The sequence below is a fragment of the Bos mutus genome, chromosome X (assembly GCF_027580195.1).
Source record: "Bos mutus isolate GX-2022 chromosome X, NWIPB_WYAK_1.1, whole genome shotgun sequence".
In the NCBI taxonomy this organism is placed as follows: domain Eukaryota; kingdom Metazoa; phylum Chordata; class Mammalia; order Artiodactyla; family Bovidae; genus Bos; species Bos mutus.
In genome coordinates this window covers 20059378-20203556 of record NC_091646.1, presented here as the reverse complement: position 1 = coordinate 20203556, position 144179 = coordinate 20059378, and the positions used below count along the sequence as shown (strand labels likewise).

Sequence of the window (144179 nt, the reverse complement as noted above, 5' to 3'; positions counted from 1 at the left end):
ATGATGAGGAAAACCAAGTATATATTTCTTATTGTAAATCACAGTATCCCTGGAGGGGATCCAGGCAGAACAACAACAGTAATGACTACACATCCCTAACACACATCAGTTTTTTAAAAATATAACTTTATTGGGAATTCCATGGTGGGCCAGTGGTTAGAACTTCATGCTCTTCCTGTTTGTTCAAACTCTGGTCAGGAACTAAGATCTCATAAGCCAAGTGGCAGAGCCAAAAAATGTATTTATTTCTTTATTGATGCAAATTTACATATCATATAATTTACCCATGTCAAGTGTACAATTCCATGATTTTTGGTAAATTTACCAAACTGTATGATTGTTACCATAAATCCATTTTAGGACATTTTCATCATCCCAGTAAAATCCTATTTACTGTTAATGCTTGTTCTCATCATGAGGCCCATGCAACCACTTTCTGTCTCTATGGATTTGCTTGTTCTGGACATTTCATATAAATGGTATCATATAATACATGTGATACAGTATGTGTATCAATACATGTAGATACAATCTGCAAACTTTCTTATCTGGTTTATTTCACTTACCATCACATTTTAGAGGTTCAGTGGCATAGTGGCATGTATCAGTACTTCATACATTTTTGTGGCTGAATGACACTCTGTTATATTACAGTTTGTTTATCAATTCATCAGTTAGTTGACATTTGGTTTGCTGCTTCTTTTTGGCTATAATGTAGCCCCTCCTTGGAACATTCTTGTACTAGTCTTTTCTTGGGTACTCATTCACCCTAGAAAATAACTGCTGGGTCATATGGTAAACTTATAACTAAACACTTTAAGAAACTGCCAAACTGTTTTCCAATGCATATTCCCATGAACATTCTGCACCATGTACATTCCCATCAGCCATCTGTGAGGTTTCCCATTTCTCTGTATCTTTACCAATAATTGTTATTGTCTACTTTTTTTATTTTAGCCATTCTAGTGGGTATGTGATGTTATGGCATTTGGGTTTTAATTTGCCTTTTCATAGTAATTAATGATATTGATCATATTTTCAAATTTATTAAGGTATAATTTGCATACCATAAAATTCACCTCTGTAAGAGTTCACCAATTTTTAGTAGATCTACAGAATTGTGCAATCATCACCTTCATGTTCATTTGCAGTTAATCTTCACTCCCAAACCTAGGTAACAGCTAACCTAGTTTCTGTCTATATAGATATGTCTTTTCTGGACATTTAATATAAATGCAATCATAGAATAGGTAGTTTTTGCACCTAGTTTCTGAATGTTTTTGAAGTTCATCCATGTTATAGCAGGGCTTCCCTTATAGCTCAGTTGGTAAAGAACCCACCTACAAGGCAGGAGATCCTGGTTCAATTCCTGGGTCAGGAAGATCCTCTGGAGAAGGGATAGGCTACCCACTCCAGTACTTGGGCTTCCCGTGTGGCTCAGCTGGTAAAGAATCTGCCCACAATGTGGGAGACCTAGGTTCGATCCCTGGGTTGAGAAGATCCCCTGGAGAAAGGAAAGGCTATTCACTCCAGTATGCTGGCCTGGAGAATTCCATTGTGAACTGTACAGTCACAAAGGGTTGGACACGACTGAGCAACTTTCACATATTTAGCAGGAAACAGTAGTCTGGTTGTTTTTAATCTCTAAATAGTATTCCACTGAATGAATATATTTCATTTTATTGTTCTCCAGTTGATGGAGATTTTGGATTGTTTCTAACCATTGGCTATTATGAATTAAGCTGCTACAAACATCCATGCATAAGTCTTTCTGTGAACATGTTTTCATTTCTCTTGGATACATACCTAGGAGTAGAATTGTTGGGTCACATGGTAACTGTGTGTTTAAGTTTTTGAGGAACTGTCAAACTGCTTTGCAAAGTGGCTGAAACATTTTATATTTCCAACATCAATACACAAGCGTTCAAATTTCTCTACATTTTTTGCTAACATTTATCATTATGAGCTTCCCAGGTAACACTAGTGGAAAAGAACCCACCTGCCAATGCAGGAAACATAAGAGATGCAGGTTCAATCCCTGGGTTGGGGAGATCCCCTGGAGGAGGCCATGGCAACCCACTCCAGTATTCTTGCCTGGAGAATCCAATGGACAGAGAAGTCTGGCCCACTACGGTCCATAGGGTTGCAAAGAGTCAGACCTGACTGAAACTACCTAGCACCCATGCAAGTAATCATTATAAAATATCATTTGTCTCTAGTAACATTTTTATCACATTGTATGAACACATCTTCTTTTATCTTCTCACTTGCAACATATTTGTGTCTTTGAAATTAAAGTACATCTCTCATAGATAATACATAGTTTCATTTTGGGTTTTTAATCCACTCTGATAATACTACCTTTGATTAAGTCACTTAAGCCATTCACAGTTAATGTTATTATTGGCATGGTTGGATTTATGTTGGCCATTTTGCTAATTTTTTATGTATGTGTCATCTGAGGAATATTCTGTCCCTCTTTTAATTATTGCCTTATTTTTTATTAAACACATTTCTACTGTATCTTTTTCATTCCTTTGTTGAATAATTTCTCTATTTTTTGAGTTATTTTTCTTAGTGGTTGCTCAAATTTTTTGTCATAACATAGATATTACCGCTTGTGGCATTCTTTTTTTTTTCCTGTGGTTTCAACTTACTGTTTTATGTCATTTATTTGTTCTAATATAGTTTCATTCCTTCTCTCCTCTGCTTGATACTATTGTCATATAGATCACATCTTTTTATGTTAAAAGCCCAATAATACAATTTTATAATTATTATTTTATGGAGTTGTTTAAAAAATCTATTCAGATGAGAAAAGAGACGTACTACAGATATATAATTTCTGTCTTTGTATAACTGCCTACATAATTATCTTTAGTATGCTCTTTGCTTCTTTGTACAGATTTGATTTACTCTCTGGTATAAAATCTTTTCACCCTAAAAAAAAACTTCTTTTGATATTTTTCCCATTTAATTTAATTTACTTATTTTTTGCTATTTCTTGTGAAGTAATTATGCTAGCAATACATTCTCTCACAGGTTGTTTATCTGGGAATTTGTGTTGCCTTCAGTTTTTTATTTGTTTAATTGCAAAATGATCACCACAATAAACACAATAAATCTAGTTAACATCCATAAGCACACATAATAATTTTTTTCCTTGTGATGTGATAATTTTTTCCTAAGATCTACTCTGTTAGCAACTGTCTTCAGTTTTGAAGAATAGTTTTCTGGATATTGGCTTCCCTGGTGGCTCAGCTGGTAAAGAATCTGCCAGCAATGTGGGAGACCTGGGTTCGATCCGTGGGTTGGGAAGATCCCCTGGAGAAGGAAAAGGCTGCCCACTCCAGTATTCTGGCCTGGAGAATTCCATGAACTGTATAAGTTGCAAAGAGTCAGACACGACTGAGTGACTCTCATATTCATTTTCTGGATATAGCACTTTCGTTTGACAGATTTTTCTTTCAATACTTTGAAAGTGGAAGTGTAGAACTAACTGTTCCATTGAAGAGGCAAAGTTAAAATTTTACATAACCTCCTGCTCCTTGCAAAGTTTAGATCACATAGGTCTCAGAAAGTGGGGACTCACAATACTAGGAACTGGAGCTTATCTCACTCACCCTTGTCCTGCTGTTTGCAATCTCCCAGCCCCTGCAAACCCACAAACCCACAAACCCGCTTAATCATACCTGTCTGTGTATAAAAACTCTGTAAGCCCTTTGTTCAGGGCTCAGAGCTTAGAGTGTTAACCCCTCTGGGCCTGCTGGCATAATAAATGTGAGTTCTCCAACTCTCCAAGTGTGGTGCTTGGTTTCTCGAGTACTAGTTTCTGCAACACCATCATCGCAAGATTCCTTCATGCAATCTCTTACACCAACCTCAAAACCTTCCATGCCCCAGTGCCCAGTCCTTGGCAACTACTAATCTGCTTCTCATCTCTATAAACTTGTGATTTTAAGAATGTCATATAAATTAAACTATATATTATGTAACATTTGGGATTAACTTTACTTAGTACAATGCTCTGGAGATTTACCTAGTTTGTGGCATGAATCAAGTTCATTCTTCTTTATTGCTGCACATTACTCCATGCTATGGAGGTAGCACTTTTCTGTTTTTGGCTGTGCCAGGTCTTAGTTGCAGGATATTTGATCTTCATTGCGGCCTGCAGGATCATTAGTTGTGGTATGCAAACTCTCTGTGCCATGTAGGATCTAGTTCCCTGACCAAGGATTGAACCCCGGACCCCTGCATTGAGAGCTTGGAGGTTTAGCCACTGGATCACCAGAGAAGTTCCCAAGATTTCTTTTTAAGGAGCTTTTTTACTTTGTGAATTCAAACATCTTTCATGGTAAAAGGGCTATTCAGATGATCTATTTTATCTTGGTTGAGTTTTAGTACAGGCCCACCTCATTTCATTGTTCTTCACTTTATTTCACTTCGCAGATACTGTGTTTTTCACAAATGGAAGGTTTATGAGCATCAGGCAAGTCTATTGGCACCATTTTTCCAGCAGCCTTTTCTCGTTTCATGACTCTGTCACATTTTGTTAATTTTCACAATAGTTCCAATTTTTTCATTATTATATTTGTTACAGTCATCTGTGATCAGTGATACTTTATGTCACCATTACAAAAAGCTTACAACTCACTGAAGACTCAGATAATGGTTAGCTTTTAGCAATAAAGTATTTTTAAATTAAGGTATGTACATTGTTATTTTAGACATAATGCTATTGCACATTGTGTGGTTAGGCCACTCAAGATGGTTGTTCTCTTGCTCTCTGTATATCCCCTGCCCAACCAATGTGTGCTTCACCTACACTCTACTCACATGACTGACCTTCCTATGTACTTGCCTCAGGCCCCAGCTAGTCATTGTTCTTGTCAAAGGTGTGGTGAGGGGCTTGCCCCTCTGCTAGTTGCCCTGGTAACTAATGAGCCCACCTGATGTCAATTCCCCTATAACTGGAGATCTCCCCTCCATCCACCACACACAGTGGGTGGGGTATCTCTGCAGGACCTTGCTTCTGTCATGTAAGCTCCTCCCATCCATCAAACCAGTGATGTCTCTGTCACTGACTAAGGGCTCTTTCTTTGGTCTTGAAGCTGGGGAAGCACAGGACTTGTAAGCCTGCAAGGGGCAGTCTAACACCCATTTAATTAACTACAGTATAGTGTAAACATAACTTTTATATGCACTGGGAAATAAAAAAACTGGTGTGACTCACTTTATTATGATATTTGTTTTATTGTGGTGGTTTGGAACCTAACCTGCAATATCCCTGAGGTAAGCCTGTACTGTATTAGTGTTCTCCAGAGAAACGGAACCAACAGGATATAAATAGATATACAGAAAGAGATTTGTTATGAGGAAGTGTCTCATAATCATGGAGGCTGAGAAGTCCCATCTCCATCTGTAAGCCCAGGAAACCTGGTGGTATAGTTCCAGTCCAAACCTGAAGGCCCAAGAATTAGGCGGGGGTGGGGGGGGGGGTGGGGCAATGGTATAAGATGAAAGTGAAAGAGGAGAGTGAAAAAGTTGGCTTAAAGCTCAACATTCAGAAAAGGAAGATCATGGCATCTCGTCCCATGACTTCATGGGAAATAGATGGGGAAACAGTGGAAACAGTGTCAGACTTTATTTTGGGGGGCTCCAAAATCACTGCAGATGGTGACTGCAGCCATGAAATTAAAAGACGCTTACTCCTTGGAAGGAAAGTTATGACCAACCTAGATAGCATAATTGAAAAGCAGAGATATTACCTTGCCAACAAAGGTCCATCTAGTCAAGGCTATGGTTTTTCCAGGGGTCATGTATGGATGTGAGAGTTGGACTGTGAAGAAAGCTGAGCACCGAAGAATTGATGCTTTTGAACTGTGGTGTTGGAGAAGATTCTTGAGAGTCCCTTGGACTGCAAGGAGATCCAACCAGTCCATCCTAAAGGAGATCAGTCCTGGGTGTTCTTTGGAAGGACTGATGCTGAAGCTGAAACTCCAATACTTTGGCCACCTCATGCGAAGAGTTGACTCACTGGAAAAGACCCTGATGCTGGGAGGGATTGGGGGCAGGAGAGAAGGGGATGACAGAGGATAAGATGGCTAGATAGCATCACTGACTCGATGGACATGAGTTTGAGTGAACTCCGGAGTTGGTGATGGACAGGAAGGCCTGGCGTGCTGCGATTCATGGGGTCGCAGAGTCAGACACGACTGAGCGACTGAACTGAACTGAACTGAATGGTATAAGTTGGTTCAAGTCCAAAGGCCTGAGGACCAGAGCATAGATGTCTAAGGGCAGGAGAAGATGGATTTCTTAGCTCAAGCAGAGAGCAAATTCATCCTTCCTCTGCCTGTTTTGTTCTTTTAAGGCCCTGAATCTATGATGCCCATCCACACGGATGAGGGCAGTCTTATTTAGTCTACCAACTCAAATGCTAATCTATTCCAGAAACACCTTCACAGACACCCAGAAATAATATTTTACCAGTAATCTGGGCTTCGCCTAGACCAGTCAAGTTGACACATAAACATCACAGGTACCTCGTGGGTTTGGAGGAGTTGGTACATTTCTTCTGTTTTCAAATATGTGAGTGTCAAATTGTTCCTAACATTCCCTTTCACATCTTTTCAGTGTGTGTAGGATCTTAGTTCTATCCTTTGTTTGATTCCCAATATTGGTATTTATAATTTTTAAAAAATCTTTGTCAGTCTTGCTAGAGGTTTATCAATTTTATTGATTTTTTAAGAGAATCACCTTTTGCTTCATTGATTTCTCTACTGTTTTCCTGTTTTTAATTTCAGTGATTTCTGTTCTTATTCTTTCCTTCTTTCTGTTTCCTTTGGTTTCATTTTGCTTTTTGTTTTCTAGTTGATTGAAAAGGGAACTTAGATTATTGAATTGAGACCTCTCCTCTTTTCTAATGTAAATAGCATTTAGTGTTATAAATTTCTCTTTTGTGGAATTGTAAAATGGTGTAGCCACTTTGGAAAACAATGTGTTTTGTTTTCTTTTTTTACTCAAAATGGTAAGCAATGTGTTACCATATGACCCAGCAGTTATGACCCAGCAGTTTGACTCTGAGGTATCTTCCCAGGAGAACTGAAAACATGTTCACACACACCAAAACCCACACAGTATTACTTATGACAGCCAAAAGGAATAAACCACTCAAATGCCCATCAGTTGTGGAATGGGTAAACAAAATGTCTTATATCCATACAATGGAATATTACTTGGCAAAAAAGTAAGTTCTGATACAGGCTACAACATAGATGAACCTTGAAAATACTGTGTTATCTAAAACAAGCCAATCATATATATTGTATGATTTCATTCACATGCAAGTAAAAAGCAGGCAGATCCATAGAAACAGAGAGTAGATCAGTTATTTCTAAGGCCTGGGAGCAAGGAGGAATGGGAAACTGCAATAGGTATGGGATTTCTTTGGGGGGCAATGAAAGTATTCTTAAATTAGATAGTGGTAATGTTGTACAGCTCTGTGAATACACTAAAAACCACTGAATTGCACACTTTAAGAGGGTAAAGTCTATCTCAAGCTGCTATATAAAAAAAAATTTCCCTTTCAGCACTGCTTTAGCTCAGTCCCACATAGTTTGATCTGTTTTATTCAATTCTGTGTCTTTTTTTATTTCCTTTGAGAGTTTCTCTTTGATCCATGGGTTATTTAGCAGTGCTAAAGATTTATTTCTAAGTGCTCATAGATTTTCCTATTGCATTTCTGATATTGATTTCTAGCATGGTTCTATTATAGTTAGAGAACATATCCTATATGATAGGCAGAATAATGGTCCCCCCAAAGATGTCTACATTTGATCCCCAGAACCTATAAATATGTTATATTACATGGAGAAAAGGAGTTAAAGATGTAGATAGAATTAAAGTTACTGATCAGTTTACATAAAGTAGGGAAATTATTCTGGATTATCCGTGTGGGCCCAATCTAATCACAAGAATTGTAAAAAGTGGAAGAAAGAGGCCAAAGAGGTCAGAGAGATGTAACATAACAAGGACTTCACCTGCCATTGCTGTCTCTGATGTTGGAGGAAGGGGGATACAAGCGAAGGAATCTGGTAGCCTCTATAAGCTGGGAGGGCTTCCCTGATGGCTCAGCAGTAAAGAATCCACCTGCCAATGCAGGAGACGCAGGAGAACCAGGCTCAGTCCCTAGGTCAGGGAGATCCCCTGGAGGAATGGTGACCTGCTCCAGTATTCTTGCTGGAGAATCCCATGGACAGAGGACCCTGATGGGCTACAGTCCATTAGGTCTCAAAGAGTCAGACATGACTGAAGCTACTGAGAACACAGAAGCTGGGAATATCCTTCAGTTTACAACCTGCAAGTAAACACGGACCACAGTTCTGCAACCACAAGGAAATGGAATCTACCAACAAGGCAGATGAGCAAGAGAATGGATCTTCTTGAGCCTACTGAGAGGAGTGCAACTGTCCTAACACCCTGACTTTAACTTGATGAGACTTGGACTCTACCTCCCTGTGTTACAGTCAGGAAAGTGTCCCAGGCCAGAGAACTGGAGTGAATATGCGGCTCCCCTCATGTGTTTCTCTTTTCTCGGGATTGTATTCCTGTAATACTTACTAAGCAATGCCTGAAAATAGTTGTCTCATATTTTATCCAGTTTTACTGTTGCTTATGGTGGGAAAGTGGGTTCAGTACCAGTTACTCCATCGTGGTCAAAGGTGGAAGTTGCTTTCTTGACTTTTCCGTGTCGCACTTCAATATTTTTTAAAATGTTTTTTAAAAGCTAAAGAAGATTACTATAACACACAGATAGTTGGACTCCTCAGGAATGAAGGTTTAGGTTATATCACCAAGTAAAATACCATTAACTGAAGTAAAAGGGTATAATAAATGGATCTTTTAGGGAGAATCTTATAAATACCAGTTATGGCCTTGTGACTAGTCACCTAAGCAAGGGCTATAGATTCCACTTGAATTTTGTCCCTTGTTGTATCATACTCTTGTTTCCTCCCAATAGAATGTTAGGGGAGAAATTTAGCATTTTTAGTCCATATCTAGGAGAATATAGAGGTAAGATCCAAGAAATTCTGCATTTGGAGTTGAATGCAATTATTCACAAAATTTGGGTTATCTTTCTTTGGGGTTGGCTGTGGAGCAGTATGGTACTTCCCTGGTGGCTCAGTGGTAAAGAATCCACCTGCCAATGCAGGAGATGCAAGTTCGATCCCTGAGTAGGGAAGATCCCCTAGAGAAGGAAAGGGCAACCCCCTCCAATATTCTTGCTTGGGAAATCCCATGGACAGAGAGGCCTGGTGGGCTACAGTCCAGTCACAGAGAGTCGGACATGCCTGAGTGACTAAACAACAAAATGGAGCAGTATATTTGGGGTATAAGCAAAATAGTCAAAGTGTGTTAGGCAGAGACATTTTGGGAAGAGTAAGGGGAGAAAAGGGTATTCAACCATTCAACATATTTGTTGAACTTTTACTCTGCCAGGCTCTTAAGACACATCAATAAACAAACAGGTAGTTTCCTAATCTCTCAGAGGTTATATTCTAACAAGGAAGGACAGAAAATAAATAATGGTTATAATAGTAGGTAAGAAAGTAATAAAATCATGGGGGAAAACTAGAGCAGGGTAATGGAGTTCAGGCCTGCTGGGCACGGGGAGAGATGGGATGCTTTGCATGTGTGCTCAGTCATGTCTGACTCTTTGCAACCCCGTGGACTGTAGCCTCGGAGAAGGCAATGGCACCCCACTCCAGTACTCTTGCTTGGAAAATCCCATGGACGGAGGAGCCTGGTAGGCTGCAGTCCATGGGGTTGCTAAGAGTCAGACACGACTGAGCGACTTCACTTTCACCTTTCACTTTCATGCATTGGAGAAGGAAATGGCAACCCACTCCAGTGTTCTTGCCTGGAGAATCCCAGGGATGGCTGAGCCTGGCAGGCTGCCGCCTATGGGGTCACACAGAGTCGGACATGACTGAAGCGACTTAGCAGCAGCAGCAGCAGCAGGACTGTAGCCTAGCAGGCTCCTCTGTCCATGGGATTTTGCAGGCAAGAATACTGAAGTGGGTTGCCATTTCCTTCTCCATGGGATCTTCCCAACCCAGGGATCGAACCCATGTCTCTTGTGTCTCCTGCATTGACAGGTGGATTCTTTACCACTGAGCCACCCTGGAAGCCTGGGATGGGCAGATTGCAGCATTAAATAGGAGAGTCAGAGTAGGCCTCATTGAGGGGATGAGATGAGCAAAGATTTGAGGAAGATGAGAGAGTTAATCAAATGGATGTTTTCAACCCAGTTAGGTTTTCTGCTTAGGGTCATCTACTGCTACTGCTGGGAGAAGGCAATGGCACTCCACTCCAGTACTCTTGCCTGGAAAATCCCATGGACAGGGGAGCCTGGTGTGCTGAAGTCCATGGGGTCGCTGGGAGTCAGACACGACTGAGTGACTGCACTTTGACTTTTCACTTTCATGCATTGGAGAAGGAAATGGCAACCTACTCCAGTGTTCTTGCCTGGAAAATCCCAGGGATGGGGGAGCCTGGTGGGCTGCTGTCTCTGGGGTCGCAGAGAGTCGGACACGACTGAAGTGACTAAGCAGCAGCAGCAGCAGGGTCATCTAAGGCTAATATTAAGGCACTGCCTGGGCCAGGCTATTCTCTTGAGGTTCCGGGGAAGAATCAGCTTCCAAGCTAATTTGGGTTGATGGTATTATTTAGTTCCTTTTCCTTGCTGGCCTTTCTCAACTTCTAGAGGCTACCCTTCGGAGAAGGCAGTGGCACCCCACTCCAGTACTCTTGCCTGGAGAATTCCACAGACAGAGGAGCCTGGTGGGCTGCAGTCCATGGGGTCGCTAAGAGTCAGACATGACTGAGCGATTCACTTTCACTTTTCACTTTCATGCATTGGAGAAGGAAATGGCAACCCACTCCAGTGTTCTTGCCTGGAGAATCCCAGGGACGGGGGAGCCTGGTGGGCTGCCATCTATGGGGTCACACAGAGTCGGACATGACTGAAGTGACTTAGCAGCAGCAGCAGCAGCAGAGGCTAGCCTTATTCCTTGACATGATCCCCCTCCATCTTCAAGCAAGTCATGGCATATGAAATCCTTCTCATATTTGAATCTCTCTGACTGCCTCTGTGCTAACAGCTAGAGAAAAAAACCCTCTGCTTTTAAAGAGTTCATGAGATTATATTGGGCCTACTCAGGTGATCTCTCTTTTGTAAAAGTCAAGTGATTAATAACCTTAATTATATCTGCAAAATCCCTTTTATCAAGGAACATAATTGTGACTATGACATATCATGTCCCAGGGACTAGGCAGGGAAATCTGGGGGGCCATTTTGGAATCCTGCCTACCACAGATACAAAAAGAAATAGAAAACCTGAATAGACCTATATCTACTTAATAAATTAAATTTGCAATTAAAAAAAAAATCTTTCCACAAAGAAAATTCCAGGTTCAGAGGATTTCATTAATGAATTCTATCATCATTAAAGAAAAGACAGTAGTACCAACCCTGAACACACTCTCAGAAAAGAGAGGAGGAAGGGGAGTTCCCTGGTTGCCCAGTGGTTAGGACTCTGTGCTTTCACTGCCAGGGACCTGGGTTCAGTCCTCTAGTCGGGGAACTAGGATTAAACAAACTTCGCAGCATGGCTAAAAAAAAGAGGAGCAAACACTTCCCAATTCATTTTATAAGACTAATTTACCTTCACGCTGTTGCTGTTTAGTTGCTCAGTCGTGTCCAACTCTTTCACGACCCCATGGACTGTATCCCGCCCGGCTCCTCTGTCTGCGGGATTCTCCAGGCAAGAATACTGGAGTGGGTAGTCATTTCCTTCTCCAGGGGATCTTCCTGACCCAGGGATCAAACCCTAGCCTCCTGTGTTGAAAGCAGATTCTATACCGCTGAGCCAATGGGGGAAGCCTGTTAACTCTTTGGTTAGGGTTTTTATGAAGGTATCATTATATAGGCATGATTACATCACTGACCACTCCTCTCCACTCCCTGAGGTCAGGAGGTGGGTCTGAAAGTTCCAGTCCTCTAATCACAGTGTTGGTTTCCTGGCAACTAGCCCCACACCCTTAGGGACTTTCCAAAAGTCATTCTATTAGCACAAACCCGGGTGTGGTGAAAACAGGCCTGCAACAAAAGACAATCATCACACATTTACCACTCTGGAACTATTTGAGGAACTGAGGACAAAAACCAAGTATTACAGCAAAAGATGCTCTTTTCATGTCTATCATTCTGGAGCTGTTTCAGAAGAAGCTGGGGATGAAGATCCAACTACTTACTTCTTATCCCATCACAACATCATATTACGTTTTGTCAGTAAAGGACACTGTAGAGAGATTATAAGAAGAAAAAAGGACTTTTGCTTTTGGGGTGACATAGGCTTGCCTGGCAGGCCCCTGCAGCATGTGTTTCTCCAGCCAGGGCAGCTTCTTCTGGTGGAGGTGGGTGTCTCCAGCCTCAGGCCCTACTGTGCTCACAGCTCCTGCAGTGTACTATGGGCAGCAGTTGCCCCAGAAACTCCCCTCCCTGCTCAAGTTTTACAGCTCAGAGAAGGCAATGGTACCCTACTCCTGTACTCTTGCCTGGAAAATCCCAGGGACGGAGGAGCCTGGTAGGCTGCAGTCCATGGGGTCGCTAAGAGTCGGACACGACTGAGAGACTTCACTTTCACTTTTCACTTTCATGCATTGGAGAAGGAAATGGCAACCCACTCCAGTATTCTTGCTTGGAGAATCCCAGGGACGGGGGAGCCTGGCGGGCTGCCATCTATGGGGTCGCACAGAGTCAGACACGACTGAAGCGACTTAGCAGCAGCAGTAGCAGTAGCAGCAGCAACCAAAAGCCTCCTTCAGTACCCTAAAGGCTTCCCAGGTGGCGCTAGTGGTAAAGAAATCGCCTGCCAATGCAGGGGACGAAGGGGACTTGAGTTTGATCCCTGGGTAGGGAAGATCCCCCGGAGAAGGAAACGGCAATCCACTCCAGTATTCTTGCCTGGAAAATCCCAGACAGAGGTCCCTCGTGGGCTACAGTCCACGGGGCCTCAAAGAGTTGGACATGACTGAGCAAGTGACACTTTCACTTTCAGTACCCTAAAGGGTAGAGTTCTAGCAAGTTCTGTGGGTGTGGCACCACAGTGACTTCTCTACCATTCAACAAGTAAAGGCATGCCTCCCCAACAAGGTCTAGATTTCACCCCTGGGGTGGGAGTGGGGCTCTTCCTTGAGTACTCCATCTTGGCCATAGGAATAGTGGTTACTACATATGCTCTTAAGATTTCTCTTTAAGTAATCCCTCATTATTCTACCCATGTTAAATAATTCTTCATATCAAACCTTCCCTGATCAAAGTGCTGTGTAGTTTCCCTCTCCAAATAAATACTGAAATGGCCTGGAGATAGACCCTGAAAATTGACAACTCCAGACCCACAAAAACAGGATTTGGAGATTGATTTGTTCACGCCTTTGGGCTTGAGGGAGAGGAGTGACCCCACATAAAGAAAGGCAATGCCAAAGAATGCTCAAACTACCACACAATTGCACTCATCTCACACACTAGTAAAGTAATGCTCAAAATTCTCCAAGCCAGGCTTCAGCAGTACATGAACTGTGAACTCCCAGATGTTCAATCTGGTTTTAGAAAAGGCAGAGGAACCAGAGATCAAATTGCCAAAATCCGCTGGATCATGGAAAAAGCAAGAGAGTTCCAGAAAAACATCTATTTCTGCTTTACTGACTATGCCAAAGCCTTTGACTGTGTGGATCACAATAAACTGGAAAATTCTGAAAGAGATGGGAATACCAGACCACCTGACCTGCCTCTTGAGAAACCTATATGCTGGTCAGGAAGCAACAGTTAGAACTGGACATGGAGCAACAGACTGGTTCCAAATAGGAAAAGGAGTACATCAAGGCTGTATGTTGTCACTGTGCTTATTTAAGTTATATGCAGAGTACATCATGAGAAATGCTGGGCTGGATGAAGCACAAGCTGGAATCAAGATTGCTGGGAGAAATATCAATAACCTCAGATATGCAGATGATACCATCCTTATGGCAGAAAGTGATGAAAGTGAAAGTGGAGAGTGGAAAAGTTGGCTTAAAGCTCAACATTCAGAAAACGAAGATCATGGCATCTATTTCCCATCACTTCATGGGAAATAGATGGGGAAACAGTGGAAACAGTGTCAGACTTTATTTTTTGGGGCTCCAAAATCACTGCAGATGGTGACTGCAGCCATGAAATTAAAAGACGCTTACTCCTTGGAAGGAAAGTTATGACCAACCTAGATAGCATATTGAAAAGCAGAGACATTACTTGGCCAACAAAGGTCCGTCTAGTCAAGGCTATGGTTTTTCCAGTGGTCATATAGGGATGTGAGAGTTGGACTGTGAAGAAAGCTGAGCACCGAAGAATTGATGCTTTTGAACTGTGGTGTTGGAGAAGACTCTTGAGAGTCCCTTGGACTGCAAGGAGATCCAACCAGTCCATCCTAAAGGAGATCAGTCCTGGGTGTTCATTGGAAGGAGTGATGCTAAAGCTGAAAACTCCAGTACTTTGGCCACCTCATGCGAAGAGTTGACTCATTGGAAGACCCTGATGCTTGGAGGGATTGGGGGCAGGAGGAGAAGGGGACGACAGAGTATGAGATGGCTGGATGGCATCACCAACTCGATGGACATGAGTTTGGGTGAACTCCGGGAGTTGATGGACAGGGAGGCCTGGCGTGCTGCGATTCATGGGGTCGCAAAGAATCGGACACGACTGAGTGACTGAACTGAACTGAACTGAACTTGGGCTTGAGGCAAGTGCTCCTTGCAAATGAGAAGAAAAGATGCTAGTGAGGCAATCACAAAGCATCAAGAAGTGCCAACTGAAGCAGTGCTTTGGAAGATCAAGTAGCTGCTGTGCCTAACCATTATACCAGTAATGATGACCATCAAACTGTGACGTTGGGTGGATTTTTCTGAGTTCGGCTGAGTGCTTACAAAGAAAAAAACTATAAGCTCAAGTCCATTAATTCTCAGTTCAAATCAAAGAAAATCAAAGAGCTTGTAGGACAACCCTAAAACAAACCTCTTAAATCACAGGGCTGATATTCCTGAAAACCAAAATCATAGGATGTTGAATTACAGTGACAGTTGAATTCAGCCTCAAATTTCTCTTGTGAAAGGCAGTGATTGATAAGGAATGGGACCCTGAAACTTAGAATGGAGTTTGGACCTAGGTGAAACTGTTTGGACCTAGGTGAAATGGACAATTTTGAAGCCGCAAGCCATTTTCAACTTCCCTTACCAGTTGAAGCAGCTTGTCCTGCTATATCTGGAGAAATAAGCCTTCCTCTGCTTAAAATCCTATGATAACTTCACCTGAGGCAGAGTCCTTGAAAGGGGGTGGTATTCTCTTTAAGACCTACCACAACCACTTAAACTGTCATTAAATCCATAGCTACAGGCAAATCTCAGTCTACTCTAGGCAGTTAGATACACTTAAAACCCAGGAAGAACAGTTTATACACCAAACTGGGAAGAGTGAACAGGCTAAACAGGGGAGGAACACCTTCAAATACTAAGCTAGTTAGAAGCAATGGACTAGATATATATTTGCAACGTCTTCAAAACTTCAAAACTGGTGATAAGAAGTTGTAAGAAACAGAGTAAGGTATATAATATACCATTTAACTTAAAATATATGCCTTTGATGGCTAAGTTGAAGATCTCCCTTGGTAAATGTCACATAGCACTGGAAAATGTGGGTTATTTTCAAATATCTTTTGATAGTGATTTCTACCATAATTCCACAGTGATAAGAGAACTGACTCTGTGTAATTTCAATAACTTTAGACCATAAAATTTTTGCACCTTGTACTATGTCCTTGGATATTTTCCAGTGTTTCCTAGTTTATAGTCTATGGGAACTTGAATAGAATTTGTATCCTACTGTTGTGTGAAAACTATAAATCTTAATTATGTTGAATTGGTTCACAATGCTTTTCAGGTCCACTATGTCCTTCTACTTCCCTGTATATTCATTCTATTAATTTTTGAGAGTTTATTATTGAAACTCCAACTAAAACTCGTAATTTATCTACTTATAAAATAATTGTAACATACAGTGGAACTTCATGTGAACTTGTTCTGTATTTTCCAAGTCTCCTGTAAATGTGTTTGATAACACACATTTATCCTGTAAAAAGAATGATAATACTTTCATAATTAAAAAATAAAAATTAAAAATGAATAAAATGTATACATATAAAACATTGATATATTCAATAAGAACACACAAAGAATATAGATTAAATCAATTAGAATTATTGCCACTGCTGGGCAGGGGAATGGGAGTGGGAATAAAAAGTGAAAATTAATGACAAGGGTCCTGTGTGGACTAATCAAAACAATTAAAAATTTGAGGAGTATGACTCAGGAGAGAAAGAATGAACATTGGCTTGCAGTAGGGACTTTCAGTCCTTGACAAGATGTTGGTCTAACATAAGGTGCTGCCTCCCTGCAATTCCAGCCCTAAAGATGACACACAGAAGGAAAATTGACAGATAATGTTGAAGTCATTCTGCAGCATTTTACCATGCGCCAGGCACTATTAGCTCATTTAATCATCCCAGCCAATGCTATATTAATCCCATTATACAAATGAGAAAACAAGTACAGAGAGATTAAGTAACTTGCCTAAAGTCACAGAGCTGGTAATACTGGAGCTGGAATTCTAACTCAGTCCAGATAAAACTGAGGACCACCAAGAGACTGGAAGGGGCGAGTCTGGGGTGGGGGATTGGAGGTCAGGGACAAGCGGCCCAAAATGGAAGAGGGGCACGCCAGGGACGAGAGAGGCCAGAGGAAACTTTCTGATTGTGTCCTTCTGTTCCCCCTTCTGTGTTGTTCTGGGCGAATCACGGTCTACTTTATCAGCATAGCAAGACAGACCAGTGGTGTCAAGTGTCACACAGGGCAGCACCGGAGTTGCTGGGGAGCAGGGGGTATATTACACTGGCAGGTACACAGGCCGAGTCATCTCCCACCCCCACCCACACAGAGAAACCCCAGCCCTACGTCTAGAGCTAGTAAATAAACACAAGACCCTCCAAGGCAGGAATTTGACCAAGATTTCGTTGAGGAATGTGAGTATCCCAAGAGAAAAAACCCAAAGGCAATGGCATGAGGACTTCCCGAGCACAGTACTCGTAGTGAGGCTGTGAAGAAGCCCTCAGAGCTTACAGACATGTTAATCCCCTACTCATAATCATGAGCACCAAACCAAAAATCTCCACTCTTTTGAGGCAAACCTTTACCATGGAAGAGAGTCTGACGTTGTAAAGTAGAACTAAGTGACAATAACCAGCGGTCCAGTGGTTAAGACTCTGGGCTTCCACTGCAGGGGGGCGTGGGTCTGATCCTTGGTTGGGGAACTAAGATCCCACAAACTGCGCCATGTGGCCAACAAACAAGAAATGACTGTGATACCACCACCACCCCATCCACTAAAATGGTTAAAATGGAACAGATCAACAGCAGCAAATATTGGAAAGCAACCAGAACTTTCATAAATTGCTAAGGACTAAAGTGGTAGTCACCTTTGAAGAAAACTTTTTGGCAGTTTCTTAAAATCAAGCATGTATCATCTACTCTCTTACTACATCAATTCCACTGCAGGCTATTTCTCCAGAAGACGTGAAAATGTATGTCCAAAACTTGCCCAAGAATATTCATAGCAACATTATTCCTGATAGCCCCAAACTGAAAACACACCAGATGTCTATCAATATAAGGGATAAATTACACACTGGAATTTTACCCTGCAACGAAAAGGAACAAACTACTAATACAACTACATGGATGAGCCTCAAACATGTTGAAAGCTAAACACAGAAGGTACATTGATGTAGGATTTAATGTATATAAAGTAGTAAATTAAGCAAAAATACCCTACACCAGTAGAAATCAAGTCAATGTTGCTTCTCTAGCAGGTGGGAACCTTCTGGAGGGAAACGTTCTCTCCTGATGCGCAGGTTACAGCCTATTTTTCAGGACTAATCAAACCGAGCACTTGAAATCTATGCATTTCACTGTAAATATTTCAGTTCAAAAAATATAAATACTGGGGCTTCCCTGGTGGCTCATGGTAAAGAATCCTCCTTCCAACGCAGGGCAAGTGGGTTTGTTCCCTGATCCAGGAAGATCCCACATGCAGTGGAGTAACTACGCCTGTGAGCCCCAACTACTGAGCCCACGTGCCCTAGAGCCTGTGCTCTGCAACAAGAGTTGCATCATCACAATGAGTGGCCCCCACTTGCCACAGTGAGAGAAAAGCCCGCACAGCAGCAAAGACCCACCACAGTCAAAAATATGTCAATTTTTAAAATGTAGATGCTACTCACTATTCACTGGAGATACACAAATTTAAGCCACAATGATACATTGATGGGGTACAGAGTAACCAAAACTCACACTGTTAGTGGTGACACAGCTTTGGAAAAATCATCTGGCCATTTCTTAACAAAACTTTCTGCTTTACATAATATCCAGCAATTTCTTACCTGTTTTCATCTCTAACCATGTACAGACTTGCATAAGAACACCATTTATAGGGATTTTATTTGTAATGAAAGTGAAAAGTGAAAGTGAAGTCGCTCAGTCGTGTCCGGCTCTTTGCGACCCCATGGACTGTAGCCAACCAGGTTCCTCCCTCCATGGGATTTTCCAGGTAAGAATACTGGAGTGGGGTGCCATTTCCTTCTCCAGGGGATCCTCCCGACCCAGGCTATTATTGGTAATAGCCAAAAGTATGTAAAAAAAAAAAATCCAGTACTCATTCATACATACACAACATGCCTGAATCTCAAAAGCATTCTGCCTAATGATAGCCTTATACAAGGACCCATATCTTGGATTTGTAAGTTCCAGAACAGGCAATTAGTCTGTATGTCTGGGGATGAAGGAAAGAATTGTTGAGGAAGGGCCACAAGGTAACACGGTGAGGTGACAGCAACGTGCTCTACCTTGAGAGTGTGTATGTCTTTACCAAATCTCATGATATGCTTTAGGTTGAAGTCCCTTCAAAATTTGTTCAGAGCTTGTTACTGTTCCTGTTGTTATTGTTTTTCAGGTTGACGTGTGCAACTAAACAGAAGTTGATGGAATGACATAGATATACCTATGGCTGATTCATGTTGATGTTTCACAGACACCAACAGAATACTGCAAAACAGTTATCCTTCAATTAAAAATAACTTTAAAAAATAAAAATTGATGGGATGGATTTAAGTTTTTCTGGAACAACTGGTAGTACAGAGCTGAGGCTATTCAGGCTTCCCAGATGGCTCAATGATAAAAGAACGAGCTTGCCAATCCAAGAGACTCGGGTTCGTTCCATCGCTGGATTGGGAAGATCCCCCAGGAGTAGGAAATGGCAACCCAACCCAGTATTCTTGCCTGGAAAATTCCATGCACAGATGAGCCTGGCAGGCTACAGTCCCTGGGGTCACAAGTCCAACACAACTGAGCATGCACGCACTGCCATGAACTGCCTGAGGTTATTTACAGAATGAGTGTTAGTCACTCAGTGTCCTACTCTTTGCCACCCCATGGACAGTAGCGTGTCCATGGTAGGCAAGAATACTGGAATAGGTTGCCGTGCCCTTCTCCAGGGAATTTTCTCAACCCAGGAATGGAAGAACCTGGGTCTCTTGCATTGCAGGCAGCTTCTTACCATCTGAGCCACCAGAGAGGGGGTTCGGTGATGAGTTTTCAACTGGCTATATAATCTAATCACAGTGTATTAGAAGGAGACAACAGAGGATGAGATGGTTGGATGGCATCACCGACTCAATGGTCAAGAGTTTGAATAAGCTCCAGGAGTTGATGGACAGAGAAGCCTGGCGTGCTGCAGTCCATGGGGTTGCAAAGAGCCGGACACAACTGAGTGAAATGAAATACATGTAACGGGAACCACAAATTGAAGGCTGTTGCAGTGGCCTGACTCACCTCACAAAGGCAAACCTACAAAGCCCATGCTTACAGGAAACCACATGTCAAGGTGACCTTTAACATTGTTCACTCAATCATGTCACTTGCAGTTACTTATAGCTGGCCAGGTTCCTCTGTCCATGGAATTCTCTGGGCAATACTAGAGTGGGTTGCCATTCTCTACTCCAGGGATCTTCCCAACCCAAGGACGGAACCCTTGTCTCTTATATTGGCTGGCAGATTCTCTAACCACTTAAGCAACCAGGCAAGCCAAGACACAATTACAATCCTCCAACTCGGCTTATGGAGAAGGCAATGGCAGCCCACTCCAGTACTCTTGCCTGGAAAATCCCATGGACGGAGGAGCCTGGAAGGCTGCAGTCCATGGGGTCGCTGAGGGTCGGACACGACTGAGCGACTTCACTTTCACGCACTGGAGAAGGAAATGGCAACCCACTCCAATATTCTTGCCTGAAGGATCCCAGGGACAGGGGAGCCTGGTGGGCTATGGGGTCGCAGAGTCGGACACAACTGAAGTGACTTAGCAGCAGCCAGCTTGGCTTTATGGGTTTCCCAGGTGGTGCTAGTAAGGAATCCATCTGCCAATGCAGATGAGACATGTAGGTTCAATCCCTGTGCTGGAAGATCCCCTGGAGAAGGAAATGGCAACCCACTCCAGTCTTTTTCCCTAGAGAATCCCATGGACAGAGCCTGGTGGGCTACAGTCCACAGGGTCACAAAGTCTGCCTGAATCAACTTAGCCCAACTCAGCTTTAGCGAGCTCACCTTCCCCTACAAACAGGGGCCCCACAGCCAATGATCCCCTGGGAACAGTGCTTTGCTGCCTGTGAGGTACTGTACTCGACCCACTGATTGCTTTCCCTTAAAGGACAGCTGTCACTAAATTAGTTTTATCAAGTGCAAATGAACATGAGTCAGATGTACATAGAGCCAACAAACACTAATCTTGTGCTGATTTAATGACATCCCCAAGGGACTTGGTCTGAAGTGGGACTCACTGCCAAACTGAATTAACCGACTTGTTTCTCCCAGGAGCCAGCAGGAAATACTAGAAACATTACAATCTTTGGTACTTTAGCTTCCAGTTTTTTGGTGTTATTGCTCCAATTTCAGGGCAAGGATCACCTGAATTACCTCAGTGCCTACCCGAAGCTCCCTCCCCTAGGAAGCCTAGCCATAGGCTACTTCAATGACTATGTTCCCTGGCAACTGGCTGCAAGGGCGAACAGTGCCTAAGAACCAGGGTTTGGGGGTGGAGGACGTTTGCAGATCCTTATTTAAAAGCCAAAATAAAACCCTTTTTTATAATAAAGACCCCAGAGCCACAAAAAATGCACGTCAAGTTTTATTAGGTTCAAATACAAAACATTCCAAAAAGAGAAAAGCCATCTATTATATCTAAGTACTATATTCAACTACCAGTTAAACGAAGAAAACACGTTATTCTGTTTCTTTTACAACCAGTATAAATCAAGACCAATTCTTTTCCCAACAGGAGCAGAAATAAGTCTGCTGGGTCAGTAAACTATTTGCCAAATAGCTGTCTGGTCATTAAACATTCAATTTAGTATTGGTTTTACTATGGTTAGTCTCTATGTTCTACACTATCTTCAAGATACCTAAATAAAATCTCAAGAGCCAAAAGGTCCTTGGGAGCACAGACCCAAGTAATTTCGATTACAGAATGATTGAGGAAGACAGCTATGTAAGTGCAATGGCTTTTTAAATTTGGTCAATACCCTCATGATCTGTGATTGGAAGAGCCTGTCAAAATGAGGGTTACATTTCTGCATATTTTCCACAACTGCAAACGGTAAACATGACAGTACTGATATTTACTAGGTAAACATTCAGAAGGTGAGTTGGTTCCTTCTAACCCAACAACTCAAATCTGTTTCCTTTGAGAACATTAGCTTTTACACCATTGGCTCTAATCTTCAATGCAATAAATGATAAAGCTGTAACGATTTGTTTGCAAGACATGAACTGGGGTAGGGGGTAAAGGAAGCTTACAAAACAACTATTCTTTAAAAAAAAAACAAAAAAACAAAAAACAGCAAAAGCCAACCGGCCCAATTTTGTCTCCAGTTTTCAACGTGTGCTTTCGAGCATTTCAGCTGTTTCCAGTTACTTTAGTTTCCAGATATTAGTCTTCCATTTAGTTTTAAGACTAAATCTCACTTTTGGATAAACACAAGGAAATATTTTACTTGCTGAAAAATCACTTTACTGGATAAAGTTACCTCTTATGCCTTTCAGTTTTCTAATCCAACTTTCTGACAACCAGTGGTAATTAGGAAGTTCTAAGTTGCAGTTGTCCCTATGACTTTGGGCTTCCCTGGTGGCTCAGCTGGTCAAAAATCTGCCTGCAATGCGGGAGACCTGGGTTCGATCCCTGGGTTGGGAAGATCCCCTGGAGATGGCAAAGGCTACCCACTCCAGTATTCTAGCCTGGAGAATTCCACGGACTGTATAGTCCATGGGGTCACAAAGAGTCGGATAGGACTGAGCAACTTTCACGTCACTTCTATGACTTTAGCTAAAGTAAAGTCAAAGCTGAAAAAAGAAACCACAAGAACTTCCTGACTACCTCCACTTACCCATTTCCTTAATTACTCCCCTTTCTCCATCTTGTCAATTACTTATTTTAAGAAACTGCCACTCCCTAGTTAAGAGTGCTAACCAACTGGGGTTGATGCCTTCCTTAGAGCCACGGGAAACCTGGAAGGCAAAAATCTCGTCTGCACCAAACCAATTCTGATGAGTACTGCTTATGCAACTGTTGTGCCTTAAGGACAATCAGCAATTCTTCTGCTTCAACAGCTCTGTAAAATGAAAAGGTGCTATCAGGTCACAAGATATTTACTGTTTCATTCAGGAAATAACCCAGGAAGCTCAAAAAAAAAACAAAAAAACACCCCATCGGAATTCCTGTTATCATTCTACCAGTAAAACTGCTACTGAAGCTAAAGACTTAGTGGCATCTGTTATCAGTTAGTTCACCCTTTAGCCAAACTGGAAAGATAAAGTATCCTTTTTAAAAAGGCTCAGGAAACAGTTAGAACCTCATACAAGTTGTTCACATAGCAAAACGCTACACTGTATCACTCCAGCCAACACCTGGTAACAAAGGACTAGCAAGCTGTATACATGAAATACATTCAATACAGCTATGTTTGAGAAAACCTTACTCCCATTTAACGTGCCAGGTGTTACAGATTTACCCTGCTAATCCTAAAATTAACCCATTACAGATAACTTGCCAATATCAAGGCATGCAACATGGCAATGCCATAGTATTTATACCTATAAAAGCCAGTGCAAAACTTACCTTAGCATTGCATTTCTCTTGTTGCCAGCTTTATCTAGTGTGAAAAAAATCAGCACTCCATGACCATCATGACCATGACCAAAATTCTCAACCTGTAAAAATTAAATAGGTAACTAGTTATCTCTCTTAAGGAAATTCTTCAAAACTTGCCTATAACTGCCCTCTTTTCCAGAAAGAAAAGGCAAGTTCAGACTTGCAGCTTAACGTATTTCGTGTTCTACTATTTCTCTTAAGTGGTGGAAGCTTCACTGGCTTGGGATGGACTGGAATGGCTTAAATGGTTAAGTTGCATGGCTTATGGATTCCCATTCTGTTCCAATGGTGCACTGCCATGTTAAATCCATAAGTTGAACGGACAAAACTTATTTGAAGGAATTAAGTGCAGTGTAAGGATTTTTAGTTGGAGGTCTTCAAGTTTACTATATTCAAGAGCATCTTTTTCAACTTCATGGCTGGACCTGGGTCATGCTGCCTCAGGTTTTGCTTTTTAAAGACCACTTGCAATAGATTTTCTCCATAGAGTGTAGTTTCACAGAACTAAAAACAAGTCAGGCATCCAACTAAATGTCAGGTTTGCAATGGCTTACAGGGGGTAAAGAGAGGGGGACCCCAAACTTAAGCCATTTCCTATATTGACTAAAAGACTAATTTGAAAAACGTTAAAACATGAAGCATGTTTAAAGGTCTTCATCAAAAATAAGATTTAAAAAATACCCCCTCCCAAGCCCCAGATCGCTACTGGTAAACAGCTGTATTAGGGCCTTTAAGTGTCACACATGCTTTAAAAAAAGAAATCCAAGTGTTGAATTTGGAGGACTTCTAATATGCTATCGAACACTTTGTTTTCCAAAAGTTTTTTTTTTTTTTTTAATCTAGAAAGCATTTCCATTGCCATGAGGTACAGTATGTTTCACTGTACTATGAGGAAGGTAAGTGTTCAATTTCGACTTAGACGGAAAAACTAGTTTGCTTTGCTTACCATCTTTGCTGTTTCACAGGCATTTGATGCTTTAAATCTGATGTGGAATGCTGATAGATTCACTTTTTAGAAGTCATAAGCCTTTGAGAAGTTGGAGATAACTTCATTGCTTATCTATTTTCTCCTTTGCAATCAAGCTGTTCCTTAAAAGTGAGACACTACAGAGTTGCAAAAATTTGAAACAGTAAGAGCAAGCATCGTTTGCAGCTTCATGGTTGGTTTTGGCCAAACTTTTTATTTAGTATTCTGTAGTTGCTTAACACACACTTAAATGGTCTTATTGGGGAGGGGGAAAGGGGAGGTTCTTGTAGATTCCCAAGGAAATGTCAGAAAGGCAAAATATGGCCAGCATTATCCATTTGCTTTTTTCTGGGTTTACTGGGCGAATAGCACTTTCCTTACATATATGCATCTGATCTCAGGTTTTTCATACTGAGAACATTTGAGATTTCAGTTTGAAGACACTCTGAAATCCTAAGAGTAGCATACCCCGACCACCCTCTAATAGCTAGCTTGTTTATATAGGCAGGAGGATTCATCTCTCCATTTTAGATGACTAGATATTTTGTGTAAGATAAACTGCTTGCCTCATCATTTACTGGGGAAAATCCTATAGGAAGTGGCCTTTAGGGACACTTTTACTTGGAGATTACACCACTAGTACACATGTCAAGTCTTAACACACTTAACATTTCATTTGCTTGTTGAAAGCAATGTCATAAAATCAAAGATTAAACATGTTTTACTTTCTTTCCTCACAAGAACATAAAAATTATGGAAAGGGAACTTAACAGGAAATTTAAAAAAAGTAACACAATCTTTCCTTTTAGTAGTCCTTGGGTAGTTATGATAGAACAGGTTCCACTTTTGTTTGTTTCTTTGAACAGGGATTTTGGTCCAAGTTGTTTGTTTTTAATATCTGCTTCTGCCTCCCCCTCTATCAGATCGGCTTCCTCCACGGCCACCACCTCTTGGTGCTCCGCGGCTTGAACTGCTGTAGGAATCTCGTGGAGGAGGGTACCCCCTTTCCATAGAAGGGGGAAGCCCTCTTTCTTGTCTGCCAACCCGATCACGACCACTTGAGTAGAGATCACTTCGGCTGCTTGAGTAACTGTCTCGACTTCCACCATATCCGTCACGTGAGCTGCTGTAATCATCATAGCGACTGCTTCCACCATAAGATGGCGGGGGCCCTCGTGTAGGTGGAGCACTACGTGAGTTACCTGCAGGGTCAATGGTCAGGTAATATGGCAACACTATAAATTGTATATATACAACATTTAAATCTGAATTTACAGAATTCTTGTATTAAACGTTTACTGTCTTAACTGGGAGGTTTTAAACTCTGCCATTGCTGGCCATTAACAGGGATTTGCTCATCTGCTGAGACACGGAAATGGGTGGGTTTTAATGTTTGTTTGAAAAGACTGAAGACGGTGTGTATTTCAAGAGGATATTCCAGACAGCTTGTTATTTTATAGTAGACACTCAGCCAACTTTCCAGTGATAAGTTGCAATTTTGAACTGTAGACTTTCCTTCATATTGCAATGGTAAACATTTGATCTTGTTAATAAAGTTTTTAAATTGTATTTTCACTGTTGGGGGAAAACACATAAGGCTGCCAATTTAAGCAAGCAAAATCCCCTCCAAAGCAAGCCAACAGCCTCAAAAAAAACTTAGAAAAAACAAAAGCCCCTCACAAGACTAGGAAAAGCCCAGCTGAATAAATTACCCCCTTAAAAGCAAGCAAACATCCCTTTAAAAGCAAGCACCACAACAGCCTAATAAACTGGCTCATGAACCTAAAAACTCAAGCTGGTGATAGTCAGAGACCCTCAACCAAAATCTTACCATAACTCTCATATGAATCTCTGTAGGAACCTCCACTTGGATGATCTGAATAGTCACGATCACGACCATAGCCATCTCTATCACTATATTAACAAGAAATATGTGTAAGCCCCAGAACATTAGTTTTTACAGCTAAAAAAATGTTTTTACATCAAGCCATGGCAGCAAGAGCAAGACACATACCTATAGCCTCTTGATGGATAGTCATCACGTGAACTGGAATGACCATAATCACGGTAAGTATAATCTCTTGGTGGTGGTGCATAATCTCTTGTATCACGAGAACTTGGGTAATCTCTGCTTGAATAGCTAAAGAAACAAAAGTAACTTGGTTCATACTTCTGATAAGCTCTCCTTCAACCTTAAATATTAAGAGACAAAAGCTACTATACTTTTCTGTTACCTGTCTTTAGTAGAATATCCATCATCTCTTGGGGACAAATAAACATCTCTACGAGAGGGCAAGGGCTCCCTTCGAGGTGGACCTCCATAACTATCTCTTCCACGTGATACAGGAGCTTAAGGAGAAATCAATTTTAAAAATACAGCCAGAGCAAAGTAAAAATACAAATTTGCATTGAAGCAATGAAAAGCAGTGATTCAACCAAATATGACAATATGGATGTATATGAGGAAATCCTCTAAAATTTCTTAATTATGCCAAAATTATTTTCAATGCTCTGCATTTAACTTCATGACTTCAAGTGATCTAGATACAGTTTAAATATCATTTTTAGGATTCACCTCAATCCTTGTGTTATGATGGTAGAATAGACTGTCATATACAGAACATTTACCTCTTCCTCCCATTCCACTGCTGCTTCGAACTGGTCCTGAAGGGGCAGATCTTTTAGGAGGAGGACCCCCACTTCGTGGTGGTGGTCCTCTTTTTACCGGAAGTGGTCCCCTGGAAGAACTCATGTTAAAATTCATGGAATAGCCACCATCATCTACATTAGAACAAAAAAAATCATGTTAATACATGAAAAAGCTACAAAAGTTTTGCTTGATCAAGAACAAGACCATTTCTGTTTGGGGGGGGAATCTTTAGTTGTTAGTCTATATAGAGACTGTGAGACGTGTTAGTCTATATAGACACACATGAGTTAGTATAGATCAGAAAAGTAGAACTGAAGGGTTCTACTGAGGGTTCAAATTACTTCAAAAAAACCCCCCAAATTATTTAATACCTATCAAAATTTTTCTATAACTGTTTTTCCCTATAGAATGAGTTCATCTGGATAAATAATAGCTTACTGCTAATTATTTCAAGGCATTGTTAATTTAACTGAGTATGCCTTCTATATTTCCCTTAAGGAAATCACTTTGGTAGATGAATAAAATGTTCTCAATTTCAAAAGCTAAGGCCTTTAAAATAAAGATTAACCAAAGTACACACTGATGTATTTACAGTTCTTAATTTATATACCAAGCCTAAATCAAACTTAAGTCATTACCCATGTGCCCTCCATGGGATGGAGGTCCCCTGGTTCCTCCACTTCCTCCTCTTCCTCCCCGAAGGCCTCTGGGAGGGCCTCTGCTTCTTGGAGGTGGAGGTGGTCCACGTCTACCACTTTCAAATGACGGTTTAGTGGCTTGTTCTACCTTGATGGCTTTTCCATCTAAGGACTAAATAATATCCATGGTTAATTAAAAGTATTTAAAAGAGAACTTGCTGATCCACTATGCACTGACACTAGTAGGTCCTTCAAAATGTTTTTACCTTTCTGTTTAGCATTCAAAGTTTTAAGATATTATTTGAACTAAAACGTTAAGTAATCGGTAAAGTTGCTAAAATTTAACAAGGTGAAACAATTACCAACTTATTAAGACAAATAACCAAAAAGCAAAGCCGAAGTATAATACAAAGTATCATACATAACATTTAAAACTGAACTTTTTTTGTTAAGAATACACTGAGTACAAAAGGTCCTTCTGAAATTACAAGGTGCTGTAGCAGGGTCATGGAAAGGTTTATACTCAAATTCAAGAGCAGCCCTACACCAGACTTGGGTAACAATGTGCTATTTTACAGTACTAGGAAACATTGTATCCTAAAGACACTCTTACCTTTCCATTCATGTCTCTGGCTGCATCCTTAGCATCTGCTGGGCTTTCAAAGGTGACAAAAGCAAATCCTCTAGATTTGTTGGTTTCACGATCTTTCATCAAGAGAACTAAAAAGTAGTTTTCAGGGGGAAAAAAGTGTTACTCTAGTTGAAAAGGAAAAACAAAAATTAATCTGTAAAAAAGAAAGCAAGCTCAGAACTTCTTAGAGGACAAAGCACATTATCATTTCATGTGATCAATGCAATCAAAGTCATCATAGCTCACCTTTTTAATTATAATAACCCTGCATACATTTTCAGATAACTCACCTTCCACTATTCGTCCATATTTGCCAAATACTGCTTCAAGGGCTTTCTCATTGGTTTCTGTATTGAGGCCACCGATAAAGAGCTTTCCTGGGCGATCTGCCTCAACCATTTTTCCCCCCTGGTTAAAATCTGTTGGGAAAAAAAAGTTACCCTCCCTTAAAAAAAGTTCAAGTTTACCCAATGTTATGTATCATGCTTATTTTTTGTTTACTAAAATCATTAACATAATACACGGAAAGCAATTCTTAAGCCTCACCAGAAAACCTGTGTAATTAGTTTAGTGACAGTTTAATAAACTGGCTTATAAAGCCAACTTAACTAATTCCTGCATCTTTAATCCACTCTGGCAGTCTTAAGTAACTACAACACTTCAAAAAGCGCATTTTACTTTAAACACTATATTTATTGCATTTTAAAAATTCAATTGTTGTTCTTTAGTTGTTAAGTCGTGTCCAACTCTCTCACGACCCCATGGACTGTATCCCACCCGGCTTCTCTGTCCATGGGATTTTCCAAGCAAGTATACTGGAGTGGGTAGCCATTCCCTTCTCCAGGGGATCTTCCCCACCCAGGGATCAAACCCTGGGTGTTACGGGCAGATTCTTCACCGCTGAGCCACCAGGGAAGCCTTAAAAATATTCAATTATCCCATCCCAAGTACCCTAGTGATTTTTAAAAACCTACTCAGTCAAGGTCACAGACCAAACGCAGGTCCCTCTGACCAATCCAAGAACTCTGGCTCCTTTCAATACGATTTCCTAATAAATCTAAGCAGCAATTTGAAGTTTTAACCAAGTTATGACTCTCCGTCAACAGCCCCTGCCCCGCTCACATTACCGACTTTTAAAAAGCGTCAGTATTATCTCATACGAAATAACGGAATGTGGAAGCGCGCCCTGTAACCCAGTACTCAAAGGCTGCAGTGGAACCCAATTAAAACCCGTCATTAAAAACCGCGTGGAAAATACAAAATGGCGACACTTGGATTGAGCCCAGAACAACCTCCCCCGGTCAGGGAGTAACTTTTGCCACCAGCGGCGCTTCAGAAAATTCAAAGGGCTTCCTCTCCAAGGCCCGCCAATGAACAAGGACCCCGCGCAAAAGTGCACGTGCCTGCCCGAGGTCAGGGCCATCCCCACGCAGATATCGGCGGAGGAAGCGCGGTCCCTCCTCGTCCCGCTCCGGTCTAACCTCCGCCACCCCCCACCCCTGCAGGAGAAACAGCCAAACTTTCCGGGGAGGCACATTACGAAGCGCCCCCCCTCCCGCGTCGGTTTCCCGTCGACACTCCCAGGTTTGCCTAAATAGGTCGGCACCTCCGGGTTCTTAAAATGGCGCCCGCCACCCTCATCTCCAGGGAGATAATCCCAAATTGTAACGTGGCAAAAATGGACGCAAGATACAAAGTAACGAAAAGGACTCACGTACTGGAGAGGTGACGACGGTCTCAAGCTCCTGCGAGCTCACCAACAGCGGCTTCCTAGCAGCTCGGCACGCGGGAGGGCAGCCGATCCTCAGAACGGAAGCTGTAAGGCGCTCGCACTACTGCGCAACGAGGGCGAACAAAGGAGACAGCAAACTTTATACGGCCCGGGAACGAGGCTCAAGGACCCGGATGGAGGCGGGGCTTAGAATTTGAAACGTGTAGGGAGGGGGAGCGGTTCCCAGTATCCCCACTGGCTGCCCCCGCTGTTAATCACTCTTCGCTCCTCCCTTTTTCCCGGGCCCTCGTCTCGTCAGCCGGCCCCAGTTTCTAACCGTTTTCCCAGCCCCCACCGGTGCTCCACAAACCCGCGTTTTTGCTTTCTTCTAAAATGGTTCACGGACTGCATATAATAAAGAATTCAAATTTTTTGCGTGTTCTAGTGGTCCCGGCAAGGTGCTAAACTTTACACCCATTAACTCATTTAATTCTCGAAACAACATGACGAGGGTAGAACTATGCCAGTTTTGCAGAAAGGAAAAACAAAGAAGTTTAGATAATAAAATATATTTCCCCAAAATACCTTTAACAAGAATTTTTGGTGAATGGGGAAAATTCTGATAAATGTCAGGTGGGGGAAAAAACCTGTATTAAACAGCGGGGAGATAACCCGTTTTATAGAACAATTACTGAGCACCTAGTAAATTGCAGGCAGGCTCTGGGCTTGGCCGTGAGGGTACAACCCAGAATAAGCAAGACGAGGTCAACGCGCTTCATGGGTAATGCTGCCAGATTTAGCAGGTGAAAATACAGAAAACCCCTTCAGGTTTGAATTTCGGATACCAAATACTTTTTTCAGTATAATAGCTCTCAATATGATGTACTTATTAGCCGTTTATCTGAAATGCAAATTTAACTGGAGATTTCCTTTTTACCTGTCAATCCTACTCGCGGAGGGGATCATAAACGTTTTTGATTTGCTAATTTCTTTAAAAACTGAAGAAGAAATTTAAATACAATTAATAAATAAAACAATTGCATTCTGTGATTAGTGCCAGGGAGGAAGTAAACTCAGTGTTTTGATGGACAATATTTAAGAGACCAAATTCGATCTAACCCTCAGGGAAGGTCTACCTGAAGAAGTGACTTTGGAGGTCAGATCTGAAGGAAGAAAAGAAACCCTCCATGGGTAAGCTGGAGGGTAGGGGAGGATCAGAAGCTTTTCAGAAAAAGAAGCACAAAGTAGAGTGAAAGACCTTGCATGTTTCAAGGGACAAAAAGGGATCCAGGGTGACCAGAATTTAAGGGGCATTATATGAGGGAGCCAAGGCAGGCAGAACATTCAAACCCACTACAAGATTGCAGGGGGTAGGTGTGGAAGTAGGGACAACAATGGGGCTGTGCAAATGGACCAGGAAACAGAAGACAGTGCCTTGAATTAGGGTTGTGGCAGGTGTATATGGCAAGCAGCGGACAGGATTTGCTCATGAATCAGATGGAAAAGCATTGAGGTATAATTTGAAAAACAGGATAAGTCATTATGGATGAGTAAATATCTGGTATTAGTAAGGGGTGGCCACTTGCTAAAACAGCTGCAAAGGAGCAAGTTTGGGGATGTGGGCGGGGATGGAAAAATCTGATGTGCAGAGTAAAGATCAGGGCTAAATTTGTTGCTTTAGAAATAGTAATAAAACTCATCAGAATGAATGATACCACCAAGAAGAGACTATAATGGGGAAAAGAAGTCCCCCAATCGCACAGTATTAAGTATCAAAAAATACATGTGGAGAGGAAGACACTGGAAGGAAATAGGCTAAAATGTTACCAGTTTATCTCACCGGAGGGATAGAATTTGTGAACAGTTGTTACTTTTCTTCTACACAGTTACAGTTGCTCTGTCTGCCATGGTGAATTATGGTTTATGCCAGGGAGGTGGTAGTAAATGATGCTCAACTCAGGTCATAGGTAAAAACCCCCAAGGAACTTTGGAACCAGCTCTGAGTTATTAACATTAACGGAGGGAATAGTGCTCAGTAGCATAAGAATATTTGTTGTTTTTTTTCTTTTCTCAGCCAAATAAGAAAAAGCAAAGCAAAAGTCACGTCTACTTGTGTTCAGAATAAGTTATATATATTATTATCTCTGCCAATAGTTGGGAACTGGCCAGGTTGGCATAAAACACTTAAATGTATGGCTCAGGAAGCAGAGTCTGCACCTCCAGGCAGAACTGCACCTCCAGGCAGAAATCCCTCCCCCTGAGGCCAGCAGGCACTCTCTCTGTCTCAGATCCAGACAGAGGATGACAGGGTCTCTTCCAGTCTAGGGCAAAACAGGGCTGACTCTACCATAGATGGCTTTGTCCCCTTGGGTCTCAAGAAGGGAACAGATCACGCAGGTTTTGTGGTTGGTGCTCAGGAATATGGGGATGGGGGTGGGGAGTGGAGTGCTCTAGACTAGGGTAGACAGCACTTCAAAGGACCGCAAGAGAGAGGAAGATGTGGTGGGGCATGTCTAGTTAAAGAATCTGTAAGAAAGGATCATTATGGCTGTAGCTTAGAATCTAGAGGTGAAACAGAGAGGACAAAGCAAGTAGCTGGAGAGGGAGGCAGAGGGTGTACTGATCTGATCAGAAGTGGAGGTAATCAGATTTCATCTTAAGAGATCACCGTGGCTGTGCTGGGGAAGGGAGGGGCAGGAAGCAGGGTGTTGCTGATGTAGTTCCAAGAGAGAAGGGATGTGGGCAGACTGAGGGTTAGCAACTCTGGTCCACAGGCAGTCCGGTTAGCAAGTCTCACACTGCCCCAAATGAATCTCTGAAGCCCATCCTTCCCTCTCCTGGATCTTCTAGATTTTTCTCTTTACTTCTTTCTTCCTATTTACTCCTTTGGATTATCATTAAATGTGGTTATAGTTTTCTTAACTCTGATTTTTCCTTTGCCCCATTTGTTTCTCTCCAGATGTCATCTCAATGATTGATGGTCTGAGTCAAGTGATATTAAATGTGCCCCTGTGTATCCCTGGAATATAATCAGTGCTAAATAAATATTGACTGAATGAATTACAGGGCTTCCCAGGTGGTACTAGTGGTAAAGAATCCACCTGCCAATGCAGAAGATGTAAAAGACATGGGTTTGATCCCTGGGTAGGGAAGATCCTCTGGAGGAGGGCATGGCAACCCATTCCAGCATTCTTGCCTGGAGAATCCCATGGACAGAGGAGCCTGGCAGGCTACAGTCCATAGGGTCGCAAAAAGTCGTACTGAAGCAACTTAGCATGCACACATGAATGAACAACAAGCTGTTTTTATCCTCCGTGGTACTTAGTATGAGATGGGTGTATAGTAAGTATTTAATGAATACTGATGGCCTTTGTCTCAAATCCCAATTCACCTGAAAAGGGCTCACTTTTTTTTTTCACTGAACAAACAACAATAAAACAAAAACACTCCATAGTTTTAAAAGCTTCAAACCATTAAATGGTTAAGAAATAACCTTCAGTCATCAAGCTAAGGGTCACTTTGTGATGAGTTAGTTAAAGGAAAGCTCTCCTGTCAGCCTTGCATTTTTACAGAAAGGGCAAATGTGAGGTCACTCTGCAGCCAGTTATGCCTGTTTTCCAAATTACAGAAAGATATCTTGCCACTTGTTCTAAAAATGTCTGTTATCTGGCATGAAACAAGGAGGAAGGGAGGGAAGAATTGTATGTGATTAAAAATTGGGAGGCTTTCCAAGACACTTTCCAGAAGATAGCCTACTTTGCTACAACAAGCAAGGAAAAAAAACTTTGTAACCAGTGTACAGCTCTGATATAGAGTAACTGGAAGGTTGAGTGAAGATACAATTCTACTGTATCTTTCTCTACAGTGGAGGAGATGATGACTTTTAACCAGGCTTCATACTTGAGCTTCCCTGGTGGCTCAAACAGTAAAGAATCTGCCTGTAATACAAGAGACCCTGGTTTGATCCCTGGGTCAGGAAGATCCCCTGGAGAAAGAAAAGGCAACCCACTCCAGTATTCTTGCCTAGAAAACTCCATGGTCAGAGGAGCCTGGTGGGCTACTGCCAAAAGTTGGACACAACTGAGCAACTAACGCTTTCACCTTTCATACCCCCTTAAAAAGGAACTGAAGCAAACCATAAGAAATATCTCAAAATGGTGGGGGCTGGAAAGATGATTGCATTTTCAATAACTTGTGTCAAGGCAATTAGAGAGCCTTTGGAAGGGAGAAAGAAATCTGGATTTGTTAGGAGAACCACTGACCTAAATCCCCTACCCTGGCCAGACACCACAATAACCATTTGTATGAGTTGTTTTACTACAGGAGGTCCTGGCAGGGAACATAGAACTGACAAGCCACCAGCAACCACAAGAATTCAGGAAAGGTCAAAAGGAGACGCCAGTCTATAAGTGCTACCAACCTTCCAGGATCCTTCTTGCTCAAATTCATCTTGGTTAAGGGATGCATTCACCACCAGGAAGGACCTGTGTCAGAATGATTGGCCAGAGACAACCCAGAAACTAATCCCATCACCATAAAACCCAAGACTGCAAGCCATGTGGCAGAGAAGTTCTCCTGGGCTCCCTTACCCTCCTGCTCTCCTTCCAGGCACCCCTTCCCAAGAAAACAGCATCTGTGTCTCCTCAGACAATTCCTGAGTGATAAGCAAGAGCCCCCGCTTGGGCCCTTGAAGTGGTCCCCCTTCCTGCAATAGATTCATACCACACTTTTTGAAAGAAAGTGTTAGTCACTCAGTCGTGTCTGACTCTTTTGTGACCCCACGGACTGTAGCCTGCCAGGCTCCTCTGTCCATGGATTTCTCCAAGCAAGAATACTGGAGTGGGTTGTCATTCCCTTCTCCAGGGGATCCTCCCAACCCAGACATAGAACCTGAGTCTACTGCATTGCAGGTGGATTCCTTGCTGTCTGAGCCACCAGGGAAGACCACATTTTTTACTCCAAAATAAATTCCAAATAAATAAATAAATAAATTCCAGCTCCAAGGCTTAAATGTAAAATGTAGAACCACTGAAGTACCAGAGGAAAAATGGGTAGATACTTTTATAATCTTGTCATGAGGAACATCCATCTGCTCATTCATTTAGCAAATATTTATTCAGTGCTTATTGTGCCTCAGCACTGTTTTGATTGTTGAGAATTCATCAGTGAACAAGAAGACAATAGTCTCTGACCACCTGAAGCTAATATTTTAGTGAGGAGGGCTAGACAATAAACAATAAATCAAATAAATAATGTGTGTTTGAAAATGAAAGATGCTATGAAAGAAATTCTTTGGCCTTGCCTTTCTTTGGGATTGGAATGAAAACTGACCTTTTCCAGTCCTGTGGCCACTGCTGAGTTTTCCAAATTTGCTGGCATATTGAGTGCAGCACTTTCACAGCATCATCTTTTAGGATTTGAAATAGCTCTGCTGGAATCCCATCACCTCCACTAGCTTTGTTTGTAGTGATACTTCCTAAGGCCCACTTGACTTAGCACTCCAGGATGTTTGGCTCTAGGTGAGTTATCACACCATCGTGGTTATCTGGGTCATTAAGATCTTTTTTGTACAGTTCTTCTGTGTATTCTTGCCACCTCTTCGTAATGTCTTCTGCTTCTGTTAGGTCCATACCATTTCTGTCCTTTATTTTGCCCATCTTTGCATGAAATGTTCTTGAATAGACAGACTGTAAAAATATAATAAATATTATATATATATAACATATATATAACATACATATAAAACATATATATATATATATATATATATATATTTGATTTTCAACAAAGGTGCAAAGACAATTTATACAGGGAAAGGATAGTCTTTTCACAAATGGTACTGGGAACACCCATATATTCTTTTTTTCTTTGTTTTTATTTGCTTATTTGGCTTCACTGGGTCTTAGTTGCAGCACACAGGATCTTTAGTTGGAGCATGTGGGATCTAGTTCATTGTGGTTATTCAGGTCATTAAGATCTTTTTTGTATAGTTCTGTGTATTCTTGCCACCTCTTCTAAAGAAATAGAACAGAGTAAGCAGGGGAAGGGTGTCAGGAGTACAGGAATGAAAGGATACAAAATTAAAAGGGTGGATCTGAGTTGGCGTCAACCAAGAATGTGCCATTGAAGTAAAGATAAAGGAGGGAATAAGCCATCTGGGGGAAGAGTGTACCAGAAAGACTGAAGCATACCTGCCCCCTTCTAAAAAGAGCAAAGGGATCAGTATGGATGAAACTGAGTGAACGAACACAAAAATAGCAGAGCACAAGGCTAAGGCCAGATCGTGGAGGGTTTTGTAGGCCATTGGTAGAGACTTTGCCTTTGTTGGGGAGGAAAAATCATTTTCCTTCTACTCTTCAAGGTTCTTGGTTGAGATGTCCCTGCCTCCCACTGTAATAAAAAGACATTAATAGGAGAAAAAGAAACAAGTTTAATAACATGCATACCTCCCGTATACATGGAGGATAACCAGGAAAACTGAGTAATTCAGGAAATGACTCAAGCCATCATTTTATTTCATTTTTTAATTGAAGTATAGTTGATGTACAATATTATATGTTACAAATGTACAATATAGTGATTCACAAGTTTTAAAGGTTATACTCCATTTATAGTTATTGTAAAATATTGGCTATGTTTTTGTGTTGCACAGTATATCCTTGTAGTATTGTGGAATCCGGAGTGGCAAAACACACCTCGGAGGACACTCAAGACAGTGGAGTACAGTTTATTACACCAGCTGGTCCAAGGGGAATCAGTTCCCAACAAGGACCCTGATGTTTCTGAGAGGCCAGTTTTATAACCCCCGCCCCCACACCCCTCTATGTGACTGGTTACATGTTAGCAACTTCTTTATTGTAAAACTCAATCATGGACAACAATGATTATACATTAAGAAGGGATGTCTCCATGGTTAATCTAACAGGGGCAGCCTGACTCAACTACAGTCTCCTTTGCCATCTGTAGGGTGGGATGTCTCCAGGAGACCTGGTTTTCAATAGCAACAGTTTCCTCACTCTTGGGCAGGTTCAGGCCCCGTTTCCATCCTGTCTTTAAGATTGATGACAGGCTTCAAGATGGAGTCTCTCCTGCTTTCCTCACACTGGCCCAACAGTAGTATATTTTTTTCAAAAGTTTCTATTTGAGTATAGTTGCTTTACAATGTTGTGTGTAGCTTATTTTGTGCACAATATTGGGTTGGCCCAAAAGTTCGTTGGAGTTTTTAAACTGAAAAATGGGTTTGTTCGGGTTTTTAAAGTAACTTTTTGGCTAACCCAATGGTTTGTCCCTTTTATCCTCTACCCCAATCTTGGCCCTCCCCCTTCCACTCAAGCCACCATTTTAAATACCTCGTCAGCTAAAACAGATGTTGTAGGAACCAGATACCTAAGACTATCAAGCCAAGCACAGTAAACAAGAATATGATTGTGATGCAAATCACAAATATTCCACTCTCTATTGATAAGAGTTTCTAAAGATAAGATTATCCTTCTGTTTCTTCTGCATAGGGAGAAAGACACTTACAAATGGAGATTTTCCTTGTAAATGTAAATGTCTCTTACAAAGGGCAACTTCTTCATGATTTTAAAAACTTTTCCTGTGTCTGCTGTTTCTTCAAATTTATTTATTTTTGGCTGTGCTGGGTCTTTGCTGCTTGGGCTTAGTCTTTAGTTGCGGGCAGTGTGCAGACTTCTCACTGCTTCCCTCGTTGGGGAGCACAGGCTTTAAGGCTCTCAGGCTTCAGTAGTTGTGCCACATGGGCTCCGTAGTTGCAGCTCCTGGGCTCTCGAACACAGTCTCAATAGTGGTGGCACAGGAGCTCAGCTGCTCCCAGGCAAGTAGGATCTTTCCAGCCTAGGGATTGAACCCATGTCTCCTGCATTGGCAGGCGGATTCATTACCATTGAGCCACTTGGGAAGCCCCCTGCTGTTTCTTAGTAGTCATCTCAATATAATCCTCATGGCAAAGAGGATTTTTGACTTGGATGTGCCCATTTCTGCTCTCCTTCACCTTTTTGTTTAGTTGCTCAGTCATGCCTGACTCTTGCGACCCCATGGACTGTAGCCTGCCAAGCTCCTCTGTCCATGGGATTCTCTAGGCAAGAATACTGGAGTGGGTTGCCATTTTCTTCTCCAGGGATCTTCCTGACCCAGGGATTGAACCCAAGTCTCCTGTGTCTCCTGCATTAGCAGGCGGAAGTTTTACAACTGAGCCACCAGGGATTAAAATCAAAAGCCACTGGAGGGCTTTGACCAGAGGAAGGACAGATTTGTCTTACCCCAGAACAGGATTACATTGCTGCTGTATGCAGCAGACAGTGTAGGGAGTGTCAACTGAGAAAAATGAACAACCTAAAAGTTGAGAATTTTGTTTTATTTGGTGGAATTTTTGAGGACTTGAGCCTCTCAGATCGCTCTGAGGGACTGCTCCAAAGAGATAAGGGAGGAGCCAGGATATATAGTAGTTTTTGCGACAAAAACCCAGGTAGTTGGAACATCACAAGATTTTTTGTTGTTGTTCAGTCCCTAAGTCATGTCCCTCCGACTTTGCAACCCCATGGACTGCAGCACAGCAGGCTTCCCTGTCCTTCACTATCTCCTGGAACTTGCTCAAACTCATGCCCATTGAGTTGGTGATGCCGTCCAACCATCCCATCTTGTCTCACCCCCTTCTCCTCTTGCCCTCAATCTTTCCCAGCCTCAGGGTCTTTTTTCCAATGAGTCAGCTCTTTGCATAGGTGGCCAAAGTACTGGAGCTTCAACTTCAGTAATCACAAGATTACTGTTAATTAAAAGAAAACCAGACATTTCAGGTTAATGAATCTAGTGCTTTTTCTTTGTATGGGAAGATACAAGAGTCTGGACTCATTGAAATCATTCTTTTACTATGCGCCTTAACTATCCAGGGCTGGTACCCCATTCTTTCCCATCCTGAGTCCCCCAGGGTGCACATTTGGGGGCTCCCTCCAGTCTCACCCTTGCACGGTGGCAGTGGCTGATGCCTTGATGATCACAGCATCTTTTGTTTGATAATAAGGCAGGCAATATTTTTCTTTCATGGGAGCAGGGCTGAGAGCAGGGAGACCTAGTGAAAGCTACTGTAATAAGGCCTTGCGTGCTGGGACAGCATTGCTGCTGGTGGTGGGGAGAAGTTGTCTGATTCTGGATATATTTTGAAGGTAGACCTAAAGGACTTCTTGACATGAAACCCAGACAGCACGAATGAAAACACTGATTCACTTAACAATAAGAGCATTCGTTCATTCTCAAATTGCTTGGATGGTTCACTGATTCTTTTTTTTCAAACTGCAAACTAACTTTGTTCAACCATGGTTCTCAACAGCCTTTGATATTTTCATAACTTTATTAGAATTAAAAAAGCTAAGGGGGCTTCCCTGGTGGTCCAGTGGTTAAGACTCTGGACTTCCACTTTAGGGGGCAAAAGTTAAATCCCTGGTCAGGAGAACTAAGATCCCACTAGTCAAGTGGTTTAAAAAAACAAAAACTAAATGTATACATGAAAAAATAACTGAGAATAAGGAACTCTGTCAGCTTTATTAGCTGCAGTAAATCAATATTTGTAATTATATATTATAAATTAGAAATTGGGCATCCCTGGTGGCTCAGTAGTCAAGAATCCACATGCCAATGCAGGAGACAGGGGTTCGATCCCTGGGTCAGAAAGATCCTCTGGAAGAGGGAATGGCAACCCACTCTAGTATTCTTGCCTAGGAAATGCCATGGACAGAGGAGCCTGGCGAGCTACAGTCCATGGGGTCACAAAAAGTCAGAAACAACTGAGCAACTAAATAACAACAAATTAGAAATTACATGTAACATAATTGTAACAAAAACTTTCATTTTGAAAAATATTTTCTTCAAGAATTTTCCAGTCCATCTTTAAATATTACAGTTTCTTCAGTCTCATTGACACATGCTCTTGTTTTTTCATTCTCTTCTCACCCCTTAAGTAATCTCATCCATTCCCAGGAAGCCCACTACAGTAATATCTCTGTGGTCTCAAGGGTTTTTTGTTTGTTTGCTTGCTTTTTAGGGGGCACCAGGAGGCTTTCAGGGATCTTAGTTCCCTGATCAAGGATCCAACCTGGGTCCCTGGCAGTGGAGTGCAGAGTCCTAACCACTTAGCCACTAAGGAACTCTCTGCCTCAGCATTTATATTTCTGTGGCAAATCTCTCTGTTTGGCTCCTCAACCTGAATGTTCAGCTTCCTGAGTGACATTACTACTCAGATACCTCCAATTAATTAACTCATTCTCTTGCCAAATATTCACGGGGTACATACTCTGTTGATCACTATGGTAGGAAACTGGTACACAGTGGTGACTAAAATGTACTTGGTCCCCACCCTCGTGAAGTTTACATTCTATTACATTCTAGTTGGGGAGGAGGTTGTGAGAAAAACAAGAAAACAAACAATAAGTAATGAAAACATCTGTGAATCAGCTGCAACAATAGAGATCTTTCTTTTTTTTTTTTAATGTGTGTGCCATGGGAGGAGACTTGCAATAGCCAGAGGAGATGTCTCTGGGGGTAGTGTCATGTAGGCTGAGAGTTTAAGGATGAGAAGCAACCACCCATGGGAAGAACATTCTAGATTGTTGTAGCAGCATGTGCAAAGGCCCTGCTGAGGAAAAGAATGAGATGTATATGAAGCACTTAAAGGAAGTCACTATGGTGATTTAGGGCAAACAATGAGAGTTAATCCAGTTGGAAGGTTAGGACAGCATCAGATCACCCAGGATCCTATAAGTCATAGTGAGTATTTGTGGAGTGTATGCTAAGAACGATGGGAGCCACTGGAGAGCTTCAGTCTGGGAGAAGCACTGGAGCTGACTGCTAGTTTGAAAGATAACTCTGGCAGCTCCATGGAGAATGAGCTTCAGTGGAAAGCATGGAAGCTGGTAAAGGAGTTTAAGGCTGCATGAGCTCTGATGTGGCATGGATTAGGGGTTGTGGACAGGATGAAAAGTGGAGAGATCAGAAAGATAGTTGGAGCAATTTGCTGGTTGTCCAGTGCTTAATGTACCCCTGATCAGAGAATTAAGATTCCCCCATGCCCTGTGATGTGGCCTATACACGTATATATATACATATATATGTATATGTATATATATGATAGATGGGAAGTTGAAACAGTGCAGAATAGTCTACCTAAGAACTAACCCCTGGTGCTAGAATGCCTGGTTCGAAGCCTGGCTCTCCCACTTTTTAGTTGCATGTGTGCATGCTAAGTCATTTCAGTTGTGTCAGACTCTTTGTGATCCTATGGACTTTGGCCCACAAGGCTTCTGCCCATGGAATTTTCCAGGCAAGAATACTGCAGCGGGTTGCCATTGCTTTCTCCAGAGGATCTTCCCAACCCAGGGATCGAACCTGCAGGACGGATTCAGGCAAATCCGTAATTTCTCTGCGCCTCACTCAGTGTGTGCATCTACAAAATGATGATAATAATGGTATTTATAGGAAGTGTCAGGATGAAATGAGTTAATATACACAGCATGTTTACCACATTTTCTAAAGTACAGTAAGCACAATTGATATTGTGTGTTAACTATTAATTTTGATGACGCACTGCGACTGAGGGAGAAATCAATGGTGGTGTCAGGCTTCCAGCTTGAGCTACTGTTTGTCTCCTTGAGTCATTAGAGTGGCAAAACCTTGGTCTTGAGTAAAACTGATAATTTATGTTCTCCATGGCTACTGGAAAAAGTCACATAATTGGGCAGGTTGGGCCTATTGTAAAATTCATGATCACAGACCCCAAATGAGACTTCAGTATTGCCTAGTAATTTTATTACATATTTTTGGTCAATCCACTCACCTGCCTTCTGCAACCATTTTTTATAACCTTCCCCACTCTTCTCTAACCTCCTACCCAAGCACCACCTCCTACTTGCCCTCAAACATTCAATACTTGACCACAACTCTCATTTCACAGAGAAAATAGAAGCCATTAGATAGGAACTCCCTCATCTTCTGCTGGCCAAATACACGTATCTACCCATCTCCTCACCTACCCTGTCTTCCTTTCCTCCTGCTACATAGGATAGTGGTTCCCAAAGTGTAGTTAATCCGCCAGAACAGAGCAACAGAATCAACACTGTCTGGGAACTTGTTAGAAATGCAGATTTGCAGATCCCACCTCCAAACCTACAGAATCACAAACTCTGGTGGAGGAGGGGGCAGTGATCAGTTTTAAGACGCTCTCCAGGGAATTCTGTTTTATTTATTTACCTTTGTTTTGTTTGTCTTTTGCTCTTGTTGTTGCCAGGGAATTCTGAGGCTCAATCCAGTTAGAGAACCAATGCAATAGAAGAATGATGCCTTTTTTCACGTAAGGCCATTCCTTCTATTTCTTCTTGGGATAATGTCCTCCTCTGCTCTCCTGGGAATGTTATGTCATTAATTGTCTCTTTTCATCATGTATATGCAACCTCTCCTTCTCAACTGGAACTTTCTCATGCACATGAAAGCATGCTCTGGGATGTCCCTGGCAGTCCAGCAGTTAGGACTCAGTGGTTCCACTGCAGGGGGCAGGGGTTTGATCCCTGGTTGGGAAACTAAGATCCCACATGCCTCACAGCAGGGCCCCGCAAAATGCTCTAACACAACATTGTAAATCAACAATACTCCAATAAAAATGAATTAAAAACAAACAAAAAAAAACCCCAAAAACATACTCTTGCCTTTCTCATATACAAAACTCTCTCTTCCAATCTTTCACCCCCTTCTAGCTACCAGGGGATAGTTTACTCCCTCCCCAGCCAAATATCTTGAAAGAGTTGCTGCAGATGTGGGATAAGAGGTAGTCAGTAGTCTTACTAGTCTCCCACTGCTGATGGGAGGGAAAATTGGTGCAGTCATTTGGGAGGGAGGGCAGTTTGGTTTTGCAATTGTGTCTATTGAAATTTAAATGAGCTACTCTTCCTTTTGCCTTCTTTGACAAAGTCAGTGTATATAAGGCAGTGTTTTGCAGAATTGTGAGTGACTTGGGGGAAAAAATAAAAGCACTTAAAAGACTATCAGTAGAAGAATGTCAAATAAATTATAATATAGTATGTGATATCTGTGGTGCATTTATTTAAAAAATGAAGTAGTTCATTCCATATATCATATTATACTATATAATATATGTATTGATATAAATGGGCTTCCCAGGTGTCGGAGAAGGCGATGGCACCCCACTCCAGTACTCTTGCCTGGAAAATCCCATGGATGGAGGAGCCTGGTGGGCTGCAGTCCATGGGGTTGCTAGGAGTCAGACACGACTGAGCGACTTCACGTTCTCTTTTCACTTTCTCTTTTCACTTTCATGCACTGGAGAAGGAAATGGCAACCCACTCCAGTGTTCTTGCCTGGAGAATCCCAGGGATGGGGGAGCCTGGTGGGCTGCCATCTCTGGGGTTACACAGAGTCGGACACGACTGAAGTGACATAGCATAGCATAGCATTATTATTATTTTGCCTTTTTATACAGTTCATGGGGTTCTCACAACAAGAATATTGGAGTGGTTTGCCATTCCCTCCTCCAGTGGGCCATGTTTTGTGAGACCTCTTCACTATGACCTGTCCATCTTCAGTGTCTCATAGCTTCATTGAATTACACAAGCCCCTTCCCCACGACAAGGCAGTGATCCATGAAGAGGGATGCAAACAGCTGACTCATTGGAAAAGACCTGATGCTGGCAAAGATTGAAGGCAGAAGGAAAAGAGGGCGACAGAGAATGAGATGGTTGGATGGCATCACCAATTCAATAGACATGAACCTAGGCAAACTCTGAGAGATGGTGAGGGACAGGGAGGCCTGGTGTGCTGCAGTCCGTGAGGTCACAAAGAGTCGGACACAACTTGGCAACTGAACAACAACTTTGTTAAATTATACTGTTACCTATAACAGTAATATATTAATATATAGAAAAAAGCCAGGAAGGACATACCAAACAAATAACTATGGTTACCTCTGAAAGATGGAGAAGAAAACCAGGATTGGTGGCAGTGATCAAAGAGGAGTTTAGTCTTGTTTGTAATGTTTTAATTTTTTTAAAAAGAAAATATATTTATATATTATTTATTTAATTAAAAATCAAGTAAAAGAAAGAGTTGTCAAAAAAGAGTTATCTATACCAACTACTCCATTTTATCACCTCTCACTCAATTCTCAACCGACTCCAATATGGCTTTTATCCAGATCATTTCCCTGAAATAGCTCTCTTTCATGTTGCCAATGACATCTGTGTCACCACATCAAAAAGATAAAGATGTTTTCTGCTCTTTTACTTGGCCTTTTTTTTTCTTCTTGGCCACTCTCTCCTTGAAGCACTCTCTTCCTTTGACTTCTAAACTTTTTTATATTTAACGTTCTGGTTTTCCGCCTACCTCTCTGCTTGCTCTTTTTCTAACAACCCTGCACCTTATCCTTCTCTACTAGACCACAAATTCGTTGAATTTTTGTAAAGACTTGCCCTAGATCATCTTCTTTTCTCATTCAGTACTCTCCCAAATGTGTACCTGTGCTCTGCAACAAGAGAACCCAACACAGTGAGAATCCCATGCACCATAAACAGAGAGTAGCCCCCTCTTGCCACAACTGGAGAAAGCCCGCCTGCAGCAATGAAGACCCAGTGCAGTCAAAAATAAAGAAGTAAATAAACCACAAAGAGATATCATCTCACACCGTTGCAATGGTTATTATCAAAAAGAACAGAAATAACAAATGTTAGCAAGGATGTAGAAAAGAGCATGCAGTGTTGGTGGGAATGTAATTTGGTACAAAGGAAAAGGAAAGTGAAGTCACTCAGTCGTGTCTGACTCTTTGCAACCCCATGGACTGTAGACTACCAGGCTCCTCCATCCATGGGATTTTCCAGGCAAGAGTACTGGAGTAGGTAGCCTTTCCTTTCTCCAGTGGATCTTCCCAACCCAGGGATCAAATCGAGGTCTCCCGCATTGATTGTGGATTCTTTACCAGCTAAGCCACCAGGGAAGCACAAGAATGCTGGAGTGGGTAGCCTATCCCTTCTCCAGCAGATATTCCTGACCCAGGAATCGAACCAGGGTCTCCTGCATTGCAGGCGGATGCTTTACCAACTCAGCTATCAGGGAAGGAAAGAAATTGGTACAGCCAGTATGGAAAACAGTCTTTGCAGGTGACTCAGCAGTAAAGAATCCACCTGCAATGCAGGAGATGCAGGTTCGATCCTTGGGTCAGGAAGGTCTCCTGGAGAAGGAAATGGCTACCCACTCCAGTATTCTTGCCTGGAGAATCCCCATGGACAGAGGAGCCTGGCGGGCTACAGTCCATAGGGTTGCAAAGAGTTAGACACGACTGAACAACTAAACGGAGAAGGCAATGGCACCCCACTCCAGTACTCTTGCCTGGAAAACCCCATGGATGAAGGAGCCTGGTAGGCTGCAGTCCATGGGATCGCTGAGGGTCGGACACGACTGAGCGACTTCACTTTCACTTTTCCCTTTCATGCATTGGAGAAGGAAATGGCAACCCACTCCAGTGTTCTTGCCTGGAGAATCCCAGGGACAGGGGAGCCTGGTGGGCTGCCATCTATGGGGTCGCACAGAGTCGGACACGACTGAAGCGACTTAGCAGCAGAACAACTAAACAACAACAACTATGTAAAACAATATGGAGGGTCCTCAAAAAATTAAAAATAGAACTACCATATGATTCAGTCATTGTACTTCTAGGTATTTATCTAAAGAAAATGAAAACAGTAACTGGAAAAGATACGTTGCCTCTTCCCCCACATCCTTTGCAACATTATTTACAATGGCCAAGATACAGGAAAGCAACTTAAGTGTTCATCATCCATGGATGAATGGATAAAGAAAATGTGGTAGACAGATAGATACACAGTCACGCATGCAACACACAAATGGAATATTATTCAGCCACAAAAAGAAGGAAATCTTGCCATTTGTGACGATATGGATAGACCTGAGGGAGATATTCTAAGTGAGGTGAGGCAGAGAAAGAAAGATAAATACCACATGCTGCCATCTATATGTGGAATCTAAACAAAATAAAAGAACAAAAACTGAGCTCATGGGTATAGAGAAGAGATTGGTGGATGCCAGAGGTGGAGGATTGGGGTAAAATAGGTGAAGGGAGCGAAAAGGTACAAACTTCCAGCTATAAAATAAGTCCCATGGGGTGTAGTGTTTATAACACAGTGACTATAGTTAATAACACTGTATTGCATATTTGAAACTTGCTAAGAGAGTAAATCCTAAAAGTTTCATCACAAAGATGAAGTATGTATAGTGATAGAAGCTAAATTAGACTTATTGCGCTGATCATTTCTCAATGATCCCCATAATAAAGGGATATAGTGTACCCTTTGGATAATAAATTAATATTGATGCAGAAATATGACTCACAGAAACTCAGCAGTATCAAGGAAAAAAAGGAAACCTCTCCGTTCTCACCATATCATAGAATATATAAACTATACGAATAATTACTTGAAGGGAAAACTCAATCCTCAAAGCTTTTTTTTTTAATCCTCAAAGTTTTAAACCTGTCAAATTAAGCTATTTTAATGTCTGCCTTGCTGTATGAAAGTCGTAGGTGTGGCTAGAAGGAGAAGACCCAGAGTCAACAACTGATTAATGGGGGAGACAGAACTATAATACAGTGTAAAAGTGACAAATCGCAAAAACGCATAGGGTGTAGTGGGAGCACATATAAAGGACACTTAATCCAACTCTGTGGTGTATCCGTGGGGAGGGAGTGGTATATATGTGGAGTAGGGGGGCGGGTTTTCAGGGAAGATTTGCTAGGAAAGGTAACTTTCCAAGAAATATACAAACAAGATTTCAGCCAAGCAAAATGTGGAAGAGGGGGTGGCAGGATCAGCAGGGCCTACTAGATGAAGAAACAGCAAGGATCAATTTGTTCAGAGGCTAGAGAGAATGGCCTTTTCATGTAACTGAAAGTAGTTTTTTGGAGTGGAATCAGAGAGTGGCCTGACTGTGGGAGTGAAATTCCCATCCTTCCCCCCACCCCCCGCCCTCCGCCCTCCGCCCTCCTTCCCTGCACTAAATTTTGATGCTGGAGCATGTACGTATGTGGGGGTGAAGGGTTAGGTCATGCATGTCTTCCTGAGCAAAGGCAAAGAATTTGTACTTAATTCTTAGGGTAATGAAGAGCTAGGAGAAGATTTTTTTTTCCATTTTTTATTCTGAGATAATTTTAGATTTACTAAAGTGTTGCAAAAATAGTACAAAAAGGTGTCATATACGTATTCACTGAGCTTCTTTTAACATGAACCTCTTACACAACCACGGTAGAATGATCAAACTAAGAAATCAAGATTGGTACAATACTATTAATATTAACTACACTACAGACTTTATTTGGATTTCACCAGTTTTCCCACTAATGTCCTTGTGTGTGTGTGTGTGTGTGTGTGTGTGTGTGTACGCGCGCGTGCGGGCAGCAGGATCCAATCTGGGACCCCATATTGCATTAATTTGCTCAGTAAGGGATTCTAATTATATTTATTTATTTATTTTTTTACTGTGCTGGGTCTTTGCTATGCTGGGTCTTTGTTGCTGTGTGGGCTTTTCTCTAGTTGCAGTGAGTGGGGGCTACTCTATAGCTGTGGTGTGCGGGCTTCTCATCACGGCGGCTTCTCTAGTTCAGAGTACGGCCTCCAGGGCGCACAGGCTTCAGTGGCTGCGGCACGTAGGCTCAGTTGCCATGGTTCCCTCCAGTGCACCGACTCTGCCATAGTTGTGGCGCACGGGCTTAGTTGCTCCGTGGTTATGTGAGATCTTCCCGGATCCAGGATTGAACCTGTGTCTCCTGCATTGGCAGGCAGTTTACCACTGAGCCACCAGGGAAGCCCCAGTAAATGATTTTAAAGAGGAGTGTGACATGATCACATTGGTACTATCAGTTTTGAGAGAAACATATTTAGACTGTGGGCAATGGGGAAGGAAAAAGTGAGCCAAGGTGGGAAGCCCAAGGAATAAGCTAATCTGCCCCATCTATGAAACATGTGCTGTAGTTTCTGGAGCTGACACACTGACCTACCATGGCAGGTTAGTTCTCTTTTGATGTTCCAATATGCTGATTTAGAAACATGGCTTAAATAGAGTATGATTCTGCTGGATCCCAGTATTCCTTTGTTCTACTCAATTTTGGTATGGGCACGTTGAAGTGAACTGGAAAGAGGATGGGGATTGTAGCTTGGATACCTTTAACTCCACATGGTTAGAAACATGGGGAAAAATAACTATTAAAACCTAATAGTTGCATTGGTCTGTTTTATACATTTTCACTAATGTGTCCTGAAGCATCTGCTTTTGTGAGGTGCCATTCCTTGTGTTTCTCTCCCTTTACAATGTTGTCTGAGTGACACTGCATTTCACAAATCCCATGGTTAAATCTATGTGCCTTTGTCAAAGATAGCTCCTAACCTGATATTTCGGAGAAGGCAATGGCACCCCACTCCAGTACTCTTCCTTGGAAAATCCCATGGATGGAGGAGCCTGGTAGGCTGCAGTCCATGGGGTCGCTAAGAGTCGGACACGACTGAGCGACTTCATTTTCACTTTCCACTTCAATGCATTGGAGAAGGAAATGGCAACCCACTCCGATGTTCTTGCCTGGAGAATCCCAGGGACGGGGGAGCCTGGTGGGCTGCCCTCTATGGGGTCGCACAGAGTCGGACACGACTGAAGCGACTTAGCAGCAGCAACCTGATATTTATATGCTTTGCTTAATCCTTTACCCACTCCACTCCAATACTCTTGCCTGGAAAATCCCATGGACGGAAGGGCCTGGTGGGCTGCAGTCCATGGGGTCGCTAAGAGTCGGACACGACTGAGCGACTTCATTTTCACTTTCCACTTTGATGCATTGGAGAAGGAAATGGCAACCCACTCCAGTGTTCTTGCCTGGAGAATCCCAGGGACGGGGGAGCCTGGTGGGCTGCCGTCTATGGGGTCGCACAGAGTCGGACACGACTAAAGTGACTTAGCAGCAGCAATCCTTTACCTGCTTGTTTCCAGAACATTCTTAGTTAATGTAGCTGGAAATGTAACAGCTACATTATAAAATGAGTTTATTTCTTTTTTTTTATTACCAAACATTTTTCACTCCCTTTTAAAACATTTCTTTATTTTTGGCAATGCCACAAGGTTTGCAGGATGTTAGTTCTCCAATTAAGGATTGAACTTGGGGACCCTGCAGTGAAAGCATGGAGTTCCAATTACTGGACCATCAGAGAATTCCTTCACTTTCTTTTAATTCCATTAATTTAAGAACTATATTAGATATCAGGAGGCCTGTTTTCCAGCCTTGACTTGGTCATCGATTATCTGTGTGACCTTGGACAAGCAAATTAACTTCTCCTGGTCTCAGTTACTTCACATTAAATAAATACCCTGCCTACCTCTTAATCACTTGAAGTAATGGATGGGCACAAACTTTGCAAACTCTACTGTTACATAAATAAAGGGGGTATTATCCTTCTTATCTATACTTACTCTTATCTGTCCTTTGATTGCATCCTCTTTTGATTTCCAAATAAGGTAAAACACAAAATGTCTGTGACAGTGTGAGTTCATGTATTAATTCATATTTTCATTTATTCTGAATTATAAAGGGCCCAGATGTGCGCTACGGATTTGAAGATAAGAAATGGATCCTGTGCTCAAGAAGCTTACTTTCAGTAGAGGCAGAGAGACAAGTAAGCACATACAATTAGTACAGTGCTCATGCTCTACTTTTCTACCAATATTCATCATGGCTCAGGAGAGAGAACCCATGTCTTCCTGGAGTTTGGGGCATAGTCTACATTAAGAAACTAATTTCTTTGAAATGGAAAGATATCCCATGCTCTTGGATTAGAAGAATTAATATCCTTAAAATGGGCATACTATCCAGAGCAATCTAGAGATTTAATGTAACCCCTATCAAATTATCCATGGCATTTTCCCAAGGAACAAATAATCCTAAAAATGCTGTGGAATCATAAAAGACCCAGAACTGTCAAAGCAATACTGAGGAAAAAGAATAAAGCAAGTGACATAATCCTCCCAGACTTCAGATAAATCTACAGTTATCAAAACAGTGTGGTGTTAGCACAAAAAACATACAGATAGATCAAGGGAACAGAATAGAGAGCCCAGAAGTGAACTCACACACCTATGGTCAATTAATCTTTGACAAAGGAAGCAAGAATATACAAAGAAGAAAAGACAGTCTCTCCAATAAGTGGTGCTGAGAAAACTGCACAGCTAAAAGAATAATTGTAGAACATTCTCTAACACCATATACAAAAATAAACTCAAAATGGATTAGAGAGTTAAATATAAGACATGACACCATAAAACACCTAGAAGAAAATACAAGCAAAATATTCTCTGGCATAAATTGTACCAATGTTTTCTTAGGTCAGTCTTCCAAGGCAATTGAGTGAAGAGGCAGAATACAAATTCCTAGAGCCTCTACAGCACAGAGAATATGCTGTATCTCCGGGTCCAGCAGAAGGCTGGGGCTGGTGATGATCACACACTGATAACACCAGGAGGGCTATGTCTTGTTGCAGAGAATGGAGACATAGCTTTCTGTGATGCTTCACTTCTAGAGGTTAAGAGACACAGCGTGGCAGGGAGCTTTAATGGAAAACCTTGATGGCACTATTGGAGTTGTAGAGGGTGAGGATGGTAATCTGCTGACCACTGCTCTTTCCTGCTTCTCAGAATCTCTCTGGAGAGTGAGCAGAGGGGCAGGGGCAGGCATCCTGTAGAGGACCTGGGGGGCACCCCTCCTCCAGGCAGTGCCCAGAACCACCCCCCCCCCCCCGGGTTAGCAGAATCCGCAGGCACTTGGCAGGCTGCCCAGGCTGCAGCAGTTCCGGCCTGCTGGGTTATCCTGTTTTTCAAATCTTTACAGGGGCTTCTCCAGTTTTATTGGTTAAGTTTAATCCTTTTACTAACAACATGACTAATTCTGATCATTAGTACATTTTCTCCATTCATTTCCCCAACAACCTTTCCTACCTCTTGGGTCCAGGAGTTACCTCGCTAAAATTTCTACCAGCTTCTGCTATTGGCCAGTTAGCTGCCTTTGTTTGGTCTTGAATCGCCCCTGCCAATCTGCAGAAGATGCAGAACTCTTGGAGTGAGGGAACTTGCACAGAAATGCCCTTGGCCAGGGACACACATCTCAACATAAACAAATGACCTCTGTTCTCCAAAACTCTTGAGACACAAGGAGGGAAAATAATATGCTCTTCTATTTTTGTCCTGTGATGCCTACAATACTTCCCCTGGTGGCTCAGCAGTAGAGTCCACCTCCAATCCAGAAAACTTGAAGGAGATGCAGGTTCAATCCCTGGGTTGGGAAGATCCGCTGGAATGGGAAATGGCAACCCACTCCAGTATTCTTGCCTGAAAAATCCCATGAACAGAAGAGCTTGGCAGGCTACAGTCTATGGAGTCACAAAGAGTCAGACAAGATTGAGCATGCACCTACAATACTCTCTAGGTGCAAATACAGACACTTTGCATTAAAAGACAGAACAAGGAGCAGAAGGTAAGGATTCTGACAGAGGCTGCAAAATAAGATCCCTGCCCTAAGAGAAAGAAAAGTTTCTTTCAGAATCTAAGAGCAACCCCCTTCCTTCTACTCTCTCTTCTTCAGTTTCCCTCCCTTTTTCCTCCTTCCCCAGATTGTGCTGTCCAACAGCATATATAATCTTAAATGTTCTAGTAGCCACACTTAAAAAAATGAAGAAATGGACAAATTTGGAGTTTGAGATTAACAGATGCACATTATTATTATAAAGTAAACACAAGGACATACTGTATAGCACAGGGAACTATATTCAATATCTTGTAATAACCTATAATGGAAACAACTCTGAAAAAGAATAGATATATACACATATATAACTGAATCCCTGTGCTGTACACTTGAAACTAATACAACATTGTAAATCAACTATAGTTCAATAAAAAATTAAGTCACAAAAAAGAAACAGATGGAGTTAATTTTAATGTTTTATTTAATGCAATATTTCCCTGGTGGCTCAGACAGTAAAGAATCTGCCTGCAATGCAGGAGACCTGGGTTCGATTCCTGGGTTGGGAAGACCCCCTGGAGAAGAAAATTGCTACCCACTCCAGTATTTTGGCCTGGAGAATTCCATGGACAGAGGAGCCTGGTAGGCTACAGTCCATGGGGTTGCAAAGAGTCGGACATGACTGAGCGACTTTCACCCTAAATATTATCATTTCAACATGTAATCAATATGAAGTTGGGGAGGTTTTGCATTCTTTTTATCATGCAAAGTCTTTGAAGCCTGGTGTGCAATGTACCATTGCAAGGCAAACCATCCAGCATCACCATAATCCAACTCTATGTCCCAACCACTGATGCCAAAGAAGTTTAAGTTGAACAGTTCTGTGAAGACCTACCACATCTTCTAGAACCAGCACCAAAAAAGATGTCCTTTTCATCACAGGGGACTGGAATGCAAAAGTAGGAAGTCAAGAGATACCCAGAATGATAGGCAAGTTTGGTCTTGGAGTACAAAATGAAGCAGGGCAAAGGCTAACAGAGTTTTGTCAAGAGAACACGCTGGTCATAGCAAACACCCTTTTCTAACAACCCAAGAGATCATTACACATGGACATCACCAGGTGGTCAGTAGTGAAATCAGATTATGTTCTTTGCAGCCAAAGATGGAGAAGCTCTATACAGTGAGCAAAAACAAGACCTGGGGCTGACTGTGGCTCAGATCATCAGCTACTTATTGCAAAATTCAGGCTTAAATGGAAGAAAGTAGGGAAAACCACTAGGCCTTTCAGGTATGACCTAAATTAAATCCCATATGATTATACTGTGGAGGTGATGAATAGATTCAAGGGATTAGATCTGGTAAATAGGGTGCCTGAAGAATGACAGATGGAGGTTTGTAACACTGTACAGGAGACAGTAACTGGAGCTAACCCAAAGAAAAAGAAATGTAAGAAGGCAAACTGATTGTCTGAGGAGGCTTTGCAAATAGCTGAGGAAAGAAGAAAAGGGAAAGGCAAGGGAGAAAAGTAAAGATATACCCAACTGAATGCAGAGTTCCAGAGAATAGCAAGGAGAGATAACAGGGCCTTCTTCAATGAACAATGCAAAGTAGAGAAAAACAATAGAATAGGAAAGTCTAGAGATCTCTTCAAGAAAACTGGGGCTATCAAGAGAACATTTCATGCAAGGATGGGCATGATAAAGGACAGAAATGGTAAGGACCTAACAGAAGCAGAAGAGATGACAAGAATACACAGAAGAACTATACAGAAAAGGTCTTAATGACCCGAATAACAATGAAGGTGTGGTCACTGATCTAGAGCCAGACATACTGGGGTGTGAAGTCAAGTGGGCTTTAGGAAGCGTTATTACAAACAAAGCTAGTGGAGGTGATGGAATTTCAGCTGAGCTATTTCAAATCCTAAAAAACGATGCTGTTAAGGTGCTGCATTCAATATGTCAGCAAATTTGGAAAACTCAACAGTGACCACACGACTGGAAAAGGTCAGTTTTCAAACCAATCTCAAAGGGTGATGCTAAAAAATATTCAAACTATCGTACAATTGCGCTCATTTCACATATTAGCAAGGTTATGCTCAAAATCCTTCAAGTTAGGTTTCAGCAGTATGTGAATCAAGAACTTCCAGATATACAAGCTAGGTTTAGAAAAGGCAGAGGAACCAGAGATCAAATTGCCTACATTTGTTGGATCATGGAGAAAGCAAGAGAATTCCAGAAAAACACCTACTTCTGCTTAATTAACTATGATAAAGCTTTTGAATGTGTGGATCACAACAAACTGTGGAAAATTCTTAAAGAGATGGGAGAAGCAGACCGCCTTACCTGTCTCCTGAGAAGCCTGTATGAGGGTCAAGAAGCAATATTTAGAACCAGACATGGACCAATGGATTGGTTCAAAGTTGGGAAAGGAGTATCAAAGCTGTATATTAACACCCTGCTTATTTAACTTATATGCAGAGTACATCATGAGAAATGCTGGGCTGGAAGAAGCACAAGCTGGAATCAAGATTGCCCTGAGAAATATCAATAACCTCCGATATACAGATAACACTCTGGTGGCAGAAAGTGAAGAGGAACTAAAGAACCTCTTGATGAGGGTGAAAGAAGAAAGGGAAAAAACTGGCTTGAAACTCAATATAAAACAAAACTAAGATCATGGTATCTGGTCCCATCACTTAATGGCAAACAGAAGGGGTTAAAGTAGAAGCAGTGACAGATTTTATTTTCTTGGACTCTCAAATTACTGCAGACGGTGACTGCAGCCATGAAATTAAAAGATGCTCCTTGGAAGGAAATCTATGACAAACCCAGACTGCATGTTAAAAACCAGAGACATCACTTTGCTGACAAAGGTCCCTATAGTCAAAGCTATGGTTTTTCCAGTAGTCATGTATGGATATGAGAGTTGGATTATAAAGAAAGCTGAGTGTGGAAGAATTGGTGCTTTTGAACTGTGGTGCTGGAGAAGACTCTTGCGAGCCCCTTGGACAGCAAGGAGATCAAACCAATCAATCCTAAAGGAAATCAACCCCGACTATTCATTGGAAGGACTGATGCTGAAGCTGAAACTCCAATACTTTGGTCATTTGATGTGAAGAGATGACTCATTGGAAACGACCCTGATGCTGGGAAAGATTGAGGGCAGGAGTAGAAGGGGACGACAGAAGATGAGATGGTTGGATGGGATCACGGATTCAATGGACATGAACTTGAGCAAGCTCCGGGAGATAGGGGAGGCCAGAGGAGCCTGGTCTGCTGCAGTCCCTGGGCTTGCAGACTGGGATATGACTTAGCGACTGAACAACAGTAACATGCAATGTACACTTACAGAACATCAGTTTTGGATTAGCTGCATTTCAAGCCCGTAATAATAATCATAGCGGGCAACAAGGTCCAGGAATTTCCTGTCTTCTCCCTTCCACCCACCTGCAGCAAGACCTGAAGATGGCTGGGCGGCTTACCGCCCGGTAACCCTGCTACTCTGGTACTGCGAGGCAAAGTCAAGAGGATGCCAGACTCTGGGATGTTGGAAAGTTGAAATCTCTCAGACTTCATCCCCACCTCTGCAACCATTCCCCCACCCTGCACCCTCCCTCCAGACTCTGCGAGGAACCTCTGAAGGAGGCGCGCGAGAAGTCGCCCAAACCGCGGGAACGTGTTCCGCAGGGGATGCTGGGAGGGAGGGGAGGGGGTGATGCTGGGAGGGGGGAGGGCGGGGGAAGATGCAGCAGGACCATCACGCATGCGTACGGCGCGCGCGCGCTCATATCTGCGCGCGCGCGAGCTCATAAAAGCAGCCAGGTCGCGTAGCAACCGAGTTCCAAGCCAGTATCTCGCCTTAACAGTTGGCCTTCCCCAGAGTGCTAAGTCTCACTAGCTGGTCTGGGCTTTCTTCTGTCCTTTCTGTTCTCCTCATCATTTCCGCTTCTTCTTTCCAGTGGGTCCAATCACGCCCGCGGTGGGTGTGTCCCCAAGCGCAGAACCGGCTACTTAAATGAGTATCCGTTGTTTCTGCATGGGAACCTACCCCTGGAGCCTATGGCCCACCCTCCCCGGGCTCAGGGGGTTGCTGGTGCTGGGACTGATCCTGGGCCTTCAGACCGCCAGCTCCAACGCTTTCTATCTTCCCGGGTTGGCGCCAGTCAATTTCTGCGAAGTGAACGGAGAGACCAATTACTGTCAGGTGAGGACTAGAGGGAGGAAGTGAGATGTGAGGGGAAGGCTTCGGGTTGGAGTATCAGGCACACCGGGGCCGACCAGTGCTGAGAGCTATCTGACTCTACCCGGAATGCCTAAGCCCCCTCTGTGGGTGTGTCTCAGGGTCTCGATCGCAGAACCTCGCACTTGGCAGATCCGGATCTATCTTTTTCCCTTGATCCTCTTTCTCTCCCTCTCGGCTCAGGCCCTCCCCTCCGGTCCCCTCCCTCTCAGCTCAGCCCCTCCCTTCCCCTCTTCTCCTAGGTTCCGCCCTCCCTTTTGCCCCCGCCCTCCCCTTGGCCCCGCCCCTTCCTTATCTCGGTTCCCCCCTAGTTCCTGCTCCTGCTTGGTCCTGCCTACTCCCTCACAGCCCCTCCCAAGTGGTTCCAACCTACCCTCCATAGCTCCTCCCCGTTATAGCCCCTCCCCGTCATAGCCGCTCCCCCGTCATAGCACCTCCCGTTATAGCTCCTCCTTCGTCATAGCCCTTCCCTACCATAGCTCCTCCCCATCATAGCCCCTCCCCCGTCATAGCCCCTCCCCGTCATAGCCCCGCCCCTGCATAGCTCCTCCCTGTAATAGCCCCGCCCCCGTCATAGCTCCTCCCATCATAGCCCCTCCTTCGTCATAGCCCCTCCCCTCCATAGCTCCTCCCCTCCATAGCTCCTCCCCATCATAGCCCCTCCCCGTCATAGCCCCGCCCCTTCATAGCTCCTCCCCTCCCCCTCCGTCTCGGTGGTCCCTTCCTCTTCCGGTGGTTCCTTCCTCTTCCCCTACGTATAGTCTTCTCCCCCACTTCCCCTTCTTGTTGTCCCCTTTTTACAATCTGCCTTTCAAGACACACTTCTCACTTGATCTTACGTATAGTCACATCATGTGTGTGTCACTCCTCACTCCTGTGGTCTCAGACTTTTACCTGTTTAATTCTTGTTAATTCATGTTGGTTTCCCTTGGGCCCTCTCTGCAAAAAGCAAGATAATATTTACCTCTCAGACTTGTGAGAATAAAACGAGACAAGGTATGAAAAGCACTGACAAAAACATCTGGCACATGGTAAGCTTTCAATAAGTGGTGACCGTTATCATCATGAGTTTTCTTTAGCCAGAGATTTCTTGCTCAGTTCCTCTTCCACACGTCCCCCTGATAAATTTTGACTTCCTTCCTTGGCAGCCTTATTTTTTTAAACTAGAAACTCACTGTAAATTTTTTTTTGCAAGTAATCCATTCAAAAAGTATTAATCAATAGTAAGACTTATTTTCTGATCTCAAGTTGCCAGTCAAGTGTGTGCGCAATGTTTTGGTAGAAGGAACCGCAAAGGCTTTAGAGCTAAGAACAGTGCTAGGTGTGGCTTGACTACAGACTTAACAAATTGAAAGTTGGGGTTTTTAGAGACCAGGTCTTGGTGCAGCAAATTTGCACTTAAAACCTGGAGCTTGCCTTTTCCTGTGAGAAGTATTGATAGTAGTGTTTTGAGCCATCATCTTGCCAAGTACAGTAAGTAAGAAATGTCATTAAAAACTATTTTACACCTGCCTTTTCTCTGACTGGTAATGCCTAGTCCTGTCTCTTTCTTCTTTATTTCAGCAGACTTCCTAGCAAAAATAATATAATCTTTAACCATATCAAATGTCTGGAATTTCTTTTTTGTAAGCTCTTTTTAGATTTACTTGCCTCCTTGAATGTGTTCTACTTTTGATTCTGAGATTGTACCTTCTTTCCTTTGGTGAGTCTCTCATTTTATGTTTAGCATGCCAAACTTCCCGAATTCAATAGTGTCCAGCCTCTTGATTTCCGATTGGTTGAAATCAGATAGTGTCCGGCCTCTTGATTTCAGATAGGCAGAAATTGCATAGTGAGATGAGATGATTGGATGGCATCACAGACTCAGAGAACAGGAATTTGAGCAAACTCTGGGAGACAGTGAAGGACAGGGAAGCCTGGTGTGCTGCGATCCATGGAGTCCCAGAGATTCGGACACAACTGAGCGACTGAACAACAGTGCACATTTATACTTTGAATAAACTATATTTTTTTGAGGAGTTTTAGATCCACAGCAGAATTGAGCAGAGAGTATATAGAGTTACCATATGCCTTGCCCCCCCTACCCCCACCCCGCCCCCGACATGCATAGCCTCTCCCATTATTAACATCCCCAATCAGAGGTACATTTCTTACAGTTGGTAAACCTGCACTGAATAACATCATCACCTAAAGTCCATAGTTTACATTACAGTTTAATCTTAGTATTGTACATCCTATGAGTTTGAACAAATGTATAGTGATGTGTATCCATCATTATAATATCATACAGGGTAATTTCATTACCCTAAAAATCCTCTATGTTCTCTGCTCACTCATCCTAATGTCCCTTTAACCCATGACAACCAGTGATGTATTTATTGTCTCTACACTTCTCCCTTTTCCAGAATGTCACATAGTTGAAATCATACAGTATGTAGCCTTTTCAGCTTGGCATCTTTCACACAGTAATATGATTAAAGTCGCTTTCATGTCTTTTCATAGTGGACTAGTTCATTTCTTTTTACTGCTGAATAATATTCCATTGTCTAGATGTGCCACAGTGCATTTATCTATTCATCTACTAAAGGACACCTTGGTTGCTTCCAAATTTTGACAATGATGAATAAGCTGCCATAAACATTGTGTGTAAGTTTTTTGTATGGACATGTTTTCAACTGTTTTGAGTAAATACCAAGGAGCAAAATTCCTGGATCATGTGGTAAAAGTATATCTAGTTTCGTGAGAAACTGCTAAACTGTCTTCCAAAGTAGCCATACCATTTTACATTCCCAACCAGGAGTGAATGAGAGTTCACGTGCATTTTTTTTTACCAAAATAAAATCAGAGTATACATGTTAATGACAGCAACAGCCATAAGGAAAGAGACATAAAATCTTTACAAACAAGTTTATATTCTTTGGTAGAGTTGAGGGAGTGTGGGTAGTGGGGGTGTGAGTAGTCATCTCTTGCCATTCAGTTTTGGGGCAAATAACTCTTCTCATTTCAGTTGATACTGAAGATGTCATAGAGTCAAAGCAAGTGCAATGGCTGATGCTCAAAATGACCCTGAGTCATCAAGGAAGGTTAAATTGTGATCATAATGTTCTGTTTAAGATAGGAAAGAGTGAAGTGTATTTTAGAATAATTATAAAAATAGTTAAAATAATGCAAAAAAAAGCACTTATGCAGGTTGCTTAATTATTTCAAGTTCTTGAGTTCCATGGATGCTAGGGTCCCTATGAAGCCTCTTAAAGCTGAATATGGAATTTGGTGAACGTGTGTGCTTTTCTGGGGAGATGGGCCATAGTTTTCATCATATTCTCAAAGGGTTCTATGATTTTAAAAAGTTAAGAATGGCTGAGGTATCTGAAAAATTCATATGTTCAGAGACCCTGATAATGCCAGATAAATGAAATGTTATGAATTTATCACTATACTGTGTTAAAATTTATAACTGTACTGTGTTATAAATGTATTACACTACACTAAGTTATAAATTTATAAATATACAGTTATAAATTGGTGGGAGTAATAAACCCAGTTACCTTTCAGTTACTTCATTATGTATTTTGCAAGTGCTACCTTATTTTACTTTGTATTATTAATGTTTTTTTTTTCCTTCTTGCAGTCATCAGTAGAACTGTATGTAAACAGATTGGACTCAGTAGAGTCTGTGCTACCTTATGAATATAATACGTAAGTTATAAGTATTATAATTATATCTGATATAGTTGATATAATTGTGATTAATTTATATTAATTTTATATTATATATATTATATAATATATATAATATATAATATACAATATATTTAATATTATATATTGTAGTATATAATATATATTATAATAATATATATTATAGCTATTATATATTATATACTATATATTATTATATACTATATATTATATAGTATATTATATATACTTTATATATATTATATATATAATTATATACTATATATTATATATACTATATTATATACTATTATTATATTATATATTATTATATTATATACTATATATTATATACTATATAGTATATAATATAATATATTATATATAACATAATATAATATAATATATTATATAATATATAATATTATATATAAAATTTATATTAATTTATATTAATTTATGATATAATACTGTTAAGATGTGCCTTCAGTTTTTAAAGTTAGTGAATGCAAGCCATGGGTATATTAAGAAATGTGGTAATATTATAATAATATAATAAAGGTAATAATAAAGGTATAATAAAGGTAACAGAAAAAATGATTAGAATACAGAACTTTCAATGTAAGACAAATGCTTAAAAGATTAGGAAGTTTCCATTCTTGATTTTTCTTTATAAGAAAGGCAAATTATAAATTTGCTACACTTTGAACCTTGAAAAAATATCTTTGCAGTTGTACCTTATTTCTAAAACATTGAATAGGTAGGTTTCTACTAAGATTTTAATGGATGAAGGTGATTAGTTTAGTAATGAGTAGTTATTATATATTGAAGATTAAGTATGAGCATTCATTTGACAATAACAACAAATGATGCACTTCTTGGAAAAAAATGATCATAGTTTCCTTTGGTATTGCTTTACTACCTCTAATTAAGCAGAAATAAAATCAGGTCTCATTTTCATTAAAATACCAGGTGTAAATGTAGGGTGTTAGTATGAGTATTAAAAATATTACTCAGGCCTACTATTTATTTTATCTTCTACGTAAACCATTTTACATTCAAATTCACTTAAAGGTAGTTGTGATTCTTTTCAGTTAGTAACCATTTGATTTGTGAATATGTGAGGATGTGTTTGGGGGCTTTTTTTTTTAAATTCCCTTTTGGTCTGAACTGATAATTACAGTTTCTAAATGTCTCAGGTTAGAATCAGTACAGACTTTAAGCCATGATTTCCTTATTTGTGCTTACATGTCATTTGAAGTTTAACCCTAAAAATAGTGTTAGTTTCCTTCTGATTGTGATTACCTACATTACAAAAGTCAAGAGCAGTACCATGAGCATTTTGAATCATGAATTCATAATTATCAGAGGTTGAACAATTTAAAGAGAAACATAGAATCTATCATGAAAGGTGGAGCAGCTATATAAATGATCAGGACTGATTTCTTTGTTGAATTTTTTTAACCTTACTTAAACTTTTCTTTTTTTAGATTTGATTTCTGTCATGACTTCAAAAAGCAAAGTCCTTCTGAAAATCTCGGACAAGTACTGTTTGGAGAAAGAATAACATCGTCTCCTTATGAGGTTATTTGGTTGATCTTATTTAAAATTTTATTTTAAAATGTATCCATGAGAAGTTGGTTCCAGGACCCACTGTGGATGACAAAATCCACATATGCTCAAAGTCCCATAGTCAGCCCTCCATACAGGCAGGTTCTGCATCTGTAGATTGAACGAACTGTGGTTCACGTGTTAAGTTTTCCATCTGCCATCCACAGTTGGTTGAATACGTGGATGTCGAACCTTTATTGAAAAAAAATCCACATATAAGAATAGACCTAGGCAGTTCAAACTTGTAGTTGTTCAAGGGTCAACAGTCATACCAAAGAGTCATTGCTTTAAAAGGAAAAGAAAAAGGAAAGGAGGTAGAATCTGGTGTTGCCAGAAGAATGCATTAATATAGTCGGCCCTCCAAATCCGAGGGTTCTGCATCTGAAGATTCAACCAACTGAGAATCAAAAATATTCAGGTAAAAAAATTCCAGAGTCCCCAAAAGCAAAATTAGAATTTACACGGTATTTACATTATGCTTAAAACGAATTACACAGCATTTACATTGTATATTAAGTATTGTAGGTAATCTAGAGATGATCTGAAGTATAGTTGACCCTTGAACAACACAAGTTTGAACAGTGTGAATCTACTTATACGCAGATTTTTTTTTCCACTATATGATCTATATGGTTGGCTGAATCTGTGGATGTGGACTCATTCAGAGGAACCGTCTATGTGAAAGCCCACCTATAAGTTGTAGGTAGATTTTCAGCTTCAGGGAGGGTTGATCCCCTAACCTCTGCATTGTTCAAGGGTTACCTATATAGGGGAGGATGTGTATAAGTTATATGCGTATGCATGCATGCTAAGTCACCTCAGTCGTGTCAGACTCTTTGTGACCCTCTGGAGTGTAGCCCACCAGGCTCCTCTATCCATGGTGTTCTTCAGGCAAGAATACTGAAGTGGGTTGGCATGCCATCCTCCAGGGGATCTTCCTGACCCAGGAATGGAACCAGTGTCTTCTGTCTCCTGCATTGGCAGGCAGGTTCTTTACCACTAGCGCCACCTGGGAAGCCCCATATGTGTATACTCTACCATTTTATATCAGGGACTTGGGCAATGGTAGATTTTGGTGTCTGTGGATCTTGATGTCTTCCACTTTGATATACTTCACTGGGCTTCCCAGGTGGTGCTAGTGGTAAGGAATCAGCATGACAATGCAGGAGAAGCAAGAGATGCGATTTTGATCCCTGGATTGGGAAGATCCCCTAGAGGAGGAAATGGCAACCCACTCCAGTATTTTGCCTGGAAAATTCCATGGACAGAGGAGCCTGGTGGGCTATAGTTCATGGGGTCATAGAGAGTTAGACATGACTCAGAGACTGAGCACAATGACATACTGTGGGATGACTCTATGCTCTTTAAGCTTTCTGCAGTAGTTGGTGGTTCCACACAATGATTTTGCCTTTCACATTTTATTTTTGCTTCATAAAGAGAAAAAGTTTAATTGTTTGTTCTTATATATTTTGGGTAGGGTGATATAAGTAGATATAATTGGACTCTCAGTGTCCATTGATATTGCCCTCAATATCTTAATAGATGTGAGGATAGAGTAAGGATGTTTTCATGAGCAGTTATGATTACAAAGGCACTAATTTTTTTCTTCTTTTTTTCCCAACTTCATGGAAGTATAACTACAGTACAATAAACTATACATATTAAAAGTGTATAATTTGATCTATATATGTGAAACCATCAGGCATTAGCCTGTTTTCCAACTTTTTATTTTGAAGTAATTATAGATTCACAGGAAATGACAAAAGAATGAACAGGGAGGTCTCATGTACGCTTTGCCCAGGTTTGCCCAATGGTAACATCTTGCACGTTAAAAGGAGAAGAGGATGGCAGAGGATGAGATGGTTAGATAGCATCAGTGACTCAATGGACATGAGTTTGAGTAAACTCTGGGAGATAGTGAAGTATAGGGAAGCCTGGAGTACTGCAGTCTGTGGGCTCACAAAGAATTGGACACGACTGAGTGACTGACAACAGCAACAACATCTTGTATAACTACACTATGAAAGCAAAACTAGTAGACAATGCACAGAGCTTATTCAGATTTCACTAGTTTTACATGCACTTATTTGTGTGTGTGATGCAGGTTTGTGTACCTACTACCACAGTCAATACATAGCATAGTTCTATCAGCACAGAGCTCCCTAAAGTTCTCCATTTACTGTTCTTTTTCTGTTTAGTTTTCAGAATTCTTTATGTATTCTAGTTATGATTCCTTTGTTGCAACAGTCATTTGCAAATAGTTTCTGCCTGTCTGTGACTTGTTTTTTTTGTTTTTGTTTTTTTTGTTTTACTTCTTATTAGGGTCTTTCATGAAGCAAATACTTTAAATTTTATGTGGTCCAATAATCAAGTTTTCCTTTTATGAATCATGCTTCTGGTGTCTAGTCTAAGAAGACTTTGTATAGCCTTCAGGCCTAAAAACTTTTTTCTATGCTTTCTTCTAGAAGTTTTTTAATTTAGCTTTATATCTTTAAGTCTGTGATCCATTGTGAATTATTTTTTGTATAAGGTATGAGGTTTGGGTTGAAATTTTTTTTCTTTCTTTTTTGGCCTATAGGTGTGCAATTACTTCAGTACCATTTGCTGAAAAGACCTTTTCAACAATTTCAATTCTTTCTCCACTACTTGCTTTTGCACCTTTGTAAAAAAAGTCACTTGGGCCTAGTTGTGTAGGTGTAATTCCTAGGTTCTCTGTTGATCTGTTCCATTGGTCTGTGTGTCAGGCATTTGCTTTTTGATGATTAAAGTTGCACACACTCCCCCAATTGTACCATTGTACTAAAAGAAAAGCGCACCTTTTCAAGAAATGCTATGCTTTGCACTGAAGAAACATGACAGTTCAACTCAGTTTGGGGTTAATATTGTATGATTTCAGGATATCAGGTGTTGAATTTTCATAGTTTATTCTTGCTCATTGTTTTCTGATTAACAACACTAGCACTTCACCTTGCTCATCTCCAGTAGCCAGACTTTGTAAATAAGAGATTTCATATTAAAAGTTTCAAATATTTTCTTCTCATTTTTTGGTAACACTTTTATTAAGGGATCATTTGCATGCCGAATAATTTACCCACTCATAAGTGTCCATTTCAGTGCTTTTTAGTATATTCATAGAGTTCTATAACCATCACTACAACCAATTTTATTATAAGTTTTAAGTGAAGTGTTCTAGATCAGGGTAATTTATAGAAAGCTGCAGTGGATTTTATACCCCACCTTATATAGTACTGAAGAAGGCAGGTTCTCTTGAAAGCAGTGTGTGTCTAGTTTAATTATTTCAGATGTGTACTGAAGTGTAGAGGAAATCGTGTTGAGAATCATGGCATACTGAAATCTCTGAAGAAAAGTTTTATCTATAAGATAAAGTGCTTACTTTGTGACATTTGGTTTGTACAACTTAGTCCAATTTCTTAATTTTTTAATTTTCTTTCCTAACAGTTTTCCTTTAACAAGTCAGAGACATGTGTGAAAGTTTGTATGAAATCTTATGACACAGCAAAGGAAGATCAAAAGAAAAAGCTGGATTTTTTGAAGAAAGGAATACAACTGAATTATCAACATCACTGGTAGGTTTGGCATCTGACATCGTATGACTTAAATTTTCAATTCCCTTCAGAAGCAGTTTTATAGGTTTTATTTACCTTTGGAGAAATGTATGTTATGATAGTATAAATTAGTAGTTTTACTGTAAAGTAATTAACCAGTTTGCATTCTTTGAAAATATGCTGGCATTTAGGAATGGATTGGGGGAAATCTTGATTGGGGAGTTAAAAATCATCTTCAAGGAAAGAGAACAGAATGAAAAACAATGTTTGACAGTTGGTAAACTTGTGGGTGACTTCTTTATTTGCTAGATTTTATGTAGCATCCTTTTTATTTCTTATCTGAAAACAAATTTATGTATTAGTGCCTAGCATATGGCAGGTGTTCAGTAAATAGTTGTTGAATGGGTAATGAGTGGAAGAATTAAAAAAATTTTTTTTTTCATTTTTTTGGCCATGCCACACAGCATGTGGGATCTTAGTTCCCTGACCAGGGATTGAACCCAGGCCCTTGGCAGTGAAAGAGTGGAGTACTAACCACTGGACCACCAGAGAATTCCTTAAGTTCAGATTCTTAAAAAGATTAAGTATTGGAGTACAAATAAATTAATTAAAATAAATTGGAATGTAATTTCTTTACATGTTGTGTTAGTTTCTGCTGTACAATAGCATCAATCTGCTGTATGTATACATATACCTCTTACTTGTTAAGCCCTCCCTCCTACCTCCTCCCCATAAGTTAAGATTTTTAATCAAAGCCAATCCACAAAAAATAGTATATAATTTCAGGTAGATATTAAATAGATTTTAAAACTGCTTCTGGAGAATTCCTTGGCAGTCCAGTGGTTAAGACTCAGCACTTTCACTGCCATGGGCCTGGGTTCAATCCCTTGTTGGGGAACTAAGATCTTGCAAGCCATGTGGTGTGGCCAAAACAAAAATAAACAAGAATCTGAACTTAAATATATGTAAGATGATGTTAGTTTTGCTTTATATGAATTGCTTATTAAATCTTTTCCTTAAAAATATTTATATTTAGGATTATTGATAATATGCCAGTGGTATGGTGTCGTGATATAAATGGTGGGAATAAGTACTGTACAACAGGATTTCCAATAGGATGCTTTGTTCCCCAAAGTGGTGAACCCAGTGATGCTTGCTTCATGCATGTAAGTATTGAGAACTTACTATAGAAATATAAGAATGTTGCTTCATTTACAATTTGCTTTCTAGTTACTTAAAAAAAGGTAAGTCTTTATATATATAAATATAGAAATGAGATAAAAACTTTTAGATAAACTATTAAAAATATTTATATTTATTATAATCTAAAATAATCTCCTAGGATTGGGATAACTTAAATTTCTAGAGTTGTACTAAACTAAATAATAAATTTATTAAATAGCTAGGTCATTTCCAAATAAAATAAGATTTTAAAACATTAATTACTAAACATTAACTTCCTCTTAAAAAGTTTTTTCTTACAGAAAAACTAAAGAGATTTTAATGTATTAATAAATATATAATGTATAATATATTTATTTATAATAAATATATATTATAATATGGTATAATATGGAGAAGGAAATGGCAACCCACTCCAGTGTTCTTGCCTGGAGAATCCCAGGGACGGGGGAGCCTGGTGGGCTGCCGTCTATGGGGTTGCACAGAGTCAGACATGACTGAAGCGACTTAGCAGCAGCAGCAGCAGCATAGTCACTTAAACATGAATGGGACAGCTACTATTGTCTCCATTTTATGCTAGAGGTTGAGGATACACAGACAAGTGGTCCCTTGCCCTCTAGAAGTTCATAGTCCTAAGTAGGAGATAGACTTGTGAGCAAACTGATGCAATAAAATGTTTTATGGTAGGAGACTAAGGAGCAAGGAGGATATAATTAAGGGAATGAAAAAGTATTTGTTAGACGAATGGGTGGGTGAGCATTTCTAGAAGGGAAATCAGTGTGAGATTGGTCAAGAGATTGGAAGTCTGAAATAGCATGCTGTGATTGAGGGACTGTGAGTAATTGGGTATATCTGCAGCATAAGGTTTGGAGTTTTGGGGATGCATGTAGAGATGAAGCTCAAAACAGGGGTAGGTAGAAGCCAATCATGGCAGGAGGTCCTGTATACAGTGGTAAGGAAAGTCACATTAAATGCCTATTATGAGCCAGAAGCAATGTTATATCACCCTATACACAGTGATTAATTTAATCCTTGAAACAGCCCTGTTGCTAGAATCTACTATTGCTGTTTTACAGATGATAAAATTCAATCTCAGAAACAGTAAGGGACATGACTAGGGGCAGACAGCTAGTAAGTGGGAGACATAGGACTCCAACTCAGATCTTTTTAGCTTGGAAGTCCCAATCACATGGTTTGAAATTTATCTTGTGGTTCTCAAACTGTTTTCTATTGGGTCCTAGGGTAACAGAAGTGTCTTGGGGCTGCCTTGGAGGCTGAATGGTCATGGAAGGGCAGCACTACTTAGAATCTTTCTTATATGGAGAGACTCAATGTGGATCTGCAATGGGCTGAAGGGGAAGGGAGAGAGAGGAGCAGAGGCTGCCTGCCAGGTTTCTGTTTTGGAGTCTAAATGATGGTACCCTTCATTGTTTCTTTCCAGAGAAAGGGGCTGTGCTTCTTGCATTTCAGTCATTCAGGGACCACCTTGGTGATTTGTGCCATAACTGAGGCACTTGTAATTATTATTTATCTGTAATTTTAAAAATTTCTTTAAAGTTTTATTGTTATGAATTTAGAAAGGAAAGTTATATTTGGTACTGCTAGTTAAAATAGCTATAGCAAAAAGTATAGTGACCATGATATATAAAGCAATAGATATTTAATCTTTAATAGATTTCAGAGGTATTTTTTTAATATCAAAGGCTTGACATATCTAACAAGACTCATGGGGCCTGAGGTGTAGTTTGTATACATGTCTCAGGAATTCCAGCATATCAGAGCAGGCCACTAAAAGTCCTAGTTACATGAAAACTCCATCTCTTCTCCCATCTCCAGTAAAGACATCCTGGGAAAAAGGGGGCTTTTTTTTTTTTTTTTTACACAAACATTTGTAACAATTTATGTCAGCTAACATCTACAAACAATGTGAATGCTGCTCAGCAGGTGAGTAAATGAAGACGATATGGGGTATTCATTCCTTGTACAACAACTCAGCAATTAAAATGAGCAAACTGTTGACACATGCACAACATGGAGAGATCTCAAACTTGTATAAGCGAAAGAAGCCAGAAATAAAATTTTACAGGTTGTATGATTTCATTTATGAGATATTACTAGCAAAGGTAAAGATATAAAGACAAATGGCTTTAGATCTGACAAGCATAAGGATTTGGAGTGGAATACAGAGAAGACCAAGGCCAGAAGCTCCAATTCTTGGAGCACAGAGAAATCACTCCGAGGTAAGAAAGTTGAGATAAATGGGATAGAGTTTAGAAGTAGTAACAAAATAATTGTTTTATTTTTCAAAAGTTTTTCTTTCCTTTAAAAAAAACTGGAATATAATTGCTTTATAAAAGCTATTGTTTTGTTAAGGACCTCAATAGTCATGTGGCTCAGTCTAGGAGGCTTGTTAATACAATGCTCTGCAAAAGAGATGGCAAATATGTATTTATTTCTAATTTAACTTATAAGAACTTATTTAAAAGGAAATTATAGAAATTACAGGCTTAGTGTACATATATATTTTATTCATCTATTTTCAAGTACATAGAAAAGTAGAATACAGATTGTTTTTTCATCTACTACCTAAGATTATCTCATATATCCCCAGTGATATATATTCTTCACAATGGTAAACATTGACATAGGGAATGTGGGAGGAAAAGCAGCAAATAGCAGAAGAGAGAAGTTAATGAATAGGAGAAATTTGGGTAAATAAAGTCTGTGTTTGATACTCTAGATGAAATTCTATATGGAATGGTTCTTATTTTTGGCTGGGTCATGTAGTTTATGGGATCTTAGTTCCTTGACCAGAGATTGAACTATGGCCATGGCAGTGAAAGTGCCAAATCCTAACCACTAGACCACCAGGGAACTCTCCAAAGGATATGGACTTAATAAAAACCCTTTTTGTTAAAACAAACAAACAAAAACAGATAACAGAAAGCCACACAGAGCAGATATAAAGTTTAATGAACTATTATAAGGGGAACACCTTTGTAAATGTCAGCCAGATCAAGAAATTGAATTTGGTCAGCCTCCTCAGAAGGTATCCATGTATCCTACCCATTGAAACTCTGTTGCGTCCCTTAAAATAACCACAATCCTAACTTTTCACCCTAATCACTTCCTTGAGTTTCTTTTACAGTTTTATGACCCAAGTCTACATCTCTCAACACTATGGTTTAAACTTGAGCATTTTATATATCTTTTATCAATATTTTCTTGTGTAAGTGAAAGTGAAGTTGCTCAGTTGTGTCCTGACTCTTTGCGACCCCATGGACTGAACATTCTCTTTTTGGGGGGAGCATTTTCAAACACACAGAAAAGCTGAATGAATTGTATAGTGGACACTCAGATACCCAGCACCTAGATTCTATAATTAGCATCTTTGGATTTGATTTATCACAGATTTATACATTTGTCTATTCCTGTATCATTCATCCAAACAATGGTACATTTTCCTCTGTCCCTGTTTTCTTTGAAATTGATAGATGGATCTAGTGGCTTGATTAGATTCAGGTTTGATCTCTTTGACAAGATAAGGTAGTGATGTGTTCTTTCATCAGGATGCACATAATGTCTCTTTTTAAAAAATAGGTTTATTATTTAGAGCAGTTTTAGGTCAAAAAAAATGAAATGGCAGGTACAGAGACTTCCCAGGTGCCTCTGCCCTCACACATGCATAGCTTCCCTCATTATCAACATCACTCACCAGAATGTGGTACATTTGTTACAACTGATGAATCTTCATTGATACACAGTGAAGATACACACTATAGCACTATGTGATACACATTAATTAATGTGATACACATTTCACCTAAAGCCCATAGTTTACATTAGGGTTCACTCTTGTGTGTATTTTATGGGTTTGGACAAATGTATAATGACATGTGTCCACTGTTATAATATCCTACAGAGTAGTTTCACTGCCTTAAAAGTCTTCTGTGCTCTGCTTGTTCATCCCCCTCCACCTGGTGTCTTTTGTTTTTTTCTTTTACTGTGATAACTGGATCCACTATTCCTTAGAGGATGCTGAGGCTTCAGAAACCGTAAGCTTCCATCAACCAGGAAACAAAAACCTTTTCTCTCGCAGCATCTAGGCAGCGCCCTCTACTGACAAAGCTTCATTCAGTGCCAGTTTGCAAAGGAAACCTAGTTAAAATACTCAAAGGGCCCAGATAATTTTCACAGAGGTCAAAGAGCATGAATTTGGCAATGAGAGGCAATAAATCAATAACTGGCACACCTTACACGCATGCACTGATCAATACTCTGATGAAAGAGAGCCCTCGTTTATCTCCAAAAATCTCTGTGCAGCTTCCCTGTCTCTGGTATTCTGCCCCACAAAATCCAGCCCCCTTGGCCTCTCTGGACTTTGAACTTTGTCTTCCCAACTGGGGAGATTGCGGGGCTTCCTTGGGTACCCCTTCTCTGCACCACAGCCTGGAAATTCTCTCTGGGAAGGAAGCTTGAGGCTTCCCCTTCTCTAGGTGATCACTCTCTTAATGTTCTTTGTTGTCCAAGGTCTGAAAACCGTTTTCAAATATTTTAACCATTTGAAAAAATTGTTTAAGGTGAAAGAGTAAATCTAGTCTCGTGTTCTTCCATCATGTCTGGAGGAGGAGATTCCACTCTCCTGTTTTCTTTTTGCATACATTGCTTGGTGTGACTTTGCCTATCCTTTCAATTTAACTTTCCAGATCTCTTTTGGATGTGTCTCTTTTATACAACATGTTGTTGGGTTTTGCTTCAGGGCATCTTCTGAAAAATCTTTTCCTCTTAATGGCTGAGTTAAGTCCATTTACATGTATTGCTATGACATTTACTCTCAGTTCTGTTATATTACATTTTGTTTACTATTTTGATATTCCACATTTTATTGATTCTAAGACTCATGTTTCCCCATATTTTATCATTTATGAAATCAAGATGTGTCTTCCAGTTGATGGCATGTTAAAGTTTAATTGGCAGTGTATTTTTTTAGCAGCACATAAAATGATATTTTGCAAATGGTGGCATTTTCAATTCCATGAAATATGATATTTCTTTGAAAAGTCTTTATGTGGTCTACATTTTATTGTTGTAATTCTTCTAATATTTAAGGTTTGAATTTCTGTTATAGTCTTTTCATTTCTACCTACTTCTTAGTCACTTTTTTTTTTTGGCCACACCATATGGTTTTCAGGATCTCAATTTCCTAACCAGAGACTGAACCAGGGCTGAGGCAGTGAAAGCTCAGAATCTTAGCCACTAGGCTACCAGGGACCTTCCAGTCACCTGTTTATTAGAGGGTGTTATTCAGTTTCATGATTATGCATCTGGTTATGGATTTTTGTTTTGCTGTGTTTTTAATCGTGGTGTTAATTCCTTGAGTTTCCTGGATTGGTGCCTTTTATCAGTTCTGTAATTCTCAGCCATAGTCAGATATTTTCTTCTTTCCTTTTTAGACTGCAATTAAAGCTATGTTAAGTATTTTTTTCTTCTCTACATGTCTTAAGTTTTTTTCTGTATTTTCTATTTTTTTTTCTGTACTGTGTTCTTCTGGTGTATCTTCTAGTCTATAAATTCTCTTTTCACATGTTCCTTCTTTTAAAATTTCAGTAATAATCTTTCTCATTTCTACAAGTTTTGTTGTTTTTCAAATCTGCTAGGTCATTATTTTATACTTATCTATTTTATGCACATGCTTTCACACTTGTGTTTGATGTCTTTGAAATATATTAAGTTTGGTTAATTTTAAATCTGCCTCTATCATTCCTGGATCTGAAATCTTTACAAATTTGTTTCTGCTAGTTCCCGCTCATGATTCCTTTTTACCTTGTATGCTTCGTTATTTTGACTTCATATTCATTGTTCTCAAGTAGTATTTGTGGAGTTTGAGTCCTAGGGTCAAAGTACTTTCCTTCAGAGAGGATTTTCATTTACTTCCCTTCAGAGAGGATTTTCATTTACTTCCACATTGGTGTCTTTGGGAAAGACCAGTCCGGGAACACCTTAAGGCAAATTCATAATTTAAACTTCCTGAGGCAACTTAGATGATGTAAATCCAGCCTGCAAATCTATGATTTTTGAGGACAGTTTATTTCTCTCCCCCTACCCGCATCTGGTTCTGTTTATCTTTGAGGCCATCTTCCCAATAGTCCATTGGGACTATAGGAGTAGGCTCACTTCTGGCTCACCTTTATCCTGAGTATGTTGCTTTTGGAAGGGGTAGGTGGTCTCAGCTTAGTGTGCAGAGGGTTTCATATTAGCCTTCTCATCTGGGAGGGCCCTCCCTGAGTGCCCCTTCCTCCTCCTTTGGAAGCTACCCAAACCGAAGTTCAGGTTTGCCCAAATTAGCAGGTGTCCTCAGGGCAAGAGCAGCATCAGTGCTTCCTTAGCCAGCTGACCTCTCTGGCTTGCTGCTTCCCCTTAGAATTTGGCATTGGGACCTCCCTGGCAGTCCAGTGGTTAAGACTCTGGGCTTCCAATGCAAGGGGCATGGGTTTGATACCTGGTTCAAGGAACTAAGATCCTATATGCCACATGGCATGGCCAAAAAATTAATTAAAAAATAAGAATAATTAAAAAAAAAGAATTTGGCATTGGTAGTTCCTTACTTTCTTGTCACCTCATGTTGCTTTTTTAAATTTTAAAGCCTATTTCTTTAGAGCAGGTTTAGGTTCATAGTAAAATTGAGAGGAAGGTACAGAGATTTCCCATATACCCTCTGTGCCATACAGACATAACCTCCTCCATTCTCAGCATCCTCCACCAGAGTGGGACATTCATTACAACTGATGAGCCTGCATTGATGCATCACATGGTGACCACTTAAAGTCCATAGTTTACATTAGGGGTCAATGTGCTACATCCTATGCTCATGTTGCTTTTAAGGAGATATTTGTTATGTTTATCATTTGTGCTTTGCAGCAGGAGATTTGGCCCAAATAAGATGGGAATTGGAAATCTAGTTAAAGTTTTAAAGCATAATTTTAATATGTAGTAGGAAGGAATCTTTTAATGACTTCCTTATTCTGTGCCAAGTACTGTACTAGCTCTTTCCATATGATTTCTCACTTATTCCTCTTAATAATTTCATGAATTAAGTGATGGTAGCCCAATTTTATGGACTTCCCTGGTGGTTCAGTAGTAAAGAATCTGCCTGCAATGCAGGAGACCTGGGTTCGATCCCTGGGTTGGGCAGATTCCCTGGAGGAGGGCATGGAAACCCACTCTAGTACTCTTGCCTGGAGAATCCCCATGGACAGAGGAGCTACAGGTGGGCTACGGTCCATAGTGTAGCAAAGAGTCGGACATGACTGAGCAACTAAGCAACAGCAGCAGCAGCCCCATTTTACAGCTAAGAAAACCAAGGCCCAGAAAAATTGACATACAAAAGATTGTATGTGGCAAAATATGAATTCCATCTCAATGTTGTTGTTGCTTTTTGGCCACACCATGCAGCTTGCAGGATCTTAGTTCCCCAACCAGGGACTGAACGCAGGCTATGGCAGTGAAAGCACTGAGTTTTAACCACTTGACCGCCAGGGAATTCCCTCATGCCAATGTTTTTTTGATCCAAATTCTGTTCTCTTTGCACCATCCCAAACTGCTTTTTGTATTTTGAACATCTACAGGATATTAGCTCTGAGAACATGTTTGAGAAGTGCCTGGCACGTACTAGATGTTCAAAAATATTTGTTGAATGAATGAATGAGCCAGACAAAATTCCTAGCCTTGTGATCATATGGGGAACACAATTTACTAGGGGATGTAAACATGTAAATACATCGACTACAATCTGATATAAGTGGCACAGATATGAGCTGAGTGCTGTGAGAGCACAGAATAAAGAATTCTTTTGTAGTAACATCAGATTTTAAGTAGAGGCTATGGCAGCAGATGAGTCTGGAGAGATAAGCAGGATTCAGATCCTGAAGGACCTTGTTACCATGTTATCTCTCAGATCCAGTACTTTATGCCTCATGGTAGTTGAAATGCTTTTCATGCGTTGATTTAATGCTTCCAGCACCCTGTAGTTCAGATGGTAAGGAATCTGCCTGCAATGCAGGAGACCCGGGTTCAATCCCCGAGTTGGGAAGATCCCCTGGAGAAGGGAATGACAACCCACTCCAGTATTCTTGTGTGGAGAATTCCATGGGCAGACCATGGGGTCACAAAGTGTTGGACACGACTGAGCAACTAACACACACCCTGTTATGATGTCTACAGTAAAGGTGCAGAAATCAAGACACTGATTGGTTAAGCAACTTGGCCAACATCACACAGGCTGGTACATGCCATACCTGAGTCTTCAACCTTGGCAATTTGTCTGTGGAGTCCACTTCTTTAACCCCTATGCTGTGCTGCTTCTGGGGCTTTCCTGGTAGCTTAGCCGGTAAAGAATCTGCCTACAATGCAGGGGACCCCAGTTCAATTCCTGGGTTGGGAAGACCCCCTGGAGAAAGAGATAGGCTACCCACTCCAGAATTCTTGAGTTTCCCTGGCAGCTCAGATGGTGAAGAATCCACCTGCAATGCGGGAGACCTGAGTTCAGTCCCTGGGTGGGGAAGATCTGCTGGAGGAGGGCACGGCAACCCACTCCAGTATTCTTGCCTGGAGAATCCCCATGGACAGAGGAGCCTGGAGGGCTAGAATCCATGGGGCCACAAAGAGTTGGATGTGACTGAGTGACTAAGCACAGTGTGCTGCTTCTGTTAGTGTCTATCATGGCCATACCTCCATATCAGTACGTGCAGATCTACTGTAGCTGCATTGTATTTCTCTGTATGGTTATATTATCTTTCATTTCACTGTACTGGGGGATAGTCCAACCCATCATAAGTCTTATACAGAAGCTTCTCCCACATCCTTATGGAAAAATAATCATTCACTCTCCCTTAACCACTTTTACCAGAAAAGAGCAGTCAGAAGTTTTCTTTCTTCTGAATTAGAGCAATGGTTCTCAAAGTGTGTTCCAGGACCAGTAGCATTGGCACCACCTGGGAGCTTGTTAGACATATAGAATCTCAAGTCTCACCCTAGGCCCAGTGAGTCAGAATCTGCATTTTAACAAGATCCCTGGGTGATTTGAATAAACTTTCAAGTTTAAGAAGCATTGATGTAGGATAATTACCTACAGATATAGTTGTGGCTGTTAGGGAACGAACTAATGAGTACTTGACTGATAGAGTTTAATTCACTTTTTGGTGCCTCTGTTTTATGCCTCTGATTATAAATGTAAATATACCCTCATTATACAAAATTTGATAAGTACAGAAAAATCTAAAGAACCAGTGGACAAATGAATGCCTGTAGTCTCACTACCCAGAGACACCACAGTTTGCATTCTGCAACACGTCTTCTATTTTTTCTTGTTTCCTTACTTTAACCATAAATAAAGGCCAAACTCTTGATATGCTTAAATTTTAAGTACCTATAACATTTTATTAGTTTATTTGCATTACTTCATATTTTTGTGTGGTTAAAACCAGCAATGTATGCATTTGTGAATTTTACATTTTCAATATTATTCCTTTGTAACAACTGTTTAAGACAACAGAATTAAGTAACATATTAATTTTAGGCCAGATGTTCAGGGCTGCACTTTTAATCTTATAAAAACACATTTACACTTCAGTATTCTTAATTTATAGCTTGGTTTTTTAGAACTAATATATCCCATTTTCATTCCATGCTCACGATTTATATTTTTGAGTTTATAGGAAACATTCAAACTTCTTTCAAATTTCTTTATATTTTTGCAGCCTGAATTCAACAAAACTAATACTTACTACATCTTCAACCACGTTGATATTACCATTACATATCACAGTGAAAATGAAGTAGATTGGTATGTTTCAAAATTGGTTTCTGCTAGACTTGAGCCCAAAAGGTAATTATAGAATATCTTTTAAATTAGTTCCATTAATTTAAAAATTAATTCAAAATGTAGAAGATCTCACCAGAATTTTCATTTTTAGGATATATGTGTGATATAACCTTAGACATAAAGTTTAAAAAATCAAATAGACAATTTTATTCCCTTTTACTTATAGTAAGCATGCGAGTAACATGTAGTGTGAGAAAGAACTGACAGATCTGGAAGAGAATAGCCTTATTGAGGGTGTCCTAACTCTTCTTTAGTTGCTGCCATATGACAGAGATTACCTTAAGGTTTGTGTTTGTTCAGAGGAGAATTCTAGTTACAGTGGAGTCTATTAGGCAGGTATCAGCTGGGTTTGAGGAAGAATCTGCTAGCAGTTAGAGCTCTCTAACAGTTGAATAAGCACTCTCAAGAAGTAGTGAGTAGTTAACCCCTAGATGTTGTAGGAAGAGCCTAGATGACCCAGCTCTTAGAGATTTCATAATTAAGCACCCAGCATAGTGTCTGGTCCCTAGTAAGTGAATACTTAATGAATTTCAAGGGCAGTTCTGCATTGGGTAAGAGACTGGATAGGTGCAAATGATGTTCTAACTTCAAGATTCTTTGAAACTGTAGGATAAGATTGGTACTCTTCAATTAAAAGAGGGAGGAGAAATAAATCATACAGTATATCAAATCATGATCGATATGGGTAAAATGTTACAAAATCTGGTATATTAGGATGGAGGAAGTTATCCTTTGAGACTAAGGTGAAATATTAAAGGAGGTAAGTGTGGTATAGTTTTCTGAACACAGAACAAGGAATTTGGAAATTTGGATTTTAGTCTCATATCTGCTGGTTCCATTTTGGAAGTCAACCCTAAGTTCATCAAGATGGATCAGATTTCATTGTTTTTAAGTCTACTAGCCTATTTTATTTTAGCCAAGGTTGTTCCATCTGTCACAACTAATGACCAAAAGGAAAGAATAGTTAAAGAATGTACTGTACCAAGCTTTTGGCCCTGGGTACATTAACTTGATGTCTCACAGGCTCAATTTCCTCATCTACAAAAGGAGGGCACTGAATTAGGGGTTAGGGTTAATTTTAATATAGATGCTGAAGCTGAAACTCCAGTACTTTGGCCACCTCATGCAAAGAGTTGACTCATTGGAAGAGACTCTGATGCTGGGAGGGATTGGGGGCAGGAGGAGAAGGGGACGACAGAGGGTGAGATGGCTGGATGGCATCACTGACTCGATGGATGTGAGTCTGAGTGAACTCTGGGAGTTGGTGATGGACAGGGAGGCCTGGCGTGCTGCGATTCATGGGGTCTCAAAGAGTCGGACACGACTGAGCGACTGAACTGAACTGAACTGAATATAGATTCTGATGCATCAAACCCAGTTTTTATTGATGTGTATTTTTCTGGGTAAAAGGGTCCATATATTTCATTAGATAAACAAGACCCCAGAAGATGAAGAACACTGGTACTTTCCAACTCTGATTTATCTTTATAAAAAGATATTCTTTTGGAAATTAGTGGCTATGTTAAAATTTTTTGAAGATTTATTTCATAAGGTATTGCAGATAGGGAATGAAAGAAAGATTAAAAGGATCAGGGCGTGTTTATCATTAACAGGATAAACAGAGCTACCCAGAGAGGCCAGGGAATGCTAACAATTGTCAAGGGCAATCACCCATGCTTCTTTGTGTATGTCACTTCTGATAAGTGGGAATAGAATTTTAGGTTCATGGACTGTGAGATCTGACTCAGAATGGCTGCTCCTGTTGAAAGTCATTTGGGTAGAAAGGTAGTTAACATACAAAGTATGATATAGGAAGCTAATCTCATCAGCTATATGAAAATCAAATTTAGTGCTTACAGGCACATTTCATACTCTCAGGCTCAGACAGAGTTAAAAAAAAGCCAAGAAAATCATTTTTTAGAGCTGTATTTATCTATCCTGCTCATGGTAATCACTTATGTATGCATGCAATAAAACTTTTATCTAATCACAGTAAAGCTCATTTATTTGGTCCTCCTGAGTATAAGGACTGTGTTAAAATTCATCTTTTTCAGAATTGGGCAGTCTGCTCAAGGTCATAGATGTGAGTTAGGCCTAATGGTTTTCTAAGTCTGAAGTCTTGTGTTTTCTTTCAGGTACTGTACCCTGTTAATTTCCCTGATGGTTGCCATAGCTGATTATCTCTTTTTCCTTAAAACACCTGCTGCATTGGCTTTTGGGTTACCACTTCCTGGTTTTCTCTTGTCTCACTGGTTGCTCATCAGTCTTCCAAATTCTCCAACCTCTCTTTCTTTTTTTTTTGTCATTTTTGGGTTTACCACACGGTTGTGGGATTTTAGTTCTCCAACCAGGGGTTGAACCTGGGCCCTTGGCAGTGAGAGTATGGAGTCATAACCACTGGACTGCCAGGGAAGTCCCTCTTTCCTCCAAGCTCTTAATATCAGAGGGCTCCAGAACTCAGTATTTGAGCTCTGCCTCTTTCTTTATACTCACCTTGGTGATCTTACCCTGTCTCCTGGCATCAGATACCACAATGACACTTAAGTCTCTGTGTGTGTGCTCAGTTGCTTCAGTCATGTCCGACTCTTTGCTACTCTATGGGCCGTAGCCCACCAGTCTCCTCTGTCCATGGGTTTCTCCAGGCACGAATACTGGAGAGGGTTGTCATGCCCTCCTCCAGGGGCTCTTCCTGACCTAGGGATCAAACCCATGTCTACTGTGTCTCCTGCATTGTCAGGCAGATTCTTTACCACTAATGCCACCTGGGAAGCCCCTCTTAGGTCTCTAGACCTGTATATTTAGCTGTCTATTTGCCACTTGGATGTCTGATAGGCATTTCCAACTTAACATGTCCCCAAATAATCTTCTAATCTTCCCTCCAAACCCACTTCTCTTGTTGTCTTCTCCATCTCAGTAGATGGCAACTATATCCTTCTAGTTGCTCAGACCCCCAAACCATGACATCACCCTTGATTTCTCTTTATCATTCTTCCCTCATACCCTATATCTGGTCCAATCCTTTAGTATATCATGTGGCTCTGGCTTTTTTTTTTTTTTTGGCAGCACCATATGGCTTGTGGAATCTTAGTTACTAGACCAGGGATGGATCCCATGCTCCCTGTGATGGAAGCCCAGAGACCACCATGGAATAACCCATGTGGCTCTATTTTAAAAACGTATTTAGAATACACCACTTCTCATCACCTCCAGCACTATCAGCTGGTCCAGGACATCGTCATACTTACCTGGGTGGTGCAGAAACCTAGCTGGTCTCCTTGCTGCTACCCTTGTCTTCTCATAACCTTTTCTCAATACAGCATTCAGAGCATTCCTTTTTATTTTTTTTTCATTTTAAAGTTTTATTTTGTGTTGGGGTATAGATGATTAACAATGTTGTCATAGTTTCAGGTGAATAGCGAAGGGACTCAGCCGTACATATACGTGAGCCTTTTTAAATTTCAGCTCGTGTCAGTCCTCCACTTAGACTCTTCCAGTGACTTCCCATCTCAGAGTAAAAGTTGAAGTTGTGAAAGTGGCTTGGAAAGCCTTATACAATCCATGTATAAGGCCAGTGGTTTAAAATAGGGCTTCTAACTTGATTAGAGACCTTTATAGAATTTTTGCCACACAGTCTCTTAAATGAAATGCAGATCTTCCCTGTATGGGGTTTAAGACCCGTACTTCAGAGCATACTTGATATGCATTATCATGCAGTAATTTAATTTTTCCCTTCAGTGTGAAATGTTGACCTGTAGCCTTAACAATTACGATTTCTCTAATTCATAGCTATTTTAAAATGTATTTTGGCTTTAAAAGAATACGTTTATCCTACACTTGTAAGGGCACATATGGACGAGACAGTAGGGTTACAAGAATGAATACAAAAGATGTGCACACCAATAACCTTTGCAGCTGTGAGTGAGTGGTTTGATTGTGCATGTATGTGTAGAGATAATACTCTCATCAGGACTGCATATTAATCTTTAGACAGAAACCATGGGGTAAACTGTATGTTGAGTTAACTAATTCATAAATGAAGCAACATGGTTTCTCCTTTTGATTTTTCTCTCTCCCCTTTTTCTTTTATTTTTCAAGAAATGGAAGAGTCACTTTATTTCTGACCAGGCATTTGCTAGCCTCACCAGTCCTGTCTAGTTTCAAGCTTCTCTAGTTTTTGTTTTCCATCTTTGGGTTTTAATAATCATTCTCTTTTTCAAACACAAAAGGTTCACATAGATATATCCTCAGGCCCTTTTATGGCTAAGCATGGCATTTTACACACAGTAGGCCCTCAAATCTCTGGGTGCTTATAAATATGACTTCTGTCTCATCTATTTGATTTTCTAACTATAGTTGAGGTTACAAGATAGATTTTTTTTTTTTAGTATATAGAAGAGAGGGATGGGATGAAAGATGAAAAATAAAGCCATTTACTAATAGAAGGATTAAAAAAAAATCTATCCACAGGCAAAGAGAAAGTTCTTAAGTGTTGTGTTTTCGGCAGGATATTGAGTCTATTTGCATGTTAGGGACATTTAGAAACAAGAATATTTTAAATTGTAAAGAGTTTTAAATGCAGAATATAATGAAAGGCCCATTTTTATCATCCTGCTGTTATTACATGCCCAAAGAGCCATGAATCAGAAATTTACAATTTCAATTTGATATCAAAATTCCCTTCCCTTTCTTTTCTCCCTCTCTTTTACTAGCTACAAACATGTAGATGAAAACCATCTAACTTGCAATGGAACCCCTATGGAAATCCCTGGAGACTATACAGATAAGTTGAACATCATCTACACTTATTCTGTGAAATTTGAAGTAAGTATTCCATGCCATAATCTTACTTTTTCTTCCAAATCAAGTATATAACTATCCTATGAAATGAAAATAAAGTCGCTCAGTCGTGTCCGACTCTTTGCGACCAGATGGACTGTAGCCTACCAGGCTTGCATTAAATTCCTAGAAGTAGGAATTTAGATAACAGGGTGTAAACATTAAAAAGACGTATTTATTTGTTTGCCTGCTCTGGGTTTTAGTTGCAGCACACAGGATCTTTGATCTTTGTTGTTGCATGCAAGATCTTTAGTTGCAGCATGTGGGATCTAGTTCCCTTATCAGGGATCAAACCCGGGACCCTGTATTGGGAGCACAGAGTCTTAGCCACTGGACCAGCAGGGAAGTCCCAGGGTGTACACATTTTGATAACACATTACCAAATTCTTCACAAAAAAGTTGCTAGGTTGTTCCCTAGCATGCTCAGCAATACTAGGTTTCTGTCAATTTAAAAAATCTTGCTTCAGAATTTTAATTCTGTGAGTATAACAAAGTAAGATAGATTCATACTAGGCAAACTCCTAAGGATCCAATTTATAAACCAGAACACCAATTTCATAATTTATTTGGAGAAATCTAAATGCCTTGTTGACCACATCATTCATGTTAGCTGGTTAGCACATCTGCCTATGATAAAGAGATATGAGAAAACAAATATAAACAGAATAGAATAAGTAGAAAGTTTCTTGGTGAACATAGGACCCCAGAGAAAAAGGAAGACAAGTATTAAAAGATGATATTCGTATGGCACATGGACCAGATGTTTATATTCATGGGTCAGGTACTCTTAGCCTTGGACAGTATTAGAGGTACTTCTCCAGAAAATGAACACTGGGGCTTTCCTTTCATAGGGAAAACTTTTTATCACTATGTAGGTATATGTATTTCTCTTTATAGTTTTTCTTAAAGACTATGTGTCATATTTTTGATTCAGCTTTGATTATACTTGATTTTATACAAGGCTTATTTCTTACAGCTTTGGATGTGCTTTCCTGAGACAAAACCCTAATCACCTTATTTGGGATCAGGTCTCAAATCTCTTTGAACACTTACAAATTGTGCTTGGTTTGTGTCATTTCTATAGATGGCCTGACAGCCATTATAACACAATTCTTCCTAATCTCATTCTCAAAGCAATTCCAGTTTGGGGATGCCTTGCTTTTGTCCCTATGTATCACCTAGAGTGGTTATCTCCATTTTATAAATGAGGATCCTGAAGCCCAGTGAGCTGAAGTAATTTTCTCCAGATCATAGCTAGCAGGAGGTGGAAGTGATATTCAAACTCAGGTCTGTTTGGCCCCAAACTCATAGTTTTTCCACTATTCCATTCTGGCTTTCTATATTAAAGGTCTATTATATTTTCTGCCTACAGAGTTACTGTAAAGAAAATGAGAAGCGTTTATGTTAGAGAGGTGTGTGTGTACTTTGAGTCATCCAGCTAGAGGTCAGGATTACTTGATCCTACATCCTGCAGTTTACCCAAAATACAATTGGTGAAAACAGGCAATTTACCAGTCCAATAAGTATAGTCCAGTCTTCTAATCTCTGGATGAAACACAGAAGTGTAATCTGGGAAAAGGAATGAAGTACACCCTGAAGAAATTAAAATAACCTTTCCCTAGTGATTGAAAATAGTATTCCGACTTCAAGCTATTATCAGAAGTAGATTGAAGAGTGGAAGCTCTTATACATTTTTATCACTTATCAATTGGCTATTAAAATTAAGTGTAGGATGGTAACAGACTTATTTGTGGTGATCATTTTGAAATGTATAGAAATATTGAATCACTATGTTGTGTAACAAGAACCGACAGATTTGTAGGTCAATTATACTTCAAAAACAAACTGAGAGAAAGAGATTAGCTTTGTGGTTACTGGAAGCAGGGGATGAGGGGAGGGAGGAATTAAATGATGGTGATCATAACTACAAACTTGGAGTTATAAGATAAATAAGTGCTAGGGATGTAATGTACATCATGATAAATATAATTAATGCTGTATGTTATATATGAAAGTTGGGAGTAAATCCTAGGAGTTCTGATCCTAAGGAAAACATATTTTTTAATTTCTTTAATTTTGTATCTATATGAGATGATGGATGCTCACTAAACCTATTCTGGTCATGATTTCATGACATATGTTAAGTCCCATCATTATGCTGTACACCTTAAACGTATACAGTGCTGTATATCAATTATACTCAGTAAAGCTGGAAGAAAAAAATAATAAAATAAAAAAATTTAAGTGTAAGAACGCTTATGTTTACAGGAAATGTCAAGGGAAAGCACATCTAAACTGAAGTTTAGACTCAAGCCAGAGGCCTACATGGTATGGTGTTGGTGGTCTGTCTGCCTGCTGGAAGCAACTGTGGCAGTCAAAAGAGCTAAGGTGCAGGTTTAGATGCAGCTATAGCATATGGGCGGAGAAGGCCACAGCACCCCACTCCAGTACTCTTGCCTGGAAAATCCCATGGACGGAGGAGCCTGGTGGGCTGCAGTCCATGGGGTTGCTAAGAGTCGGACACGACTGAGCGACTTCACTTTCACTTTTCACTTTCCTGCATTGGAGAAGGAAATGGCAACCCACTCCAGTGTTCTTGCCTGGAGAATCCCAGGGACGGGGGAGCCTGGTGGGCTGCCGTCTATGGGGTCGCACACAGTCAGACATGACTGAAGCGACTTAGCAGCAGCAGCAGCATAGCATGTGGGGGTTTTGAGGAAATTGCTTTATTTGGGGTTAGATCTTAACTCCTTGTTCTTTAACTTTCCTTAATCCTGGAAGCTATTTCAGAAGAGGAATTTTCCTTCCCACTGAAACTCATTTAAGGTGCTTAGAAGGCCTGTGGCTTCCAGATGTGGTACAATGGAAAGAACCAGACAAACCCAAGGTCTGAATCCTGGCTTTGACATTTCTTAGCTGTGTGAACTTGGGCAGGTTACATTGAGCCTATATTTCCTGACCTGTAAAATGGGGATAAAATAGTCACCTCATGTGATTGCTAGCAGAGATAAGTGAACAAACATATAAAATATTTAGCACAGCTCCTAGCCGGTAGTAGACACACAGTGTTTCCTGTGCCTTCTCTCAGATACAGGACCGCTTGCTTTACAAATGTCTTATGCAAAAGTAGCTCATAGGTGCAGAGTACACTTACACAGTGAGAATGCACTAAGCCACAATATTCTTTTTTTGCCTTTACTTAATTGCTTTTAACCACAATATTCTGTATCTGAACACCAGAAAGTTGCTGTTACAGTTGTGGGGAGGGCACCAGGAAGAGTGGTTATGAATATCTCTCATGGTGCTGTTTCTTTATTTTCTGTCTTGGGTTCAAAATGTTTGTGTTTTTTTAAAATTTTTTACCCAGTGATAATCGTACATATCAACATGTCCCAAAGTGCATTCCCAAGAATGCTAGTCAAATTTGGAAAATGCTACTTCCTACTGTCTGCTTTTGTAGCTTCACAAAGCACATGAGTGTTTGATATTGTTTTTTAGTTGCTATGTTTGACTTTTTTCGACCCCATGGACTGTAGCCCACTGGCTTCCTCTGTCCGTGGGATTTCCCAGGCAAGAATACTGGAGTGGGTTGCCATTTTCTTCTCTAGGAGACCTGCCCGACTCAGGGATCAAATTCACACTCCTGCTTGGTAGGCAGATTCTTTACCGCTGAATCACCTGGGAAGCCCACATTAGTGTTTTAAAGTCTCCTAATAGAGAAACCTTTGACTGAGTCTAACTCAACAGTTTAGACTCCTCTTTGACTATGGAGTACTATTCTGGAGTAACATTTCTATCCCACTGCAGATTCTACTATGTGCACACTAGGTGTATAAGGTGGTTGTGTCTTATCGTACCTTACAAGATTCTGTTAAACTAGAAATTTTTACATTTTAAATTTAAAAAATTTATTGAACTATAGTTGATATACAATATCATGTAAGTTTCAGGTGTACAGCACAGATTCAGTTACACACATATATATATATATATATATATATATATATTCTTTTAGATTCTTTCCCTTATAGGTTATTACATAATAGCAAATATAGTTTCCTGTGCTATTTAGTAGGTCCTTGTCAGTTGTTTTAAGTAAAAAAAAAATTATAGTAGTAATTCATGTTCATTTTAAGAATATAGAAAGATCACAAAATGTAAATAAAAGTCATTTAGAATACCACCATGTGCTGAGAACCACCATGAAAATTTTGGTGTATGGAATTAAGAGAGAATTCTGAAATCAGACAGCTGGGTTTGAGTTCCTGTTTTCTACCACTACTTACTATACTAGATCTTGCCTACCATTTACCACTTCGATCTTCAGTTTCTTCATTTGTAAAACGGGGTCAATAATAGTAATTATCTACATCACAGGTGTGAAATTTAAATAAGGAAATATAACTAAAGGCACGTGGTATAGTTTCTGACACAAAGAAGGAGCTCAAACAATGCTTGCTACTAGTAGTATCATTAGGTTGTGAGAATTGGATGAGCTACATTGTTTTGTAACCTGCCCTTTTAACTTAACCATATAATGTAAACACTTGCCATATGATTACATTTTCTTCTGCATTATTTAAATTTAAACTTGGTGAGATTATATTATTTTAAATTTAATATTATGAAAATGAAAGTTCAATTCTCTACAATAAAAAATTGTATTGAACCTATAACATAGCTTTCAGTGGACAAATGAGAAGCTGTGTACTTAATTATCATTTATTGAATGGCTTCAGTGGGAATGACAGAATTTGAAAATAAGTCTCTTTTTCTGGATTTCCCCAGTGGTTCAGTGGTTAGAACGCCTCGCTTCCAATGCAGGGGGCACAAGTTCAGTCCCTGGTTGGGGAATTAAGATCCCACATGCCAGACAGTGCAGTAAGGAGAAAAAAAAGAAAATAAGTCTTTTATCCTCCAACTAAATAATTGATTCAGGTCAATAATTGATTAAAGGATATTAAAACTGTAGATGACTGAGTGCTGGAGAAACTGGGTTATTCTCACAGTGACAAAGTAGCACTCCATAGATTATTTTCTAATTGTAAATGGGAAAATATAAAAATAAATGGATAAAATAAATATGATAAATAGGAATTCATACTGATCTCCCTGATCAGTATGTCAGTATAGCAGTGGTCGTGCTAGCCCTTTCCCCTTGCTGATCTGTAACTTCTTTCTCTGATATTGAGAAACCTGGCTCCCATTATCCACAAGTTCAGTTCAGTTGCTCAGTCGTGTCTGACTCTTTGCGACCCCATAAACCACAGCACACCAGGCCTCCCTGTCCATCACCAACTCCCAGAGTCCACCCAAACCCATGTCCATCGAGTTGGTGATACCATCCAACCATCTCATCCTCTGTTGTCCCCTTCTCCTCCTGCCCTCAATCTTTCCCAGCATCAGGGTCTTTTCAAGTGAGTCACCTCTTTGCATCAGGTGGCCAGAGTATTGGAGTTTCACCTTCAACATCAGTCCTTCCAATGAACACCCAGGACTGATCTCCTTTAGGATGGACTGGTTGGATCTCCTTGCAGTCCAAGGGACTCTCAAGAGTCTTCTCCAACACCACAGTTCAAAAGCATCAATTCTTTGGTGCTCAGCTTTCTTCACAGTCCAACTCTCACATCCAAACATGGGAAAAACCATAGCTTTGACTAGACGGACCTTTGTTGGCAAAGTAATGTCTCTGCTTTTTAATATGCTGTCTAGGTTGGCCATAACTCCTTCCAAGGAGTAAGTGTCTTTTAATTTCATGGCTACAATCACCATCTGCAGTGATTTTGGAGCCCAGAAAAATAAAGTCAGCCACTGTTTCTGCTGTTTCCCCATCTATTTGCCATGAAGTGATGGGACTGGATGCCATGATCTTAGTTTTCTGAATGTTGAGCTTTAAGCCAACTTTTTCATATATAGTTTATATAATGATTTTGTTCAGAAGTTACTGAAGGATGGGACCATAATGATTAACATTTGAATGAAGACCTTTTATTCATCTGTTTATATAACAAATATTTTTGAGGATCTATTATGTTCCTGGGCTTCTTTGGTGGCTCAGCAGTAATGCAATGCAGGAGACATAAGAATTACACTTAGAAGAAAGGGAAGGTGTAAATCTAGTGCAGTATTATTAATGTCTCTAGTTGGTGACATGGTGCTTCCCTGGTGGCTCAGTGGTAAAGAATCCACCAGCCAATGCAGGAGATGCGGGTTCGATCCCTGGGTCAGGGAGATCCCCTGGAGGAGGGCATGACAACCCACTCCAGTATTCTTGCCTGGGGCACCCCATGGACAGAGGAGCCCGGTGGGCTACAGTCCACCGGGTGGCAAAGAGTTGGACACAACTGAGCGACTTGGCATGCATGATTATGTGCCTAGCATGGGAATTTTTATAAAGTACCTAGTTTAACTTTATTTTTCATACTTAACTCTGAAGGCAGGTATTTTAAATCCCCATTTTTTTTTTTTTTTTGCCTCTTGGCTTGCAGAATCTTAGTTCCCCGATCAGGGATTGAACCCAGGCCACAGCAATGAAAGTGCCAAGTCCTAACCACTGGACCACCAGCAATTCCCTTTAAATCTTCATTTTATAGACTATAAAACTGAGACTCATAAAGTCACTTGCCCAAGGTCACAAATGTAAAGGATTATAAATCTAGATTAAGTTGGCTACAGAATCCAGGCTCCTAAAACAACCACTTTAATGGTGTGAGTTTATTTTAATTTTTTATTTATTTTTTGACATGTGAAATCTTGCTTCCCTGACTGCCAGGGAAGTCCCCAAGGTATGAGTTTACAATGGGCAGGAACTATGCCTGGAAACAAAGGGTGGGGATGGGAGGGCTTTACAGACAGCCCCCAGGGGAGGGCGGGGCTCTGGCAGGAAGACAGTGTCTAGAGGCCAGCAGGCCCTGGGGCATCCAGAAGGCGAGGCCCTGGGGGGCTGGTGGAGGGGCTGGATTGGTTCCCAGAAGCCCTGGGGTTCTGGTGGGCAGCGGAGGCCAGATCCCACCATCCAGGCCCAGGCTGGGCAGAACTCCCAGGTGCTGGGAAGACTTTTTAAGAGAGAGGCCTTGAGCTAGTCCTTGAAGGATGCTGAGGAAGGCATTTTGGGAAAGGTCATAGACTGAGTTAAAAGACCTGGAATTTAGGAATTTGGAGGGGGGCTAGAGGAAGGGCTTTCCAAGTGAGAATGTACATGTGTATGTGGGGAACAGTGAATAGATTTGTCTGAAAGAAATTTTTTCATTTGTTTATTCATTCAGCAATAGGTAATAAGTGCATCCTAGGTGCCAGGTGTTAAGTCCTGGGTATATAAAGGCCAAAAAGATTCAGTATAACACCCCAGACTTTAATCGTTTATGTGTAAACAGTATTCGTAGAAAGGTAGATTTGAAACACATTTTGAATGGCCTTGAATGCTGGGCTAAGATATTTCTACTCATCATATTTTACTTTAAAAAACTTACTGTTTATACCACCAATTAAAGATTTTTTTGATTTCACTCTAATCACATTAATTTTAGCTATGTATCTGTGTATGTGAGTTATATAAGCTTTAGCTGTGGGCTAGCTTGAGACCCTAGCCACAGGTCTTGCATTTTTTTGCAAGATGCATTCCTGATTTTCAGGCACCATAGACTAATAACTGAATTTGAGAATCAGAGAGTTTTGGTACTGGTTTACTTCAAACTCATACTTGACCTTGAGCAGGTTAATTTTCTTTTCTGGACTTCAGTTTCCCCATAGTAAAGTGAGGGAATGGAGCTCAACCCTATCAGATTAATATCTTCTTTTAATAACAAATGTTTTATCCTTCTCCCTTTGCTGTTGTAAAATAATTTTAATAGATACTAGATAATTAAACTTGTCTTACACATAGTTTCAAGAGACATCAGTATAACACCACAACTATAATATAAAGGAGAAATTTAAAAAATCCATTTTTAATAAGATGTATTTCAGTCATTGTTAGATGCTTGCATCTATGTGTATTCGCATGCTCAGTCATGTCCCACTCTATGGGACCCTATGGACTACATACAGTCTCCCAGGTTCTTTGGTCCATGGGATTTTCCTGGCAAGAATACTGGAGTATATTGCAATTTCCTCCTCCAGGGACCTATGTGTATAATCATTGTAAATATGATATGTATATGAATACAGATGAATGTGAGACTATTGTATATTGGTAGCTCAAATATCACATCTTTCTAAAGGATGCCATGATTTTCTGAGATGTTGATCAATTTTAATAAAGTTTCAAGCCAAACAGTACCATTTTCCCTCAATTTACATGGTAATTGCATTCCTGGGGGAAAAATAAATGTATATTAACTTGCTTGCCAATGCAGCAGATGCCGGAGACAAGAGTTCGATCCCTTGGTCAGGAAGAGCCCCTGGAGGAGGGTACGGGAACCAACTCCATTATTCTTGCCTCGAGATTCATATGTACAGAGAAGCCTGGTGGGTCACGGTCCATGGGTTGCAAAGAGTTGGACACGACTGAAAAGATTTAGCACACAAAAATACTTTAATTGTAAAATGTTAGAAGGAAGAGCCCTGGAGGAGGGTGCTGTGGGAACCAACTGTATTATTCTTATATCATGAAATGATTACCACAGTAATTTAGTGAACATTCATCATCTCATATAGATACAAAAGAAAAAAAAGTATTTTTCCTTGTGATGAGAACTCTTAGCTTTCCTTTCTTTGTAACTTCCACGTATAACACGCAGCGGTGTTCATTAATCATGCTGTACGTGGCGCCCCTCGTCTTCTTTATAACTGGAAGTCCTTTTGACCACCTTCATCTAAAAGCAGTGTACATTGACTTTCTTCATACCCATCCCCACACTTTACAAAAAACATAGATACCTAATTTTATTAATTTTTTCTGCCCATTTAAAATTTTTTAAATTATAAAAGTATGATAATACATCTATAGGAGACTTGGAAAATACAGAACAAAGTTACTATAGTTCCATTATATATTACAATTATTTTTAAGTAGATAAATTAAGATTTTTAGTTGGAGCTTCAATATCAAACTCTCAAACATTAATAGGATGAATAGACAGAAAAGTAGAAGGCTATAGCAGACCTGAAAAGTACTATGAACCAATTTAACGTAATTAAGATTTATACAATTTTCATACAACAGCAGGATACAAATTCTATTCAAGTTCCCATAGACTATAAATCAGGAGACCCTAGAACATATCCACGGACATAAAACAAGGTGCAAAATTTCATGGTCTAAAAGTATTGAAATCATACAGAGTCTGTTTTCTTATCACTGGAATTATTTTAGAAATCATTATCAAAAGATATTTGAAAATAAACCACATAATTTCAAGTGCAATGTGACATTTACCAGGAGAGATCTTTGACTTAGCCATTGAAAGCCTCAATGAAGTTAAAAGACTGAAGAAACACAGTGGGTGATTGCAGAGAAGAAAGCATTTAAATGAGAAACTAATTAAAATGAGAAATTAATATTAAAGGTACTTTAAAAACCCTGTGTTTTTTTAAATCAAATATCCACTTTTTAAATGATGGGTGCAGATACCAAATTTTAAATAATAAGTCATATTTGGTCCGTTTGTTACCTGTGTTTTCCTTTTGCTAAGAGTATGCCATTAATTTAAGGGGTAATAATACCACATTAATGGTTTAAATGTTTATCAGGGATTATCTTTTAAGATATTCATTTATTGGGGCTATTTTATAAGAAAGCTATTGAAAGGTTCAGTTTGATCATACATCAGCAGAAACAACTGGTGATTATATTTTCTTAGGTTTTAATAAGTATTGAGAACCACAATATTAAAAAACTTTTTATCAGTTTGTTGCTGAAACATTTCAAAATACTTAAAGTACAAAAGTAAAATATTAGAATATTCTGTAAGAAATAATGACAGAAATTGAATACTGTTTTCTAAGTAAACAAAATAATAATAAACCTATTTGCAGGAGGTGGATTTGGTATGTTGTAGTGAAGCAAGTTGTCTTATAGTTCAAAATTTTAGTTCAATTTAAATAATAATATTGATAATACTTATATGTGGTGAAGGCTTCAAACCATATAGAAAATGTATAAGTAAAATTCTGCCTTCCTTTACTACCCTTCCCCTAATTTCTAGTCTCTTCCTCCGAAAGTATAACCATTGTTTTTTCTTGCAGAAAAATGTTTGCATCTACAAAATATGTATTTTTTTTGGAGGGGGAATAGAATCTTGCTGTACATACGTGTCTTACTATGTACTTTCCACCTTTATTTTTTCATTTAATGCTATTTCATAGACATGTCATCACCTAGAGATGTACATCATTCTTTTTAATGGTTACATAGTATTTCTTAGCATGGACTACCATAGTTTGTTTATTCCTATTCTGATGGGGATTTTTGATTATTTTTAGGTTTTTAAATTTAAAAACAAACCACAGTGACTCTCATTATATATGCCTATGAAGTTTCAATTAAGATGAAAATGTGGTCTGGACAAAAAGAAATGAAGTATGGGGTGGATTTAGGGTGACAGAAAAATAACAAAAAGGTGCTATTATTTCTGATGAACAGTAAACTAAATTTTTTTTCCTAGTCCCTTTCTGAAATGAGATAGTGAAGTGAAATTGCTCAGTCTTGTCTGACTCTTTGTGACCCCATGGACTGTAGCCTACAAGGCTTCTCCGTCCGTGGGATTTTCCAGGCAAGAGTGCTGGAGTGGGTTGCCATTTCCTTCTCCGGGGGATCTTCCCAACCCAGGGATTGAACCCGGGTCTCCTGCATTGCAGGCAGATGCTTTACCATCTGAGCCACCAGGGAAGCCTGAAATGAGATAGGATATCAGTAAATAAAAGTAAGATGAAAATGTCAGGCTAGATTGCATGATTCCATGAAGTTAGCAGTAAAGAAATGGAGAATGTACAGGCAGAATAACTTTCTGTTTTAGGATTATAACCTTTAATAAAAGGTCAGTTAAAATTTGGTCATGTGATTTTTGTATTTTTGTTTCTAGGAAAACAAACAGATCAGGTGGGGTTCTAGGTGGGATTATATTTTGGAATCTATGTCTCATACCAGCATTCAGTGGTTTAGGTAAGCACTTTATGAATTAAAGAGTAAGTAGCTTCACGGTGGGAAATGTATACACACACACACACACATATATATGCATATGTGTATTTTAAAAATTATTTTGTTACCAGAGATGATCTTTTGTTCCTTCCAGTTTTATTGAGATATAATTGACATATAATAGTATAAGTTTAAAGTGTGCAGAATAATGATCTGACTTGTATTGATGACCACACGAAGTTTAGTGAGTATCAGTGATCTCCTATAGATACGAAATGAAAGCAATGTAAAAAATTTCCCCTCAGTGATGAAAACTCTTAGGATTTACAGTCTTAACAACTTTCAGTATAACGTACATTAGTGTTAATTATATTTATCATATTGTACATTATATCTCTAGTACTTATTTATCTTACAACTGCACGTTTGTACCTTTTAATTACTTCACCCAATTCCCTTTCCCCTAACCCCCTATCAGAGATGATCTTGAGTGACAGTTTTTCTTCTCTCTGGCTAATTTCCCCTCTTCTTCTCCTCCCCCACCTCTCTACATACACAAAGAGAAACAAAAAGGAAAATCTGTTGTAAATATACTAATGTTTATGCTCAAGGGAAAAAGAAGGCTGAGATGTCCAAGAGATAGCATGTCTGCGTGTAAAGAGTAATACATGCTGGGAAGCAGGCAGGATAGGACTGTGATAGTGGACCCTGTGCAGAAGATGGAAGGAGAACAAGACAGATGCTTTCATTTGTGGGGTCAGAAAGTCTGAGCAAAGTAGAGTGTAGGAAAAGCAGTAACCAACTGGAGTGGAGGAAGGTAAAGATGTCATGAAACACTGGGAAAAGAGCAGAGAAAGATGAAAAGATTACAGATGAGAAACCAAAGCACTGCAAGTGGTCACTTAATCAAGGCGAGTCATTTAGATGAGACAATTGTGTGGAGATAATGTCTGTGAGTGAAGGTCGATTCATTCTCCAGGTGTTCATTTTCATCCCTATTAGGATGCCAAGCACTAGGGGAGGTGCTCAGACATGGCAGTGAATAAGGCACCCAGGCTTCCTCTCGCAGGAAGCTTACATTCTAGTGGAATCACAGTGAAGGGACTTGATTCCTCAGGAATCTTCAACAGGATCAAACCACAGAGTTAGAAGTCCTTCGTGACTGTGGAAGGAATAGTTTCAACATGAAACTGAAGGATGGACCAGCTGAGAATGTGATGATTGAGGCTTTCCTAAAGTGCTGACAGCGAGCATAGGATCTTCAGTTAGTAATTTAGGAGACTGATCAGAGAAGCTGATGAGAAATAGATGAAACTGTACACATAGTACCTTTCCCCCTTCATTTCTTATAATAAAGCAGTTTTGGATGGAGGAAGACTATAAAGGTAAAGATGAAAGTAAAGTGAAAGTGAAGTCGCTCAGTCGTGTCCTGACTCTTTGTGACCCCATGGACTGTACCCTACCAGGCTCCTCTGTCCATGGGATTTTCCAGGCAATAGTACTGAAGTGGATTGCTATTTCCTTCTCCAGGGGATCTTCCTGACCCCGGGATCAAACCCAGGTCTCCCACATTGTAGACAGACGCTTTACTGTCTGAGCCATCAGGGAAGTCCAAAAGATGAAAGTAAGGAAGGGTATAATTCTATGAGTATGGTCTTCTGAGGTAATGATTTTCCTTATACTGCCATTGCCTTTGTTTTTAAAAAAATATTTTATTTTGGGATGGAGGACACATGTACACCCATGGCTGATTCATTTCAATGTATGGCAGAAACCACCACAATATTGTAAAGTAATTAGCCTCTAAGTAAAATTAATTAAAGAAATATTTTATTGGTGTATAGTTGCTTTACAATATTGAGGTAGTTTCTGCTGTACAGCAGAGTGAATCAGCTATGTGTTTACATATATCCTCTTTTTTGGATTTCCTTCCCATTTAGGTCACCACAGAGCACTGAGTAGGGTTCCCTGAGCTAACAGTAGGTTCTCATTAGTTATCAACTTTATTTTTTAAAATTTCATTTTATTGAAGTACAGTTGATTTACAATGCTATTGCCTTTAACGTGAGAATAGCTCCCATTCTCCTCCTCCTCCTATTTCTATCCTCAGTCTTCCTTCTCCTCTACCTCCTTCTCCTCCTCATTATAATGATCATATCTTAACTTTTCTAGAAAATCTTCTGTTGGGGCAATAGTCCACGTCCCATTTTGTCACACCTCCAAGGAGTCTCTTCAAATAAAATTTTTTAAAATGGTTTCTTTAAAGGGGTCATGAAAGGAAAGGGCATCCAGATCAATGGTGGGGCTAATCTCTAGTATTAATATTTATGATGTAATAATAAATGTACTTTAGTTTCTGTCTCGAGCTAATTTACTTATGACATTTAACAGACATTTTAGACATCTTAGCGGCACTTTTCTACAACAGTGCTGGTCTTTTCAGAGATTCTGGTGAAACTTTTTTAAATGTGTCTGGATTTGGCTGGGTGGTGGGATGGCTAAAGGTCTTGGTTTTCATTTGGACATAATTTTTAAGATTCAGTTTTGGAACCAGTAAGAGCTGGTAGGTAAGTGGTCCATGGGATCTTTACCCTGAAACTTGATAAAGTTAAAAGCCTTGGTCCATCTAAGGATCTACCCAAGGACAGTCAGGCAGTCATCAATTTAACCTTGACTCCTGGACTTCCATTCTCAGTTTCATGTTCTGGAACTAAGTTTGCGTTCCTGATCTTTTTCATTTCCCCTTGTTTATTTTTGGGAATGTACTCTTAAAAAGTTGTAAAATAACCTTAAGAATAGTGTTGCTTCTATTGCTTAATGGGTAATGAACTTTTGTGATAGAACTTTAAGTTCATTTAATATATTGAGGTATTATCCAAATGTATTAGCCTTTGATCCAAATGTAACTTTAGAAAACTGATTGACATGACAATTTGAATGTCTTTTACATGTGCACAAATTTTCTTTTTTACTGTTCAAATAAGAAATTTGAGGTTTAACTTCTATTTTTCCTTCTTTCCATTTTGTAGTATCTTGAATTCATTTGTCATTGTTCTCTTCTTAACTGGAATGGTGGCTATGATCATATTAAGAACTCTCCACAAAGATATTATCAGATATAATCAGGTTTGTTTTCCTGTAAATAAAAATGCACATATTTGATTCAGCCAATATTTGAATGCCTGCTTTGCCCAGTTCTCAAGGTTATGTTTCTACTTAGAGTATAGCACCTTGAATATAACACATTTTAACGTCTAGTAATTTTGCATATTGTGCTGAATCAAAGTATAGAGTATTATGTAGATTCTTAAAAAGTATAGGTAAGTTTATTAGAGAGTTATTTGCTATCGACTCTTTGATTATATACCTTTCCATGTTCTGATCTGTCAAAATATCATTATTTAAGATTTTCATTAATTTGGAACATGAGAATATGTACAAAACATTGCAAAATACTATAATTTATGGCAAATTTAGTTTTATCTAATTTATACTCTTCTGACTTTTATGATCATTTATGTATTGATGAATTTTTAATTTCTATAGAATTAGTTGAATTCTTTTTTGTATGTTAAATCATGTTGCTTTTTCCATGAAAATCAAGCCAGTTGTGTGCTTTACATAATTAACACACTCCCTTCAGTGCAAAATTTAGAGAATGGCTCATTTGTATGGCAGGATCACATACCTGCCAGAGACCTACTTTATCCAAAATGAGCCATTAGTTTGTCTTTAGAGGAAAATTAGTTTTCTGCTAACTTTCAGAGCTCTTGTAACTTTCTGTCATAATAACTCCTGCGTTTATTAAAGACTTTCTCTTATGCAGGAAGATATCCAGAAGGATTACGGTTGGAAGCTTGTTCATGCAGATGTATTCAGACCTCCAAGGCTTGGAATGTTGTTATCAATTTTACTGGGTCAAGGAACACAAGTTTTGATTATGACATTTATTACTCTATGTGAGTAGGCTCAGATCAATATGTGTCATCTTCAACATTCTGACATAGGTTAAACTTTGATTCATGTGTACACAAGAACTGAAAATTCTACCCTAAAGTTTAAGGAAATGTGTATTTCATAGTATATTTTAATGAGTATTTGTAGTATATTTAAAATAAAATTTGTATTTTATTTTAAGGGTATGGATCTGAATATGTTCCTATATCAAGGACCTTTCATAGTTTCTTCAGTTCTGAATAATTTATTGTAATGTCCAATATACATGTTCCTTGCTTTGCATGTGGGTAGATCATATTTTAGGTGGGCTCAGGGAATTGTAATTCAGAGATTAGGATTTTGAAATGCTAAGGCAAGCCTAAGCGCTGGTCTTGAAATGTATAAATGAAGTGGCATCGTTAGTAGGTTTACAATGGCTGATGAACTCTCTCTGCCTTCATTATCAACCAAGAGTAGAGTTTGTCAGTTTTTGATAACCAGAGTGGGGATTTTCACAAACAAAGCTTCTGTAAATAAATGGCTTATTAGGTGTTTCAGATGTCAATGATAACTTCTAAATTTAGCTCTTAAGGTTATGTTTTCCTGGGACCAAGTCTCATTGTGATGTTCCGCGCCCCCCCCCTTGAATAAAAGGAAACAGAAGGAAATTTTTGTGGGGAAAAATGATTTGCTCTTTAGGGAGTGACTACTGGAGTAGGGAAAGGGACGATCTTCTCTTTGATTTTGATTTAAAATAATATAATTAATGATTTAAACAAGGAGGTTAAAGACTAAATTGAAAACACAGTTTGCCTTGTATGGGATCAGACTTTTCGTTAAGAACAGATTGTCAAAAAATTAGCTAAGTAAGTAACATCAGAGAATTTCCCTGTATGCTGTTTCATAAAAATGTCTTAATAAGGTGTCTTTAATATATTATAAAGCCTTATGTGTTTTGAGGCTATCATTGTCACTGGTTTGATATTTCTTCTTTGTGCTTTTAGTTCTTGCCTGTCTTGGTTTTCTTTCTCCTGCTAATCGTGGTGCTTTAATGACCTGTTCTGTTGTGTTATGGGTCCTTATGGGAGCATCTGCTGGATACGTGTCTGCTAAGGTGTACAAGTGTAAGCATTACTATTATTATTCCAAGTTGGTGTGTTAAATATAGAAATTAAAAAGCTTGAAAATTTAAAAAATTGCATCAGGAATTTTAGCTGACCTAGCAAAATATAATTGTGTCCTCGTTACTGTAAAATATTTGTAAAGTGGACTAAATCTAGTTGCCCTAGTAATTATTCTGTCCTTTACTTCCTCAGCGTTTAGAGGTCTGAAGTGGAAGACAAATTTCTTGCTGACGGCACTGCTGTGTCCTGGGTTAGTATATTATGTTCTCCTTTCTCTACACAATTATAATCTTTCTTATACTTTACCTTGGAAAAATCATTGTACACAATAATGAAGAGTAGAATGGAGGTGAGTGACCACTGTTTTTTCTGTGGCTGCAGCATTCTTTTTTGGTATATTTGCATTCTTTTCATCTTTTTGTAACCCTTAGTACAAAGAGATGGTGATGGTGCTGCAGTATTCAATTTTGATCTTTGTTTTTGAAGCAGGTTTCATAAATGCTCACCTCAGTTATGCATCTTGCCTTATGTATCATGTTAGAGTGGCAGCTTATATACCACATTGTGTTATTCTCCTTGTCTCTGCCTTCTGTGATTATTTCTTCCTATCTCACCTTGTTACTGCAGTGTCATTAGTGACTGCAGACCCCAGGCAGAGTCATGGTCAGAGACGGAGTCAGGGTGGTGCTGCACAGTGGCTCTTAGGGAGCTCTTCTGGTCCCCTAATTCTAAAGATGCAGAATCAACATGTTCAAGGTCATACGTGAAGTCAGTAATGGAGCTCAGGCTATGTATTGGCTTGGCCAAAAAGTTAATTCGGGTTTTTCCATCTTGTGGAAAGGCATGAGTGAACTTTTTGGCCAACCCAATATCCCTGACCAGTGCTCTTCCCATAATGCCTCACCAATAAGGTGCTGACTTGTTTTGAGTTTTATCTTCAGATTCTTTAATATGTTTTATCTTAGTCAGCTCGGGCTACTGTAACAGAATACCATAGACTGGGTGGCTTAAACAACAGCCATTTATTTTCTCACAGTTCTGGAGGCTGGGAAGCCCAAGATCAGGGCATCAACAGGATAGGGTCCTGGTGAGTGCTCTCTTCTTGGTTGCTGATGGCTGCCATCTTGATGCATCCTTACATGGCAGAGGAAAAGAGAGACACTGAACTCTACAGTATCTCTTCTTGTAAGGGCACCAATGCCATCATGAAGGCTGCACCCTCATGACCTCATCTAAACCTAATCCCTCTCCCAAGGCCCCATTTCCAAACACTATCACATTAGGGATTAGGGTTTTTTTTTTTTTTTTAAAAAAACTTTTTATTTTGTTTTGGGGTATATGTGATTGACAATATTGTGATAGTTTCAGGTGAACTGTGAAGGGACTCAACCATACATATACATGTATCCATTCTCCCTTAAACTCCCCTCCCATTCAGACTGCCACATGACATTGAGCAAAGTAGGGATTAGGATTTTAATATAAGAATTTTGGGAGAAACAATTCAATCCATAGCATGTTTGATTTAAAAAAATTCTTTCTTTAATATGTTCTGGAGGACTTTTTTTTTTGTAGGAAATGTCATGGATTATATCTTAATTGTTACATGGAACTTTAAAAAAATTGTGTCTTTTGGCTGCACTGGGACTTGATTGCTGCATGGCTTTCTCTAATTGTGGTGCACAGACTTCTCATTGCGGTGGCTTCTTCTGTTATGGAGCCCAGACTCTAGGTGCGTGGGCTCAGTAGTTGTGCCTCATGGGGTTAGTTGCTCCATGGTATGTGAAATCTTCCCAGATCAGGGATCAAACCCATGTCCCCTGCACTGGTAGGTGGATTCCCAATCACTGAACCACCAGGGAAGTCCTGTTTTGTGGTAATTTAATTGCTATTTGTTGTAAAATTCCCACGTCCTTAATTCTAGAAGTATGTCACAATAACGCATATATGTATGCTCAGTCACTCAGTTGTGTCCGACTCTGTGACTCTATGGACTGTAGCCCACCAGACTTCGCTGTCCATAGGATTTCCCAGGCAAGAATACTGGAGTGGGTTGCCATTTCCTCCTGCAGGGGATCTTCCCAACCCAGGCATCAAAACTGTGTCTCCTGCATCACCTCTCCTTCATCACCTGTATTGGCAGGCAGATTCTTTACCACTGAGCCACCTGGGAAGCCCCGTCACAATGGTGGAAATTCTATAATGGAAGTTATACATAATAAATTCAGTTACATTGTATACTAATTAGTGACAAAATGAGAGCAAATGCTCTGTGACTGAGTATAAGGCCATCATCAGTGCAATGCAGTGATAGATGATACATTCAGTAGACTCATAATGTTTTATCTACGTGTGGCTTTTCCCTTCAACTCCAGGGAAAGGCTTGAATATTCCAAGTTTGCACATCAAATACATGTACCACAGAGTTTTTGATTTATTTAAAATAAGGACAATGCACTCCTTTTCCCCTTGCCACCTTGAATAGAGCCATCTGCTTTTTCTATAACTCTTTTCAAGTGAACTAGAATGGGTGGTCTTTCCTGAGCTTTAATACCTTTATGTAAGAAAGCAATGTCCTTGACGATATTTCAAATATTTGTTGCTTCAAGTTCAAGACTCAGATGAATCTGAAATTGAGTAACTTTGGCACAAAAGTGCCATTGTGCAAAAGTCATTATACTGGATTGTAATACAAGGGATATTGTGAGCAAGAACTAGTCAATAAACCATCTACTATTCTCTTCATTATTTAGTTACTCATTCAACTTATTTATTGTATTTTTGAAAATTTTTTTTTACTATATTTAATGCATTATGCTAGGCACTGGAGAGGAAATAAATGTAAATCTCTCCTGAAACTGCCTTCATGGCTTCAGATGAATAATAATGGCCTATTTTTCATCAGACAGATGTTCCATCTCATTGTAAAAAGAAGTTACGTACGTCATTAGAATAGAAAATTTAAAAGAATTAGAATATGCTGTGTCACTAAGCTTGATTAACTAAATTGAACAATTAATGTCTGGAAATGAATTAGCATTTTCAGTGGACTATGAGCTGTTTTTATCTTGTTTTCTATGGGATCAATTTTGAAGGATGTTTTAGACAGCAAAATTAAAAAATTCGAGTGGAAGTCCCTAATAACATGGCTCAGGGTTACAGGGACTATGAAATGGTTCAGTATCAAATCACAGTTTTATGAAAATGTATTTTTTTTTATTTGAAAAGCAGCTGTTAACAGTAGTTGTCCCCTAGGTGGGTTGCTGCATGGCTGGGGGACAGGAGTGTGAAGGAGACTGTTTTATACTTATTTTCACTGTTTCTCTATGTTTCTTTTTCTTTTCATATTGTATACCATATGCATGTGTTCAGTTCAGTTCAGTCGCTCAGTCGTGTCCGACTCTTTGCAACCCCATGAATCGCAGCACACGAGGCCTCCCTGTCCATCACCATCTTCCTGAGTTCACTCAAACTCACGTCCATCAAGTTGGTGACGCCATCCAGCCATCTCATCCTCTGTCGTCCCCTTCTCCTCCTGCCCCCAATCCCTCCCAGCATCAGAGTCTTTTCCAGTGAGTCAACTCTTTGCATGAGATGGCCAAAGTACTGGAGTTTCAGCTTTAGCATTATTCCTTCCAAAGAACACCCAGGGCTGATCTCCTTTAGAATGGACTAGTTGGATCTCCTTGCAGTCCAAGGGACTCTCAAGAGTCTTCTCCAACACCACACTTCAAAAGCATCAATTCTTCGGTGCTCAGCTTTCTTCACAGTCCAACTCTCACATCCGTACATGACCACTGGAAAAACCATAGCCTTGACTAGACGGACTTTGTCGGCAAAGTAACGTCTCTGCTTTTCAATATGCTATCTAGGTTGGTCATAACTTTTCTTCCAAGCAGTAAGCGTCTTTTAATTTCATGGCTGCAATCACCATCTGCAGTGATTTTGGAGCCCCCCAAAATAAAGTCTGAAACTGTTTCTACTGTTTCTCCATCTATTTCCCATGAAGTGATGGGACCAGATGCCATGATCTTCATTTTCTGAATATTGAGCTTTAAGCCAACTTTTTCACTCTCCTCTTTTACTTTCATCAAGAGACTTTTTAGTTCCTCTTCACTTTCTGCCATAAAGGTGATGTCATCTGCATATCTGAGGTTTTTGATATTTCTCCCGGCAATCTTGATTCCAGCTTGTGCTTCCTCCAGCCCAGCATTTCTCATGATGTACTCTGCATAGAAGTTAAATAAGCAGGGTGATAATATACAGCCTTGACGTACTCCTTTTCCTATTTGGAACCAGTCTGTCGTTCCATGTCCAGTTCTAACTGTTGCTTCCTGACCTGCATACAGATTTCTCAAGAGGCAGGTCAGGTGGTCTGGTATTCCCATCTCTTGAAGAATTTTCCACAGTTTATTGTGATCCACACAGTCAAAGGCTTTGGCATAGTCAATAAAGCAGAAATAGATGTTTTTCTGGAACTCTCTTGCTTTTTCCATGATCCAGTGGATGTTGGCAATTTGATCTCTGGTTCCTCTGCCTTTTCTAAAACCAGCTTGAACATCTGGAAGTTCACAGTTCACGTATTGCTGAAGCCTAGCTTGGAGAATTTTGAGCATTACCTTACTAGCGTGTGAGATGAGTGCAATTGTGTGGTAGTTTGAACACTCTTTGGCATTGCCTTTCTTTGGGATTGGAATGAAAACGGACCTTTTCCAGTCCTGTGGCCACTGCTGAGTTTTCCAAATTTGCTGGCATATCGAGTGCAGCACTTTCACAGCATCATCTTTCAAGATTTGAAATAGCTCAACTGGAATTCCATCACCTCCACTAGCTTTGTTCGTAGCGATGCTTTCTAAGGCCCCCTTGACTTCACGTTCCAGGATGTCTGGCTCTAGGTCAGTGATCACACCATCGTGATTATCAAGAGGTTTAGGGGCTTTCTTAAGTAGATGAGAGGGAGAATCTTAAGGTATTGGGATTCTTATTTGTTAAAATGTGGTAATTTGAAAGAGTTTCAGTGCCTCATGGTATGGACATGGACAATGTAAAAATGGTTTTGAATTTAAATGGAGAAGCAGTTCAATTAATGAGCATACACTTCCTAAGAGAAATTGAAAAAAGTAAAATTATTAAATGATGTAATTTTGCTGCATGTAGCCCCAAAAGCGGTAGGTAAGAAAGGGAAGAGTCAGCAGAGGTTGATGGGCATGTACCCAAACTTTAAAATTAGAAGAAGGAAGGTTGAATTCTAGTACTCAGTATTAGCTAAGTGACTTTGGATATGTCCTATAACCTTTCTGATTGTCCATTTCCTTGCGTGTAATGCTTGTGTCACAGAGTCATTTAGAAAAGTAAATGAGGGAAAGGCACCCAAGCAGAAGGCACAGCAGGGGCGAAGGCACAAGGCAAGCAGCAGTCTGGTCTGTTGGGAAAGTCTGAGCAGCTTGGAGCTGCAGAGGCACCGAGGAGGGGTGATGGAAGGCCAGGGAGCCAGGGCTGGACCACAGAGAGGCCTGAGCACCAGGCTGAGGGACTGGGACTTTGTCCTGCGGGAGCTGGGGAAAAACAGGATGATGGTGGGGGCACAGGGTCAGCCCTGGGTGTAGGAAGCCCCCTCCAACTCCAAGGCTGGGAAGGGAAAAAAAAAAAGAAAAGTAAATGAGCTAATGGATTGTGAAATTGTTTTGTGATCTACAAAGCATTTTTGGTCACTCTCTTCTTCTGTGTTCCTACTGTTTTATATCTATTATCTGCTATAGTATTTCCTATGTTGTAATTTGTTTATCTCTGTCCGCCACTAGACTGAGCTTTTTCAGAGCAAGGATGTTTGTTTTATTTATCTTGGAACACCAGGGCCTAACTCATAGGTACTCAATAAATGTTTGATGAATGTGTGAATAAATGTTTCAAGTAGGAGATGGACCCAGGTAACCTCTTAAGTTTCCTTCTAGTTTTGCTGTTTAAGATTCTATGAAAAGGTCTAGAAATAATTAGACATCGACAAAGGAAGAAATACTTAGAATATAAAAACATGAAATGGAAGGACAGTTACAGAATTGTTAAACACATATTAGCATTCTAGAGTGTACTTTCAAAAGGGAAATCGTTGAGACGGGTTAATTGAGTTTATATATAAGAAAGAAGGTTGTGATTTGTCAACTGAGAAGTAATTTTTCTGGCTATGGAAAGATAACAGTTAAAATGAATCTTTCCAAAGCTAGAAAATGTGGCAGAGGAATATTGCGGCTAAACAAATTCATTAGAGCAGAAAGGTATTAAAAAAACATTTGAGGAAGTATGGTTAAATCATGGGAAACTAAACTCCCTTATTGAGAAGCCAGAAACTGATGAGACATAAGGTGGAGGTTTTATTGTTGTACATGCTGTTGTTTGAAAGGACTGGAAGCTATATCTCCAACAGGAGCAAAGTATGAGCCTTTAAAGAGCAGAATAGATATGCCTACTGAAAAAAGTGTTAATGGAAGAGTCTGTAAATGCAAGGAGGAAAGGTGAAGTAGAAATGGTAAAATGAAAGAATAAATGAATAAAAAAGAATACAATGAAAGAAGGTTTAGAAAGGACAAAATCACTTATAATGAGGGATGGGGAAGGATCCAAAACAATGATCCTAAGTAAGAAGTTGAAAATAGATGGAAAATATGAAGGAAGCCTTAAAATACTAGAACTGGAATGGGCCTTGAGAGAATTTACAACTGAAGACTGAAATCAGAGATTCTCTAAACAGTAGACCTCAAAGCCTAACCTGGTGTAGCATCAAGTGGCTGTCACCACATTCCCTGTCTCTGATCTTTGACAAAATGTTTTGGGGAGGAGACGGTAGATGCGATTGGTCTGGTTGGTTCCTACTGTAGACGCTTTATTATAGCACAGTGGGATGGAGAAAGCTTGCTGTTAAAAAACACACACACACACATCTGAGTAAGAATCCCAGCTGTTTGATCTTCAGCAAATTACTTACTATCCCTAAAAGATATTCAGAAAGAACTCTATCCATGTAACTTGTTTTACATTTACCTGGGTTGATCATTAATTTTCCTTTTTTTTCTTGCCTGTTCTTCATTTCTTTCTCTTTTTAAACTGCTTTCTAAGACATTTCATCAGCTTTATCTTCCAAACCTTTTACTAAGGTTTAAATTTACCTTATCATTTTTAAAAAAAAATTGGAGTATAGTTGATTTATAGTGTGTTAGTTTCAGGTGTACAAAACAGTGATTCAGTTATATGTGTATATATACATATATATATAAATGTTCTTTTCAAAGTTATTTCCATATAGGTTATTATAAAATACTGAGTATCATTTCCTGTGCTATACAGCAGGTCCTTGCTGATTATCTATTTTATATATAGTAGTGTGTATATAGGACTTCCCTGATGTGTATATATGGGCTTCCCAGGTGGCGTTAGTGGTAAAGAACCTGTCTGCCAATGCAGGAGACACCGGTTCAATCCCTGGGTTGGGAAGATCCCCTGGCGGAGGAAATGGCAACCCACTTCACTATTCTTGCCTGGAAAAATTCCATGGACAGAGAGGCCTGGTGGGCTACATATGTTAATCCCGACCCCCTGATTTATTCCTCTCCTCATCTTTCCTTCCCTGATAGCTGAGTTGGTAAAGCATCCACCTTCAATGCCAGAGACCCTGGTTTGATTCCTGGATCAGGAAGACCCACTGGAGAAGGGATAGGCTACCCACTCCAGTATTCTTGTGCTTCCCTTGTGGCTCAGCTGGTAAAGAATCCGCCTGCAATGTGGAGACCTGGGTTTGATCCCTGGGTTGGGAAGATCCCCTGGAGAAGGGAAAGGCTACCCACTCCAGTATTCTGGCCTGGAGAATTCCATGGACTATAGGAGTCTCAAAGAGTCGGACACCACTGAGCAACTTTCACTTCACTGTCCCCTTTGATAACCATACGTTTATTTTCTATGTCTGTCTCTTTCCATTTTGTAAATAAGTTTATTTATTTTTTTTAGATTTCACATACAAGTGCCTCTGGTCATACTTTTAATTCCTAAGACCTCTTCTAGGAAATTTCCTGGCAGTCCAGTGGTTAGGGCTGTGTGCTTCTGTTGCAGGGGACTGGATCCCTGGTCAGGGAAACTAAGATGCCACAAGTCCTGTGGCACAGCTGACACAAAAACAAAAACACAACAGCAAGAACTCTTCCATTTTCTCAAAACTCTTTTAAAATTTCTCTTCCTGTCTCATGGCTGCAATGTCTCCTTTAATTTCTCTGAGGATCTTAAATGGTCTTGGTAAAGTTTTTTCCTGAGCTTCAGGAATCTTCTCTAAGGAACTAACCCTCCTGTCTTCTGCAGGGGTCGTGAAATGATGTTTGGTTCTGCAGAGTTGGGGGTGGGGGACAGAATCTGCAGGTCTGTCCACATCTCAGGCTGACTTTGAACCAGTCCTTCTGGTTTTAGCCACTCCTTCATCCCTACCTGTAGAGGTACCTGGCACCACAAATTCCCAAGCCTTTTTGGAGCTCTGTGGTATAAACTGAGTTGCCTCTCAGCTTTTTCTACTGACGACTTAGGATACAGGTTCGCACTCCAACTAACTTGGTTACTATTTGTCTGCTCTCTGGTTCCAAACTTTGCTGCTAATATCTTCTCCCCTTTACAACATCCCCCCATCCTTATGCCTTTAAAAAATCCTTTTGCTATAATTTTATCAGGGTTTTGATGAGGGAGCAGAACTAAATATGCATTCAATGTGCCATCTTTAACCCAAAGTCTTTTAATTCTTCATGTCTTTTGTATACATTCTTTACATTTTAACCATCATCACATTGTACAGATTCTTAACACTTTATATCTAGTCTCCTTGCCTCTAGTATCTCCTCCTTTAGATTTGTCCTTTGGAATGCTGTAGATTCACCTTTCTGGAAAATTGCATGGAATACCTCACAGCTTTGAGTGTAAAAACCCTTCAGTTGCTTCCTAGTGTTGACAGGATAAAGTCTATATTCCTTAACTGGACATTCAAAGCCTTCCACAGTCTAACTTCTGCCCATCTTTTCAACCTCATCATTTAGGCTTTCAGAAACACTCATGGGACTTCCCTGGTAGTCCAGTAGTTAAGATTCCATGCTCCCAGTGCAGGGGGCCTAGGTTCAATCCCTGATTGGGGAACTAGATCCCACATGTAGCAACTGAGACCCAGCATAGCCAAATAAATAAATGTTAAGAAAGAGGAAGGGATGAATCCCTGTCAGAAACACTCACATCCGCACCACTGATACCCATACTTACCTGTAGCTGTGATTAAACTTGTCTGGAACATCTACAGGCATAGTAGCTGGGCTTGCCTGGTGATTTATCCATTAGACTTAGGGGTTGATCTGCTGATTTTGAATTTAAACACTTTGTTTTATTTTGGGGGAAAATTTAAATTATTTTATTGTAAAATTTATACAAAATAAACCATAAGCACACAGTTAAACTTTAAATAGAATTAAGCCAGTCCATAAAACATTTCAAATAAAAAAGTAATAAAAACCTTATCAGCTCATTTGAAATTATTCATCTTTAGATACATGATGGCTTATTTCCTAGATTTAAAGTAGTGATTTCCATTACACTTAGTTAGGCTGTAAAATATTAAATACTATTTTTAAAAGACAGATTCTTTAAAAAATTTTTTTTTTTTAAATTATGGAAGTATAACACATTTACAGGAGACTTGGAAAATACAAAACAAAGTTATATGTAGTTCCACTATATATTACAATTATTTTTTAAGTAGATAAATAAAGATTTTTAGGGGAAGTTTCAATATCAAACTCTAAAACATTAATAGAATGAATAGACAGAAAACTAGAAGGACATAGTAGACCTGAAAAGCAGTATGAACCAATTCAACATAATTAAGATTTATACAGTTTTAACACAGCAGCAGGACACAAATTCTATTCAAGTTCCATAGACTATAAGCCAGGAGACACTGGAACATATCCAGGGACATAAGGTGCAAAAATTTCATGGTCTAAAGGTATTGAAATCATGCAGAGAAAAAACAGATTCTTATACTCAAGGATTAACAAATACTTGCAAATTTATCACCAAAATCTTTGTCAACAAAATTATAAATCCAGAATACAAAAATCTACTTGAAATAATCTAACCAAATACTAAATTACTTAAATGAGACTCAGTTTCTGAGGTGGTATCAAGAGGAAAAAAATCTTATTTACATACAAGGTTGTATACACAAGTAGGTTTTTGTCAATATACATTAAAAAAAAATTTTTATTGAAATATAGTTGAATTACAGTGTTCTGTTAATTTCTGCTGTACAGCAAAGTGATTCAGTCACACACACTTGCACAGGTTTGGCCGAAAAGTTTGTTCAGATTTTTCCATAACATCTTAAATTCTTTTCATATTCTTTTCCCTTATGGTTATCACAGGATATTGAATATAGTCCTCTGTGCTCTACAGTAGGACCTTGTTGTTTATTCATTCTGTGTATACCAGTTTGCATCTGCTAATCCCAAAACTCCCACTCCTACCATCTCTCACCCCCACTTTGGCAAATACACTCTTTAAAAACAAATCAAACTGCCACCATTCCCAAAAATGCTTCTTACACTATGCTGGAATTTAAAAGGACTTTTAATAACTTTGAGCCCTATTTGCACTACATGTGAAACAGCTTTTAAGATTTCTCTACCTCCTGTACTGAAGGTCAAAAAAAAAAAAAAAGCTGAAAATGTCTGCATGATAGTAAACATTTCCCCCCACCACTTAGAGCTATTAATAGAAATTGTATGGCAGAATCTTTGTTAGGAAGGCTCTGAAAAAAAAAAAAGAGGTATGTATAAGATAATTTTTAATGAACTTTCTTACAGGAAATCATAAAACTCTTGGTTTTAAATGAATACTTGTTTGACAAGAGGCTTTATATAGCCCATTTCAGTCTAGTATTCTAAAATCTGTTTTAATATATGTATTTTCTTAATTGTGTTTACTCTATTGCATATTGTTTTTCAATGGTATATTATTCCACACCCTATTTATTTTCTGCTAGGCTCTGGAGCTGCAAAGATGAATGAGATGTAGAAATTATGTCCTGTAATAAATCGCTATCTTGTTATATATATGGTATTGAGTTTAAGCTCCAACTCAATAACTGGGTTTACACAGAATGATTTAATATTCTTCTAGGGTTTAATGTTCTAACATTCATATCAAGTATGTTTATAACATTTTCCTGAAATCGTAACATTTTCTGATGGTTTTTCTCCCCTAGTGTGGTCTTTGTTGACATCTTTATCATGAATTTAATTCTTTGGATTGAAGGGTCATCATCTGCTATCTCATTTGGTACCTTGGTAGGAATCCTTGCATTGTGGTTTGGCATTTCAGTGCCATTAACATTTTTGGGTGCATACGTTGGAAGTTTCCAAAAGGTAAACTTTTAAAATACTGCTTTTGACCATCGAATGATGTCTGAAATAATACCTCAGTGTGAATAGACTATACAGGAAATGGAAGATGTACCATTGGAGAAAATGACAAAGAATAATCATTTAGGGATAAAAGATTTTTACAAACTTTAAATGAAAGACAGTAACACTTTAAAAGACATTCTTTAATGTATTTCACATTTTATGGGTTGTTTATATTTCCCTCTCTCTCTGATGGGCAAAATTTAAAAGATATATTATAGGAAGGCTGACTTTAAGAAAGTCAGAAAAATGATGAGATTATATAGTTGGGGGAAGAAAGCCAAGATACAATCCAAGAAATGGGTTCTGTTGACGGATTTTTTTTCTTTTTTGTTATGGTTTATCCCAGGATATTGAATATAGTTCCCTGTGTTATACAGTAGGATCTTGTTGTTTATCCATTCTCTGTGTAATAGTTTGTATCTTCTCACCCAGTTTACATATTTGATAGCCTATTCAACATATAGGGAAAAGGAACAGTATACCAAAAAGACTAAATGAGGCCACACTACAAAAGGGTTGTATTATGAGGACATAGCATGAATTTGCATGGGAGAAGTCAGACAAGACAAAACAGGAAGTGGAGTTCCATATAGAGCAGAAAAAGAAAAATTTCTGAAAACTGTTGACAAATTTTCAGAGATAAATTATTAGACAAATTCTAAGAGAGAACTTTTTGATGTCATATATTATTTTACATTGAAACAGTCACTAGTAAGTTTTGTCCAATATCTCCCTTGAAATGTGTAAGGAAAGATAAACATCCTTATTGTTTACCTGTGTCCTATCTAACATGGTGGCCACTCAACAACTATAGTTTTTGAGTACTTGGAATGTGGCTAGTCTGAATTATGTGCTGTAAGTGTAAAATACACACTGGTTTTCAACCACTTAGAACAACAACAACAACAAGAATGTAAAATATCTTGATTAATAATTTTATATCGGTCACAAATGTAAATGATACTATTTGGGCATGTTAGATCATTAGATCAAATAACATATATAAGAAACTGGATACTTACTGCCTTTGTGGCTTGCATCATAGTATTTCTGTGGCAGAGCATTGGTCTAGCCTTTGCCCATATAACTGCTCTTGAAAATGTTCAGATTTAAGATTGTGTATTGTGATGCTGTCTGTATAAATTTACTTCAGTTTTATTTCATTCTGATTTTCACTTGATTTATTTTCGAGCAGTTTGACTATCCGGTTGGTACAAACCAGATTCCTCGTCATATTCCTCACCAGGATTTCATTAGAAGACCACTTTTTAGTATCATCATCGGTGGCGTTTTACCTTTTGGTTGTATTTTTATCCAACTATTTTTTATTCTAAACAGCATTTGGTGAGTATCATTATCTTCTTTTTAGCTTATTTATTTTTTAATTGAAGGATAATTGCTTTACAGAATTGTGTTGTTTTCTGTCAAGCATCAACATGAATCAGCCATAGGTATTCATATCTTCTTAATCTCCAAAATATTAATTGTTAATAAATTAATTTTCCTATATGTCGAGGTCGAATTCTGGTATAGTAAGACTTCATGTACTACCCTGTTTTATCCAGGGAATAGCAATCTGACCCGAAGGAATTTCCTAGGAAACTAAGACTTAATTTACAACATTTAAAAGCCACTTTTGGATGGAAATGTCTATAAAGCTTTCCTTTTTGAAAATTAATAGCCTCTTTTTAATCCTTTCCAGGTGACTTAGAAAAGTTGGTCTCAAACCATACTTCTCTGAGACTTTGCAGGGGGTTGAATGGGGGTGTCCCTTGGAGGGAGGTACCTAAAGATGGAAGGGGAAGCTTTGATTTGTATCATTTTTCCATACTGGCCTCCCATGCAAGATTTCATTTATTTTCTCTGCTAAAAATAACGTGAATAGCACTGATTTTGGGTCTTCATCTGTACTGAGCTATAAGTCATGGTTTTCTATCTTCCTTTCTGTCAACTGTTAGTTGTGCTGTCAGATGCCTTTTCCTTATAGCCTTCCTCTTTTTATCTGCTACTTTTAATCTGTTGTAATTTAAGAATTCTAATAACCAATATGGAGCTTCCCAGGTAGCTCAGTTGTAAAGAATCTGCCTTCCAATGCAGGAGATGCAGGAACCTCAGGTTTGATTCCTGGGTTAGGAAGATCCCCTGGAGGAGGAAATGGCAACCCACTTCAGTATTCTTGCCTGGAGAACCTCATGGACAGAAGAGCCTGGTGGGCTACAGTCCACGGGGTCACAAAGAGCTGGACACAACTGAGCACACATGCACCAATAACCAATATAGAAATGCATGTGAAGTAAGAACCAGTGCTCTCTGATTAAAGTGCTACAGTTTTAGTGCCCCTGCTTTGTGACAGCTATTTCAGTTGCTCCAAGTCCCTTTTTTTTCTTACTTCCTGATTCTTGACAGCATTTTGGTTTTGGGAGCTGCCAAGTGGGATTTACTCTGGAGGGATTTTTGGAGATGGGGCAAATGCACAATAAAATAAAATGCAGTCACCAATTGTGCATGTTATAACACTTCTGTCCCAAAAGAATCTTCTAGACAAAGCTTTGATGTACTAGGAAATTAGGTTTAATCATAGACATTAATTGCCCACCTTTTATAAACAGCACTGTGTCAAAGTTGTTTGAAAGATAAGCAGTAAAATCTGTTACCTTTATAGTAACCAAATTTTGCAGATATTTTTGATGGGAAAGTATTTTTAAAGCAAAACTAAAAGATTATTTGAAGTGTTAGTCGCTCAGTCGTGTCTGACTCTCTTTGCAACCCCATGGGCTGTGGCCCACCAGGCTCCTCTGTCCATGGAATTCTCCAGGCAAGAATACTGGAGTGGGTTGCCATGTCCTTATTCAGGAGATCTTCCTGACCCAGGGATTGAACCTGGGTCTCTCATATTGCAGGCAGATTCTTTACTGCTTGAGCCAAGATTCTTTAGATGATTTAATTTTTGTTTCAATGAGAAACCAGGGTGCTTGTTGTGTACAACTTTGTATATATTTATGAACTCTAGAGATGATTCTTCCCAACCCCCATCCTTCATCCTCACCCCCAGGGGTATATTTTACATGAGGTTTTAAAATGGAATATTGATCAGTTCACCAGTTTCTTCTCTTCAGAAGGCTTTTTGAAATGTCTATTTCTTATCCCAATTTAGTCAGCTTGCTCTATAATAATGAAAGGAATTACTTCATTCCTTTGAAGTTTGGCCTAAATGTAATCTACACAGTGATATTTTTAAAGATGCATGTTTGAAAGTAGATTTAATAGAATTATGTGTGTTGTGCTATAAAGACCAATTTGGAGAAGCTACCTGTTAACAGACCTCCAAAAACAAAATTTGATTCTGTGGTTTTCTGTTGTATAATATAGTCGCTGGTTGGAGACGGCAATGGCACCCCACTCCAGTACTCTTGCCTGGAAAATCCCATGGACAGAGGAGCCTGGTGGCTGCAGTCCATGGGGTCGCGAAGAGTCGGATACGACTGAGCGACTTCACTTTCGCTTTTCACTTTCATGCATTGGAGAAAGAAATGGCAACCCACTCCAGTGTTCTTGCCTGGAGAATCCCAGGGACGGGGGAGCGTGGTGGGCTGCCGTCTATGGGGTCGCACAGAGTCGGACATGACTGAAGCGACTTAGCAGCAGCAGCAGCAGCAGCATGCTATTTGCGTTTCTAAAGAGAAAACATGTTTTCAACTGTGTATAGAGAAAATCGATGGGTTTCAAGTGAAAACTAAATTATAGGAGCAGACAAATATTGGTGAGTAGCAATACTATTTCTGATGAGAGAGAATATGGCCAAATTCTGAAGCTGTGTAGGTGAGGGAATATACGTATATATTTGATACTACATGGATACTACATGAATTTGATGATATTACATGAATAGATGAAGTCTGGAATGAAAATCTCAAGGTGAGAAAAGTGTGTGACAGTTTACTGTTTAGAGTTGGATGGATCTTTCTGTGTGTATCCTTAAGTTAAAGCTTATTTTAAAATTGTCATTTTTCTTTTCAGGTCTCATCAGATGTACATCATGTTTGGCTTCCTTTTCTTAGTCTTTATAATTCTTCTGATTACTTGTTCTGAAGCTACCATTCTGCTGTGTTATTTTCATTTGTGTTCCGAGGTAAAGACATAAGAAAATAGTACATCTGAAGCTTTCTAAACTTGCATTATTAGAAGTCTGTTGAGATTGGAGAAGGAAATGGCAACCCACTCCAGTGTTCTTGCCTGGAGAATCCCAGGGACGGGGGAGCGTGGTGGGCTGCCGTCCATGGGGTCGCACAGAGTCGGACACGACTGAAGCGACTTAGCATCAGCAGCAGTCTCAATCTGTCTTTACCTCTAAGTAACTTTTAGAGGTAATCCATTTAGGATTACTTAGGCTAATCCACCTGGCTGGGTCTCAGTTTTACATCCTTAAAAATAAGGAGAGAGGCCAGGTATTCTCTGATATCCCCTATAGCTTTGAGATTTTTATAATCTCTCCAAATAGATTGTAAAATGCTTTGTTATGTGATGACTTCTTTTTTAATCTACTACTTTATGTATTTTTATGTTCACAAGAGCTCTTGAATAAATGAGTCTTTGCACCAAAAAAAAAAAAAAAAAGTCTGTTGAGAAAGGGATTAAACTAAGTGTTAACTGCATGGTTTGTACAACTTGAGATCACTTCTATATTGTGTTTTCCTAATGACACATTTTGATTTTGATGCAGCTATCAAGTTAATGCTTTTTTAAAAAATTAATTTATTTTAGTTGGAGGCTAATTACTTTACAGTATTGTAGTGGGTTTTGCCATACATTGATATGAATCAGCCATGGGTTTACATATGTTCCCTATCTTGAACCCCCCTCCCACATCCCTCCCCATCCCATCCCTCTGGATCATCCCAGTGCACCAGCCCTGAGCACCCTGTCTCATGCATCAAACCTGGACTGGAGATCTGTTTCATATATGATAATATACATGTTTCAATGCTATTCTCTCAGATCTTCCCACCCTCGCCTTCTCCCACAGAGTCCAGAAGATTGTTCTATACATCTGTGTCTCTTTTGCTGTCTTGCATATAGGGTTATTGTTACCATCTTTCTAAATTCCATATATATGTGTTAGTATACTGTATTGGTATTTTTCTTTCTGACTTACTTCACTCTGTATAATAGGCTCCAGTTTCATCCACCTCATTAGAACTGATTCAAATGTACTCTTTTTAATGGCTGAGTAATACTCCATTGTGTATATGTACCACAGCTTTCTTATCCATTCATCTGCTGATGGACATCTAGGTTGCTTCCATGTCCTGGCTATTATAAACAGTGCTGTGATGAACACTGGGGTACACGTGTCTCTTTCAATTCTGGTTTCCTCAGTGTGTATGCCCAGCAGTGGGATTGCTGGATCATAAGGCAGTTCTATTTCCAGTTTTTAAGGAATCTCCACACTGTTCTCCATAGTGACTGTACTAGTTTGCATTCCCACCAACAGTATAAGAGGGTTCCCTTTTCTCTACACCCTCTCCAGCATTTATTGTTCGTAGATTTTTGGATGGCAGCCATTGTGACTGGTGTGAAATGGTACCTCATAGTGGTTTTGATTTGCATTTCTCTGATAATGAATGATGTTGAGCATCTTTTCATGTGTTTGTTAGCCATCTGTATGTCTTCTTTGGAGAACTGTCTGTTTAGTTCTGTGACCCATTTTTGATTGGGTCATTGATTTTTCTGGAATTGAGCTTCAGGGATTGCTTGTATATTTTTGAGATTAATTCTTTGTCAGTTGTTTCATTTGCTATTATTTCCTCCCATTCTGAAGGCTGTCTTTTCACCTTGCTTATAGTTTCCTTCATTGTGCAAAAGCTTTTAAGTTTAATTAGGTTCCATTTGTTTATTTTTGCTTTTATTTCCAATACACTGGGAGGTGGGTCATAGAGGATCCTGCCTTGATTTATGTCGGAGAGTGTTTTGCCTGTGTTTTCCTCTAGGAGTTTTATAGTTTCTGGTCTTACATTTAGATCTTTAATCCATTTTGAGTTTATTTTTGTGTATGGTGTTAGAAAGTGTTCTAGTTTCATTCTTTTACAAGTGGTTGACCAGTTTTCCCAGCACCACTTCTTAAAGAGATTGTCTTTTCTCCATTGTATATTCTTGCCTTCTTTGTCAAAGATAAGGTGTCCATAGGTGTGTGGGTTTATCTCTGGGCTTTCTATTTTGTTCCATTGATCTATATTTCTGTTTTTGTGCCAGTACCATACTATCTTGATGATTGTAGCTTTGTAGTAGAGCCTGAAGTCAGGCAGGTTGATTCCTCGAGTTCCAATCTTCTTTCTCAAGATTGCTTTGGCTATTTGAGATTTTTTGTATTTCCATACGAATTGTGAAATTATTTGTTCTAGTTCTGTGAAAAATACTTTTGGTAGCTTGATAGGGATTGCATTGAATCTATAGGTTGCTTTGGGTAGTATACTCATTGTCACTGTATTGATTCTTCCAATCCATGAACTTGGTATATTTCTCCATCTATTTGTGTCCTTTTTGATTTCTTTCATCAGTAAGTTAATGCTACTTTGATAGAAAGTTTTCAGGAGAAAGCAGTTTCTCTCTGGCTAGTTACTATAATTTCTGTATAGTATTCAGTTAACATAGGAAAACACAGGGAACTGATTTGATAGTTCTGACATAAAACATCTGATTCGATGATGTTTTCTTTTTAACAATTAACATTTTCTTGTAGCTTAAGGTAAGGTAAGGTAAGTCACTTCAGTCGTGTCCGACTCTGTGCAACCCCATAGACGGCAGCCCACCAGGCTCCCCCATCCCTGGGATTCTCCAGGCAAGAACACTGGAGTGGGTTGCCATTTCCTTCTCCAATGCATGAAAGTGAAAAGTGAAAGTGAAGTCGCTCAGTTGTGTCTGACCCTCAGCGACCCCATGGACTGCAGCCTACCAGGCTCCTCCGTCCATGGGATTTTCCAGGCAAGAGTACTGGAGTGGGGTGCCATTGCCTTCTCCTCTTGTAGCTTAGGCCAGGATTATATTTTATGGGCTTGAGGTTGCTGCTAAAGGCCCTTTCTCTTTCTTTTTGTTGCCTTTTGGTTACCATGGACATATATAATTCTTTTTACCCAATGCCAGCCTCAGTTTTTCCTGATGTCATTTTGAGTAACTGAGCTAGTGGTGAACATATTTTCTTAAATCCTCTAGATCTCTCTTATTTTGGTAATTTAATGTAACTTTCTAAAGGTAACAAGAGAGTTTCGGGAATGATTATTATATACATGATGTCTTAGAGCATTTTTTTTCTTGAGCTATAGGAATAAATGTAAAAGATATATAATTATGTACATATTATACTTAGGTACTCATTCATTCTATGATACATTTTGTCATAGGAATTCTGTAACAATCATTAATAAAACATTAATAGGTATAAGATCTATGTGTATATATATATATACACACACACACACATATATTTCTTAGAAAGGTTTGAGTGCCCCCAAAACCACCCACATATTTGGTGACTCACTAGAAGGACTCATGGGACTCAGCGTATAGACATGTTCTTGGCTAAGGTTTGTTACTGCAAAAGGATGCACAACAGGATTAGTAAGGGAAAAAGACACAGGTGGAACCTGGAAAAAAAACCCATGTGAAGTCTTCCTGTGTTTTCTCTCCCTCATGAGGGAACACACCCAGCATGCTCCTTCTGCAGCAGTAAAAAATGCAGTAGTATATGTGCAGTGTGTCTGCCCAGGAAAGCCCACAAGAGACTCAATAGCCAAGGTTTTTATTGGGACCTAGTCACACAGGCACACTCTGCCTAACAACTCCAAACTTTCCAGCACGTGTTCGCCACGGATCACATAGTTTGTACAGTCTAGGTATAGAAAACCAGTCTTATCAGTCAGGGAATGATTAAATGCTAACTTCCCAGGTATTAAGCCAAGAGTCAACCTTGTAAGCAGACCTTTCTAAAGATGGCAACCTCAGACCTGCTATGTTAACTCTTTTCTGCACAGTTTATCCCCTTGGCCCTTGACCATGGTGCTTTTATGGTAATTTTATTATCAGGAAGGACCCACGGGCAGGGTGTGACTAACCTGATTATTGACCTCTGTCATGACTCCATGGGTCATGAATTTAGCCAGTTAAAATAATTCCCATTAACCATAAAGGTCTATCTTGGACAAACAAACTTGTAGAAAAAGAGATCAGACTTGTGGTTACCAGAGGCAAGGGTTAGGGGGAGGGAGAATTGGATGAAGGTGGTTGAAAGGTACAAACTTGCAGTTATAGGATAAACAAGTACTAGGGATGTAATGTACAACATGATAAATATAATTGACATTGCTGTGTGCTCTTTATGACCATTGTTAAGATAGTAAATCCTAAGAGTTCTCATCACGAGGAAAAATATATTTTTCTCTATTTCTTTAATTTTGTATCTATATGAGATGATGGATGTTCAGTAAAATTACTGTGATAATCATTTCATGATATGTTAAGTCAAGTCATTATATTGTACACCTTAAAATTAGACAGTGCTGTATATCAATTATATCTCAATAAAACTGTAAGGGGGAAAAAAGATCTATCTTAAATTTCTCTACTAACCTTTTTTACCTGAACTGAGGCATCAATTCAGGCCCAGCACAACTCTGGCCAGTAAATTGAAGCTGACGTGAAAACCTTCCAGGGCTGAGGCAGCGTCTAGAGAGAAAGGATGTGCATATTAGAAGTACAGTCCCTGAGGGCACACATGGTCCCCCTGGAAACCAAGAGTTTATCATTGTGAGGGCGCCCCAAGCAGGATGTACATTAGTCAGACTGTACATATGAAATTAGATTTCTTATGAAACTTCCTCTTTTATTTCTTTTAATCCATAATCCTATAGAGCCTATTTTATGTTGCCTCTTATTATAATTACTAACCCATGTATAGTTAGAGTTTCATCTAAAAAGTTGTTTTTTTCTACCTCTTCTCACAGGATTATCATTGGTGGTGGAGAGCCTTTCTTACCAGCAGTTTTACAGCTGTTTATTTTTTTGCTTATGCAGTCTACTACTTCTTCGTTAAACTTAAAATCACAGACATTGCAAGCATCATTTTGTACTTTGGGTACACGATGATCATGGTCTTGATTTTTTTCCTGTTCACTGGTAAGCACAGGATTACATTTTGTGTATTTTGGATTCTCCAAAGAGACTTGGAGATAGCCGTAATATAATAAGCATCAATTAACAATTAATGGAAGGAAGAGGGAACAAAGTCATCATGTTCATTTCTATGCTTTGGGGATAAAAGATTGCAAGGCCTGGGGAGCTGGAGGGACCTTATGTACTTAGCTACAAGACCATCTCTCGTGAATGTTTTTAAACAGTAGGGATGTGTTCCAAAGCACAGTAAGGGTTGTGTGTAATCACTTTTGAATTTCTTCCAGGCATAAAAAATTAACTGACTTGAATAACTTTTAAATTAGTAAAATTAGATTAAGTCAATATAAGCAATTATAGGTGAGGAACAAGATGGGTACTTCTCAGGATTACTCATTTGGGATTGTTATTTTGGTTCAGATGTGATGGCAATTCTTGTTTAGATGAATGCTTAAAGCAGGTGAAAAAATGGCATGGTTTCTAAAATGATCCCATTGGAGAAATAATGAATTTGGAGAGCTTTATGGCCTTGCCAGCCCAAGGGAAGCAGTGGTCCACCTCTACCTGCCTCACTTCTTAAGTTCTGGTTTTAGCTCAAGTCACATCATTTGTGTAGGTCAGTTTGGAACATTTCAAGCATTTTCCTATGCTTTTAACCCTCCAGGTTCAACAAATATGCAAAAATTAACAATGAAAATTTGTCAGAAATCAAAGCCTTAAGACACAGGCAAACGTTATCTGAGAAACTGGGCATCTCGGTGGTGACTTCTTTCTGTCCTTTTTGTGTACCTGCTGCTCTCAACTCTTCAGTAGAGAGAAGACTGTGCAGGCCTCCTCTCATCCCTCAGTTCTATTTAGGAAATTACCTGGTGGTCCAGTGGTTGGGACTCCACGCTTCCACTTCTACTACAGGGAGCCTGAGTTCCATTCCTGGTTGGGGAACTAAAAAATGAGTTCGGTTTTAAGAAGGCCTGAGAGTGTCTCACTATTTTAGTCTAATGAGGCTCCTCATGTTTGCTTTTGAGGTTTTTAAACTTTTTACTGAAATATGCCTGCAGAAAAATGCACACATCATAAGTGTACAGCATTGAACACACTCTATAACTGACAGCCATGTTAATAAAAAGTACATGATCCATGGACCCAAAGCCTCTGTTGGGCGTCTTTCCACTCATTTTCCCCAAAGGCAGCCACTATCCTGACTTTTAACAGCATCAGTTAACTTGTCCTGTTTTTGAATTGTAGGTTAATGGAATCGTACAAGATATACTCTTCTATGTCTGGCTTTTTTGAGGTCAGGTTTCTTTTTCTCCAGATTGTTTGTGAATTTCACCCATATTGCTGTGTGTACATGCCATCTCTGCCCACAGTGTCTTGTTTTGGATTTCTCTCCTTTTAAGTTACTGGCTTTTCTATTTGTGTAATGTGCAGTTGAATGGATTGAGTGCAGTGATTTCAGGCTAATGTTTTCTTCATTACCTAACACTTTGACTCAGGCTACCTTTTTCTGGGAGTCTTATATTATCAGCAGCTTCTTTCAAAAGTGAAATGTCATCCCAAATGGTTCCATTGCTGACAAACATCTATCCCCATTGGTAGTCTCCACCACTTAAATTGCTTCTGTCACTAATATCTGACTTTTCAAGGTTCTCAGTGGTCTCTTGCAAAAACCTAATGGCCGTTCCCTAGTCTCCATCCTCCTTGGCTTCTTGGTTAAACACTACTCCACACCCATTCTGTGAAATTCTTCTAGCATGATTGGCATTCTTCCTGTGCCATATTGTGAATTCTTTTGTTTCCCTCCTTCTTCCTGTCACCTAACTCTAGGCTTTATTGAAGGTTCCAGCTTCAGCATTTCAGTCCTTTCTTTCTGCACTCTCCCTTTTAGAGTTTATTTAGTCCCAGGGCTTCATTTATCTCCTTAGTGCTGACAGCTCCCAAATCTCTGTCTCTAGCCATAATCTCTCTTCATGTATATTCTGAACATTTGCATGTCATGTTGGTTCATGCCCCAGAAAGTGAATCTAGCACTTCCTCCCCCACCTACTGATTCATCTGAATTTCTCTCTCTCTTTGACCCTCATCTCTAATCTCTGATCTCCTTGGCTTATTTTGCATGAATTCTTAACGTAGCCCTTCCATGTTTTATGGACTTCCCTGATAGCTCAGTTGGTAAAGAATCTGCCTGCAGTGCAGGAGATCCCAGTTCGATTCCTGGGTTGGGAAGACCCGCTGGAGAAGGGATAGGCTACCCACTCCAGTATTCTTGGGCTTCCCTGGTAATTCAGCTGGTAAAGAATCCACCTGCAATGAGGGAGACCTGGGTTCAATCCCTGGCTTGGGAAGATCCCCTGGAGAAGGGAAAGGCTACCCACTCCAGTATTCTGGCCTAAAGAATTCCATGGAGTGTATTAGTCCATGGGGTCGCAAAGAGTTGGACATGACTGAGCGACTTTCACTTTCATTTTCCATGCTTTATAGTTAATCACAACCTCCCTATTTATTCTTCTTCAGAAGCTTCTTTTTCTGTCTTACACAGCGCTAGACTCTGGGCTAGGTGCTGGGGACATAGTGGTGAACAAGACAGGTAAGGGCCCCTGCTTTTGTGGATGTTATATGTTAATAGATGGCAGACAAAGAAGGAATTATGGGTTTGATGAGCTTTGTGAAAGAAATGATATGAAAGAAGAGGTGGATAATCAGGTGTTTCAAACAGAGGTGACAGCATGTTCAAAAATCCTGAAGGGGGAAGGAATTTGACATCTTCAGAGAGCGCAGAGGAGTTCACCATGGCAGCGGGTGGGGGATTTCACTAGGTGGCAATAGTGATGTTAGAGATGTAAGGAACTGGCAGATCTTGCCATGGTCTCAAAAACTCTACTAAGGAATTTAGATTTTATTGTTGGAGTTATGGGGAGTTGAGGGGGTTTAAATGTGATAATTTCATTCATCTTATTAGAAAACTTTAATAGTGCCATACTTCCTTATCAAGATCTAAACTTACCTTGGTGTTTGGGCTCCTGTTCTCCCTGCTCCGTATATTTTCTAAATCTCTTAAACTGAACCATTTACTGAGTTCAGGCGTGTATCCTCCTGATTTTTTTTTTTTTTTTTTGCATGTCTCTCCACCTAACTTGGAATCTTCTTGAGAACAGGGACCACACATCTTATGCCTATTTTCTATCCTTCATAGTGCTAAGCACATGGTTCTTCTTGAATTACATAGTGTATGAAAGAGGGTAGATACCCTATGTTTCCATATCTATTTTACTTTAAAAAATGTTTTAGACTGAAGTGTAATTGATATACAACATTTTATTAGTTTCTGGTCTACAACACAATGACTCTATATTTGTATATATTATCAAATGATTACCATAATAAGTCTAGTTAACATCTGTCATACACAGTTAGAAAATGTTTGGAATCAATGAGAACTTTTAAGGTTTATTCTCTTAGCAACTTTTAAATACTAATAAGTATAGTATTGCTATTTATAATCACCATGCTGTGCATCATTCCCCTATGACTTATTTATTTCATAACCGGAAATTTGGACCTTTTGACCACCTTCACCCATTTTGCCCACATTCTTATCTCCCTCCCCCAGCCTCTGGAAACCACCAATCTATTCTCTGTATCTATGAGTTTGGTGTTTGATTTTTTTAAGATTGCACATGTAAGTGAGAGCATGCAGTATTTGTCTTTCTTTGTCTAACTTATTTCACTTAGCATAACGCCCTCAAAGTCCATCCATGTTGTCACAAAAAGCAGGATTTTTTTGTATTTTTTATCACTGAATAATATTCCATTGTATGCATATACCACATTTTCTTTATCCATTTATACATCAGCAGACACTTAGGTTGTTTTCATAATTTGGCTACTATAAATGACACTGCAGTGAACATGGTATACGTGGTTTTTTTTTTTCAGTAAGTGTTTTCATTTTCTTTGGATAAATACCCAGACGTCGAATTTCTGGATCATATGGTAATTCTATTTTTAATTTTTTTAGGAACCTCCATACCATTTTCCATAGTGGCTATACCAATGTATATTCCTATCAACAGTGCACAGGGTCCCCTTTTCTCCACATCCTCCCTAAAACTTTTTATTTCTTGTGTTTTTGATAATTGTCATTCTAACAGGTGTGAGATGGTATCTCATTGTGGTTTTGATTTGCATTTCCCTGATGATTAGTGCTACTGAGCATCTTTTCATGTACTTTTTGGCCTTCTGTATGTCTTCTTTGGAAAAATGTCTATTCAGATCTTCTGTCCACTTTTTGGTAATAAATTTCATACATCTATAGTAACAGGGGGAGAAGGAAATGGCAACCCACTCCAGTATTCTTGCCTAGAGAATCCCATGGACATAGGAGCCTGGTGGGCTGCTGTCCATAGGGTCGCACAAAGTTGGACACGACTGAAGCGACTTAGCATGCATGCATGCATTGGAGAAGGAAATGGCAACCCACTCTAGTATTCTTGCCTGGAGAATCCCAGGGACAGAGGAGCCTGGTGGGCTGCTGTCTATGGGGTCACACAGAGTCAGACACGACTGAAGTGACTTAGCAGCAGCAGCATAGTAACAAGCCTAAAATCTTTCTGGAGGGTGTATATATTTTTTCCTTTCTGGTTTTATTCAGATTTTTTATTGAGGTATAGCTGACGTACAGCTCTGTATAAGTTTCGGGTATACAGCATAATTATTGACTTTCATGCATCATGAAATGATGACCACAGTGGGTTCAATGAACATTTATCATCTCATATAGATACAAAATTAACAAAATAGAAAATTTTTTTCTTCTGCTGAGAACTTTTAGGATTTACTCTTAACAACTTTCATATATAATGTACAACAGTATTAATTATACTTACCATGTTGTATATTATATTCCTAATACTTATTTATTTTATAACTGAAACTTTGTATCTTTTGACTGCCTTCAACCAATTCCTCTTCCCCTACCCCTCACATCTGCTGCTGCTGCTAAGTCGCGTCAGTCGTGTCCAACTCTGTGCGACCCCAGAGACGGCAGCCCACCAGGCTCCCCCGTCCCTGGGATTCTCCAGGCAAGAACACTGGAGTGGGTTGCCATTTCCTTCTCCAATGCATGAAAGTGAAAAGTGAAAGTGAAGTCGCTCAGTCGTGTCCGACTCTTCGCAACCCTATGGACTGCAGCCTACCAGGCTCCTCCGTCCATGGAATTTTCCAGGCGAGAGTACTGGAGTGGGTTGCCATTGCCTTCTCCGACACATCTAGTAACTACAAATCTGATCTCTTTTTCTATGAATTTGTTTCTTTCTTTGTTGAAATATAATTGACCTACAACACTATGTTAGTTCTTGATATACAGCACAGTGATTTGATATTTCTGTCCATTTCAAAATGATCACCATGATAAGTCTAGCTACCATCTGTCACCATACAAAGATATTGCATAATCATTGACTATATTCCCCATACTGTACAATTCATCCCATGACTTCTTTATTCTGTAGCTGCTATTTTGTATCTCTTAATTTCCCTCACCTGTTTCACTCCTCCCCCCTACTCCCTACCTCCAGCAACCACCTGTTTGTTCTCTAAATCCATGACTCTTTTCTATTTTGTTATGTTTGTTCAATTGTTCTGTGTTTTAGATTCCATGTACAGTATTTGTTTTTCTCTGTCTGACTTCTTTTACTTAGCATAATACCCTGTGGGTCCATCTATGTTGTCCCAAATGGTCAAATGACAAGATTTCATTCTTTTTTAATGTCTGAGAGAGATATATATATAACATATGTGTATTATGTATATATATCTATGTTATATATATTATGTATATATATGTATCTACACACACATATACCACATCCTGTTTATTGATTCATCTATTGATAAACACTTAGGTTGCTTTCATATCTTGGCTGTTGTAAATGATGCTTCAGTGAGCATAGGGGTTCATATAGCTTGAATTAGTGTTTTTGTATTCTTCAGATATGGAGAAGGCAATGGCACCTCACTCCAGTACTCTTGCCTGGAAAATCCCATGGACGGAGGAGCCTGGTGGGCTGCAGTCCATGGGGTCGCTGACGGTCGGACATGACCGAGCGACTTCATTTTCACTTTTCACTTTCATGCATTGGAGAAGGAAATGGCAACCCACTCCAGTGTTCTTGCCTGGAGAATCCCAGGGACAGGGGAGACTGGTGGGCTGCCATCTATGGGGTCACACAGAGTCGGACACGACTGAAGTGACTTAGCAGCAGCAGCAGCATTCTTCAGATAAATACTCAGGAGTGGAATTGCTGGATCTTGTGGTAAATCTATTTTCAATTTTTTAAGAATCTGCATAGTGTTTCCATAGTGGCTGCACCAGTTTACATTCCCACGGTGTAGAAGGGTTCCTATTTTTGCACACCTTCTCCAGCATTTGTTATTTGTAGACTTTTTAATGATGGTCATTCTGACTGTTGTGAGGTTATATTTCATTGTAGTTTCGATTTTTTAAATTAATTTTTATTGGAGAATAGTTGATTTGCAATGTTGTATTAGTTTCAGGTGTACAGCAAAGTGAATCAGTTATACATATACACATATCCCCTCTTTTTTAGACTTTTTCCCTATATAGGTGCTATTACAGAGTATTGAGTAGAGTTCCCTGTGATATACAGTAGGTCCTTATTAGTTAACCTATTTTGTATATAATAGTGTGTATATGTCAATCCCAATCTTCCAGTTTATTTCCCTCCACCCCCTGGTAAGCATAAATTTATTTTCTACATCTGTGTCTCTTTCTGTTTTGTAGATAAGTTTATTTCTTCCCCTTTTTTTAAGATTCCACATAGAAGTGATATCATGTGATATTTGTTGTTCTCTGACTTCTTCACTCAGCATGACAATCTCCAGGTCCATCTATGTTGCTGCATATGGCATTATTTCATTCTTTGTTATAGTTGAATAATATTCCATTGTATATATAGTACCACACCTTCTTTATCCATTCATTGTTTATGGGCACTTCGGTTGTTTCTATGTCTCGGCTATTGTAAATAGTGCTGCAGTGAACATTGGGGTGCTTATATCTTTTTGAATTATGGTTTCTCCACATATATGATATATGTCCAGGAGTGGGATTGCAGGATCATATGGTAGCTCTATTTTTAGTTTTCTAAGGAACCTCCATACTGTTCTCCATAGTGGCTGTACCAGTTTATATTCCCAGCAACAGTATAGGAGGGTCCCTTTACTCCATACCCTCTCTAGCATTTATTATTTATAGACCTTTTGATGATGGTCATTCTGACTGGTGTGAGGTGATTCCTCTTTGTAGTTTTGATTTGCATTTCTCTAATCATTAGTGATGTTGAGAATCTTTTCATGGGCCTCTTGGCCATCTTTATGTCTTCTTTGGAGCAATGACTATTTAGATCTTCTGCCCATTTTTTTTGGATTGGGTGTTTTTTTTTTTTTTTTAATATATTGAGCTGCATGAACTATTAGTATATTTTGGAGATGGCATATGAGCCCTTAAGAGCCAAACTTCAGTTTGTATCAGCTGCTTGGGTCTCATGGGTGTGAGCCCCATGGTTTTTCAAAACCAGATGTCTGGAGAGTTTATTTCTCAGGTGCCAGTCTTAGAGGTTGGAGTGCCTGATGTAGGGCATGAACCCTTTGGTCCTCAGAAAGAAGCTCCAGGTTTTGGATTCCCTCCCAATTGTGTATCACCATGCTGGATTTGGGGTTTATGGTGAGATCATTGTCCCAGCCTTTCCTACCCACTATGATGTAATTTCCCCTCTCATTTGTCCTATGTGAAGATGTTGCTATGCCAGGTTTTTTTTCAGAGGAATTTGTTTCATGTATTGCTGTAGGTTTGGTGTGTCTATGGGAGGAGGTGAGTTTAGGATCTTCCTATGTCCCTGTCTTGAATCAGAGCAAATTAGTTTTCATGGCGGGGGGTGGGGAGAGGAAAAGAGATCTCCATATCTATTTTAAAATTAAATCATGAAAAACCCCCAAAGTAAATCCTGGTTATCGTTCATATCAGGAAAAAATTTTTAAATCGTCAAGTGTGCTTTTGACATCCATTTTCTACAACTGTTCTTTAAGAACCCCTTTCTGCCTAAGACTCTTGAATGGCATCTCTATATTCCATTTCACCATTATATTTTGAGGTTCACAGCAGGAAGCAAGGCTTATTGCCTCTGCTCATGGTGTTTCACTTTTGAGGAAAACATTCTTAATGAAATAATTAGTCTTGAGAATATAGATGTACACAAAAGTACAGTTCTTAATTGCTGATTACTCTTTCTTGCTAAAGGCAGATCTTTCTGAGAGTGAATTTTTTTAAATGAGAACTTTAAAATTAGCAATATCTACTCGTGTGTAAAATATACTGAAGAGTTTTACACTGCTGCTGCTGCTGCTGCTAAGTCGCTTCAGTCGTGTCTGACTTTGTGCGACCCCATAGATGGCAGCCCACCAGGCTCCCCCATCCCTGGGATTCTCCAGGCAAGAACACTGGAGTGGGTTGCCATTTCCTTCTCCAATGCATGAAAGTGAAAAGTGAAAGGAAAGTCGCTCAGTCATGTCCGACTCCCAGCGACCCCATGGACTGCAGCCTACCAGGCTCCTCCATCCACGGGATTTTCCAGGCAAGAGTACTGGAGTGGGGTGCCATTGCCTTCTCCGAGAGTTTTACACTAACTTAGAATAATTATGCACTCATCCGAAGTTCTTCCTGGTGGTCACCACATTCCTCTTTGGTACTTGAATTCATCCATGGCATCATAATGGAAGTATAGGACTTCATAGCTATCACTTTTCAATATTGAGTATGTTCCTATATATCCTTTATATTTGCCACTTTTATGGCTGTTTAATCTGTTGAGAAGATTACTTAACTGTTTCTTCACTGTTGACCACCCCCACCACCTTCCCCCCCGCCGACTTTGAATTATTTCCTTAGGATAGTCTGTGAAATGGGATGACAGGGTCAAAAAACATAAATATTTTTATGGCTCTTTATGCTTTTCTGGCATCAGCAGAGTTGTATTGTTTTCACTACAGCCTCGGCTGGCATTGAGTATTATTTTAATAGAAACAATAACCAACCCCCCCCCTAAAATGGTTTTGTTTTTTGTTAGCTCAGTATGTCTAAAATGGCACCCCATTGTTTTCTTCCTCTCAGTTTTTTGAGGCAAAGGAAATGATGTGCATTGTGGCTGGTGTTCCTCTACTCAATTTTCAGTACATAGCACACTAACAGATGTGTAAATAACATTTTGAAATAGAATTCAAAGAACAGGCAGAAGGATAAGCCACACTATACCAATAATGTCACCAAAGGGTACCAGGAGGGAAATGTTACATTGTAGAGACAAAGATAAACTTCAGTTCAAGTTGGGTGACTTGTCCCAAATCCTAACTAGTTTCAGTATCACTAGTTTAACCAGCTGTTAAGAAACCAGTTATTAAAGAAACGAACTCTATGCATGACCAAGTAGGCTGTGATATCTTCTAATTTGATCGCTTTACTCAGATCTCTAATGGAGATTGATGGTTGGCACAGATGTGGATACTTGATCTTGATTGGAGGATAGTGAATTTTTTAAATTTGCATCAAGTTCTCTTTTTGATATCAACAAATGAGTTAAAGTCTTAAAATTAATTGAAATAATATATCTCTAGTTTGATATAATAGATATAAGATCAGAATAACCAATTCAGATCTAACGCTTAAGATTCGTTCTCCTAAAGTTTAACTGCTATGTTCTATTATGATAATAGAGTTTATGGTTTAATATAAATCCTGGTTGGCATTATCATTGGGTAGTAAATTAAACATTTTATATAAATGTTTGCATTTAGCCACAGTCTGTTTTTCTTGAGCAGTGGTTCTCAACCAGGGACAAATTTATCCCCTTATAGGACATTTAGCAATATCTGGAGACAGTTTTGATCGTCACGACTGGGATGGGAGGATGCTGATGACATCTAGTGGGTAGAGGCCAAGGATAGTGCTAAACATCCTGTGATGTACAACAAAGAATTATCTGGCCCAAAATGTTAATAGTACTGTAAGAAATACTATTTTTGAACCTCACTTTTACTTGGGAGTTAATGCTATTTTCCAAATATAGTTTTGTTCATCTCAAGAGAACATGTTTAGAATCAGAGACTCTGAATCAACAGTCACTGTGCGGTGATTGAAGCCAGTATGATGCAAAGAGTTTCTAAGACCCAGAAGTATCAGCCAAGTTCAGAGTGCTTTTCTGTTGACTTTCTCACTAAGTATCTATGCTTTAAATATATTTTTATTAATTAAAAGGAGCAAATAAAGTTCAGTATATTTTGAGAGTGTCTACTGTATAATATTTTTGTCACTAAATTGAAGTGAAAAATGTTCTCACACAGTGCATGATGAAATAAACTATACTGAAGGAAAAGTCCAATTATCTTAATATACAAATATTAGCTATAGTGGTCTTTTTGTGCTTTATTATACCAAATTGTCTCTGTCTTATTAAAAATTTAAATTCTAAAGGACAAAAGATCAGAAAGGAATAAAGATGTATTAATGCTAATTGTTAAGCAGCCAACAAATATTTATTAAACTTTTTATGGGCTTGGCAAGGTGCTTACAGCAAATATGAAAACATAAGATATAATACTATTTATTTCTTATTGAGTCAATTATGTGTCAACTATTAACATACATTTATCTCAATTTTCACCTAATTGTCTAACTATTATGAGGTGTAAGTCATATTACTCCTATTGCATGGATGAGGAACTGAGGTCCAGAGAGATTAAGTGACTTGTTCAAGGTCACTTAGCTAGCTTAGTCTGGGAGCTATGATTCATTCAAATCCTGGTTGGTCTGACTCCACTGTTTATTCTCTTAAACACAACTCTCCACATCCTCCTTAAGAAAGAGGTACTTTCTTTAAGCTAGGGCAAACAAACCACCAAATGATGCCTGTGAAATCTCCTCTGTGGCCTTCTGTTAGATCTGGTGGACTTCCTGTAATTGGGACAATGAAGACAGGCGCATGTACCTAAAGCTATAAAACATCACCCTCAGGGACAGATGATGATAACAGCCCATTCCAAGTCTTTTTCATGCTCTTTCAACCCTTCCAGCCCTTCTTAAAAAAATAAAGGCACATCCTTCCAATTTTTCCCCATTATTCTAGAATACAGGGAGTCAAGGCCAGTATAATCTTTGGGATAATTCTATTACCTCTTCAGTCCCAGCTCATTTTTATTTCGGCTTATATTTATGTACCAAAATGCCGGGTACTATTGGAATGAACAGGACACAGTGTTCTCTATTTTCAAGAATATTGAAAACCTCAAGGTCTTAACATTTTTTCCCAGTACAGGTAGTTACAGACCTATTCTAACTCTGGGCCCTGTGGTAGCTAGTATTCTTCTAGTTTCAAGCATCATGGTAAAATTTCAAAGGAAGGGACGTTATTCCTTTTCCCTGTGCTCAGTTGCTAAGTCGTGTCCGACTCTTTGAGGCCCTGTGGACTGTAGCCCGCCAGGCTCCTCTGTCTGTGGAATTCTCCAGGCTAGAATACTGGAGTGGGTAGCCATTCCCTTCTCTAGGGGATCTTCCTGACCCATGGATCAAACCGTCGTCTCCTGCACTGCAGGCATTCTTTACCACTGAGGCACCAGGGGAACCCAAGCATTTAATAAATAACAGCTATTGTCATTATTATAATCATCATCGTCATTGTCTTGGTCATGAAGGTATTTGTTCATATCTCTGGCTAAACTAAACCAACTAAAACCAATAAATCTGATGCCCAGGGCCTATCCCAAAGCTTCTGAATCAGAATCCTTGCTTATCTGTATTTTTAATTGCTTAACAAGTTTGTGATACTCTCCAGGGTTTAAGTACCTTTGCTATGGGAAGCTATTTATAGTTTGTAAGTAGGGGCTGGGCAATCAAATTTGTGTTTTGGAAATATCACAATCACTCTGACAGAGTGGAGAATTGATTTGAGAGGGAGACTGGCCATAAAGACAAGCCAAGAGAGATAGTTTTGTAGATGAGAGATTTAGTGAGTATGACTTAAGACCCGATGGCTATGGAGATGGACAGGTGGATGGAGGGGATGGATTCAGAAGATTCCCATAAAAAAGCAACACCAATCATGTTCTAGAAGTGATAATAAAGTTTTTAGAGAAAAGATCATAGGAAGCATTATTTTATTATTGATAGAGCATTGAGCTTGGAAAGTAAGCATAAATTAATCAAGGAATCAGTGAAAACTACATTTACCATCTCTGATTTTTATTTTTATGTTATACAATTATGCAAATGTGAGTATAAAATATGTTTATAAATTATATTAAATTGTCTCTATTAAGAGTTTCTGCAGTAAACACAGAAACAAAAAATGTCACAGGTTACCAATTGAGAGGGGAAAAGTGGTTGTATTCTGTATCACGTAAGTATTCAGTTGAAGAAAAGTATGTATGAGAGTGATTCACTGCCCACTGGGCCATGAAGGCAGGTGAAAAGAAGTGTTTAAGTAAGAATGTAAAATAAAATATTTGCACTTCAAACAAATTCCAAGTTGGAATTGGAAGGTCTTGGTGACTGATAAAATATGAAAGTGAGAAAGACTGGAGTCAAGGGTCCTTTCCAAGTCTCTGACTGTGACCTCTATATAAGCAGCAATATGTTGATTAGCCACTGACATTGTTCCCCACCAGAGGTCCCCCCCGCTACTTTTTTACATTTTGACCACACCTCACAGCACTCAGGATCTGAGTTCCCCCTCTTGGGATCAAACCTGCACCCCCTGCAGTGGAAGTGAGAAGTCTTAACCACTGGACTGCCAGGGAAGTCCCTGAGCCACTTTTTCTATCCTTTACATTACCTGGCAAGTGCCAGGCCCAGAGAAAGTGTTTACTGAAAACTGAATCAAATATGGCTGAAGAGAGTCAAGGTCCCTAAGACCTTTGCTCCAAATAAGCTTTCTCTTTATTCTTCTGTGCAATGGCTCTAATTCCAATGTTAGGAAAATCTTTTCTGCATGTCTTAGTCACAGGTGCCAATTCTCAAATTAATATATATTGGAATTTAGTCCCCACAGTAGCTGTGGAAAGCCTCTTTAAAGGTTTGTTTATATTGAATAGAATGTGATAGACTTTCAAAATGTTTTATTTAGCTAGTTTCTTCTTTTTCAAGTGTACATGAAGACTTTGGGAAGGCCCTGGAGGAAATGTGTATTGGATGCCAGTCCTAGATCAGGCTGTGAATTTTGTTTTTCTCATTGTAGAATTGCATTTAGGGAAAGGATGGGGGAAAATGAGCTTCTCTGCTTGTCTTGGACTGCCTCATTCAAGATCCGGTAGTTGGTTTGTCTTTTTGTAATGTGTCTCCTGACCTAATGAGAAAAGGTTACGAAGTTTAGAAAGAAACTAGGACATTTCTAGTACTGGTTTAGTACTTTCTCTGTCCTGGGACAAATGTAGGCAAAGACATCAAAGGTATAATACTTCTCCCTTTTTGTTCCATCTCCCTTTTTCTATCCTTAAGTTGTAGTACCAGCAATTGAGCTGTAGAAAATTTTTTTTAATTTCTCCAGATCCCTTGTTGTTACTGAGTCACTCAGTTGTATCTGACTCTTTGCAGTTCCATGGACTGTAGCCTGCCAGGGTCCTCTGTCCATAGGATTCTCCAGGCAAGAATACTGGAGTGGGTTGTCATTTCCTCCTCCAGGGGATCTTCCCGACCCAGGGATTGAATCCATGTCTCTTGCATCTCCTGTATTGGCAGGCAGATTCTTTACCACTGAGCCACCTGGGAAGCCTGCTCCTTTACATTGCTTTTAACTTGTGTGGTTCAATGGCCCTTAGAAATTTCCACACCTTTCTTAATATTTAATGTTTGTTTACAGAGAAGGAAGGAAGAAAAAGAAAGAAAGGAAGGAAGGAAACATTGAAGGAAGGAAGACAGATAGGCTAGCCCAGAGGTTCTGAACCCTGGTTTCATAGTAGCAGGACCTGGGGAGATTTAAAAAATCTTGACATTCAGGCTGCATCTCAACCAGTTAAGTAGCATAGCTGAGGGTGTGACCCAGACAATAGTATTTGTTAAATCTTCCCAGGTGATTCCAGGCTACAGTTGATATTGAGGAGTTAAGTCGAATAAATCCCAAGTGAACATACTTTTCAACCCCAGATCAGAACATCAGTGATTGATCAGAACATCATTTCTTGAGTGCCTATTTTGACAGACACTCCAATGTATTTTGTCCTTTTTGCCTCAGGTCAAGCCTGTTGGGTGGATGGGAGTATGATTCCTTTTCAGTTATGAGGAACAAAGGAGAAAGGTAGCTTGTTCTACATCACCCAGCTAAACGTCTGCGTGACTCTGAAGTCCAGATTCTTTAGCTCAGTCAGCTCTCAGAACAGTGTGAGGGCTGATGAATTTTTGTGTTTTGGGTAGGACACATTTTGGTATTTTAAGTAGAGCATCAAAAAGTTGAGAATTCATAGACATTTTCATAATTTATGGGACTAATATGCAGCAAATGGAAATCAGGAGTGTTTTAGATTCAGACATATGTTATCTCATGAACCTTTGAAGTTGTTGGATTCAGAAAAGGGAGACAAAAGTAGGAAAAGGTATTATCATCCCCATTTTTCAGCTTAGAAAACTGAGGGTTGGCAAGACTCTCACTTGCCTAAGATCAACAAATAACCAACAGAGGACATTTGTGTCCCTCTAGAGCCCATAATCTTATCACTATACCATGTGTGTGTTCAGTCGCTCAGTCATGTCCGACTCTTTGCAACCCCATGGACTGCAGCATGCCAGGCTTCCCTGTCCTTTGCTATCTCCTGGAGTTTGCTCAGATTCATGTCCATTGAGTTGGTGATGCCATCCAACCATCTCATCCTCTGTTGTGCCCTCTCCTCCTGCCTTCAATCTTTCCCAGCATCAGGGTCTTTTCCAATGAGTCGACTCTTCTCATCAGGTGGCCAAAGTGTTGGAGCTTCAGCTTCAGCATCAGTCCTTCCAATGAATATTCAGGACTGATTTCCTTTAGGATTGACTGGTTTGATACCCTATTAACTGACAAGGAGCTGTAAAGAGTGGGAGGGAAGTGGCATGATGGTATATAGGATGGAAAGTTATTCTAAATTTAGAAATTGGCATAGAAAAATGTAACAAATCCTGCCTAAAGCTTTCTGTGATCTTGCTATTAAGATATTTTTCTAGATGGTTGACTTGTCTTATGGTGCCCCACTTAGACTATGGGATTTGATCTTATTAGATCAAAATCTTATTAGAATTTTCTTCAGTTAAGTCATTGAACATTAAGGTCATTTGAAAATTTATTTTTATAGTATGAACATCAATGGAATTCTGTGTTAAAGAAAAATTTGTCCATAATCATGTCACTCTAAAATAGGAAAGTATCTTCTTTCATTTATGCTGTGCTCTAGTCTATGGGTTTAAAGCTTATGTAATGTTCTCATAGGTGTGATAACCTGGAAGTTGTTTAAGACCTGGCTTTTTTCACCTAATACCATATTATAAAGATTGCCCCAGGACTTCCCTGGTGGCACAGTGGATAAGAATCCACCTTCCAGTGCAGGGGACACGAATTTGATCCCTGACTGAGGAAGATTCCACATGCCTCTGATTAACTAAGCCCCCGTGCCACAACTCCTGAGCCAGTGCTCTAAAGCCTGTGAGCCACAACTGCTGAAGCCCACAAGCCCTAGAGCCTGTGCTCCACAATAAGAGAAGCCACTGCAATGAGAAACCGCATATCGCAATGAAGATTAGTGAAAGCCTAAGCAAAGCAACGAAGACCTAATGTAGCCAAAAGGAAAATAAATAAATGTTATTAAAAAAGATTGGCCCATGCTGCTTTATATATCTTTATATTTGTCATTTTTAAATAAAAAAATTTAAACTAATCAATTAATTTGGCTGCGCTGGTCTTAGTTGTGGCACATGGAATCTTTTTTTTTTTTTTAATTGCTGTATACAAACTCTTAGTTGCAGCACGTGGGATCTAGTTCCCTGACCAGGGATCAAACCGTGGCCCCCTGCAAGGGGCGCTCAGAGTCCCAGCCACTGGACCACCAGGGAAGTCTCTATTTGACATTTCTGCTGCCTCTCTTATTTCATCTTAGTCCATCATTTGGGGGCATTTGGCTTGTTTGTAGTTTTCCAATATTATAAATCAGTATTATGAACATTTTTTGCATGACATTCTTTTCTCTATAGGATCATTTCTTTAGGATAAATCCCCAGAGATGGGATGTTTCTCAAGCTTAATAATATAAAACTTTCATTTAGAAAACTAATATATGCTCTGATTATATAAGTAAATAGATTACTCCTGCTTTTAAAAAAATTATTTGGCTGCGCCAGGTCTTGGTTGTGGTACACAGGATCTTTAGTTGCCACACGTGAACCCTTGTGGCATGTGTAATCTAGTTCCCTGACTAGAGATCGAACCCGGGCCCCCTACAGTGGGAAGCGGAGTCTTAGCCACTGGACCACGAAGGAAGTCCCAAGATTATTCCTGATTTTGCTATGCATAATGATAATGGTTATTTACATTTTCCAAATTGAAGCAAGTTATACAAAGTTTCTTGTGTTAGAAAAGTAGCCTTGGACCTTTTTGTATCCATTTTGAAATAGAGAACTTAAGCTACTTGTTTTTTGCTTTGGTTAGAGACCTGCAGTGTTCAATCAAATGGATTCTCACACCCCTTTGCAGGTGACTGCCTCCAGCCCTGCTGCTCATCCTCTTTGCTCAGCAAGAGAGCCTGGTGATTTTTACTGGATAAAGTACAGGTCTTGAGATGCAGAGAATCAGTACTCCATCTCCAAACTGACGTGCTTTGCATTTTTGAGAAAGCTATTTTGATTTTCTATAATGTCTGGTTAACAAAGATCTTTCTCATTTTGTTTCAGGAACTGTTGGATTTTTTTCCTGTTTTATTTTTATTTCTAAAATCTACAGCGTGGTGAAAGTGGATTAAAGAATCCCGCCAAAGGCTTCAAGGCACGTCACCCTTGCCTTTGAATATGTATCTGTATCTTATATGGACATCTACAGAGATACATATGCTTCCAATTGCATGCTTTTAAATATATATCAATTAAAAAATCTCACTGTCTGGCCTCAGTTTGTGTAACACAAAATGCGATTGTATGGGAGAAAAATCAAGGTGGCAAGTAGGTTTATTCTAAGTACTATTTTCCTGAAATGATACCATAAAAGGGTATTTAATTTAAAACAATCAGAGCAAGGGAGGTACTTTTTCTTAATTTAAGTACATTGGTTTTTCAGTTGAGAAGGTTTTTTCCCCTTCTTTTTCTTCCTCGTCTGTTCAGAACATCAAAACTACTGTCAAATAAATGTTAGGTAAAATGTGACATTTTCCAACTTAAGTTGATTGTACAAACAATATTACACCTTTGTATCTGGGTGATCACTTAAAAATATCCATTGGTTTAGCATACAGAGTTTATGAAATACCAGATCCTGTTGTCTTATTACTCAATTGAATCTGTACATTCGTGGTTGTTTAGTTGCCTGTTGTTTTTGCTTGCTGCCCTTGGAGAATGTGCTGAGAGTGTGTAAGCTTGACTTAGTTGTGTAGATAACAAATCTTTGAAGTCAATTCTCTTGGATTTATTTGCTCCTATTAGACAATAGTCAGGTGTCACAACTCCCTAAATATTGGGAATTTGTATTGCAAATATTCTTTGAGCTTGCAGTTTCAGGGGAGATGGCATGAAATTCATACATTGTTTTGTGGTAAATATTATTGATAAATATTTGTCTTATTGAGGTAAACATTTAAAAACCATCTATACATACCCTTCAATTCATGAATGTTCTCAAAGTCGCCCTCAAGCTGAGGAATACATGTTGGTGTGTGCAGGGATCAAAGAGGTGGTGTGGCTCTTGAAGGAGAGTCTGGAATGAAGAGGGACAAGGTCAGAGAACTGCATTCTGAAAGAGAGTAGGAGAGGGAGGAAGAGTTGACTAGTTGCATTGGGGAAGAAGAAACTCATTTGGTCGCCTGTAGTAGGCCTTCTTCTATATTGGAAGGAGCAGGGTTGTGACTGGGGCCTGGAGCAGACTGAGGGGAGGAGTGGCTACAGACGGTCAGAGTTGTCTCTTGACAGTGGGATTTTCAGATCCTCTTAGACCTCTCGCATTCAGTCTCATAATCGAAAGCTGACCCCTAAACCCTGCCTGAGAGGAAGAGCTGTTATGAGGTGATGCCTTGGAACCAGGCCCCTTCTCCTCTAAATACTCTGCATTAAGCATTGTTCCAGCTTCAGGGGACTCAGCTCCTACCAGGTTTGCTGCCTGATCGTTTTATCTGAGCTCACTTGCTTGCACTGGTAGCTTGTTAGAAGGTATTAGTAAAAGTATTTCTATAGCAGAAGGTCACTGCCTGGTGGGCATTCACAGATCAGGGTTAAAGGTGACTGTGTGAATAAGGCAGCCATCTTTTAACATCTTGAAATACAGCATGTAGGTAAGTATTCAATTTAATTTTGGAGTGAAAATGGAGAAGGGAGGGCACTTTCTTTTGATTGAAATGGGCATGGATAGCTCCCTGAACCTCTGTAGGGCTGCTTCAGAGGTACAAGGAGCAGCTCCTTATACCACCACTGATAAGATTTGGAGAAGAAGGGCTACCAGTAGGTCAAGCACCTGGACTTGAGAGGAACTAGTAGACTCTTTAAGTTTTAGACATATTTGTTTGTCTCATCTGTGCCCCGTGCTTTCATGTTACGGTTGGTGTTAGAGGCAGACCCATTTTCTTAAACTGGGGCTTGAGGGAACACGGTCCTGCCTCTTGTTACATAAACCCTGGTGAGTTGGAACTGGATTGTGTGTGTGTGGGGGGGGTGGTGGTGGTGGTGAGAATGGTCTGTGTGTGGCTTAATTGTGCCAAGGGAGGTGTCCTGCTCATGAGTAGCAGGACAGCAGGGCCAGGAGCCCAGTGGGGGTGATCCAGGTGCTGGGCAGTACTGTTTCTTAAAGCCTATTCACCCCCACCCCACAACTTCATGGCCTTTGGAATAAGGCTGGCGTTTGAGAGCCCCACAAGCCATCTGGCCCCATTTTTCCACTCTGACCACCCACCCTCAGTTTGCCATTTTTAAAAAATTTTATATGAGATTATAGTTTTTTAAAAATATTTATTTTATTCGGCTGAACTGGGTCTTGGGGCTTCCCAGGTGGCTTAGTGATAAAGAGTCAGCCTGCCAATGCAGGAGACGTGGGTTCAATTCCTGGGTCGGGAAGATCACCTGTTGGAGGAAATAGCAACTCCAGTATTCTTGGCTCGGAAATTCCATGAACAGAGGAGCCTGGTGGGCTACAGTCCATGGGGTCACAAAAGAGTTGGACATGACTGAGTGACTAAACAACAAACAGCCAGGTCTTAGTTGCAGCATATGAAATCTAGTTCCCTGACGAGAGATCGAAGTCGGGCCCCCTGCATTTGGGAGGGTAGAGTCGTAACCATTGGACCACCGAGGAAAGTCCCTATATGAGAGAATAGTTGATGTACAATGTTGTGTTAGTTTCAGGTGTACCAGAAAGTGAATCAGGTATGCGTACACATATATCCACTCTTTTAGACTCTTTTCCCATATATGTTAGAAAAGAGCATTGAGTAGAGTTTTCTGTGCTATACAGCAGGTCCTTGTTGGTTATATATTTTATATGTAGTAGTGTGTATTTGTTAATCGCAAACTCCTAATTAATCCCTCCCCACCTTTCCCGTTTGGTGACCATAAGTTTATTTTTGAAATCTGACCACTCTCACTTTGGGAGGGCTAAGCAGAATCCCCTCTTCCAGCAAGCCCCTGAAGACCACTCCCCCTCCCACTGCATATTCCTTATATTGGAAAAACAATGCAAAAATATTGGAGCCCACATATTTCATTCTACCATGTACTCTGATTAGTTTCTCCCCTGTCTCCTCTGTTTAACCAAAAGAGAAGGGATGGAGAACTGGTTATGTGTCTCCCTCCTTTATGTTTTTCCCATGGAGCTCGGAACAATAACCAGATACGCATTAAAATTAGACTTTATTTAGCATATTTAAGAAGAATATACCAAGGACAGATTAACAGCACCTATTTAAGAAACACAAACATTATTTAATAATATTTAGTTAAACCACAAACATCAATCTCTCTGCATTCCCCAAGCAGGAGTCCATTATTCCTGTCCAGCAAGAACATGCGCTGTAACCATTTTAGAAAGGATCCAATTGAAGTCAACCAATATATGAAACCTTGTCCTTGGGCAGAGTCTCTGAGACTCCTGATCTATGTAACAGTATTGATGTATGAATTTGACTGGGGTGTGAAGGGGTTTCTCTTCTTGCTGGGGGGAGGAGGATTAAGTCCACCCATTTTGTGCACCTGAAGGTAAGTTGTGCCAGTGGGAACTTGGCCCCAGGATTGTAGTTTGGCAATCCTTTGAAAAGGCACTTTTAAATTGCAAATACTTTTTGAAAAGGAAAAGGAAAAATTCAAATTCAAAATGCTAAAGAAAACTGTTTATTGACTGAATGCATTTTCCTCCTGCTTTCAGTCTCAAAAACAGCACATAAAATTTGGTATTAAAAGGCAGTTTTAGAAATTATTCAATATATATATAGCTTTTAGCTTTACTATTTTTATTCTTAAAATATAATGAACTCATCTCATAGTTCTCTTTTCTTGTCTGATGCAAATGCTGCTGCTATATGATTGTAATTCTCAAACATCTTAGCTGGGACTCCTGGAGGAGTCCCACTACTTCTTTATCTATTTACCCATCTAAGCTCTTCTCAGGCAATCAATCAAAGAAAAAAAAAAAAACAGAGCAGCCTTTTTCTGGTTTGTGGTACTGCTCTGGGAGGGGAGAGATGGTCACAATATAGATCTGCTCAATGCAAACTGTCAGTTCACAGTCAGGTACTGGTTGGATCTTGAGAGTACATCATTCTTTCCATCCTGCTAACAGGATTCCAATAGCCTGTCCTGGGGTCTTTGCTTTGTAAGGATGAAAGGATTGTCTTTTTCATTTTGCATTCTATACAATGAATGGAAAACAGGCGTGCCAGTGCCAAGCGTGTCGTTGAACTGCCAGTGACAACTTCAGCCAAGATGATTAAGTTGCCATAATGACCAATTGTACGAGAATCAGTTCTCACCTGTCGTATACTGTACCAGGGATTTAAGAAATGAAAGGCACCACTTCCTGCCACTCCACCTTGGAGCCTCTTCTACATCCTGTAGTATACACTTTAAAAAGAAAACTTTAAACACAAATATACTATGTTCTACTTTGGAAACTGACCAAGGTGTGGGTCACAAATAGAATTGTGCATGCATTTGATTCACTAACTTTACATGGACGCACTACCCATTTTTGAGGGTGACACAATCTATAGACACGTACAGTCTAATATCTAGCACCTTATCTCCAAGAACACATATTTTATATACAGTAATAGCTTACATTTAGAAGAATTACTACAGAACGGAATACACCACTGAAACGGACAAAAATACCAAAAGTTTTAACATCAAAGTTGTAGCACAGATGAAGGGGTGGGGAATCCACTCAACTTTGAAGCACCAAACTGAAACCAATCTTGTTTTTGCGTGTATTTTAGAACAAGAGAGATCCAGGAAGGAATTCTCGGCCATAGCAAACCTCTTGTGAGTGTACAAGTTACTGTGTTTTCCCCTTGGTGTGTAGACGTTGAGACAGGTGAGCTTTGAGAGGCAGTGATGAAAATACTTGACAACTATTGGCAACCTTCACTGACCTTGAGGATTCTTACTCTACTTTTTAACAAAGAGCAATGAACTTTAGTTGTGAATTTTAGCTTTCCTAGTTCTTCCTTCAGTCAGCAGTGCTGCTTTTAGCAGAAGACTGCTGTAAGCACGTTGGGCCTTTGCCTTAGAGGAAGAGATTGTAAGTAACTGGAAAGAATTTATGGCAAGGGTCTCTCTCCTTTTTTGACTTCTAAGCTATGATCTGTTGTTTGTGGCTCACTGCTTTTGTCTCCTCATGCCTCAGCTTGGAAGGGCTTTGAGAGGGGCCAGGAGCACCTGTCTGGCCCATAGAGAAGGAGAGACAGAGATAAGGACCGAGAGGGTTAAAAGCCATGACTGACCAGATTTTCTCTCCTTATCTTGGTGACTGGCTCACAGCCACCTGTTCCTTTAATCGTTTGTCTGCTCTAGAGGGAAAAGACATTTTGCTTAGAGCAGCCTCTCCTGACAGCACAAGGGTTTGTCTTAAAGAAGAATACAATAAAAAAGATATTATGAGGGGAAAACACTTTTTTGATTTTTTTTTTCCCTCAAAATCTGGGAGAGGGCAGTTATGAGAAAAAAAATATTCAGTCCACAAGTTGACATTGGTACTCTCTTTGTTTGATCTTAACGACCTCTGAGGGTTTTATTTTGGAGCATTCAAATGACCAGATGATGCATAATATTTCTCTTCCAAATGGTATATTTCAGATAGTTTTAAGAGCATTTTGGCAAAGTCTAAAAAGAAAGTGTAGTTTAATCTTACATGTTACTCTTTAGGTAGTATGAAAAAATCTTTTGAAGTAACTTTACCTAGCTTAATTGGCTAATTATGTAGAAAATAAGGCAGTATCAGGCACCTTACAATTTTATAGGTAATTTTTCTACTGTTTTTCTTTTTTTGCTGAAATAATTGGATAGTATCTACAGAATTGAATGTGCTCCCTAAGATGTGTTGTAGTGGGTGTTTTTTGATAAGAAATGAGGTACCTACCCCCTCTATGATAAAATGGCAGTTTTCCTTACCTGCTGAATTTGAAGTAGATATCCCCTCATCTTTAAATTGGACTGGAGTTGGGGGAGGAGACAGAAAAATACCTTTAATTGCTGGTCCCTCTGTTTACTTCTGTTCTTCCCTGCTTCATGGGCCCCCGGGTCCCTGTGAACCTGTCAGCTCTGGGTGGGAAGGGGATGAATGGGGGTGAGTGAGCACACAGAGCTTCAAGAAGGGCCAGCACAGCAGGGGGAGGAGGTGAAGGCAGTGGGCATAATGGCAGGAGGTAGGCAGGGGGCCAGAAGTACACAGGACTTCCAAGCAGCTGGTATTTGTGGTGCCATAGAGAAGATGGACCCTTGCAATCATAAAAGTCACAGAAGCCTGGGGCTTGCTCCTTATTACTGCCTTCCCAAGCTTGTTGAAATTGGTGTGTTAGTCAAAGCACCTGCGACTCCTTGGCAAACTGGATGCTCTATTATTTTTAAATAAGGAAATCATTAAATTGGAAACCACATCATTTCAAAGTCTGGTTTGTCTGGCCCCTGGACTTTAATGGGATTTATACTGCATGTATGAAGTGGCCTTGGCAGAAGAACACCTCCTTTAAAAACATTTAGGGAAAGCTATTGCACACGAGGATCTGTGAGGCTAATGATGACTTCTGTGTGTGCTTTCAGATTTTCAAATGACAAAACAGTATGTGCAGTAAAACCTCATTAAGTTGATAGTGTTTTATTCAAAATAGCATACAATTTGAAGCAGTTGCTATCTCCGAGCTCACTAGAGGCCCTATTGTTCGTTAAGAAGATGTCAGCAAAGCAGAATGCTCTTAATTCAAAGGTCCTCTTTTCCCAGTCCCCTATTTTCAAAAGGTTTTCGACTTTGAAAAATCCAATTTGCTATGAGAATGGACAATGACTAAATTAGGGAAAAGAGGAACTTGAAAAAGGAAATTGGTGAGTGTTGGTGCCCTGGAGGATGTTGTGTGTGTTAAGTGAACTTACCACACTCGGACAGGTTCTGCTTCCATTTGGATTTGGGATTTTGGCAAACAATTTTCTCTGATACACTTTGAAGGGGTTGCGCTTTAAAAATAAAACAAGAAGTTCAGTTTCAACAAAATATTTGGAGACACTTATGTTTGAAAACCTGTTTCCTACCCAGGTAAGCATTTCTACTTAAAGGACAGGCTACCACTACGTCAAACTCCTTTGACCATGACTGATCTTCAAGGCAAAACCCCTCCCCCCATAGAAGGATTGGTCACATGGGCCATTTCTTCACCCAGAAATCCTTTGAGGACAGACTGATACAAGAGCTTGGCAATAAATTGGTATCATAAATTTATGACTGTTAATTCACATTTTGGTATAAAAATAAATGATTTACAAAGGTAAACTTTAGCCCCCATGTCTTGTCTGAATTACCACAAGTTCCAAATTACTGGGGTTGAAATCAATATGATTTTCATGGATATATCAAATTTATGGGTCAGCTCAATGCTATTTGGGACTATCCCCAAATTTATTTCCTAAATTCTGAACATGGCAATGTCAAATTCCATGCAGACTTATTCACAGCCCAAATACACTGACTGCTGTTTACCTCTTCCCCCTTGAGATGCTCATGCTGGAATCTGTCAGGAGGAAGAGATAAAATATAAGTGAGCTTGGCTTTTAAATGAAAGAAATTTCAGTTCTAATACAGACATGGTCATCACACAAGAATGAGACTAAACCCTGAATATGGCCGTCTTTATATACAGCACCTGATCAACCATTTTTTCCATGAAATACTCTTTCCTCTCCCTCTACCCATATTAACATTGGATTTCTGCCTGAACACTTGATCACAGAGTTGCTTTAATGTGATATTCAGGAGGATCAAAACACTGTCTTGACCATTTTTTGGTTCCATGTTATTTGGTCATGTCAATATGGTCTGTGCCCTCAGAAATACACAAGTATATACCCACTCAAAGTGATTTCAGGGTTTGGGATTTGAAATTTCTTCCTCTGTATTGACCCTAAGGATGATTTAGATATTGTAAAGGTTTTCCCAAAGTGATATACTTCGACAGAAATAATGAGGATAAGTCTGACCTGAATATTTCGATTTAGCATTGTTTGGAACAGGTCAGGTAATAGGCCAGGTATTGAAAAAGCATCCTCTCTGTTATTCCCAACTCTTATTTTTCTCTACCACATCTGTGGAGAGCTTACAGGTTTCAGAGATGGTCACAGGTAGAAAAGACTCATGGGTGTGCCTGGACGAAGGAAAACATTTATCCTGCCTTACTTTTGCCCCATGTGGAGATCATATGTGTTGTTTATGATCTCAGGGACACAAAAGACATTTCTAGTGGGCATATCTCTCTTGATTGGCAGTGTGAGTTTTGTAGGACAAGTGACTGGCAGAGGTGATTTGGAGGATTCTCATGAGCATCTCAATTCAATCACAAAGGGAAAATTGTAAAACAGTGGTGATTTCTGTCCCACTATTATTCAAATAGGAGACAGAAAATAGTTCAGTGTCAATAGACAATTTTCCATTTGCATAAAACAATTGTGGCCTCCGCCCATGCCCAAACCCAGGATTTTATAGAAAAGTCAACTGTTTAGCCCCACAGATGTGTGATTTTCCTATCTTCTCCCTTGGACTAGCTCCCCATTTCAAACATGCTCTATTATCTTCTTTCACTTTTCTGGATCCCTTTGGAGGATATAGAAACCTTCTTGGTCTTTTAACTACACAATGCCCTTAGTTTCTGTAATAGTCTTTGCACCAGATTGTGGGGGCTCTTCAGTCTAGAATTTGGCTAATACGTTGATCAGTCGTTCAGGTTCTGCTTCCTGGGCTCCGTGAATGACTTGGTCCATTGCTTTTCTTTCAGTTGAACATATGCTGGAGCCCTTCCCATGAGCTCACAAGTCCTTAAGTTCACCAGCATCATCTTCCTTTTCCCTCAGAGCAAAAACTGATACATGGTAGCTCTGGGGAGACAGACATAATACCAAGCACATGTCCAAATTGGATAGCCCTTGTTGCTTTAAGAAATTTAGAGCCTAATAACTTTTTTTTTTGGGGGGAGGGAGAGAAATATCAGTCAGAATCCTCAAGTTTATTCTTTGAGGGGCACACTTTTTAGGGAAGACCCCAGTTCCTACCTCTTCCATATATGCATCTGCCTTGTGGTGAGAGGGGCATGTGCAGAACCTTTGCCTGGAATGGTATGGGTTGGCATTAACGCGATTGTGGATGGTCCATTTAAGAGAAAGCTGCTCCTGTATTCTGTGAACAGTTCAAGGTTTACCTTAGAACCAACTTCAAGGCGAAGTGGCAGAATCATGAGAAGGGACGATCTTGCCTTCAGTTCCACCCTCGGTGCCGGCTTCGGTTCCGGGCAGGTCTGGGTGGCTGTTTTCTTTGGGGGGCTTCTCCTTGCAGAAAAACTTCTTCAGCATATCCTGGATCTCCTTCTTGATGGTCTTGTGCATGTAGCCATAGACGTAGGGGTGGATGCAGCACTGCAGGAAGAAAAGCCAGATAATTATGGTGATCACCCACTGGGGTACCTTGGTTTGGACATCCACCCACACGGCCAGGACTGCTAGAAAGCAGTAGGGCCCCAGGGACAGCACGTAGGAGAAGATGATGAGGAAGATCACTTTAGCAGCTTTGCATTGGTAGCACCTGGGCAGAGGGGGGTCACCATTGCTGTTTCGACGACTGACTGGGAGACTCTCTGGAATGTTCACCGCCTCGATGTCATCCTCGTTGAAATGGAGGTCATCCTCACCAAACTCTAGGTCATCTTCACCCAGGTCAATGTTGCACTGGGTGACCTCTAGGCGGCCCTTGTCTGCCTTCCTGCTGCTCTGAATTTTGGTGCTGCCTTTGGCCACCAAAGAGTTGCTTTCTCTGACCTCTTCACTGCCAGTGGCCTCCATGCTCCCCTCACCAGTCTCCACGCTCCCTTTTTTGGCCTTCTTGCTGCC

General features: G+C 39.8%; 3 protein-coding genes and 1 non-coding gene across 10 annotated transcripts in view; 1 reads left to right on the top strand and 3 right to left on the bottom strand.

The window, feature by feature from the left end:
- Positions 1–21369: 21369 nt before the first annotated feature.
- On the bottom strand, positions 21370–30160 carry RBMX (RNA binding motif protein X-linked). Of its 3 annotated transcripts, none has more exons than XM_070366547.1 (9): positions 30006–30160; positions 28578–28706; positions 28270–28376; positions 26603–26717; positions 26383–26508; positions 26200–26282; positions 24348–25570; positions 23369–23460; positions 21370–22862 (listed from the first exon to the last, which is right to left on the bottom strand). In XM_070366547.1, the coding sequence occupies exons 2-7, from the start codon at positions 28684–28686 to the stop codon at positions 25103–25105; spliced, it is 1008 nt and encodes a 335-aa protein (XP_070222648.1). In that variant the 5' UTR covers positions 28687–28706; positions 30006–30160; the 3' UTR covers positions 21370–22862; positions 23369–23460; positions 24348–25102. The 3 variants fall into 3 exon arrangements, with proteins under 3 accessions (XP_070222648.1, XP_070222645.1, XP_070222646.1); XM_070366544.1 differs by lacking the exons at positions 21370–22862; positions 23369–23460 and adding exons at positions 26997–27149; positions 27657–27828 and having other exon boundaries at positions 25116–25570; XM_070366545.1 differs by lacking the exons at positions 21370–22862; positions 23369–23460 and adding exons at positions 26997–27149; positions 27657–27828 and having other exon boundaries at positions 25116–25570; positions 30002–30149.
- LOC138986552 (small nucleolar RNA SNORD61) lies at positions 28458–28529 on the bottom strand. The gene has a single exon (XR_011463365.1). It is a non-coding gene; the product is annotated as a small nucleolar RNA SNORD61 (small nucleolar RNA).
- A 25262-nt stretch (positions 30161–55422) lies between the features above and the next one.
- Positions 55423–134472, top strand: LOC102270821 (transmembrane 9 superfamily member 2-like). Of its 5 annotated transcripts, XM_070366054.1 has the most exons (17): positions 55423–55775; positions 59440–59507; positions 60980–61073; positions 64560–64687; positions 65703–65832; positions 75604–75731; positions 80438–80549; positions 91586–91665; positions 94674–94770; positions 95471–95603; positions 96585–96704; positions 96897–96954; positions 107980–108139; positions 109377–109525; positions 112199–112310; positions 117175–117346; positions 134307–134472. In XM_070366054.1, exons 1-17 carry the CDS (start codon positions 55587–55589, stop codon positions 134372–134374), a joined length of 1998 nt encoding a protein of 665 aa, XP_070222155.1. In that variant the 5' UTR covers positions 55423–55586; the 3' UTR covers positions 134375–134472. The 5 variants fall into 5 exon arrangements, with proteins under 5 accessions (XP_070222155.1, XP_070222156.1, XP_070222157.1 ...); XM_070366055.1 differs by lacking the exon at positions 96585–96704; XM_070366056.1 differs by lacking the exon at positions 117175–117346.
- Positions 134473–143507: 9035 nt separating this feature from the next.
- The window catches only part of GPR101 (G protein-coupled receptor 101), a 1512-nt gene continuing 840 nt past the window's right edge, over positions 143508–144179 (bottom strand). Inside the window, exon 1 of the mRNA XM_005907893.2 lies at positions 143508–144179. This exon is cut by the window's right edge and continues 840 nt beyond it. Coding sequence (XP_005907955.1) covers positions 143508–144179 — 672 coding nt within the window.

Bases quoted from the DNA above. Each gene is read 5' to 3' on its own strand.
- RBMX (XM_070366544.1), bottom strand. From the start codon at position 28,686: ATGGTTGAGGCAGATCGCCCAGGAAAGCTCTTTATCGGTGGCCTCAAT. The intron at 28,377-28,577 runs GTGAGTTATCTG...ACTACTTTTTAG, and splicing joins ATATGGACGAATAGTGGAAG to TTCTCTTGATGAAAGATCGT. The intron at 27,829-28,269 runs GTAAGAGTGTCT...GATATTATTTAG, and splicing joins CCAGAGACATGAATGGAAAG to TCCTTAGATGGAAAAGCCAT.
- LOC102270821 (XM_070366054.1), top strand. From the start codon at position 55,587: ATGAGTATCCGTTGTTTCTGCATGGGAACCTACCCCTGGAGCCTATGG. The intron at 64,688-65,702 runs GTAGGTTTGGCA...ATTTATATTTAG, and splicing joins CTGAATTATCAACATCACTG to GATTATTGATAATATGCCAG. The intron at 112,311-117,174 runs GTAAAGACATAA...CTCTTCTCACAG, and splicing joins ATTTTCATTTGTGTTCCGAG to GATTATCATTGGTGGTGGAG.